The sequence below is a fragment of the Coenobita brevimanus genome, chromosome 97, assembly GCF_032717465.1.
Source record: "Coenobita brevimanus isolate Jiangsu-jjx chromosome 97, ASM3271746v2, whole genome shotgun sequence".
Classification (NCBI taxonomy): Eukaryota; Metazoa; Arthropoda; class Malacostraca; order Decapoda; family Coenobitidae; genus Coenobita; species Coenobita brevimanus.
In genome coordinates this window covers 5,050,092-5,194,270 of record NC_137050.1, presented here as the reverse complement: position 1 = coordinate 5,194,270, position 144,179 = coordinate 5,050,092, and the positions used below count along the sequence as shown (strand labels likewise).

The 144,179-nt window shown below is 41.5% G+C and overlaps 3 protein-coding genes and 1 non-coding gene across 4 annotated transcripts in view; 3 read left to right on the top strand and 1 right to left on the bottom strand.

The window, feature by feature from the left end:
• Elys (AT hook containing transcription factor 1 homolog) overlaps positions 1-14,502 on the bottom strand; it is a 137,900-nt gene extending 123,398 nt beyond the window's left edge. Inside the window, exons 1-7 of the mRNA XM_080283442.1 lie at positions 14,239-14,502; positions 12,172-12,321; positions 10,866-11,013; positions 8,868-9,002; positions 8,347-8,527; positions 7,779-7,897; positions 2,419-2,715 (exon numbers count right to left, since the gene is read on the bottom strand). Coding sequence (XP_080139568.1) covers positions 2,419-2,715; positions 7,779-7,897; positions 8,347-8,527; positions 8,868-9,002; positions 10,866-11,013; positions 12,172-12,321; positions 14,239-14,502 — 1,294 coding nt within the window. The remainder of the gene's footprint in view (positions 1-2,418; positions 2,716-7,778; positions 7,898-8,346; positions 8,528-8,867; positions 9,003-10,865; positions 11,014-12,171; positions 12,322-14,238) is intronic.
• A 7,178-nt stretch (positions 14,503-21,680) lies between these two features.
• On the top strand, positions 21,681-36,715 carry Atg9 (autophagy-related protein 9). Its single transcript, XM_080283529.1, has 2 exons — positions 21,681-22,586; positions 34,339-36,715. Exons 1-2 carry the CDS (start codon positions 21,966-21,968, stop codon positions 36,172-36,174), a joined length of 2,457 nt encoding a protein of 818 aa, XP_080139655.1. The 5' UTR covers positions 21,681-21,965; the 3' UTR covers positions 36,175-36,715.
• A 14,424-nt stretch (positions 36,716-51,139) lies between these two features.
• LOC145413786 (gamma-tubulin complex component 6-like) lies at positions 51,140-136,233 on the top strand. The gene is made up of 26 exons (XM_080283440.1): positions 51,140-51,209; positions 51,450-51,587; positions 52,561-52,691; positions 53,465-53,739; positions 54,367-54,517; positions 56,836-57,038; positions 63,333-63,477; positions 63,978-64,087; positions 72,102-72,212; positions 73,655-73,957; positions 76,521-76,794; positions 78,851-78,985; positions 83,561-83,660; positions 95,338-95,530; positions 97,840-99,484; positions 110,698-110,784; positions 113,564-113,708; positions 115,908-116,067; positions 116,629-116,770; positions 117,758-117,914; positions 122,438-122,605; positions 125,440-125,555; positions 130,668-130,777; positions 133,783-134,003; positions 134,632-134,663; positions 136,157-136,233. The coding sequence occupies exons 1-26, from the start codon at positions 51,140-51,142 to the stop codon at positions 136,163-136,165; spliced, it is 5,331 nt and encodes a 1,776-aa protein (XP_080139566.1). The 3' UTR covers positions 136,166-136,233.
• On the top strand, positions 82,715-82,833 carry LOC145413924 (5S ribosomal RNA). Its single transcript, XR_013899801.1, has one exon. It is a non-coding gene; the product is annotated as a 5S ribosomal RNA (ribosomal RNA).
• Positions 136,234-144,179: the final 7,946 nt, after the last annotated feature.

Genomic DNA, 144,179 nt, shown 5'->3' with positions numbered 1-144,179 from the left:
AATTTTGATTTCACAAATATCCACTGGGTACACATCCATCATCATCTCTCTGCTTTTTCCTGCCTAGAGATAAGGTGAGTTAAGGTCCAGAATGCAAGAAATGAGAAAAGCAATAGAGAAGGGAGAACGAATGAAGAGCATGCCCAATAAAATGGACCACATACTAGTGATTCCAAGCATTTACAATGAGTAGGGAATGAATATCAGACTGTCAGTCCAAAGACTACAAAGTTAAAAACAGGATGCCAAACTCTTGTCACACACTCCTTTACAAACACTTCATTTAACTAGCTCCATCCCTAGTCAATTCTGTAGCTTCATCAACCTTCACACCTCACTTTCTCACACATACATTTACCATTTCTATCCACATCTTTCTTGGCTTAGTGGGCCTACCATGCCTCCTTTCACCTTCAAATTCACTCACACATACACTTTCCAGCATCATATTTATATCTACACTCTCCATATAACCATACCATCAAAGCAGGCTTTCTTCTGCTGTGCTGTTTACAAATTGCTTTACTCAAAATCTTTTACAAATCACATTATCTCTCATCATGTCCACTCTATACACACCACACACTTATTTCAATATTAATAACTCCATTGCTCAAACTCTAAACCTTATATTTTTACACATCAAATTCTCACACCCATATTTAAGGCAGACACAAAAAATTCTTCATGCAATCCTCTAGCAGCCATCACACACCGACTTTATGTTTCATATCCTGGTCTTCATAGCACCAGTCACTTTCCATTCCTGCTATACTGTATACTACAATCCACTTTCTTTACACATTTACCTCTCTTCTACATCACTGCACCAAGGTACTTAAAATTTCCATTCATCCATCATCCAATCCTACGTTGCCCCATGAGGAGCGTAGGAGCCGGGGGCAAGGCAGTTGGTCCTGACATTTAAGATGAGAGTGACCAACCTCACTCATCCTTGAGTGGCATTACGTGAGCAATAAACCCCAACCACCCCTTGATTATAAACCTTCACTGGCTCAATCCGACTGGAGCACAATAATTACCCACTAAACCACCAGGCGCCAAAATTTGGTTATATGGTTATCACCCAGCATAGTAAATAGTTTCCTGGCGTACAGGAAACCATTTGGCTTGTCACTCAGTGTAGAGTCACCCATGGGCAGAAGGAAGAAGAAAGAATGAGAGAATGAAAGACAGAAGAGGGAATGTAAAGTCACCCACAGGCAGAAGTACGAGGAAAGAATGAAGGAAAGAAAGATAGAAGAAGATGGAAGGAAAGAAGGATGGAGGGGAGGACAGGGCAGACACCCGAGAGCAGCACTACATTGAGTGAGTGGATGGTGAGTGCCCCCACCTACCACAATGTCCCATCAAAAATAGCAGTACAATAGTAATAATACTAATCCATACATCATCTAATCCCGTGTTGCCCAATGAGAAGCGTGGAAGCCAGGGGCTAGGCAAGTTGGTCCTGACATTTAAGATGAGAGTAACCAGCCTCACTTATCCATAAGTGGCATTATGTGAGCAATAAACCCCAACCACCCATTGGATATAAACCAACACAGGCTCAATCTGGTTGGAGTGCCTTAAATACCCACTAAACCACCAGGTGCCATAGTTTGGTTATATGGTTACCACCCAGCACAGTAAATGGTCCTGGTGTACTTGTAACTCAGTGTAGAGTCACCCGTAGACTAAAGGAAGAGGAAAGAGAGAATGGAAAGAAGAACGTATGAGGAAGGAAGGAAAGAAGGAATGAAGAGAGCAAAGGGCAGCCATCCGAGAATAGTACTACACCAAGTGAGTGGATGGTGAGCGCCCCCATCTACCACAAGATACTGATAAGAATATTAATACATAATAATAAATAAGTGGTAGGCGGGGGGAAAAAAAATGGTAGGTGAGGACACTCACAATCCACTCACTCAATGCAGTGCTGCTCTCGGGTGACTGCCCTCTCCTCCCTTCCTTCTTTTCTGTCTGTCTTTCCTTCATTCTTTCCTCTTCCTTCTGTCTACGGGTAACTCTACATTGAGTGACAAGTCATATGGTTTCCTGTACACCAGGAAACCATTTACTATGCTGGATGGTAACCATTTAACCAAATTATGGCACCTGGTGGTTTAGTGGGTAATTAAGGCATTCTAATCGGATTGAGCCTGGACAGGTTCATATCCAAGGGGTGGTTGGGGTTTAATCCTCACAAAATGTCTCTCAAAGATGAGTGAGGCTGGTCACTCTCATCTTAAATGGCTATACCAACCTGCCTAGCCCTGGGCTCCTATGCTCTTCATGGGGCAACACAGGATTGAATGATGAATGAATGAATGAAAATTTCTGTAGTAATAGGAATGATGTGAGGGATGCAATTATAACTGGTGTAAACCATGATACCTTTTTCTGAAGGAACCTTACCATCCTCATCTGGAGTGGAGAGTGCAGAAACAGAACCTACAGCAGCAGCAACAGATGCAGCAACAGCAGCAAAGTGCGTGGCGTGGCGGACGGATGTTCCACAAAACACCATACTAGGGTTAACAGGCTGCCCTCGTAAACCCAGCCCACCAAGGGCATCAAACTCAAATCTTGGGGAGATGGATGCAAGACCCTGGTACCAAAGGCCATGGCCCTCAATCCACACTTTCTTGTCATAACTCATGGCATACATTGTGCACAGCGCAGGGGTCTCACCTTTGTCTTCTCTTCTGCTTTCTGAGGGGGAGGGGGGAATGCTGTACAGACTCCTATACAAAATTCTTTGAGAATATCATTCAGCTCTCCTACTGGATACTAATTATAATCTGTGTTCATAAGATGAGAAGCACAAATGAAATGTAAACATGTCTGCAATTCACTGTAATCCAGTGATCCCATTGTGCATAACTGGTACTGCGTCCAGCGTGTGACAATGAAAGTGGATGATAACAAAAAGGGCAGAACCTACGGGATTTATCTTAACTGCTACTGGGCACCCCGCTTGTAAACCCATTTTTCCCCTTTAGCTACAACAATTTACACTCACTGAAGTCATACATACTATGATGGTTGGTATCAGAAACACACGTAGGCATGGTTAGGTTAAAAGAAAATGATGAAAAGAGCACAATAAGGAAGAAACATGTACAACATACAGACCAGAGATGGGCCTGAGGTATGGGATTCTCTGGCAATGGGGTGGAGAGTTTGTGATCTTCAACACCTGGGATTAACACCTTCAATAATGCCTCATCTTTTAACCCCTGAAGACATCCCAAACCACAGACTTTGCACCATCATTGTTTTGTAGAAACCAGCTCAGGTACGCAATAATGAAGTTTTCAGCCAAAAAATGTGATAATGGCAGGAGTATATATTTACATCTAGTAGTGATAACGAAAAATATAATCAAGGGACCACTATGTAACACTAAGTAACATGCCAAATGGTTTCCTGTACCCATGAAACCAAACACTACGCTGGGTGGTAACCATATAACTGGGGTTTCTGGCAGGGTTAAATGTCCCCCAGATTCCCCTATCCAAAATCACTTAATTATGGCAGTTGTTCAGAGAGCCTCGGAGGACTCAATATCTGCCCAGGGCCCCAACCAAATGGGCAGATTTGCATGGTCTGTGAAAAGTGAGAGGTGTGAATGGGGAGAGAAAGAAGGTGGAAGTGGTGAATGTGTTCAACAGTGTGAGATATGCTGTGATGGCACCATGTGAAATAAAGATTAAAGGGTGTGAAGTGGAGGAGTGGGAGGATGTGAAATGTGTACGATCAGCCATTAATGGGCGAGGAGGATGAAAGGAAGGAGTTGCTTTGTTGATGAATGAGGTGTGGCAGAGTGGAATTAGAAATTGCAAATGTGTCAGCTCGAGGTGTATGTATGTCAAGTTCAAGTTTGAGAAAGTGAAAGTGGCAGTGACTGTAAAATATGCACCATGCGAAGACAGGAGTGACAGAGAGAAGGACAAGTTTTGGGATGAGCTGGATGAAGCGGTGGGAGAAATGCCCAGGAGCTATAAAGTGATCGTAATGGGCAAAATGAATGGAAGAGTAGGCACTGGTCCTGAGGATGACATAATGAGTTGTAATAGAGTACCAGCAAATGATTATGGGAAGCAACTAAAGGATATGTGTCAGGAAAGGAGGCTGTGCATTTGTAACTTGTATCTGAAACACAAAGATGCACATAAATATACATGGCATGAAGGGAATGGAGATCATGCTGTTAGGAGCCTGATTGATTATGTGCTTGTAGAGAGGTCGATGCTGGGAATGGTTGCTGACACTAGGGCCGTGAGAGGACGACGTGGAGATCTGTCAGATCATATGACTGTGGTATGCAAGATCAAGAGTGAGGTGGACGAGGAGAGAGTGGAGCAGTCAGGGAGAAAGACTGAAAGTGGAGAAGCTGAGGATCAAAGAAATGGCATATGAATGCAGGACCAAAGTAGGAGAGGAGTTAGAATCAGTGAAATGGAATGAAATGGATATGGACAGCCTGTGGAATGCATGTAGGGATTCCTTAGTTAGAAATGATAAAGCAGTGTGTGGTGCGGCAAGAGTAACAACAAAGAAGAAAAGTACGGCATGGTTGGATGATGAAGTTAAGAGAGCAGTGGAGGAAAAGAGGAAGAAGTGGCTAGAGTGGTTACAGGACAGGGGTTCAACTGAAATATGACATGAATAGAGAGCAAGAAGCAAGTAAAGAGACTAGCGAAGTGGAAAAAGGAGGAAGTAAATGATGATCTAGGAAGAAAAATAAATGCAGATTATTCTGAAAATAAGATGTTATTCTGGAAACAGGTGTGGAAATGCAGAAAAGAAAACGGAACAAAATGTGATGGTGCAAAGGATGTAGGTGGTAAATTATTCCATGAGGATGAAGTAAGGACCAGATGGAAAGAAAACTTTGAAAGTCTGATGAATGGCAATAGAGAGATAAGACCGTCTGTAAACATGCCTGGTTTGGGGGATATGCACAGAAGGAATGCTGTGTCAGGAAATGTGATACTCGCACACGTGAAAAGCGCTGTGAAGCGGCTGAAAAATGGGAAAGCAGTTGGGGTTGATGAGGTGTATGCAGAGATGATTAAGTGTAGTACAGAGAGCGGAATGAAGTGCTTGTTGGAGATATGTAAGAAGGCATGGATGAGTGAAACTGTGCCAGCAGAGTGGAAAAAGGCTGTGATTGTATCCCTGTACAAAAATAAAGGTAAGCGAAGTAAGTGCAAGAATTATCTTGGCATAAGTTTATTGAGTGTGGTGGGGAAGGTATATGGAAGAATTATTACAGACAAAGAGAGATATCAGAAGTCCTAGTGAGAGACAAACAGGGTGGCTTTAGGAGTGGCAGAGGATGTATGGATCAAATATCTGCAGTAAGACAGACAGTGAAGAATCCGTGTGAGAAGGACTACAAGGTGTTTATGGCATTTACAGATCTGGAAAAAGTATATGACAAAGTAGACAGAGAAGGATTGTGGAAGGTTTTGTGCATGTACGGTGTAGATGGTAAGCTGGCACGTGCTGTCAAGAGTTTTCACGATGGCAGTGAGGCATGTGTAAGGGTAAATGAGCACCTGAGTGACTGGCTGATAATCAATGTGGCGCACAACAAGGTTGTCTGATGGCGCACAACAAGGTTGTCTGATGGCCCCATGGTTGTCCAATAAATATATGGATGAGGTGATGAAAGAAGTAAAAACACAAGTACTGGAGACATGGATGGCATTGGTAATGAATGGTGATGGATGGAATATCTCAAATTTGTTGTATGCTGATGATGCAGTGATATTATTAAATACCGGACAAGAGCTTGGCAGACGAGTGCAAAGTTTTATATATGTCTGTGAGCATCGTGACTTGAGAGTAAATATAAAAAAGAGTAAAGTGATGGTTACTGAGAGAGAAGGTGACTCCCAGTGTGATATTACTGTACAGTGAATGGAGAGAGATTGGAACTGGTGAGAGAGCTTAAATACCTAGGTACAGTGATGGAAAAGAGGGTAAAATGTGCAAAAGTGGACAGTAGAGTGACACAAGGAAGAAAAGTAGCTGGTGTCATGAAGGTCCTGATAACGAACAGAGGCTTGAGTGTTGTAGCAGCATGAGGCTTATATGAAGGAGTGTTAGTGCCAACTTTAACATACAGATGTAAGACTATGGTGTGGCATGAATATGAAAAGTCAAGACTAGGAGCAGTGGGGGATGAGACTGTTGAGGAATGTAGGTGGAGTACAGAGAGTGGATAGGATATGGAATAATGTGATTCGTGAAAGATGCAGAGTGAGGAAGTCTGTGGACACCAAAATCGAAGAAAGTGTACTGAGATTGTACAGTCATGTGGAGAGAATGGATGACAATAGGGTGGTGAAAAAGGTATATCTGAGCAAATCTAAAAGAGGGAGGAAGTAAGGTTGGCCAAGAAGAAGATGGAGGGATATGGTGGATGAGTATATGAGGAAGAGAGGTATAGAGTGTGGTGAGGCTAAGAGACTGACAAGATACCGAGCCAGCTGGATGAATTTTGTGTGGATATGTGCATAACCAGGGATTTGGCACCTCTTTTTAACGTGACAGTGTTCGGATTGGGCGTATCCGATAGAGCCAGGATTCCGTGGGCTTGAAAGATGAGTGACGTGGCCCACTGAATTGGGCAAACTTTGGCTGTTTGGACATTGCTGCTCCTCACCCCGCCCAAAGGTGGGAAAGGAGGTCTGGATGATGATGATGATGAAATACAATGCCACTGTCCTTGACAATATAAACATTCTAATATAGAACATGTTCATGTTTGGTCTGTATCTAATATCAGTGTGAAAGTTAAACTTTAAGATTTACTCAAAATTATATTTTGGTTAAGTTGCCATCCAGCCTTTATACATCATCAAGCTTCTACATATATCAGGCTAAAATGAGCAAGACTCTGGACATCAAAAGCATAATCTGTTATATGAGTTACAGAAAAGACTAGAGTTCACAACATAAGGAGAAATTCCAGTGCAATCATGTGAGTCCAAGACATTACAAAGTAGATTATGAACATAAAACAATAATATGGAAAAAATATATATATATATATTCCCAAAAGAAATATGCTTGTATATCAATCATAGTAAATAAGCAAGATAAACAAAAAATAGTGGAGATTAACACCTGCCAGGCTGATTCTTTGTAAGACAGTTTATCTCTCCTGAGTCATTATTTTATAACCAGTTTAAATTGTACGTCATATGAGTCCTGCAGCATGGCCTGTGCATAAGTTCACTGTGATTCATATGAGGCAAGCACCTCAGCAAGGGTTAATAGTAGTAACCCTAAACATTATTAGTTATATCACTCCATCTGGTAGTGCTCATCACAGGAATATCACACAGCCATATTGCAGAACTTCTGCCTATCAGAATTCTTTTATTCCCCAAACTGCATCTCTCTGGAACTTGCTTCTCCGGAGTTGCTTCCCCCTAATCTTCAACCTACAGCTGTTCAAATCCAACTGTTACAGATATTTTATGAATGGAGGATGCCAGTAACCTGGTGTATGGATTTTTTTTTTTTTCTATTCATCTGTTTTTCCTTCTCTGTTGTAAAAAAAAAAAAAAAAAAAAAAAAAAAAGATACGGAAGGAAGTCCAGAAGGGTTATGCTTTAAAAATGGCTGATAAAAGTAGTTATATAAAATGGGGACTTACTATAAAAACTGAGGTGAAGCCAAATGATAATCAACTTTCAAAATTAGAAGTAAGAAAATCAGTAATGCAATACTGTACCATTCTATTATGTTCATACCTGCAGGATCACAGCTGCGACAAAGCCACAAGTACACATAGTTCTTGGGGTCATTTTCAGGTTCTTGACAGGCAAATGAAAGAACAGGTGGAACATTTGCTTCATACGGGCTTGTGCAACTGTTGGGGTGATTGATCACACATTTTACTTGACAAAATTAAAAACGTCGATAATACCTACCCATACCTTCAACAAACTAGGTTCAATACTTCTGCACTAAGGAAAAAATTTTATTAGTTATGAAGAAAATGCTTTAAATAACTTGCATCACAAGTATTAATATAAAAACACACGCAAGATGCACAGTGAATAACTCATTATAATCCTCATCATATTTCCTACAAATATATGGGGTGCTTATAATATAGAAGTAAGAAAGCATTAAAAAAATGAAAATAAGAGTAGCAAGTAAAATGTGAAAGATTTTTGGAACTGGACGAGTTAGAAACAGTTTTCTTTAATCCCCTCAATATACAAGGGCATTCCTGCAGTTGATAAAACTGACTGGAGATGGCTAAATTACATAACATACAACACTGGACTGATAAGTGTTAAGGTGAAAACATACTCGTTGGTGAGGGTGGAGAGACTGATGATCTGAAAGGAGCCAAAGCCGTAGCCAACTGCAAGGGAGGCCAGCTGAGGGAAAAATGCGAGGGAAGTAACAGCTGCCAGGTGGGATGGCGCCTCAAACAGCACATTGCCATCTGGCCCCATAAGCTGGAAGTGACCACTGCCCATTGTCCCATCTAAAAGGAAATGAGGTGAAGAAAAATTATGAATGGCCTGACACTCCCAACCCGTTCTCACATATAAAATGGAGGTAGGTAAGTTATGATGAACAGTTTGACACTCAAATTATCACCCCAGCCCTAATTCCCATGAGCAAGACGGAGAGAAGAAGGATGGGGGATGGGGGGGTCATGGTACAGAAGGGGGAAGGGGGGAATCATGTTTCAACTTATGGAATCCATGAGATTTGCATGGTGCAAGTGATGTTTTCTCTGGACTGGGAACTAAACTATGTGCCAAACCAATTAAATTACTTGAAGATTGATGTTACACAATCATTACTGCTATCATACTGACCAGACCCACTGAGGCACATGGTGGGATGTGACCCCTGGCGGATGATATTGCGGCGTGTCTGGTCAGCACAAGAGTCAGGTGTCACCACTCTTGTTAGGCTCCCAGGAGATACTTCATCAGATAACACCTTGTTGCCTACAAAGAAACATCAATGAATTTCAAACAAATAATTTAAGAAAACCAGTTACTGACAAAAGCTGTAGAACAAAATTACTTTTACGTATGAAATTTATTTACAAATAAACTACTGTACTAGACTTATTATGCTAAACACAATACACAACAGTATTTTATATCATCCTAACTCTACTTACCAAACCGCCCCATTACTGTCTTATAAATTTTCTTACTCACTGCCTTTGAAAAATGCTTGTACTAGCATTCATTATTCTATCCAACCTAAGCAACCCACTTACCACAATATTCCATATGAGTTCCACTTCCAGTGTTTTCACTCATGAATTTTCCACCTCATGACATACCACCATGTACATTAATTTAAGCACCTATACCCCTTTGTGTAATCTTCTAGCAGCCTCTGTGCTCAGTCCTCTACTCTGTCTCAAGAAGGTCTTAATAGTACCTGCCATGTTCCCCTTCCCCCCGTCACTTGAGGTACTCTTTATCCTCTATCTCTTTTTTCTCCACTAAGACTATTACACTTACAGCCTTTTCCCACTCCACTGATGCAGCTCCACATCTCCAGGCATCCTGGCTCATTCTCCACAAACATATCACTCCAATCTCTACACTGTATTTTTATATTTCTATATAAAATTGTACCTCATCAACTGCAGCTATTTCATTCTTCACCTGCTTCATATTGTTCTTTACTTACACCAATGTCACATCAGGCACCACATCCCACCTTAGTACACTTCAATATCCAGATAAGTTTGTCACCATTCTGTTCACATCTTAAAATCTATTCAAATCAATTCAGTAAGAGGTAGGCAATTTGTGATTTTTAATGTATGATAATGGTTAATTTTATTCTCCATCATCCATCCATCCATCATCCAATCCTACGTTGCCCCATGAGGAGCGAAAAAAAGACAGAAGGATGACTGTAAAGTCACTCGTAGGCAGAAGGAAGAGGAAAGAATGAAGGAAAGACTGATGAGGAAGGAAGGAAAAGAGAAAAGGGCAGACACCCAAAGCAACACTACATCGAGTGAATGGATGGTAAGTGTCCCCACCTACCACCAACATAAAAGACTTCCACATTTTATGGCAGTGCAGGTGCGACTTGGGGATGAAGATCACATGCTTAGGATACACTGATTTGAGCTGGCTTAAAGCTTGCCTGCCAAGTTATACCATCAAGGGTCTGAGCCTATCCATTCATCCATCAGCCAATCACTGTCTCATCGGAAGAATAGGGGTTTGGGGTGAGACGACTCAGTCCAGATACTTCACACAAGGGTCACCAGTCACTTGTTCCTGAATGGCATCATATATATATATATATATATATATATACATAAACTCTCCTCAGATTTATACCCCTATGGGTCACATCCACTTGGAGTGCCTAAATCCACCAGAGCATCAAGTGTCCATGTGATTTATATGGCTACCACCTAACATAGTAAATGGAATCCTGGACTATAAGAAAGCATTTAGTTTGTCATTTAGTGTAGTCATGTGAGGGTAATATCATATCAAAGTGGATGGTGGTTATCACTACCCACCACAAACCAGATATCCACCAATATCCTTGGCCTCCTACACCTCCACTCACCAGCAAATTCATTTATATGGTCTGTGATGAACCATTTAATAATCTCACCTACAACTGCCCCATTTCAGATTTCTGTATCTCACTGGGATTATACTGGACTACAGGACTGGTACAGAACTATGAATTTTGAAGCAAGGTACTTAAACTCAAACTTTATCAGAAAAATAAAGTTTCTTATATTACAGAGTGAGTTATGACATAACCACTTGTGTTCTTTCTAAAACTATAAGCTGCAGGAGACACCATTATCTTACCATCAAGGTCCAGTGCAAGGTCAAGGATATGCAGTGTGCCATGACCAGTGCCTACCACTAGGATACCCTTCCATGTCTGCAATTCTGCCACCAAGGTCCCTTTATCAACTGCCACCTCACCGCCAGACACCATGCACACACTTGTCACCTACAGGAAAAGAAGTCAGCTATATTACGGCACCATCAACTTTGGGGGGATGGTGCTGAAGAGAAGTTTGTAGAGGGGCAAGTTTGTATCAGTGAGAAAGAAAAATGTGTGTGAATTTGGGTATAGACTGGCTAGTCATTCCCTGGGCCCTGCAGTCTTTGTTTTTCATGGGAATTTAAGGTACACAATTACTGCACACCACCTCATGCTACAACTAGGGTGCTACATGTCCACCCCACGTACTTTAGATACAGGAATTTCAAACCATACTTGCAACAAGGGTGATTTTATACAATGTGAGGGCAGCTTAAGACTAGAAAAGTGTGTGGGGGTACAAAAGGTGGCTGGGTTGTGACTGCGTGGATGGTGTGTAAAGATGACCAAGGTGGCAACAGTGATTGTGGCTGTGATACTATGGTGATTGTGGTGATAATGTGATCATAGTGTGATAGTAATGATGATAGCAACAATGGTGATAGTTTGAGTGATGATGGTGATGAAAGTGATTATGATGTGGTAATAATGAAAATAATGATGGTGACAATTATGATACTGATGACTGATAGGAAAGACAATCATGCTGATGACTGATGACGATGATAATAATAATTGCGATGAAAATAGTGATAATGATAATGATACTTTGGTAAGTGATGACAGTTGAGGAAGAAAAAGCCTACAACATGAAGAGATGGAGCTACCTTACTCAAGAAGGTAAGCAGCCATAAAGGAAGAGGTGGGACAAACACAAGTAGGGTTGAAGGGAAGTTGGAACCAATACTGGTATTGTATATAAGGACTTTATGACTGAAGAAGGGAGGAGGATAGATTCATATTACAGCAGATGGAAAGGGAAGGAAATAATATAAACAGAGAAGAAAAGAGAAAAGGGAAGGAAAGTACAGTTGGTGACAGTGAAATGGTGGGTGTAGCAGTATAAGGAGGATGGTCAAAGGGATTCATGACTGTAGATCAATAAGAAGGGAAGGTGACGGAACCACCTTACTACAGACATGAAAGGAAGGAACAAAGGGAAGCTCAATGGTGCTTACCATCTCCTTTGCATTAAACAATGAACTAACTAGATAATCTTCACTCAGCTTTCACTGCACTGTACCACACAATATTTGCTCAAAGAATATAACTGGCGTAACTTACCTTCTGTGCAAAGTGAAAGGCTCTTGTAAGTGTGGATGTATGTAAGGAAAGAAGAGCCACAAGTCCTTGAGGGCTGGCATCAGGTCCTAGATCAACACCTACGACCACTTGTGAAACAGAGCCCCGCCCCACACCACACACGCTTGTCACCTGCAATATTTAATAACTTGAGACTGCAATAATAATATTTGACAGAGATGGCTAAGGCCAGTGCACAGCTTCTTAAAAAAAGAAAGAAAAAAAGCACTTGTCTTACGAGGCATATCTTACTTAGAATTACAGTAATAACATCAAAAATTTATTATTGGTTGCAGATGCTGCTGGGTGAATACCGTAATGTCCACAGAAGCACATGACATGGATCTGGCATCCCCTTTTTAACTTGATAATGAACAGACTGACTCTGGCTGTTTGGTGCATTTGAAGTACTGTACTCATTTCCACTCGATGTCAAAAGGGTTGTGTTAGGGTAACTTCAATGCCCACAAAGAGTGTGATCTGCCTCAAGATGGTCTTCATTCGATGTCAAAAGGCCAGAAATGAGTCATAACTCAATAACTAGTGCCCTGATTGGACTGGAAATTGTTTTATTCTTCAAGTTAGAGCATTTTAGTGGTACCTTGCTCAAACAAAAATTGTGCTACAATACACCAGTTTTGCTATGTTACGGTAACAAATGGACAAACCAATAAACATAGAGAAATCGGATTACAATATAGATAGATGGACAGATATCTATAAGCAAAAATAATCCAAAAATATATGTGGCAGAGGGTAGAGAGTGCAAAATAAGCCAAGAACCTGGTGTGCTTGAATGAAGTGTAAATGACTTCCATTTTACTATGCTTCTTGCTAAAAGCTCTTCCATTCATACTTCCTTTTTCCGTGTTTTCTGGTTTTTAACTCGTCCCACCATCATCATCATCTAATCCTGTGTTGCTCCATGAGGAGCATAGGAGCCTGGGTCCAGGCAACTGGTCCAGACATCTAAGATGAGAGCGACAAGCCTCACTAATCCCTATGTGGCATTACTATCTATCTCTATCTATATACCTAGGCTGCTTCCCCCAAGGAAAGGGAGGTAGCCGAGACAGGACGACTCACTCTCCATTTACTCATCCATTCAAACACATTCATTTGCATCTTAGCCCCAAAGGGGAGAACGTGAGCAATAAACCCCAACCACCAAGGCCTTCGATATAAACCTGCACCGGCTCAATCCGAGTGGGGCACCTTAATTACCCAGTACACTACCAGTCACCATAATTTGGTTATATGGTTACCACCCACCGTAGTAAATGGCTTCCTGGCGTACAGGAAACCATTTGGCTTGTCACTCAATGTAGAGTCACCCGTAGACAGATGGGAAAAAAAAAAGGGCCATGAAAAAAGAAATGGGACAATGCTGTGGGGGAAAAAAAAAAAAAAAAAAAAAAAAAAAAAAAATGCCATTAAAAAAAAGGGGGGAGGGGATGAAGATGAAGATAGGTCAATGCTGTATGATGATTATTATTTATTATTTACCTTTTACTCCAGAATCAGAGAGCCTTGTCTGACACACCTACCTACAGCCATAAAACCTACCAATTCAGATAAAAAAAATAAGTTCACACAGGTTATTTACAGGCCATTTTGACTGCTGCTTTTGTGACACTGGCACAATACGTACCAAATGCAGTTGACAAGTGTGCTTTTTCAACTTAGCATCTGGTCAAATAACTGTACCACAGGCATTTTGAACATGAACTGCGTAGATGCAAGTGTGCAGATGGTTCTTCGTTTCTAAGGTGGAGGCAACATTTCCACAACTTGAATGATAGGCATGGAAATGATTTTGAGGCCCACTTCACTAGACTCATTATCTGGCAGTTTTAATTTTGTACTTCAGCATTCTTTGCTTCTGTCTTCAGTGGGAGTTAGAGTCGGAATGATGAACTAAGTATAAGCTGCTATATGGAAATTCTAAGCCAAGCACCTATAATTCATAATTCTAGAACCAATATATTTCAAAATTACACAATATGGACAAGATACTAAATAATATAACAGAACTGACTAGCTACCTACCCGAGCACCACATCTGTGAAGAATTTTTCCAAATCTAAACGCAGCACGTCTTAGGCCCGTACTGGTCTGTATTATCTCTACGGTTGGGCCTACAGCTCTCCAGGCCAGCTGGCCACCACCAACAAATCCTCCTTGTATGGAAGATCCACTGGTAAGACTCTGTAGATCTTCTGAGCTCGTGGCAGTCTCCGTTTCTGGTAGCAAAGGAGGCAGCGGTGTATGGCGCATGGCATTTGCCACCTGAATCACACTAACACCTGCCATTTCCACCTGAATTCAGAGCACCAGCATCTGCACAATCATAAGAGAGAATTATAAAAGTCAAAAGGAGGGGAGGGGAGAGGTCTGGTGAGGCAAATTCAACAAGTCAGATTTCCAGTACGTGAATTACAAAAATGAATGCATTACACACACTAAAAACCTTTGAAAACTAACAGCTTTAATCTTCAAAGGTAGTTTGGAATAAAGGTAAAAATTTACAATGTAAAAAAATAAATAAATAAAAAAAAAGTGTGTGTGTGTGTGTGTGTGTGTGTGTGTGTATACAAGTATATACACTGTAATCTCTTGACTATCCGGATGCCCATTACTCGGATGCTGTGATCTAGCTGTTCCAAACCATTATTCATTTACTTTTTCCCACTATCCAGACAAAACACTTGCGTCCGTTACAAAATTATGGTCACACGAAAAATTTCCACCCGGACGGGCGAAAATAGCTCAGTGGCACCACCATGTTGGCTGGTTTGTTTACCCTATATCCGCCAGACGCCCCCACTGCTCGCTCAGTTCATGCATGTTGCTTGTGTTGTAAACAGTTCTTCCTGGACCTTTGTTATAGCAGTGCACGTTGTAGCTTTTGTGGTGGTTCCATACCTGCAGCAGGCCTTGTTATTCCTTGCATGCCTCTTCCTAGGGTGTGTGATGATGCCCACTTCACCAGGGAAATGGAAGAGGGTAGTGCTGACTCTTTAAAAACAGGGGGTCGTGGGTACGATTGATGGGGGATGGTCAAAGAGTGAGTGTTGACGCTGATTTTATTCTAGCTTACTGTACTGTACCATGATTTTGTTCAATTTTACCATGATATTATTCCATTATACCATTAGGTCTTGTGTACCCACTGCATTATTCTTGTGTAGCTGTTTTTTTTTTTTTTTTTTTTTTTTTTTCTTTTAAATCACTACAGTGTATAGTGCTGCAATGGTGACTGCTTGTCTGTGGTTGATAGGTCTGCTTGAACATAGGTTTGCTTGACAACATGAAGTACTATTAAACAAGAAGTGTTGAATGATGTACTGTACGGTAGTGGCCTTTTACACTAGCTTCCAAAGTTAGGTTTATGAACGGGGGCAAGGGGAGAAGTCCACTATCCAGGCATGCCTTTGGCTCTATTACGTTCAATAACTGAGGGGTTAATGTGTGTGTGTGTGTGTGTGTGTGTGTGTGTGTATAAGTACCGGTATATATACAGTAATCACTGTACTTTCCGGACACCCACTTTCCGGACATCCTCACTTACCGGACAATGTGGGCCTGGACCTTCGGAACCCAAAAATGGCCTAAAAAAAGAAAAAACTTCCCCCCAAATCCGAATTTTTCCCCACCCGTAATTTGAAATTGCTGCACGGCGCCGAAGAGCTGTTACACCACGGACCCTCACCCCTTCCTTCCTCCCCCCTCCCCTGTCAGAGTTGCCATTTGGTATTTTTCATTACCAAATGTGGGCCAATTTGGTCATGAAATATTCGTTTGGTAATGAATCAGAGTAATGCATTACCAAACGGATTTTTCACATGTATGAGAATACACAGGATGGAGATGGTGGATTGTTTGCTCTCTCTGATTAATTTGCTAACGTACATAGCGTGAAAATAATCAACATGCTGTTAATTATAAGAAGAGTGATTACATGTACTTCCACTTGTATAAATAATTAGTGAAGAATAAATGCTAGCTTTACGAATTTGGTAACGAAGAGTTAAATTTGGTAATGAAAACTGAGGAGTTTGGTAATGTGGCTGTTGCAATCTGGCAACTCTGTTTCCCCCTCACCAACTCCCAAACAGTTATTGCCTAACTTCAATCGCGAGTGGTAGCTTATCGTAATGGAAGCCACACGTGCTCATTTCTTTGTGAATAAACAGTGAATAAACTGCAATACCTTGCCACTAGACCACACGGGAATTTACAGTGTTGTGCAGTGTTAAGAAATCAGAATTTAGAGTGCAAAGGATTAACTGTGGAGTGCAAACCTGGCGGTTGAAACTGGCCTGATGCAATTAACAATGTGCAGTGTTAAACAGTTATAACTCACAGTGCAAAGAATCACTGTAAGTGTAGCACAACACTGGATTATTGTACGTGCTTCAAGAGCATTTTCACCACTGCCAAAATCTTACAAAAGGCAGCCACAAATGTGCTGTAAGTACCCTGGCTGAGGTACAGTCACTTCTAATTCCTCTTTCTTTGGTTCCTTTTCATTTATATCATGCTTTATGTCCATTATTGGTGTGAATAGGGTCTTAAATAGGTTTAAATAGGTGCTATGCATGTCTGGTAGGGAGCTATTTAGGTGGCTTTCAAAATTAGGCTGGGTTAGGGTCCATAAGTACCAGTCCAGGAGGCAGAGGCCCACTATCCGGACGGGACCACTTTCCGGACATGCCTTTGGCTATATTACATCGGATAGTGGAGGGATTACTGTATTAATATATATATATACAGTATATATATATATATATATATATATATATATATATATATATATATATATATACTGGTTGAATGATGAGGTGAAATGAGCTGTGGAACAAAAGAAGAATGCATATAGTGAATGGCTAGCGAGTAGAGGTAGGGGAAAAGATGAGAGAGAAAAGAAACAGGTATATGTGAGCAGAAGAAGGGAGGTGAAGAGACTTGTGAAGGAGAGTAAGAAGAAAGTGGATGAAGAATTTGGGAGGATTCTGAGTGTGAGATGCAGGGAGAGTAAGAAATTCTTTTGGAAGGAGGTAAAGAAAGTAAGGCAGTGTGAAAGAGGAAATAGTAGGGGAGTAAATGATAGGAATAATAGATTGTTGGTGGAGAAGAGAGAAATTGAGGAGATGGAAGGAGCACTTTGAGGATTTGTTGAATGTAGAGAGTGACAGGAGTGCGAGTATAAGTGGTTGGGGAATGGCTGGGAGAAGAGATGAGAAGAGGGAGGAAGAGATCAGTAGGGCAGAAGTAGTGGAAGCAGTGAAGAAGATCAAGATTGGAAAGGCCCCAGGAATTGATGGAGTGTGTGGTGAAATGCTGAGTTATGGGGGTGAGATTGTTGTGCAGTGGATATGGAAGCTGTGTAGATTGGCTTGGGAAGAGGGAAGGGTTCCAGAGGATTGGAAATCAGGTATAATTGTTCCTTTATACAAAGGAAAAGGGGAGAGAGAAGAATGTGGTAACCATAGGGGTATTTGCCTTCTTAGTGTGACTGGTAAAATATACGGTAGAATACTCATTGATAGGGTTAGGCATATGACAGAGGAGCTAGTTGGAGAAGAACAAGGGGGATTTAGGAAGGGAAAAGGGTGTGTAGATCAGATATTTGTTCTAAGATGTTTAGTGGAGAAGTATCTAGAGAAGGGAAAGAAAGTGTACAGTATGCTGCCTTCATGGACTTGGAGAAAGCTTATGAGAGAATAGATAGGCAAGGTATGTGGAAGGTATTGAGAATTATGGAGTGGAGGGGAAATTGTTGAGTGCTGTGAAGAGTATGTACGAAGGAGCTAGGGCTACGGTGAAAGTGGATGGTGAGCTGAGTGAGTTCTTTTATCTCAATGTGGGACTGAAACAAGGTTGTGTCATGTCTCCATGGCTGCTTAATATATACCGGTACATGGATGGGGTTGTAGAGGAGGTGCAAGGTAGGGAAGTGGATGTAGGGGTGGCTCTAATGAATGAGGATGAGATTTTGGAAGATACCGGTGTTGCTGTTTGCTGATAATGCAATATTGCTGAGTGAAAATGAATGGGAGTTGCAAGGTTTGGTGAATGAATTTGGGACAGTGTGTAGGAAGAGGAATCTGAAAGTTAATGTAAACAAGAGTAAAGTTATGGTGTTTGAGAGGGATGAAGTCACAGAATGCACAGTAATGTTGGATGGTGAGGATATGGAGAATGTGAGTGCATTTAAGTACAACTTGGGTAGTGTACTGCATTCCTTCTCTGCACCCCCCCCCAAACCAGTCATGTTTACAGCCACTCTGCTCTCTCTATTCCCATTCATCAGGCTTTCAAAATATTCTTTCCATCAGGTCCTTACTTCATCTTCTTTGGTTAACAGTCTACCACCTGCACCCTTCACATTTCTTTCTGCTTTCGCTTCTACATTTCCGTACCTCTTTCCAGAATAACTTCCTATTCTTAAGAGTAATTTGCATTTGTTTTTCTTCCTAGATCATCATTTACCTCCTCCTTTTTCCTCTTCACTAGTCTCTTTATGTGCTTCTTGCTCTCAACATGTTCAATTCTTATTTCAACTGAACACCTGTTCTGTAACCACTTAAACCACTTCTTCCTCTTTTCCTCCACCGCTTTCTTAACCTCCTCATCCCACCATGCTGTACCTTTCTTTCTGTTGTTTCTCTTGCCACACCACACACTGCTTTAACATTCCTAACTAAGCAATCCCTATATCCATTCCACAGGCTGTACAGATCCATTTAATTCCAAATCACTAATTCTAACTCCTTTACTTTGGTCCTGTAATCATCTGCCATTTCTTTGAACCTCAGCTTCTCAACTTTCAGTCATTCCCCCTGACTGCTCTTCCCTCTCCTGATCCACCTCACTCCTCTCAGCTTGATCTTGCATACCACAATCATATGATCTGACAGACCTCCACATCGTCCTCTCACGGCCCTCGTATCAGCAACCATTCCCATCATCGACCTCTCTATGAGCATGTAATCAATCAGGCTTCTTTCAACACGAACCCCGTTCCCTCTATACCATGTAATTTTATGTGCACCTCTGTGTTTAAAATACGAGTTACAAATGCACAACCTCCTCTCCTGACACATATCCTTTAGACTCTTCCCATTATCATTTTCTGCTGGTACCTACTCCATAACAACCCATTATGTCATCCTCAGGATCATTGCCTACTCTTCCATTCATATCGCCCATTACAATCACTTTATAGCTCCTGGGCATTTCTCCTGCTACTTCACGCAGCTCATCCCAAAACCTGTCTTTCTCTCCCTCACTCCTGTCCTCACACGATGCATATTTTACAATCACCACCACTTTCACCTTCTCAAACTTGAACTTCGCATACATACTCCTTGAGCCGACATATTTGTAATTTCCAATTCCACTCTGCCACACCTCATTCATCAACAAAGCAACTCCTTCCTTGCATCTTCCTCGTCCAATCATTCCCGATCTTACACATTTCACACCCTCCCATTCCTCCACTTCATACTCTTTCATCTTGGTTTCACACAGTGCCATCATGGCATATCTGCAGGTGTGATCATAAAGCAAACCTCCATATACATCACAGAGGAGATATTCATTAAAATATGGTACAAGTAAGTAAAATAGTGCTCAGCGATTAAATTAAATTGCTTCATCCATTGCCAGACGCCATGTATCCCAAACGGGGTGGTCAAGGGCTTAGAATTAATTGTTTTACAGGGAGGGGCATTAATCCTCCACCAACCCCACTTGACACGTAGGGAGAACGTCATGCCAACAGCATCTGGTGTTCCCAGGCGGTCACCCATCCAAGTACTAACCAGACCCAGCGTTGCTTCATATTCCATAAAATCTAAGATACATGCAGTATGATGTACAATAATGGATCTAATTATGAACATTTTTAAAATGCCCACCACATACTCTAATCTATAAAAAATGAAGGATCCTGTCAACACTTCGTTCCTACAGGAAATCTGGAAATACCACATCGCTGTCATACATAGTTAGTGTAAATTTTATGCATGTGAGCTCTACTGCAGTTTCAGACAACACATGCCCAAGTGACCTAACAGGGATTAGACATTGTCTGGTTAAAGCAAATGCGTTACAGAAGCTAGACCTGACCCGAACAAGGCCATAAAAAAGGGAGTGCCCAGGGAATGTTAAAGCTCCCGATTATCAACTGAACTGAACTGATTCATGCAATAGTCCTATCTGAAATTTAAATTCCTCCCAGCAAGAGGTCTGCACAGAGACCATCACCTTATTCATTATACAGTACATTAACTCAATTCATGGGTTATTTGCTACTACCAAAACCTACATGGGCTAACTTGTTCACAAAGAAAGTCTGGCCGTCGAATACACTCAGCCGTGAATTATAACACGAGGAAGATCGCTGTCATATCACGCGGAATAACAAACGCCATGTTGATACTCGAGATGGTCAGCCAATCACAGGGCAGGGAAACATCGCCATCTTGTTTGCGTCCGTACACTTTTAGTTCCTTTAAAAATTTACATTAAAGTCTTTCATATGACACTGTAAATATCTGTGTACCCAACTGTAGGTCATAGAACAATTTTTCAAACATAAATAAATGAAAATATTTCATAAAGTACCTAGGATTATATTAAAATTAGTGGAGAATCTAACATAACAACTCCCATCTTCAGGGACACGAACATACGACTTTATCCCAAGTTCGAAAACCTTGGCGCGAAAGGACACACACATTATTGATTTGTGGTGGAGTTGAGTCACCGTGGACCTTTTCCCGTTACTATATTTTCATTATACAGTGGAAGTAGACACGTGAATGGCGAGGGAATCAATTAAAGCTCCCAGAAAATATGAAGTTCGTCTGCGAGTCAACTACGAACAAGAATGAAACCTACTGAAATGTCTCCGTGCAAGATGGCGTAGACTGTGAGTATTCAAAGGAACCTCATAGTTATTACAAGGGCTTATTATGTTAGAAAACATAGTGACAGCTTTAATCTTACGTGTAGAGTCTTTGGATTGAGGTATTTTGACAAAAACATTAAACCTAACACTGCTACACCTGCTTAGTTAAGGGCATGTTATTTGCTGATAACGGTAATGGAAGTGTGAAACTAATATTTATTATCTGATTTATTTGCACTGAATTCATTTATATTGCCCTGGAAATTGCAATGAAAAAAATGTTGATATTTTAAACATTGTTTAGAGGTTTATATCCGGATGGTGAAGGCGCGGGGGAATTGCCAAATACTTCTGGGTATATACAGCTTAAAAATAAAATTAAATCTCTTCATCTTGGTTTTAAGGTCTTTTATTTGGTTGAAAATTTGGAGATGGCGCCATTTGATTTTGAGATTACAAATTAATAATGTATATAATGGTGCGGGGGAAAATAATTGCCAAATAAGACAAAGCCCCCTCACCATGATTATGCAACCTTGAAGTAAGGTGCATTTCTAGTCCAGATCAGAGACAAATGGGGAGGATGATACGCAATTCTCCATTTTTCATGCGTAGTATCCCCTTCATAGCAGCCGAAGTGCACAGAGACACTTAGCATGTGGTAGATAGTGCCAAGGAGCAGCCAAAATGTGAGGAGAGAGCAGAGGTGGAGGAGTAGGGCAGCCAAGAAAAGTCTGTTTGTGACGAGCTTCTACATGTTTGGAAAATCAGCTGATAGGAACGTGAACAGAGTAAAAACAGAGGACCCCGAGATCGTGATTTACCATCAGATGAAATAACTTGATATTCCAGCAGAATGGCGCAAAATTTCCAGACTACTTACCAGCCTCTTGCTGGGGCAAACGATGACAGTGTTGGCGTCTCCATTGGGCAAGAGGACGGGGACAGGGATGATGATCTGTCTCCCGATACACACAGCAGTATGGTATTTCACACTGTCCCCAAATCAAGCAAGCCGAGGTGGAACCACATGGAGAATCTTGATTCTTTCTTCCAGCAAGTATATCGGTACCATCAGGTTCATGGGATGCTATGTATGGTGCTGCAGCATGTGTTTGAACTTGGACAGTTTGCTTTTGTGATGTTCTTTACTGTGTTTCTCCTCACCTGTGTGGACTATGATATCTTATTTAGAAATAAAATTCCAGAAGATCTATACTTGAAAAACACAACCAAGATCACACTTCACGATGTTGTACGCAGCCACGACGAGTGCATGGAACACTACACTTGGAGTCTTATCATCTTGACCCTCCTCGCTGCAGCATTCTGGGTTGGACGGGTATTCCATTCTGGATACAAATTGTTCCGGTTCTGGGAAATCAAGTTATTCTTTAATAGTGCACTATGTATCCCGGACAGAGATTTGGGCAACATCACGTGGGAGGAGGTGGAACAACGCGTCATGGAAGTGCAGGTGTGTATTGTACTACTTCCTCTTCATAACCCTGCACTTATTGAAGTTAAATTTCTTAGTAATTTTCAAAATTGGTTTTTTAGCTGTATAAATTGTAGTGGCAGGTGGTCGCGACCATCATCCACTCACCTGATGCACTGCTGCCTACTTTTTCCTTCACCTTTATCATTATTTTTCTGTGTTTGCCCTTCTCATTTCATATTTCTTCCATCTTTCCTGTCACATTTTATTACTCTCCTTTCCTTTTCAGGTAGCTTTACATTGATTGACAAGCCAAATGGATTCCTGTAAACCAGGAAACCATTTACAGTGCTATACCTAATACCAATTAATCTGGCCAGACATGTATGGCAACACTGCTCCCGCTGAGATTCTGATTGGCTGGAGGTGTTTGTTCAATTTCGTTGTTTCATAAACTGATACTCTTTTAACCCGTTAACTGCTCTATACAGCCTGGGCAGTTCCGAGTGCGACTGCTCAATACAGCCCTGGCTGCGCAGATAAATTTTGGATATAATGCCATGGTGACCAAGGCTGTCCCATGCAAGCATGTTTGAGCCTTCAAAACCGAAAATGAAAACCATATTCCAATAGGGAGTCAGACACTTCGATGTTCATCCATGGCTTTATTAAGGTAAATATTGAGCTAATATTTCATTACTATATACTTTGGCATGTGTTCTCTCAGTTCCTAAGACAATATTTGGCCTTTGGGAAATTTTAATTTTTACCCCTATGTCTGCGCACCTCGGACACCTCCAAAAAAAGACGCCATGCGCAGTTAACGGGTTAATAACCAGATGTGGTAGTGAGTTTCTTAACAGTACAATCATCAAAAGCATTATGAAATCCGTTATATACTTAATAACAATGAAATTTTCCGAGGAATATAGAGATACGAGTCGACAAAGTATTATAATGCAGTCCAAGCCAAGGTCAGCATTCGAACAGTTCCCTTACATCTCCTGCTTAATCTAAGCGTTGGTATAACACATTTAAATTATAAGATCAGTCCGTACTGTGATAATAGAGGAGATATAATGAAATAGTTTTCCTTTAGCCTGCTTTGATTTTCACGATTTTTTCAAACCTCCCTCCCCGCAGAACTCGTCGTTTCATTAGAGTTTTTAATTACAGTAAAACCTCGATATAATGGACTTCAGTAGACTGGATATTGCTTTTATTGGACTTGAGGGGCTACCGGACTAAATTTCTATATATCGGAAAAAGTCTGATAAAGCCAGAAGCAGTCCTGACTGCCTGACCACTTCAGCCATGTTCACCACAGTAAGGTAAATAAAAGACATGTTTATCAGTGTACAGCACAGTATTATTATATATATTATACCATTTGATTATTGTAGTGAAGGTATAATCCAGTACAGTACAGTAGTGGTAGTGAAAACAGTTTAAAAACCGTTGGTGGGATCCGGACTAGTGTCTGATATATCGGGAAAAAGTCTGGTATTAGCAGGGGGAAGTCTGGATGTTGCTTTTATCAGAATTTCGCTTTTTTCAGAATGGCTTGGGGCCCCAATCAGTCTGTTATAGTGATGTCTTACTGTATTTAGAGTCGTGGCACAATTTAAGGGTGCGGACTGATCTTATAATTTAATTATTTGTTATACCAATGTTGAGATTAAGCAGGTTTCCTTAATTTTCTGTTATATTTCGAAGTGCCGGAGATGTAAAGGAATTGTTCGAATTCTGACCTTGACTTGGACTGCATTATAATACTTTGTTGACTCATATCTCTACCTTCCCATGAAAATTTCATTGTTATTGAGACAGGCTTGTTCTGAGGGAACCACAACTTATACAGGAAAAGCAATACCGGTGTTGCAACGAACAGCATATTTATTGTGTCCAGACGTTTCGACATATTCATCTATGTCATCTTCAGTGGATTTAAAAAGATGAAAAAAGACCTGTAAGGTATTTAAAATCCTGAAAGAACTATATGAGCATGAGCTCATCGTACTTATATAAAAGATAATAGACACGTGTACCAGTATGAATCTAAGAATACTAGAATCCATTCATATTTATAAACGAAAACCTGCCCTAAACAATTATCTGTCTGCTGTCCCTCTGAATATATTGTGCAGTTTAGTCCCCCCTATAATTTAACACTTTTTTCATTTATGTAAGTACGATGAGCTCATGTTCATATACCTGCAGTTCTTTTAGGATTTTAAATGCCTTACAGGTCTTTTTTCATCTCTTTAGAGCCACTGAAGATGACAGATGAATATGTTGAAACGTCTGGACATAATAAATATGCTCTTTGTTGCAACGCTGGTATTGCTTTTCCTGTATAAACTTCATTGTTATTACGTATATAACGGATTTCATATTGCTTTTGACGATTGTACTGTCGACAAACTCAGTATCACATCTGATAATAAAGAGAGTATCGGTTTAAGCAACAACGAAATGGAACAAACACCTCCAGCCAATCAGAATCTTGGTGGGAATAGTGTTGCCATACATGCCTGGCCAGATTAACTGGTATGAGGTATAGGTGGTAACCATATAATCAACCCATGTGTTCCTAATGTGTCAGCAAGTGGGTTGGCAGTGGATTAGTGATCCTCCCTGTAAAACAGCTAACTCAAAGACAAACAGCCACCCTTTATGACATTATGGTTTCTGGTTATAGACTGATAGAAGTTGTATTGTGCTTAGTTTTGCAAAAATACTGTTATTGAAGGAAGTTATTGAGTTTTAGTATTGGTTCTATTTATTGCTGAAACAGGCTTAAGCTCTTTAAATTATGGGATAGAAAATCATCTCATGGGCTTGAAGGGACACTTGTAAATAAATATGCCTGTAGTAACATTCACAAGAAGTCAGTGAAAATATGAAAAGGTCAGTCGGACCAATGCTAATGTAGCTAATCTAGCTTATGACTTAACCCCTTTTGTGCTGAATCTTTGTAAGGTAGCTTACCTTCCCTGAATCATTGCTTTATAACCAGTGTAAATTGTACCTCGTATGAGGCATGCAGCATGGCCTGAGCAGATACTCATCGTGCCTCATATGAGGTCTGCAGCTTGTCAAGAGTTTAGCCTACAAAGCTTTTTTAAGCTAATGCTAAGTCCAGGGCAAACTCAGTAGGGAAGACCTTACCGGTAGTGTATTTCATTTAATACCGAACTATAAAAATGAAAATAGCTCTCTTGCATACATTGATTCTCATAATTACTCTTCAATTAGGAACTTTCAGTGTGTCGTCTGCTACCTGGCTGGTGAGCCAAACTCGGTCCTATGCTAGAAAAAGTATTATAACTATTGTGATTATTCTATATGTCTGGGTAAACATATGAGAGTTAGCAAAACTATAGACCATTAACTCGTGGACTGTGAGCCACAGCTTTGGCTGTGCTAACCTTCCAGGTGCCATGCATCACTGCTATCTATTGGACTCCACTCCTACGCAAACTTATGCGTGGCGCTATGCAAAGACCGAGAGAGAGATATATACTGTATACAATATTTCTTTTTTCACCAGATGATGCCCTGGATGTTTATCCTCAAGTTTATAATGAAAAAAAAAAAAAATCATTTTTCACGTCATCCCTACACAAACTTACACATGGCGCTACGGACAGATGAAGGGAAATCCCCCACCACCACCACCACCACCACCAGATGATGCCCTGGATATTTATCATCAAGTTCATTTAAAAAAAAAAAAAAAAAAAAAAAAAAAAAAAAAAAAAAAAACGCTCCATGGGGTGGAATAAAAAACGTTACGGTAATTGCGCTATCCACGGGGTAAAGTCACTAAAATCTATCTATCTATCTGTTGCCAGACACATCAGTCCCGTTTGGGGTGGCCACAAACAAATCGCCTCCAAGTCACCTTGTCCCCCGCCATTTCACTGCCCTGCTCCCAACTCACACCCCCCTCTCATACCTCTCCACCCCATCCCTGCATCTCATCCTCGGCCTCCCCCTCCCTCTTCCCCCCTCCACCTCACTCACATACACTCTCTTCGTGAGTCTTTCACCCTTCATCCTTGCCACATGGCCAAACCACCTGAGTGTTCCTCATAACGCTTCCTATCACATCCACATCACTAAAACACTCTTTGATAAAAAACATCACACCCACGAATGAATGTTTTTGACTACCTATTTTACATATGCATATACACTCAAACCTCGATTTAAGGAACCTCCATTTAAGGGTTTTTGGATTTAAGGGACTCCATATTCTACCTGACAAACAGACAAGACCATTCAAAAATGGTATGTAAAGTCCAGGTTATACACATTAATGTTTCTTTATACAGTACCCGTAAAATCCTATTCATAATCATATAAAGAAGTGAAACAGTCATTGCATTTCATAATAAGATTGTCTTTATATATGGTAAAACAATTGACTTTCAAGTAAGGGACATTTATCAAGTAAGGGACAAGCTGATTCCCCATTTAGTCCCTTAAATGGAGGTTTGAGTGTATTGGGCTTCCATCTGGCAGTCCCTTACACACAGTCATTTTGTTATATTTCTAATGATCTCTGTGGTATTGGCTTTCATATCTACATTGGTATCATGTTCCTGAGTAAGAATACCGGTAGTCCATTTTTGAACCTTATCATTGCCCCAGTTTTCTGAAATTTAGTATTTGCCAAATACCGGCATGTGACATTTGTTTCCACACATCATAGGTAACTGTCCCCAAGACAGGATAAAACATAGCTCACTTTTCTCTAGTTCTCAGTGCAAGCGGTTGTGCTTACGGTTCACTTACTAAACCATTGTGGCAATTAATCAAGGCCTTGATTTATACAGTGAGGAAAAAAATAAAAAGACAATTAAAAGTTAGCTTGGAGTATGTGCTGCTAAATGAGCTTGATTAAACTACAGTACTTCACTCCGAGGACGTAAATCATTTTATTTCAATGAGTTCATTCACCTCAGGCGAGACTGAACCAGATGATGATACAGCCTTCATTAACCCTCTTCTGTATGAGTGTTCTAAATAGTAAAATCATTTGGTAGCAAGAACAAAACTAGTTCGGATTGAAAAATTTACAATTCATTCACCTCAGGTGAGACTGAACTGGATGATGATACATCCTTCATTAACCTGCTTCTGTATGAGTGTTCTTAATAGTAAAGTCATCTGGTAGCAAGAACAAAACTAGTTCGGACTGAAAAAGTTACAGTAGGCTTCTGGCATCATTTTCTCGTTCAGAGGTTCAAATAGTCTTACCTGATCTTCATTTGGTACATGTATGATTTATTTTGCCATCCCTTCCATGAATTGAAGAGAGGAACCTACATGAAAACAGGCATGGGCTGTTCTATTGAGGACTGTCCCTTTAATGCACAAACGTGAGTCTCGTAGTGATATGTTAAATGCTTAAATTTGCAAATTATTAAATTGCAGATAATACAAGGACTGTCAGTAAAAAAAGTGACAATAGTAAATAATAGGCAGGCCTTAATGTGTACAGTATATATATACTGTGCATATATATATATATATATATATATATATATATACACAGTAAAACCTCGATATCACAGACTTCAATAGACTGGATGCTTTTATCGGACTTGAGGAGCTACCGGACTAAATTCCTATACTGTATATCAGAAAAAGTCCGACAAAGCCAGAAGCAGTCTGGACTGCGTGACCGCTTCACCTATGTTCACCACAATAAGGTAAATAAAAGACATGTTTGTCAGTGTACAGTACAATATTATTACAGTATATATAACATTTGATTAATGTAGTGAAGTTATAACACAGTACAGTACCGCAATGGCAGTCAAAACAGTTTAAAAACCATTCATGCGATCCGGACTTATGTCTGATATATCGGAAATAGTCTGGATTAGCAGGTGGAAGTCCGGATGTCGCTTTTATCGGAATTTCACATTTTTCGGAATGGTTGGGGCCCCAATTAGTCCGTTATAGTGAGGTCTTACTGTGTATGTGTATATATATATATATATATATATATATATATATATATATATATTTATGAGAGGTCAGCTACAATGTCCAATAAACAAAATAGAATTTATGCAAGGCGAAATTGTGAAACGTTGATGCTTGAGTATTGAGTCTACAATCATAAATCTTAAAGTTATGCAAATTGAGGAGATTCTTATTGGTTATGGTTTTTCCAAGTAATATTTTAGTAATTTCAATGGCATATGCCATTATTATATATCACAGATTGACACTGGAGTAAAAATAATCCACAACTATTAGCCTGGAAGCACGGTAACCAGCAAAGGACTGGCGTAGGACCTAGTTAGGAATGACTCGGCACTCTGAAAGCCCCTCATAGTACCAGTATCATGGAAATATTTTAAAAAATCAGATTACAGTATAGCTAATATCTTTTTAAGAAATAGCCATCAACTTGACATTCCCCCTCCCCCTTTGTTTTTCTTTTTTTTCCAGGATATTGTACCAGTATGCCATGTCAATAATCCAAGATAGGCCAAAGGTGCCTTTGGATTTTCAGTATACCGTACTGTACAAGTACTGTATATAAACCTGTAGTTATGTTAGGTGAATGGAGGCATGTTGAGGAGTATATTTATAAATTTGACTAAGTTCATATTCTATCTATCTATCTATCTATAGCCCGACGCCCTAATCCCGCAAAGGGTGGCCGCAGACAAAACGCCTCCACGTCACTCTGTCACCCACCATTTGACTCCCCTCCCCCCAGCTCACCCCCCCCTCCCTCATATACCTCTCAACTCATATTGACTGGACTAATTATTGTAGATTTGTAAAGGTTTTCCTCCTTTTTGCAACAATTTATCATATTTTGTTTTACATTTATCAGCTGTTTCCATCAGTTCCTGCGTATTCTTCCTGTGCCTTTTGACACACACACACACACACACACTCTCTCTCTCTCAATTAGTTTAGGAGAGGCCTTTCACTGTAAAAGGGGAATTTTTCAAACCTCTTAGTACACTAATGTTTATTAGCTACTGGGTTATTCAGCTTCAGATAGACTTCTCCTAATGGAGAGTTAGAAACTATTTTCAGAAGTTTCTTTCTGGCACATTATTTCTTGAACTTTCAGATCTCTAATAGTGTATGTGTTACGGTATATTGATGAGTACTACGTTTCTAGAAAGTGCCCAAGGCATACCGTAATTATTAGAATTCATTGTATAATAATTTATAAAATCCAAACAAGAAAGAAATTGCTTTTCATCACAAAATACATAGGAATCAAATGAAATTCTCATGAGTAATCAGTGTCTATCAGCACAATTCTTGGTGAGTTTTGAATTTTATTAATAAGCATAACACACTTTTGTGTCAGCATTATTGCTTGCGTTATTGTCAGCACTAGCTTATTCTTCATAGGCTACCGGTACTGACATTAACAGTTTATCAGATTAACAATTTGTGCTTTGTTTTTTCCACTTATACCTACCGAGTCATACAGTATTGAGGCTGTATGCAGGTAAAATGCTACTTAAAGTAAAATTGCTTTTAAGCAATGCTTATGATCAGGAATCAACACAGAATTCTCTCTCTCTCTCTCTCTCTCTCTCTCTCTCTCTCTTTCTCTCTCTCTCTCTCCCCCCTTTTGAGAGAAGCACTTGATCAGAACGATTGATTTACATAGACCTGTACTGAAAACTTCCTTTATTGAATGGTAATCCATAATATTGTATCCAGAAACATTCTGTAGCTATACCATATAGTGAAAGATCACTTTTATCTCACTTATGCTTCTCTCATGTAAGGTCTACCCCTATTAATATTGTGAGATTTTACTTTGCACTACAGAGTCTGTTTGGGTTTGCTAAACTTTCCAGTTAACCAGATCTATCTCTTTAATTCTGCGTTTTTAGTATTATCAAAGGTGCCAGGGTACTGGTATCAACAGAACACTCAGCAAATGGGCCACATATCCATTTACTCATTGTTTAGCTAAGCTTTTGAAATGTTAGGCACTGTTTCAAGCAAATCACCCACTTATTTATTTATGCACTTTAATTTTATCCTTTTTTAGGTACCGGGTATGGTTCTAAGAAACTTACGGGATAGCTACAGTAATTCTGTCAGCTGCCAAGATAAAGGGATACAGCCTTTTTCCTGTACATTTCCATACATACTGTACCATACTTCATCCATGTACTGTACGGTAAAAGTCCTGTAATCTGATTGGCAGAAGAACAAGGGTCTTTCGAAATATGGTTTTTTTTGGACTACAGTAAAACCTTATTATACTGGAATTCGCTTTTATTGGAATTGAGGAGCAGACCAGATTAAATTCTTATTTTTTGGGAAAAGTCCAAAAGTGACGAGTGATAAGTGAAATATACAGACAAAATGAACATCTTTAGTTTGTAAGATTGTAAATTAATAAGGTGTATAAAATGTACAGTACAGTATTTGAAAAGTGTTTAAGATTAAGTTGTACTGTAACAATAAAGTATTTTCTAAGAGCTTCCCCTCTCCCTAGATTAGAAATGAGCCCATCGAAGCGCAGATGAGGTGATGTACACAGCTCTCCCGGTCCTCCCTCCATCCCCTTCCTTTCTCCCCCCATCCATCCTCCATCCCAGCTATGAGGGCTTCTGCCCGGGCACAAAGAAAAACAATTTCCACGGTCAAATTTTGTTCCGAAAATTGGTTACTGGTATGCTGTATTGGTATAAATTGTATACCATCAATTTTGGTGGTGTTTATATTATAAGCTAATAAAAACACAAAAAACTGATGAATAAAAGTACAGAAATGCTGTGAAAATAATCTTGTTCAAGTGTAAAAATAGCTTCAAGTAACTTCCCAACATCCTAGCCCAAAGTTTTGCCTACACCATGCAAGAGCAAAGTACGTGTCGAGATGCAGAATTTCACGAGCTTTCTTGTTGTGTTTTCGGAATTTCGATACAACAAATAGTTTTTGAAAAAAAAAAAAAAAAAAAAAAAAAAAAAACAGGGCATGGCAAGGGAAGGAGGAGGGATGAAGGGATTGGGGTTGTGGGGAGGAGAAAGATGGATGGAGTGTGTGTGTGTGTGTGTGTGTGTGTGTGTGTGTGTGTGAATGAGTGAGTGAGGGAGTGATTGAGTGAGAGTGAGTGAATGAGAGAGAATGAGACAGGGTGTGGGGGGTAGTAGGGCAGTTTGGCTTTCTTGTCTTCCTCCCTGTCCCCCCACCCTCCCCCACTCCTGCTTGTCTCTCTCCTCATCCACCTGCCCTTTTCCCTTCCCCCCGCCCTCCCTCACACCCACTTGTCTCCCTGCCTGTCCTCCTCCACCCCTGCTTGTAGCCTTCCCTGGGTTAGCAGGGGGAAGTCTAGATGTTGCTTTTATTGGACTATTGCTTTTTTCACAGTGGCTTGGGCCCCAATTAGTCTGTTATAATGAGGTTTTACTGTATTGGGAGGGACCTGCCGTAACTAGCTGCCGCTTCATGATCCGCCGAATTTTTTTTCCCAGCTACATCAGTCACCTGGATCCCATGCTGAGGCTTAAAATTCCGAAGCCATCCATCAGAGAATCTTACATCATCATCTATTTCCATATCCTTGCAATACAGCTTAGCCCTGTCAATGATAAACCTGATATAGGCTTACCCTCAGTACGTTTAGCTGTAAACCACTTGTATACTACTTCATCTAGTTTTTCTAATTTGATCGTTTCATGGTTTTTCTGACCTGACCAGCAACCATTGACCACCCACGTGCCTCAGACTTTGTCAGTTTATCTTCAGCTGCCACAGTATTCAAGATTATTGATGCCCCAGTGTTAAAGTCTTCCATTATCTTCCAGTGTTTCTCACTGCGCTCAACTTGTGTTATCAGCTTGAGTTTATCACTTATTGTTAGTGTCACATGCTTTCGTTTAGCAGCTTTCTTTCCACCACAACTAGTAGAAGATGTGGGAGCCATTGCTACATTGTTGTACTGTAATCACTTATTGGTCCAAATATCGTGTGGAATTATCGGAAGGGTGTCAGACGGGGCACAGCTATAAACTGAAAATGCTGGGCAAGTTCCGTCCTCCCCGCGTGCTTCCACTCCCTGCTGCTAGGGGGATTTCAGCACTCCCTCGAAAAATTCGGAGTATTGAGATAATCGGATTGTTGGTGGTCGGATTAAAGGACTTTTACTGTACCTGTATTTCTTCATTGTCTGTCATTCAGTAGATGGGCTGTTCACTGCATGCTCAGACTTTCTCCATTATGTGAGAATGCCAGCCATAAATAACTATCCTCCATGGTGGCTAAGTAGAAATTGGATGCAATGTCTGTTATTAGAGTGGTGTATGTGAACCCATTTTACTTGTGTCCCTTTGTCTACATGTAGTACAGTATGTCAGTTCCATTTGTCAAAGCTTGTATGTTTATAGTCCTGTCCCTCTTCAGGTCCTCATACAGCACGGTTGTTTGGATGCTATATATCAGTAACCAGACCACATTTACCTATGCATAGTAGGCCTGAGAGAGAGAGAGGTGGGACTGGTAAAAATAGCATCGAGGTAAAAAACAGATTTCTGCACATGTTAGCCATGTTGGGCAGACAGCTGAGGATTGAAATGTGCCTCTGGCCCATGAAAACCATATTTTTACCTCACCTGGCTATCATTAAAAAAAAATGGGGCCTAATTTTTCAGAACAGCTGTAAAAAATGTGCTGGGATTGTAAGAAACTGTTTCGTTGAGCCAGTGATGCTTGTACAGTGAGACCTCGTTATAATGGACTATATAATTGGAAGTAAAAGCAGACAGTCTGTCTGATAGTTTTTTATATAAGACATCTAGTCGGGACCCACTTTACCAGACCTAGGTTCGGTATGCGTGAAAAATGGTCCAGTAGGTACCCAGGGTAGAACAAGTTATTAGACATCAATAAATCAGAAGCGATTATTGTATGGGTTTGGCCTCCATTCCTTGATATTTAATCAGATTAGTAAGCAGTACAGAACTGATGTTGGCCTTCATATCAATAGATAATAATGAAAAGAGGAGGAAATACTGGGCTCGGTTTCAGTATGTAAGGTATTTAACAGTTTTGTCTGATAGGTCAAAAGATGTGCTCCCTATACCAGACCTTGGTTTGATATGTAAAAAAAAAAAAATGCCTGGTAGGGTCAAGGGTTTTTTTTTACAGCCAAAGTTTGATATAAGTAGGTCCATTACAGTAGGGTCTCACTGCACTTTTTATAAGTAGCTTACAGTATTGAACATAAATATGAGAGGAGCAATAGAAGGCCCGGTTGATGATGGCAGGATTTGATATGATATATATGAATATGATAGAGAATGGGGAGTTGATTTAAAAGGCTTAATGAAGGATCAGAATGAGTGGACAGTGTTGATGTAGAAGGATATGACAAACATTGCACTCCTTTTTCAGTTTTGTAGGTAGCTCACCTAATAGTATTTCACAGTTATTAGTGAAGTTTATATAAAAAAAAAATGAAAAATATACAAATCAATAATGGGTGTGTATGGAATGACAGATGAAAGGGTGTAGCTATGGCCTATTTCATTGAGCATGCTGTTGATTAGTTCTCTCATTATTGTATTTTTTCCTTTTCCTGGCATTCTTTACCTTGCCTTACCTGCAGTGGGAAAAGGAGGTGGGTAGATAATGATGTAAACTGAAAACTTCAAAGGTTTGAATAACAACGATTGTGTGACCCATTTCACTGTGTACTTTGTTGATACACTACATCCTCACATGGATTACCAAAGTCTTCGGTACTAATGGATTGCATTTCTTTTTTCTTTTGCAGATTGAGCAGCGCATGTGTATCCACAAAGAGGTTTTGACAGAGTTGGACATATATCACCGAATCCTTCGTTTTGACAACTACTTCATTGCTATGGTCAACAAGGATGTTATACCTCTCAAATTTGAATTGCCCTTTCTTGGTGAAATGGTTTTCTTTACAAGAGGGTTGCGATTCAACATCGAGATTTTGCTGTTTTGGGGACCTTGGGCTCCCTTCAGGAGGTTCTACCACCTGGATGATGAGTACAAACGCTTAGAAAATCGCCACCACTTAGCTGAAGACCTTAGCAGGCAGTTCCTTTATATTGGCATTGCTAATTTAATTTTGTTTCCTTTTGTGTTGCTGTTTCAGATTTTGTATACATTTTTCCACTATGCAGAACTGATAAAGAGAGAGCCTGGTGCTTTGGGGAGTCGCAGATGGTCAGACTATGGCGAGTTATACCTTCGCCATTTTAATGAATTAGAGCATGAGTTGAAAGCTCGACTTAACAGGGGTTATAAAGCAGCATCCCAGTATATGAACATTTTTTCTTCCCCTGTTATGACGGTCATAACCAGACATGTGTCAGTAATATGTGGATCAGTCCTGGTGGTCCTGCTTCTCCTTAGTGTGTATGATGAGGATGTTTTGCAGGTTGAGCATGTACTTACCATCATAACTGTCCTTGGTGCAGTTATTGCTAGCTGTAGAGCTTTTATCCCTGATGAGAATTTGGTTTTCTGTCCTGAAATGTTAATGAGGAGGATTCTAGCAGAGGTGCACTACTTGCCAGACCACTGGAGGGAAAAGGCCCACACCTCAAGAGTGAGAAAGGAGTTTTCACAGCTGTTTCAGTACCGTGCTATCCATATTTTGGAGGAGTTGGTTTCACCCATTGTCACTCCACTTATACTTATCTTGAAGCTGCGATTCAAGGCCTTGGATATCGTAGATTTTTTCCGTAACTTTACTGTTGAAGTTGTTGGTGTTGGGGATGTTTGCTCATTTGCCCAAATGGATATTAGAAAGCATGGCAGCCCAACTTGGCAGCCAGATATTATTTCAGATGATCTTGGAGACCCAAGTAATGCACAGAAACCAGGGATGACAGTGGATGGAGGAAAAACAGAGCTATCATTGCTTCATTTTACTATGACAAATCCAAAGTGGAAACCCCCTCAGGAGTCTTCAGCATTTATTAATGCCCTGAGGACTCAGGCTCAAAGAGACATGAATAATTTGACAACTTTGCGTGAAGAAAATGCCCTCTTCTCCTCTTTGAACTCTTTATCATATGGCGGAGGATTGGGACTTGCCACCACTAGTATGCTGCAACCATGGTTAGTGGGTTGTCAAGCTACAGGGCAGCTGCAGCAGTCCACTCGGTCGGCTCAAGGGGTGCGAGGTAGAATGTCTCGTGTAGAAGGCTCCCGCTATGGTCCTAATGAAGGCATTCTTTCCTCGATTAGGCAGTCACATATAGGTGATGCCATAGGGAGTAGTAGTGTGAACACTTCTGGGCCAGTAGTGGACCCAGTTCTGGCACCAAGTACCTTGAGTCCCGCGTCATTGATGGGTCGAAGTGTAGCTGGCCTATTGCCTCAGGACCTGACTGCTGTTGATATGAGTCTCAGCACACTTTTCCTTCATGAATTGCATCAGAGGCATCGTGCTCGGTCTGCATACACTGACCATCCACAACACCCTCTCTCAGGCCTACCAGGGCCCTCTGGAGGAGTATTCCACTCGGTGGCATTGCATGGCCAGCACTTGCCTGCACCAAGTGGCAGTGAAACACCCTCTGTGTCCTTCCAGCGAGCCCAAGAGAAAACTCCACTCTTAAGGGACTCTTGAGCACTTTGGTACTCCCTTTACACAATTATACTTAACCATTATACAGTAGTTGTAATCCAAGAAGGTTCTTTGACTTAACATTGGCTCTGGGGTAATGTGTTTGCCACACTAATGAGCAGTTATTATAAACATATAGAAATGAGCAAGGTTATTTACTAGTCCAGACTTGTTTTCATACAAATAAGTTGTAAAGGTAATGTGAGACTTTAACAGACTCTTTATGAATGATGAAGTAATGTGCTTTAAGAGTTTTATTGTGTATAATATGTACTATAAGATTTTTGTATTTTCTTAACTTTGATTGAATCATTCATATGTAATGATAATGCAATTGGATGTGAGTGAATGCATTGTGAGTTTCTTGTCTGTTACAAGTAATGCTTTGTAAATTGACTGTTTTCTTTGTATATAATTTGATTAATAAAGCCATGAATAAAATTGTATTTTATATAATACCAGGTGCTAGAATCAGATACTGTTAAATACTGTTTGGGTAAATTTTATAATTACAAAAGAATACACACTTACTATAGTTTAAGTAATAGAGCCATGAGTAAAAATGTGCTGGTATGCTGTATACCACCCAGTACTGGACTCTTAATATGTATTTGCCATAATGTTTGGGCAACTTTTGTAATTACAAAGTGCTCCACACTGAATCTTAGATTTAAAAAAAGTTTCTTTTGAGGTGTCATAACACCTTTCTTTTAGCAACTTTTTTCAGCACATTATATTTCAGTATCCTCTTGTATGTTATTGATGCAAACTGTGTACACTACTGTATATTAAAACAACATAAATACCATACAAGATTGTTTAGTGGTAGGTGAGGGCACCCATCACCCACCCACTTAATGTAGCAGTACTCTATTTTAGGGTAGCTCTACATTGAGTGACAAGCCAAATGATTTCCTGTAAACCAGGATATTATTTACAGTGCAGGATGGTAACTTAATAGCCAACCAATATGTGTTCCTACGTGACAGCAAGTGGGTTGGGGGAGGGTTAGTGCCCCTCCCATGAAGACAGCTAACTAAAAATACAAACAAAAAGCCTTGGACAAGGACTGACTAACAGATGACGATTAAGGACTGAGCAAAGGACGTGGTATGGATTGCGACATGGAATGTAAGGGGTGCGAATGATGAGGTGAGAGAGAGAGATTGTTCAGGTGCCTGAGGATGCAGAAGTGGATGTATGTGGAGTAACTGAGACAAAATGGAAAGGTAAGAATGAGAGTATGCATGGGAGTAGGTGAGAATGAGAGGGCAAAAGAAGGAGTGTGTACTGTTGTGTGCAAGAGATGAAAGGAGAATATGAAAGAGTATGGATCAGTTGGTTCAAGGATTGTGTGGGTAAAATTGAATGTTGGACTACAAGTGTGGGCAATTGTGTATGCACCAACACAAGATTGTGCAAGTAGAGTGAAAGAAGAGTTCTGCACAAATATGGAAGTGTGCATGGAAAAGTTTGAAAGTAATGAAAGAGTGTTTTTGATTGGAGATATGAATGGAAAAGTAGGGAATGTGAAGGTGGATGGTGTAGTCAGTTAGAGGGTTGTGCCTGCAGAAGTGTATGAGAATGGCAGTGTTCTAGTGGACATTTGTGGAGGGAGGGGGTTGGTGATAGCCAATACCCTCTCTAGACACAAAATGATCCACAGGTATATGTGGCGAGTGACGAGAAGGGAGGGTGGTGAACTGAAGGAATGGAAGGCAATGATTGATTATGTGTGCGTGGATGATTGAATGAGAAAGTGTGTAATCCATGCAAGAGCATACAGAGGCTGGGGTAGTGGACTATCTGACCACCACTTGGTGGTGGTGAAAATCGAGGTAAATGAAATGGAGGAGAAGGGAAGGACAGGAGGAAGTAGTCCATACAAGGAGGGTACAAAGGTTGCAAGAGGATGGAAAGAAGGCAGAATATAAGAGAAGTGGAGGAGCGATTGTGTAAATATGATTTGGAGCAGATGGGGGATGTGGAAAGTGTGTGCATGGTGTAATGAAGAGGTGAGACAGGCTGTGGCACAGATGAAAAAAGCATATAGTGAGTGGATTATTAACAGGGGCGTGGAGGAAGTTAAGGGACAGAAGAGTGAGTTATGTGTAGAGAGGAAGAGAGAGGTGATAAGATGAGTAAAAAGAGAGTGGATGAGGAATTTGGAAGGAAATTGAGTGTAAAGTGGATGGAATGTAAGAAAATGTTCTGGAAAGAGGTAAAGAGGGTTAGACAGGGTGATAAAGAAGTAAGTTGGGGAGTGAAAGATAATAATGGTATATTGTAGGTGGAGAAGGGAGAAAAAGTGAGTGGATGGAGAGAACACTTTAAGGAAATGTTGAACATAGAGAATGAAAGCAATGTGAGTATAAGTGACTGGGAGAAGGAGGGAGGTGAGAAGACAGGAAGGAATCAGTAGGATGGAAGTAGTGGAAGCAATGAAGAAAGTCAAAGTGGGGAAAGCCCCAAGAATTAATGGAGTGTGTGGTGAAATGCTGAAGCATAGGGGAGAGATAGAGTAGAATGGATATGTAAGATGTGCAGATTGGCATGGGAGGAAGGTAGAGTCCCAGAGGATTAGAAGTCAGGTATAATTATTCCCCTGTACAAAGGGAAAAAGAAGTGTGAAGTAATCATAGGGTTTTTAGTCTTTTTAGTGTAATAGGAAAATTGTATGGTAGGATACTTACTGAAAGAATTAGGGAAATAACAGAGGAATTAGTTGGAGAAGAACAGGGAGGTTTTAGGAAGGGAAGAGGTTTTGGTAAGAAAGTTAAAATCTCTAAATGTCATGTACCCCTACAAATTAGTCAGCTTTGATGTTAAATCATTATTCACAAATGTCCCTGTTGTTGATGTTTAACCTTTCGTGCCAAGCATTCTGGGTAGTAACACATGATATTCCCTCTAAAAACATTATCAAGCTAATTAAATTGTGCATTGTGAACTCTTCTTTTACCTTTGAAGGTAAATTTTAGACACAAAAATTTGGTATGGCCATGGGTAATCCCCTCTCCCCAGTTCTGGCAAATATTTACATGGAATACTTAGAGAAACATTTACTGACCTCCATAAAGGAGATAGTTTGGCGATGATACGTTGCTGATATCTTGTGCTTCAAGCCTAACAGTCTTCCTATTGATGAATTTCTCCTGCAATTAAATTTGTTAGTTCCATCGATTAAGTTTACTCATGAGATGGAAATAGATAATGAATTGCCATTTTTGGATGTAAAAGTTATCAGGAACCAAAATGTTTTGAAGACTCAGGTATACAGAAAACCTGCAAATATTATGTCATATGTTCATTACTATTCTATCTATCTATCTATTGCCAGACGCCTCAATCCCGTTTGGGGTGGCCACAAACAAATCACCTCCAAGTCGTCCTGTCCCCCACCATCTCACAGCCCTGCTCCCAACTCACACCCCCCTCTCTCATATACCTCTCCACCCCATCCCTCCATCTCATCCTCGGCCTCCCCCTCCCTCTTCCCCCCTCCACCTCACTCACATACACTCTCTTCGTCAGTCTTTCACCCTCCATCCTCTCCACATGGCCAAACCACCTCAGTGTGTTCCTCATAACGCTTCCTATCACATCCACATCCACACCACAACGCTCCTTTATATCCTCATTCGTCAGCCCGTCTCTCCATGTGACTCCACAGGCTCCTCTTAAATAACTCATTTCCACTGCTCTCTTGACTTGTGTCCTTCCAACAACGTCCAAGCTTCACTTCCGTACTTTAGAGTTGGTATCACTATACTGTCATGTAGTAACTTTTTTACTTCCATGCTCACTTACCTGTTTCTTATCACTGCTTTCAAAGAACCAGCAACCTTTCTTCCCTGCTGTACCCTTTCACGCACTTCACCCTCCAAACCTCCATCCTTACTCATCACACTACCCAAGTACTTAAATGTACTCACATTTTCCAATTCCTCACCATCCAACCTCGCTGTACATTCACTGACTTCACCTCTCTCAAAGACCATCACTTTACTCTTCCCTACATTCACCTGTAGATTCCGTTTCTTACACACTCTCCCAAACTCATCCACCAAGCCTTGCAGCTCCCCTTCGTCTTCACTCAACAACACAGTATCATCTGCAAACAACAGTACAGGGAGTTTCCAAACACTATCCTCTCTCACCAGGGCCACTCCAACATCCACTACCCTACCTTGTACCTCTTTTATTACCCCATCCATGTAAAGATTGAACAGCTATGGGGACATGACACATCCCTGTTTCAACCCAACTTTCAAAGAGAAAAATTCACTTAGTTCACCATCCACACGCACTGCAGCCTTCGCACCATCGTACATACTCTTCACAGCATTCAACAACTTCCCATCTACTCCATATATTCTTAACACTTTCCATAATCCTTGTCTACCCACCCTTTCATATGCTTTCTCCAAATCCATGAAAGCTGCATACAACTTCTTTCCCTTCTCTAGAAACTTTTCCACTAAAGATCTAAGAATGAATATCTGATCTACACAACCTCTTCCCTTCCTAAAGCCTCCCTGTTCTTCTCCAACTAATTTCTCTGTTCTTTCTCTAACTCTGTCAATAAGTATCCTACCATACACTTTTCCTATTATACTAAGAAGACAAATGCCCCTATGATTACCACACACTTCTTTTTCCCCTTTTCCTTTGTACAAGGGAATAATTATACCTGACTTCCAATCCTCCGGGACTCTACCTTCCTCCCAGGCCAATCTGCACATCTCCCACATCCATTCTACTACTATCTCTCCCCATGCTTCAGCATTTCACCACACACTCCAACAATTCCTGGGGCTTTTCCTGATTTAACTTTCTTCATTGCTTCCACTACTTCTATCCTACTGATTTCTTCCTGTCTTCTCACCTCCCTCCTTCTCCCAGCCATTCCCCAGCCACTTATACTCGCATTACTTGCATCCTCTATGTTCAACAATTCCTTAAACTGTTCTCTCCATCTGCTCACTTTTTCTCCCTTCTCCACTAGTAATCTACCATTTTTATCTTTCACTCCCCTGCTAACTTCACTTCCACCCTGTCTTACTGTTTTCACCTCTTTCCAGAACATTTTCTTACAGTTCCTCCACTTTACACTCAAATTCCTTCCAAATTCCTCATCCACTCTCTTCTTACTCTCTCTTACTAATCTTTTCACCTCTCTCTTTCTTTCTACATATAACTCTCTCTTCCGCCTCTCAACTTCTTCCACGCCCCTATTTCTCATCCATTCATTGTATGCTTTCTTCTTTTATGCCACAGCCTGTCTCACCTCTTCAGTCCACCATGCTGTTCCTTGCACCCCCCTCCGTCTTCTCTTCCTGCTACACACCACATCACATGCTGCACATATTTCTTCTGTAAATATCCTACACACACCTTCCACGTCTCCCATCTGCTCCAATTCATATTTGCCCAATCGTTCCTCCACTTCTCTCTTATACGCTGCCTTTTTCTCATCCTCTTGTAACCTTTCCACTCTCCTTGCAACTACTCCTTCCTCTCGTCTTTCCCTTCTTCTATTCCTCCATCTTACTTGAATTCTAATTCTGGCGGCCACAAAGTAGTGGTCAGAAAGTCCACTCCCTCAACCTCTATGAGCTCTTCCATCCATTACACATCTTCGCATCCTTTCATCCACACACACATAATCAATCATTGCCTTCCTTTCATTCAGTTCACCACCCATCCTTCTCATCACTCACCATGTATACCTGTGGATCATTTTATGCCTGAAGAGGGTATTGGCTATCACCAACCCTCTCCACACAAATGTCCACTAATGCACTCCCATTCTCATCTATCTCAGCAGGCACACCCCACTCACCAACTATTCCATCCACCTTCACATTCCCAACTTTACCATTCATATCACCAATCAAAAACACTCTCTCATTCCTTCCAAACTTTTCCATGCACACTTCTACATTTGTCCAGAACTCTTCTCTCACTCTTCCAGCATGATCTTGCGTTGGCGCATATACACACACAATCGCCCACATTTGTATTCCAACTTTCAACTTTACCCACACAATCCTTGTCCCAACTGATCCATACTGTCTTATGCTCTTCTTCCATCTTTTACTCACAACTATACATACTCCTTCCTTTGCCCTCTCATTCTCACCTACTTCTGCACATATACCCCATCCATACTCCCATTCTCTCACACTTTCTCCTCTCCATTTTGTTTCAGTTATTCCACATACATCCACTTTCGCACCCTCAAGCACCTGGACAATCTCTCTCTCTTTCACCTCATCATTCGCTCCCCTTACATTCCACGTTCCGATAACCATGTCCTTTGTCCGGTCCTTGGTCGCCATCGTTTGGTCAGTCCTTGTCCGAGGCTTATTGTTTGTTTTTTTAGTTAGTTGTTTTTCGGGGAGGGGCACTAACCCTCCGCCAACCCTTTTAGTCGCCTTTTATGACAAGCAGGGATATTGGGGGAGTATTCTTGAAAAAAAACCCTACCCCCAGGGGGTAAAAAGATCTGTGTTCATATCCATGTACCTAAGAGCATATAGAATTTCAGACCCAGAATTTTTAGATGATGAACTAAAAATGATTCAGAGTATTGGAAAGAAGCTAAAATATCCACAAAGCATATTAACTCAGTGCCACAATACAGCCAAGAAACGATTCCTTGAAGGGAAAACTAATAAGCCAGATCGCCAGAACATTCAGAGAACCCTTGTCCTCCCCTTCCATGAAAATTTTCTTAATGTTGTTCACATACTATGGAAACTCAGTGTACAAGTAGTATTCAGATATGAGAACACCATTAAAAAAACCCTCATCAAGAACAGCCCTTTCAGTAATTCAGGCATTGTTTACAAAATCCCGTGTAAAAGCTGTAACAAATTTTACATAGGACAATCTGGAAAAGATTTGGAAACTAGAATCTCACAACATTAATACAGTGTAAGGACAGCCCAACAGAGTAGTGGTTTATTTCAGCACAAAGCATCCAGTGATCACCATATTGACTGGACAGGCTCCAAGATTCTAGCAAGATCAAAAAGCTTAGATGAAAGAAATGTAATAGAATCTTGTCTAATTTCTGGCACATATGAAGAGAATGTAAACATGAGCTATGGTCATTTTAAGTGTGATAAACTGTTAACTGAATTAATTTTAAAACAGTATCCCCCAGACTAACACGTGATTGTTCCCTGTCATCTCCTGGTGGTTTAGTCACACCTGTGTGGGACACACCAAGCATTAATCCTCTAGGTCTTAAGTTAAGCAGCAGTGTTTATCCCCTCCTCCCTCCCCCCTCTCCCCTTCCCCTCCTCCCCTCCCCCTTCCCTCTCCCTCCCACTCCCCTTTCCTCCCCTCCTAATCCCTCCTCCTTTGTCACGTGCATTTTTAGATTCAGGTCATCCTTTGTTGTGTTCCACTCCCTGCTGCAGGTGACCTTAAGTTAAGCCGCAGGTAAAAATTCAGGTCATCCATTGTTCTGTGTGCCACTACCTGCTGTGGGTGTGCATAAAAGACCTCTACCCTTTACGTTTCTGTCTCACTCTGTCTGAAGATGTAATATACGAAAGTACTCACTGTCGCTCCTTTCATTTCTCCTGTGGTTAGTTTGCATACATATCTTCACGGTGAAGTGAAGTCTCTGCATATATATATATATATATATATATATATATATATATATATATATATAAAATCTATTGCCAGAGGCCTCAATCCCACAAGGTGTGGTCACAAACAAATTGCCTCCATGTCTCCCTCTCCCCCGCCATTTCACTGCCCTGCTCCCAGCTCACACCACCCTCTCTCATATACCTCTCCACTCCATCCGTCCATCTCATCTTTGGCCTCCCCCTCCCTCTCCCCCCCTGCACCTCACTCACACTCTCCTCATCAGTCCCTCACTCTCCATCCTCTCCACATGGCCAAACCACCTCAGTGTGTTTCTTCCTAATGCTTCCTCTCACATCCACATCCACACCACAACACTCCTTCACATCCTCATTTGTCACTTTGTATCTCCATGTGACTCCACATGCTTCTCTATAATAACTCATTTCCACTGCTCTCACTCTTGACTTCTCTCCCTCTAACAGGGTCCAAGCTTCACTTCCATACGTTAGAGTTGGCATCACAATACTGTCGTGTAGTAACTTTTTCACTTCTGTGCTCACTTCCCTGTTTCTTATCACTGCTTTCAAGGAACCAGCAACCTTTCTTCTTTGTTGTACCCTTTCAAGCACTTCACCCTTACTCATCACACTACCCAGGTACTAAAATGCACTCACGTTATCCATTTCCTCCTCATCCAGCCTCACTGTACATTCAATGACTTAACTTCTCTCGAAGACCATGACTTTACTCTTCCCTATATTCATCTTTAGATTTCATTTCTTATACACACTCCCAAACTCATCCACCAAGCCTTGCAGCTCCCATTCGTCTTCACTTAGCAACACAGTATCATCTGCAAACAACAGTACAGGGAGTTTACAAGCACTGCCTTCTCTCATTAGGGCCACTCCAACATCCACTGCCCTACCATGGATCTTTTATAATAACTCTAATAATAATGTCATTTTTCCTTTTAAGGACTCCCCTTACAGGCAATGACCATGGTACAGCTGATGTTTTCTATTGGCTGGAAGCTAAATCAAGTGCCAGAACCAGCTCCTTACTTCCCAACAGTTGTTGGAAGCTGATAGGAAGAATAAATCCAAGATGTTTAGTAAAATTTCTGACCCAAAACAAGAGAAATAAAATACAGTAACCAAAAAGAATATATACTATGATAAACACTCATGACCCAAACCACTAACCATCTTCAACTGAGTGATGTGTTTTCACATTCTGTTCTTGCCACCACTCGTCATGTCTGTTCAACCTATGATGGATCCTTTTTTTTTTTCAGACTCATTTGAATATAAGCCCAGTGGGCAGCAGGCAGAACTATATCTGGAGGTGAAGGAGTTAATCTGGGCTATGTCCTACCCCTCCAGTTTGAATAACCACATCGAGAGAAAAGAAAAATAATCTGATGGCAGAATGAATGAGTCACCATTTTGAAATACTATTCAGTATAAAGGTAAAGGTGTTGAAGTAGAAGGTGGTAATTACAAAAGGTTGAAACCATTGTTTCAGACAATTGAGTATTATGGCGAGGATTGGTGAGAGCTTGATAAGAGAATGCTATGCCAGGTAGAGGCACAACTGATGCACTGTCTGTTGTCTGACAGCTGCAAGAGAAGACTTCAGAAAGAAATAGAAGACGGTACTGTACTTCATTTTTTGGATCTGGAGAGAGTGTTTGATGAGGTCCTGAGGGCCATTAGATTAGTGCTGAAATTGTATGAAGAGGCACCTGTGTGAGTAAATGGAGAGTTAAGTGAGGAATTCTCGGTCAGTGTTGGTGTGCCTCAGGGCTCCATATTGAGCCCGTTGCTCCTCATCTTGATACTTGAAGCAGTGTTAAGAGAGTTTAGAAGTGTTTTACCTTGGGAGCTGTCATATGCTGATGCTGTAGTTTTGATTGCTGAAAGTGTGCAGGAGGCCAGAGGGAAGTTTGAGAGGTGTAAGGATGGGCTGGAAGCAAAGGAACTGAAAGTTTGTACTAGTAAAACATAGGTCATGGGCAGTAGATATGAGAGGGGTACTGTCGTGGAACAAGGTGTGTAGTCCTGTACAAGGTCTGTCCAAAAAGACACTGAACTTTAAATAGCATACCAAACTAGCAGCCAAAAATTGATTGCAACAGGATTGTTGTGTAGTGGCGACTTTGACCCATCGTCAAACACTAGCTGGATCATGCCACATAACTTAGTCATCAAGTACAATACTTGGAATAGGTGGAGGAGTGTTGTGTCCTGGAGGACATACTTATTGGAAGAAGAATTCTATCTCTCTCTTTATTGCCAGACACCTCGATCCCATAAGGAGTGGCCACAAACAAATCGCCTTCAAGTTGCCCGGTCTCCCACCTTTTCACTGCCCTCCCCCCAGCCCACACACCCCTCTCTCATATAAGTCTCCACTCCATCCCTCCATCTCATTCTCAGCCTCCCCCTCCCTCTCCCCCCCTCCACCTCACTCACATACATTCTTCTCATAAGTCTTGTTCTCCATCCTCACCACATGGCCAAACCACCTCAGTGTAATTCTCCCAGTGCTTTCCATCACATCCACATCCACACCACAATGCTCCTTCGCTTCCTTATTTGTCAGTGTGTGTCTTCATGTAACTCCACATGCTTCTCTCAAATAACTCATTTCCACTGCTCTCACTCTTGACTTGTGTCCTTCCAACAAGGTCCAAGCTTCACTTCCATATGTTAGAGTTGGTATCACAATACTGTCATGCAGCAGCTTTTTTACTCCATGCTCACTTCCCTGTTTCTTATCACTGCTTTCAAAGACCCAGCAACCTTTCTTCCTTGTTGTACCCTTTTAAGCCTTCATCCTTACTCATCACACTACCCAAGTACTTAAATGCACTCACATTTTCCATTTCCTCATCATCTGACCTCACTGTACATTTGGTGACTTCGTTTCTCACGAAGACCATAACTTTACCCTTCCCTACATTCACCTTTAGATTCCATTTCTTACACACTGTCTCAGTCTCATTCAATAATCCTTGCAGTTCCCCTTCGTCTTCAGTTAACAGTACAGTATCATCTGCAAATAACAATACTGGAAGTTTCCAAAAGCTGCCCTTTCTTATTAAGACCACTCCAACATCCACTGCTCTGCCTTGTATCTCTTTTATAACCCCATCCATATACAGATTAAACAACCATGGAGACATGACACATCCCTGTTTAAATCCAGCATTCAGATAGAAAAATTCACTTGGTTCACTATCCACTCGCACCGCAGCCTTACCACCCTCATACATACTCTTCACAGCATTCAACAACTTCCCATTTACTGGTACTCCATATATTCTTAATATTTTCCTCATTCCTTGTCTATCCACTTTGTCATATGCCTTCTCCAATTCTATGATGGCTACATACAATTTCTTTCCCTTCTGTAGAAGCTTCCCCACTAAAAACGTTAGGATGAATATCTGATCTACACAACCTCTTCCCTTCCTGGAACCTCCCTGTTCATCTCCAACTAATTCCTCCATTTTTTTCCTAACTCTGTAAATAAGTATCCTACCATATACTTTGCCTATTACACTAAGTAGACAAATGCCCCTGTGATTACCACATGCTTCTCTTTCCTCTTTTCCTTTGTACAGAGAAATAATTATATCCGATTTCCAATCCTCCGAGACTCTACCTTCTTCCCAGGCCAATCTACACATCTTCGATATCCATTCTACCACTATCTCTCCCCCATGCTTTGGCGTTTCACCACACACACCGCCATTTCCTGGGGCTGTCCCCATTTTGACTTTCTTCATTGCTTCCATGACTTCCATCTCTTCCTCCCTTCTCACCACCCTCCTTCTCCCAGACATTTCCCAGCCACTTATACTTGCTTTACTTTTATTCTGTATGTTCAACAGTTCCTTCAAGTGCTTTCTCCGTCTGCTTAATTTTTCTCCCTTCACAATCGGTGATTGTCATTCACTCCCCTACTAACTTCTCTATCACTCTTTCTAACTCTCTTTACCTCCTTCCAGAACATTTTCCTACATTCCCTCCACTTTACACTCGAATTCCTTCCAAATTCCTCATCTGCTCTCTTTTTATTCTCTCTTACTCATCCTTTCACATCTCTCTCTTCCATACTACGTATAACTCTCTTTCATCACTGAACTTCCTCCATGCCTCTGCTTCCCATCTACTCACTATATGCATTCTTCTTTTGCACCACAGCTTGCCTCACCACTTCATTCCACCATGCTGTTCCTTCCACCCTCTTTCATCTTCACTTCACCCCACACACCTTCTCACGTGCTGCACAGATTTCTTCTACAAAAATCTTGCACACACCTTCCACCTCCTCCATCTGCTTCACATCATATTTATGCAACCACTTCTCCACTTCTTTCTTATATTCTGCCTTTTTTTCCATCCTCTTGCAACCATTTTACCTTCCTTGTATGGACTACTTCCTCCCATCCTTCCCTCCTCCTATTCCTCCATTGCATTTGAACCTTGACTTTCACCTCCACCAAATGGTGGTCCAAAAGTCCACTCCCCCAACCTTTGTATGCTCTTGCATCCATTACGTACTTTCTCATTTGCTCGTGATCTCATCCACAAACACACAATCATTCATTGCCTTCCGTTCAGTCAGTTCACCACCCACCCTTCTCATCACTCGCCATATATACCTGTGGATCATTTTGCTTGCATCTAGCGAGTGTATTGGCTGTCACCAACCCCCTTCCTCCACAAATGTCCAATAGAGCACTGCCATTCTCATACACTTCTGCATGCACACTCCACTCACGAAGTATTCCATCCTTGCACACCCCACTCACCAACTATTCCATGCACCTTCACATTCCCTACTTTTCCATTCATATCTCCAATCAAAATCACTCATTCCTCCCAAACTTTTCCCTGCACGCTTCCACATTTGCCCAGAACTCTTCTTTCACTCTGCTTACACGATCTTGCATTGACACATACACACACACAATTGTCCATGTTTTTATTCCCATTTTCAATCTTACGCACACAATCCTTGAACCAACTGATTCATACACTCCTATATTCTCCTCCCATGTCTTGCACACAACAATATATACACCCTCTTTTGCCCCTTCAGTCTCACCTACTCCAACACATAACCCCACCCATACTCCTACTCATATACCCCACCCATACTCCCACTCTCTCATATTCTGACCTCACCATTCAGTCTCAGTTAATCCACATATGTCCATTTTTGCACCCTCAAGCACATGGACAATCTCTCTCTCTTTCACCTGATCATTCACATCCCATACATTCCATATTGCATTCCCTACCATGTCGTTTGTCCTGTCCTTGGTTGTTACCTGTTGGTCAGTCCGAATCGAAGGCTTCTTGTTTGTATTTTTATTTCCGGTAGTTGTTTTCCGGAGAGGGGCACTAACCCTTCGCCAACCCACCTGTTGACACTTAGGGAACATGTTGGTTGGTTATAAGGTTACCACCCAGCATATTAAATGATTTCTTAGTTTACAGGAAATCATTTGGCTTACTCTCAGTGTAGAGTTACCAAAAATAGAGTACCACTACACTGAGTGAATGGATGTTGGGCATCCCCGCTGGCCACCATTCCATTGCTAGATTGAGAAGTGGCTGGAGGAAACCCACCTGTCTTTGCTATGTAGGTGCTCTTGTTTCATGCACACCATAAACTTTGTAAAGTGTGGGAGAAATGTTATGTTTTTTGGTTTTGAGACTTGGCCTGTGAGAGAAGCAGATTCATGCAGATTGGAAAGTACTGCACAGAAATGAGAGTATTCCACTGAGTGTTGGAAATGGAAACAGTGTGTTGAAAGGGAAGTTTGGCATGAGAAATATTAGAGAAGTGATTAAGACCTTAAACTGAGATGATTTGGACTTGCTGGGAGGAGGGCAGAGAGGGACTGGCCAAGAAGAGTAATAGATATGAATACAGCAGGAAAAGTGGCCAGTGGTAGACCAAGGAAGACATGGGATGAGATCCTTCATGGAGGTCTTTATGCTAGAAGACTAAGCAAGGAAATAGCTCAAGATCACATCATATGGAAACCTGTCATCAAATAAATGGACCTACATGTTTGCATAGTCAGCAATATTGAAGCATAACCCTTTAAATGGTAGTGAAGGGCTCTTCCCTGCACCACTGACCATCTCAAGCTCATGGGTAGGAAACATTTAAAACTGCAATATATGACATGTATAGTACAGGTTATTATACTAACTAGCAGAATGGAACACAAGTTAATTTCAAGTCATTTTTAAAAATGTATTTTAATATTTCGATACTGAACAATAAACATGTTTGCATGGTTGGCAATATTGAAGCATATCCCATTAAATGGTAGGGAATAGCTCTTCCCTACACCACTGACCATCTCACGTTCATGGGTAGGAAACATTTAAGACTACAATATATGCCACCTATAGTACAGGTAATGATACTAACAATAACAGAATGGAACACAAGTTAATTTCAAGTCTCTCTCTCTCTCTCTCTCTCTCTCTCTCTCTCTCTCATGTATCAATTTATCTGACTTAACAGTAGATTTATCCATCATCCAATCCTATGCCACCCCATGAAGAGCATAGGAGCCCAGGGCTAGGGAAGTTGGTCCTGACGTTTAAGATGAGAGTGACCAGCCTCACTCATCCCTGGGTGGCATTACGTGAGCAGTATACCCCAATCACCCCTTGGATATAAACCTACACAGGCCCAACCCGATTGAGTGCCTTGATTACTCACTAAACCACCAGGTGCCATGATTTGGTTATATGGTAACCACCCAGTGTAGTAAATTGTTTCCTGGTGTACAGGAAACCACTTGGCTTGCCACTCAGTGTAGAGTCACTCATAGGCAGAAGGAAGAGGAAAGAGTGAAGGAAAGAAAGACAGAAGAGGGAGTGTAAAGTCACCCATAGGCAGAAGGTAGAGGAAAGAATGAAGGAAAGAAAGACAGAAGAGGTTGGAAGGAAGAGAGGAAAAGGCAGACACCCAAAGCAGCACTACATCGAGTGAGTGGAAGGTGAGTGCTGCCACCTACCACCTAATAGATTTGTTATTCTGATAAATTACTTTTTGTTCCAGGATGCCATCCATCTCAACTATGCACCCACTACCACCAAGAACAGATCTTATGTTGCCAGAGAACAACAACAACAATGGCACATCCTGTGTGCCTCAGAAGGCACCATCTCCTGATAATCCCAGTACTACATTGCCAGTCATTAACTCTCCAGGGACAGAGAGCTTTGTTCATTTGATAACTCAACTGGTGGAACATGTCAGTCAAGAGTGGACCAGTGAGACATGGAGACACTGGAAAGATAAAAACTTAATGGTGGTGGAGGCCCGCAGGAGAAGAATGAAGATTTTGGTTTATTCAGTTTTGTTATCATATAGAAAAGGTAAATCTTTGTTTGTATTTCACTAAAGGTCATTCATTTTGTGCAGTTTGTAAGAGATATGCATGCACTTCTTTGATAGTTATCTCACACTTGTGCGCTATTTGTTTCTGGATCTTTCACACCCCTTGAATAGTATGAGCAGAAACTGAAATCAGGGTGATGGTGAATTTCTTATGCTAATTATATATATAGGTGTTGATCTAGTTAATATGTTCCATTCACTGTGCTTTCTGCCATTAGACTACGAGCATGAGACATCTCCACTGCGACTGACGGAGGTAGAAGAGGTAATGTGGCAGGTGTTCCTTCTGCGGCAGCACCATCGCTATGATGATGCCAACACACTAGACCACTCCCTTAAATGTCTTGAGGACTTGGGTCAGTCAGAGTCTGTTTTATGTTTTTGTGGTATTATTACAGTAAATGTAGCTATGAGGAAAATGATGGTTGTTGAGAGAGGCTGATCCCCTGTGTGATGAGATGGTGAATGGAAAGAGACAGATTGCTAAGGAAGTTCAAATGCTTCATTGTTGTAATAAAACGGAGAGGTAAAAATTCAAAGAAAGTGAAAATAGAGTGGCACAAGGGAGGAAAGTGGCCAGTGCTGTAATGGCCTTCATACTAAGCAGAGGTTTGATTGTGTAGGCTGCAAGATGTGTTAATTCCCACATTAATTTGAGGGTGTGAGACTTTGGTATGGCATGAGAAGGAAAGAGTAAGAACAGTATTATTAATGAATGTTTGGGGTGCATACTGAAATACATAAATGTGATTAGTGAAAGGTATAGAGTAAGGAAGTCTATTCGTATTAGAGTAGAAGATTTCTTAGCTGGTATGGTCATATGGAGAAAATGGATGCAAATACAGGTAGGGTCATGAAAATGCCATTATATGACTGAGTTTGAAGATGGGAGGAGGCATGGTAGTTTGGATATAAATGAGTGTGTAAGGAGTCAGGGTGTGAAAATTTAAGAGGTAAAGGAAACTGACAGAGGATCAAGTTGGCTGGATGAATTACCGTATGTACAGAAGAGCACATGACCAGACTTTGGTACCCCTTTCTTAACTTGATAATTAATGGATTGATTATTTCGGAGGCAATATGAAGGGCACTAGTAAAGAAAAGTACCAGGAAAGCTGTGCAAACAATCAGGCCTATAAGGCGGAGCCAAGTGTCCAGAGCATGAGTGATTGTCTGACCCATTTCACAGAGGATATATTAATTATTTTCACACTTGCATACTTTCTCTGTTTCTACTGCAACCCTCCTAAGGTAGGAAAAGGAGGTGATTCCCAGGAAGCAATCCTTGAAGAACTTTAATAATGTCTTTTATGGGATATTTGTTTTCAGGCCACCTAGTGGTAGGGAGTGATGTCCGCAATGTGATGAGGTTCCTTGTGGCTCTTAAGGGATGTGGTGGACCTGTGAAATCAGAACTTTCACTGGCCAAAATGACTCCCAGGATATTCCAGAACAAAAAAGTGAGCCATGATTTGTACTTTTCCGGTATTTAATTATTTATGTTTATCCAGTAGTTTTTGTTATAACATGAATATATGTACCATGCCAGTGTACAGTGCAGTATGTAAATGTATACTGCATATACTGTATTTATATATACTGTATATGTACCCCTATTTATGTATTTAAAGGGAACATGAAAGTGAGCATAAGCAAAGTCATTGCAAAACAGGATTATGATTTTCACCTTTATCATATGGGAGTGAAGCTTGGACTTCATTGGAAGGATGGAGGTCAAGATTAAGATAATTGATAATGACTTTGAGGGGAGGATGGTGAGTTACATGGAGAGACAGACAAAAAAATGAGGATGTTAAGAAGCATTATGATGGTGATGTGGATATGCTGGAAAGTGTTAGAAGTGCCGTGAGATGGTTTGACAATGTGGAGAGAATGGAGAGTGAGAGATGACTAACGCCGTGTATATGCGTGAAGAGGAGGGAGAGAGGGAATGGGGTAGATAGAGGATGGGATGGGGAGTATTGACTAGGGGAGTGTATATATATGAGTGAAGTAGAGGGGGATAGGGGGAGGGGGAGTCAGAGGATAAGGTGGCGAGTTATATGAATGAGAGTAGTGTGAGTTAGAAGGGCAATCTCATGGTGAAGGATAGGATAACATTATGATGATTTGTGTTTTGACCACCCCCTGTGGGATTAAGTTATCTCACAACAGATAGATAGGTGAAATCACATTTTAGTTTGGCTTTCAGTGAACCATGTTTTTCTTCCAGGACATTCACAGCTTCCTGCCATGGGGACCCTTGAATTACGGAGACACTTTCCTCCAGGATGCTGAATACCGACCCTACTACATGCACTTCCCATCCTCACTTTTCTGCCTTCCATCCTTACGCAGTTATGAAGCAAAAGACAGATTGCAGGGATTTGTTCAAAACGATGTTGCACCCTATGATATTGCAGATATGATAGCCCTAAGCAAGGCAACTCCAGGAACGGGAATCAGTCCTTTACTGGTCGGAGTTGAAGGGAGTGTGCATAGTGGAAAGTGAGTACTGTTAATATAACATGGTGAAAACTTTTCTGCATGTGTGAGCTAGTTTGGGGGTGTGATGTTTCTTAGGAGGCTAAGAGGATGGGTGGATTTGGTAAATGATTGTGCAAGAAAGCAAAATATGGAAGCTAGGGAACTGACAGAAAAATTAAGGAACTGAAATGGAAAAATTAAATTATGTGTGCAGATGCATATGGGAAGGATTTCAATGTGCCTCTTTTTCAGCTTGTAGTTGATGGAATTCCTATCCAATTGGAGTATGTAAAACACACCTTAAAGGAAAAAAAAAAGTATATTCAGTTTTTGCATGGAAGGTTTTGCTTCTGAAATGGACCAACATATTCAAATGCTTGGATAATGTGGTGGTGTTTTTTTTTCCCCCACTTAGCATGCTGTTTTATAATTTCAGTTTTTTATGATTTATGTTTTCTTTGTATCTGGATCCTACGTAACCCCATCTTATTGGTGGGAATTACACTGATAATAATGATAATGATAATGTGTGAATGACTGTGTGGTGCGTTTACTGGGCCTGGTGTTTTATAGTTGTTATTCTTTTGCACACACTGTCTTCTGTGTTTCTGGTTCCAACCTCACCATTTTTCTTTCTCTCTTTATCAGAGTAATGGGGGCACTGGTAAAAGAGACCAATGAAGTGACTCCTGATACTATCCTGTCTATTCCTGAGTTGCCAAGCCATGCTCAGGGCTATGTCAATTTTACGCTTCAACCAACACCACGACCTACTCCTTCACCTTCAACCCACAGTGCTGTATGTTAACAGTATTTATTTCAGTCTTAACAGCTTTAGCTATATATATATAATGATGATGATATATATATCATCATCATCATCTAATCCTGTGTTGCCCCAGGAGGAGCATAGGAGCCCTGGGCTTGGCAAGTCGGTCCTGACATTTAAGACAAGAGTGACTCGCCTCTCTCATCCCTGAGCGGCATTATGTGAGCAATAAACCCCAACCACTGCTTGGATATAAACCTACACAGGATCAGTCCAGCTGGAGTACTTTAATTACCCACTGAAACACCAGGCATCATAGTTTGGTTATATGGTTACCACCCGGCATAGTAAATGGTTTCCTGGTGTACAGGAAATCATTTGGCTTGTCAATCAGTGAATATATATAATATAAATAATAAATATATATATTTAGTGTTATTTGTTCATTTCCAAAAGTTTGTATTTCAATTCATATAATTATTTTTAAATTAATAATACAGACAACCCCTGATTTACGATACCCCTAGATGCAATACCCCGGAATAGTGATGGGGGTAGAAATACCACCCTGCCCCATCTATCATAGGCCTACCCTTGGTTTGGCAATGGGTTTTGATTTTTTTTAAAATCGATTTTGATGACATTATAGACTTAAATTTTGTGTTTAGGCTGATTTATAAACATCCACTCAGTGTAGTGCTGCTTTGGGTGTCTGCCCTTTCCTCTCTTCTTTCCTTCCTCTTCTGTCTGCCTTTCCTTCATTCTTTCCCCTTCCTTCTGCCTGCGGGTGACTTTACACTTCCTCTTCTGTCTCTCTTTCCTTCATGCATTCCTCTTCTGCTTGTGGGTGACTACACTGAGTGACAAGCCAAATGGTTTCCTGTACACCAGGAAACCATTTACTGTACTACGCTGAGTGGTAACCATGTGACCAAATTATGGAACCTTGTGGTTTATTTGGTAATTAAGGCACTCCATTTGGATTGAGCCAGTGTAGGTTTATATCCAAGAGATGGTTGGGGTTTATTGTTAACATAATGCCACTCAGGGATGAGTGAGGCTGGTCACTCTCATCTTAAATGTCAGGACCAACTTATCTAGCCCCAGGCTCCTACGCTTCTCATGGGGCGACATAGGATTGGATGATGGATGGAGTGATATAAACTGTTTTTAGGCTTAGATTAATGGGATTTAGTCATAGGTAGAGTGAACACTGTCATTTGGGGTACGGATTCTCGCCCATCAGACGAGGTACATATCAGTGGGAACAACTAGGTGACTCAACAAAGAATATTTCGTGTTTGACCATTGAATGTCGTCTAATCTAACATGAAATACATACTAATAATTTTAAATAAATTTTAATTATTATGAAAGCCTTGAAGAGTAAAGAGTTCATGCATTAATGAAAACTGTGACATTGATAAATCATGTGTTTACATTCCAGCTGTTCAAGAAAAAAAAACGCTTTGAAAATACAAAGGGATTTCTAAATAAATGATGGAATATAAGAGCTCAGCAACCAGAACGGTAACTAAAACGATATAAGGAGAGGTCTTTGAAAAGGCTATCCTAATTGCATCATCAATTGATAAATCATATGTTTACATTAGGGCTGTTCAAAGAAAAACACTTTTAAAATACAAAGGAATTTCTAGATATATGTTGGAAAATAAGAGAGAAGAAAGTAGAGGAGCTCAGCATCCAGAACAGTAACAAAAACAACATAAAGAGGGGCATCATCGATTGCATTCCCTGTCAAGAGAATTCACTGTCAGAACATCAGTGATTCTCCATCACAACAGTTCACACCTTGGACAATTCTGCACCATTCATACATTATTATTATGCATAACATATGTTTATTTAATTGTCCCGGGACCATCTAATGGTGGGACTGTATATAGCTAATGCTGCTGCTTCTTCTCTACCAAGTTTGAATATGAGTCAGAGATCGCATTTTCCAGTGATCTTGACTGGGTACAAGTGAGACAGGCACAGGTTTTAGGCTTAGTTTAGCTTCTTTTACAGCTGTTAGGCCATTCAGATTGGCTTTAAACTTTTTTTTAGACTCATTTGGGTGGGTTTAGGACTTGGTTGGTGGGGAAACCCAAGGCTCAGAAGTACATCCCCATACTTTACATGTTAAATCTACCCTGAGATACAGTACCCCACCTAGCGATGGGTTTTTACTTAACCAGTTGCATCGTTGAACTGTGGTATGCCTGTATAATTAAATGTACTTAGTCACTACTGTACAGTACTGTACTGTACAGTATATGGAAAGAGTTGTGATATTTTGTTCCATGTCAGTGATGTATATGAGGGCTTGCTTACTGTGTTCACAGGTGGCCAGTGATGAAGGTTATGCCTCTTCCCGAGCTGGACATCCACACACTCCAGGAGAGGACGGGGAAGAGGAGGCTCTGTGGGAGGAAGTACTGAAAGGACCACCCCTCCCACCCCGCCGCACCTGGGAAACCCTCGGTCACATACCAACCACACTTGAAAAACCCTTTATCTCAGAGTCAGGAATTGAAGCATCCCACCAGTAAGATGGTAGAAATAGGAAAGAATGGTGGTGGCTGGTGATATGAAGACCTTGATGCTAGACAGAGGTCTGAGTATGGAGGCAGGAATACATGGTGCTTTAGTGCACAAATTGGGTGGTATGCAGAGAATGCATAAAGTTAAAATAGGACTCTTAAGAAATATGTGTAGAATGCATAGATTAGACAGAATATGAACACTGTGATTTGCAGACATGTTAAGTAAGGAAGTCTCTTAATAATAAGGTAAAGGAGTGTGTTTTGTTACAGTAAAACTTATATAAGTCTGAACCCTTTTAGTCAGAATTTTGCAAAAGTTTGCATGCCATACAATATTCGTTGATGAAAATAATTTAACTTTTTCAAAAAAAAAAAAAAAAAATCATTGTAAAAACCCCAGAAAAAACTCCCGTAAGTCATAAAGTGTTGTCTAAAGGAAACCCAGTCTTGGCATGAAGCACTAGGTTCATCATGCTTTAGCCTGTGAGGGCTCATAGCGGCTTCCAGTCTGAAAACCGACACTTTAGATGTAAAATTCCATCTAATGGCAGCCGAATCCTGGTATATACCAGTTTCCAGTACAATTGCATCATGTTTGGAATCATGATTGCATCATGCCTCCCACCTCCCAAGGCACTTCCTGCCTCAGTATAACGTCTGCCACCACCCACATCAGTACTCTCTTGCGCCGACTCCTGTAGTGACTCCATGTTCCACATTTTTATTTGTTACCAGCATGGGTACCTATTGACAGAGTTAGGGAAGTAACAGAGGAATTAGTCGGAGAAGAGCAGGGAGTCTTTAGGAAGGGAAGAGGTTGTGTAGATCAGATATTCATTCTTAGATCTTTAGTGGAAAAGTTTCTAGAGAAGGGATAGAAGTTATATGCGGCTTTCATGGATTTGGAGAAAGCATATGACAGGGTCAGTAGACAAGGATTGTGGAAAGTATTAAGAATATATGGAGTATATGGGAAGTTGTTGAATGCTGTGAAGAGTATGTATGATGGTGCTAAGGCTACAGTGCGTGTTGATGGTGAACTGAGTGAATTTTTCTCTTTGAAGGTTGGGTTGAAACAGGAATGTGTCATGTCTCCATGGTTGTTCAATCTGTACATGGATGGGGTAATAAAAGAGGTACAAGATAGGGTAATGGATGTTGTAGTGGCCCTGGTGAGAGAGGGTAGTGTTTGGAAACTCCCTGTACTCTTGTTTGCAGATGACACTGTGTTGTTGAGTGAAGACGAAGGGGAGCTGCAAGGCTTGGTGGATGAGTTTGGGAGAGTGTGTAAGAAACGGAATCTAAAGGTGAATGTAGGAAAGTGTAAAGTGATGGACTTTGAGAGAGGTGAAGTCAGTGAATGTACAGCGAGGTTGGATGGTGAGGAATTGGAAAATGTGAGTATGTTTAAGTACTTGGGTAGTGTGATGAGTAAGGATGGAGGTTTGGAGGGTGAAGTGCTTGAAAGGCTACAGCAGGGAAGAAAGGTTGCTGGTTCCTTGAAAGCAGTGATAAGAAACAGGGAAGTGAGCATGGAAGTGAAAAAGTTACTACATGACAGTATTGTGATACCAACTCTAACGTGACGAACTGAAGTTTGGACGTTGTTGGAAGGACACAAGTCAAGAGTGAGAGCAGTGGAAATGAGTTATTTAAGAGGAACCTGTGGAGTCACATGGAGAGGCAGGCTGACAAATGAGGATATAATGGAACGTTGTGGTGTAGATGTGGATGTGATAGGAAGCGTTAGGAGGAATACACTGAGGTAGTTTGGCCATGTGGAGAGGATGGAGGGTGAAAGACTGACGAAGAGAGTATATGTGAGTGAGGTGGAGGGGGAGAGAGGGAGTGGGAGGCAGAGGATGAGATGGAGGGATGGGGTGGAGAGGTATACGAGAGAGGGGGGTGTGAGTTGGGAGCAGGGCAGTGAAATGGCTGGGGACAGGGCGACGTGGAGGCGATTTGTTTGAGGCCACCCCGAACGGGATTGAGGCATCTGGCAATAGATAGATAGATTGCTCCTTCAGGCAGGAAGGAGAAGAAGCTGAAGACTGAGCATTCACTAAAGCAACTGACAACAAACCCTTTTCTGTATCCTCCTGTTTTCTCTATACTCATTTCAAAGCCAAAGGTGGCTGTTGTGAATATCTACGCAACGACCTGTCTTGCTCTTGTGTTCCTGAACTTGATTCTTCTAAATTCTCTACTCTCTGGCTTCGGCTCTCCTGTCATTCTCTGACTAAATATATCTTTGCTGTTTACTTATCTCCTAATTCTACTGACAATCAAAATTTTTTCGACTATCTTACTTCTGTGATGGAACACATTCTATCCATTTCTTCTTTCTCTGAAATCTCCATTCTTGGAGATTTCAGTGTTCACCACCACCTTTGGCTCTCCTCTCCTTTCACTGATCCACCTGGTTAACAAGCCTACATCATTTCCATCCTTAATGACAGAGTAGCTTGTACAGCACCCTACCCGTACCCCTGACTGCCTTAGAGAGAGCTCCAACATAGTTGACCCCTTCCTTACAACTAATCCTTCTGCTTACACTGTTAATCTTTTCTCTCCGTCGGTCTCCTCTGATCATAACCTTTTTACCTTAACCTGTCCTATCTCTCTGGTACAGCCTGTGGACCCTCCAAAGAAACGTTGTCTGTAGCACTTTGGAGCTGCGGATTGGGTGGCCCTCAGGCAGTACTTCTTTGATTTTCCCTGGAATGATTATTGCTTCCATGGCCAGGAGCCATCTGAATGTGCCTTGCGCATTACGGAGGTTATTCTCTCGGGCATGGAAGCATACATTCCTTTCTCATGTCCTTTGACTAATGCAAGAAAGCCTTGGTTTAATCAAGCTTGTTCCAATGCTGTCCGCAACAAGGAGAGGGCCTATAAAAGGAACCGGGGCCAACCCACCCCTGAGTCACGTCTTTTTTATGTTTCTGCCCGGAATCGTGCTAAGTCTGTTCTTCACTTTGCTAAAAATAATTTCATCCATACTAATTGCTCTCAACTTTCCAACTCGAATTCTTCACGCTCCTTCTGGCACCTTGCCAAAAATCTTTCAAACAACTTTAACTCATCATCCTTCCCTCCTGTTTTCTACTCTGATGGCTCTGTAGCTATTTCTTCTACTGATAAAGCAAATCTCTTCGTTCAGACTTTTTTCTCCAATTCCACCTTAGACGATTCCGGTGCTGTTCCTCCATCACTTCCCCCCTCTGACTTCCTCATGGCTGATATTAAAATTTCTTCAGCTGATGTATATTCTGCCATCACTGGCCTCGATACTAACAAGGTATATAGGCCTGGTGGAGTCCCTCCTGTTGTCCTCATGAACTGTGCTTCTGTGCTTACACCCTGCCTAGGTAAACTCTTTCTGTCAACTTGTACCTTTCCTTCTTGCTGGAAGTTTGCTCTCATTCAGCCAGTCTCAGAGAAGGGTGACCATTCCCAGCCCTCTTTCGTCCAATTGCTTTAACATCCTGTGTCTCAAAAGTTCTCGAGTCTGTTCTTAACAGAAAAATTTTAAAGCATCTTTCTTATCACAACCTTCTTTCTGATCTTCAGTATGGGTTCCATCAGGGACGCTCCACTGGTGATCTTCTCACCTACCTTTCAGACTCCTGGTCATCCTCCTTTCAGGACTTTGGTGAAAGCTTTGCCATTGCACGTGACATCTCAAAGGCTTTCGATCGAGTCTGGCATAAATCTTTAATTTCCAAACTGCCCTCTTACGGTTTCTGTCCTTCTATCTGTGCCTTCATCTCTAGCTTCCTTTCTGGTCGTTCTATAGCCGCTGTAGTAGATGGCCATCATTCTTCTTGTGGATCTCAACAATGATGTTCCTCAGGGCTCTGTCCTGTCACCAACTCTCTTCCTTTTATTCATCATTGATCAAAGCTGTACATCTAACCCTATCCACTCGTACACTGATGATTCCACGCTTCACTTTTCCATTCGGTTTCCACAACGTCCGTCTTAGCATTTACTTCAACAGACAGGGGATGAGGCTATGGCACACCTAATGTCTGACTTGGCTCACATCTCTGACTGGGGTAAAAATAATCTTGTTGTTTTTAATTCATCAAAGACTCAGTTTTTACACCTATCAACCCTTCAAAATCTTCCACAGGAGTACCTACTAATGTTTAATAATATCCAGCTCAATCCTGCATTATCCTTGAACATGCTTGGGGTTTCATTCACTTGGGACTTATCTTGGAAAGATCATATATCCCCTCTTGTAAAATCTGCTTCCAAGAGATTAGGTGTGCTAAGCCGACTCTGTGCCTTCTTTACCCTTGCACAGTTGTTGACTTTATACACGGGTTTTATTCGCCCCTGTTTAGAGTACAACTCTCATGTGTGGGAAGGCTTCCCACATGCAGCTCTTCTCAATAGGGTGGAGTTAAAGGCTTTTCATCTCATCTACCCTCCTCCACTTATTGGCTTCCTTCAACCTCTGTCTCTTTGCCGCGCTATTGCCTCTTTATCTCTTTTCTATCGCTGCTTCAATGGTCACTGCTCCTCTGAACTGTTTGCTTGCATCCCTCCACCTCTGTGACGGGTGCATAGCACCTGTCTAGCAAGAAACTCTCATCCCTTTTCTGTCCAACTCTTTAATGCAAGATTTAACCGTTACTCCCAGCCCTTCATTTATGCACCAGGTCAGCTATGGAACTGTCTTCCTTTGTCTGTATTTCCTACTTCCTATGATCTCCAGTCTTTCAAATGTAATGAGTCCAGGCATCTTGAAATGAACGGATCTTGAATATGGCTGTCTTTTGTGTTGTTTTTGTTTTTTTCTTGGGAGGAACTGTTTTGCAGGCTCAGCCTTTGGTCCTTCTTCTTTGAAAAAAAAAAAAAAAAAGCTTAAAGTGTTAGAAATGATCATTGCTGGTTCCTCTGTGCATTCTTTATGTGCGGAGTTTAACTTCAGTCCGAGGAGGCCTCATAGGTTCCATAAGTTGGAATGGCCTCAGTCTCTATTATTCCAACTTGAAAAGGTTTTACTGTATCACAACCATATAGAAAGAATGAATGTAGATAGTCTGGTGAAAAGGGTGTATGTGTGTGACTGTAATGACAGAAAAAGGCAGAGTAGATGAAGAAGGTGGTTTGACATGGTAAATAACTATATGAGAACATGGATTTGGAAGTTGATGAGAATAAATTGACTGGATTGTGTTGGCTGGATGAAATATGTACAGAGGAGCACATGACTAGAGTTTAGCACCCTTTTTTACCTTAGTAGTTGATGGAATGACTCTCTGGCAGGTGTACGGTATCTGTATATGAAATTCATTTTATGAAGGAAAAATCTGAGCGAATTTGAAGGCCAAGGAGGACGTGGGGCGAAATGGTGGATGCGTGTGTGAGGAATTGAGGTTTGGAAGTCGGTGAGGCTAGGGAACTGACAAGAGATCGAGTTGGCTGGATGAATGTTGTGAGGAGAAGTGCGTGATCAAGGACTTGGCACCCGTTTTTAATATGGCAGCGTCTGGATTGACTCAATCGGATACGCTTATGTGAAGCTACAGAACGTGGTGAATGTTTTTGGCGTATCCGATAGAGCCAGGATTCTCGGGGCTTGAATGATGAGTGAATGGAAGCGTGGCCCATTGGATTGGGCAAATTTGAGCTGTCTGGACATTGTTACTCCTCACCCTGCCCTAGGGTGGGAAAGGAGGTCCAGATGATAATGATGAAAAAATGTACAGTACATGCGGTTAGGCTTGTGAGTCAGAATCAAGATTCCAGGTGCTTGAAAAATGATTGGATAACTGTGTGAATCATTTCATTGGACATGGTTTTTGTCATTCTCTCGCCTCATACTATATCATCCATTGTCTTTAGATCCTGTTTCACCCCATCTGTAATTGGGAAAAATCAGGATGATGATAATGATTATACAGTATATACTGTAAATGTGATATATTTTTTTCTATTGTTAACTGTGTAACATACAGTGTTATTAACCAAATCATATTTTCAGTTGGAATTTGAGCATTATTATCTAATAAGGTAATGCCTCTGTGAATTCTTACTTGTCTTGACTACAGTAGTGTTTATATATGTATATATATATATATCCATAGAGTATGTTTTGTTGATGCCTATAATGAGTCACTAGTGGTTTCCAGTTCATAGATGGAGTAGGTTCATTAAAAAACATGAAGTACATGTTTTCTAGAAAAGTGTAAGTGTTTATGACTAGAAACAACTGAGTGGGGAAGAACCATGGAAATGTGCAGTGGGGATGGTGCTAGTGAACGTGTGTTGTGTTACAGTGTGTGGATAGTGTATCAGGATCTGTGGGCAAGCCTTGGAGGACCACGACCACCCCCATTGTTTGTTAGATCCCCTTCTGAGATATGCCAAGATCTCTTAAACCTGATGATAGGAGTCCCATCTAACAGCTTCCATTGGCACCAGGTTGGTTTACTGTATTTCAAAATATTCTTTGATTTGTACAAATAGAATATTTTCAAAAAAGATACTGGAGAAGTTTTAATTTAATAGTGCTGTGTGATTGTGGTTTACTTCTTGGTCAATAACACAGTATAGGCTGTTAAAATCCACTTGCTCAGACATGTTAGTACAAAAAAAGCATAGGACTGACATAATATTTTACATTTTTTTCCCCTTCTGCCTTCTATGCTTGAAGACACTCAAATAAGGAGAGGATTTGAAATCCCCTTGATGATGCCACAAGATATTTGTGGAGTCAAGAAAGAGTCTTCTAGGATATAGAACCCCTTTGAAAGATGTTACCAACTTCAGATATGCCCCAGAGGCAGTAAGCTTCTCTCATGTTTCGCATTTACACAGCCAATCTTTTGTGGAGATAAATATAGAAGAAGTGTAGAAATGCTTAAAACAATCAGTCTGTCACATGCCTTGTGTCAATTTAATTATAATTTGATGTTTGACAGGAAAGAGAGATATTCAGTGTGGCCAAGAATTTGTGTCATCCTGGCATCACCCCAGAGCAGCTTTACTCATCTGTTTTGCCATACCTTGAGTGTGGCTCCCTTGTACATAGGTCTGTTACTGTTTGTTGCCAGTTGTATTGTTAATATATTTTATTTTGTTTATCAGTTCAGATATTTATTAATCAGTAGCAGTTATAGTATATATAAATGGAATAAATAAATAAAAAGTTGCCTCTAGACATTTGAATGTACAGTAGTGCATGGTGAAAGGGTGGTAGGAAGGGTGCCCATCATCCACTCACCCACTGCAGGGATGCCTTATGGTCTCTACACTGAGTGACAAGCCGGTTTCCTGTACCCAGGAAACCATTTTATGCTGGGTGGTAACCATATAACTGGGGTTTTTGGCCGTGTTAAGTGTCCCCCAGAGTCCCCTATCTAGAATCACCTAATTATTGTGGTTGTTTCAGAGAGCCTCAGAGGGCCCAATACCTGCCCAGGGCCCCAACCAAATGGGCAGATTTGCATGGCCATGTGGAATGTGAGAGGTGTGAATGAGGAGAGCAAGAGGGTGGAAGCGTTGAATATGTTCAAGAGTGCAAGATATGCCATGATGGCATTGTGTGAAACAAAGATGAAAGGATGTGAAATGGAGGAGTGGGAGGGTTTGAAATGTGTAAGATCGGGCATGAGTGGGCACGGAAGATGCAAGGAAGGAGTTGCTTTGTTGATGAATGAGGTGTGGCAGAGTGGAACAAGAGATTACAGATGTGTCAGCTTGAGATGTATGTATGCCAATTTCAAGTTTGAGAAGGTGAAAGTGGCAGTGATTGTAGCATATGCACCTGTGATGACAGGAGTGAGAAAGAGAAAGACAGGTTTTGGCATGAGCTGGATGAAGCAGTGAGAGAAATGCCCAGGAGCTGTAAAGTGATCGTAATGGGCAATATGAATGGAAGAGTAGGCACTGGTCCTGAGGATGACATAATGGGTTGTAATGGAGTATCAGGAGAAACTGGTAATGGGAAGCAGCTGAAGGATATGTGTCAGGAAAGGAGGTTGTGCATTTGTAACTCCTGTTTCAAACAAAGATACATATAAATATACATGGTATAGAGCGAACGGGGATCATGTTGAATAGAGCCTGATATACATGGTATAGAGGGAACAGGGATCAAGTTGAAAGGTGCCTGATTGATTACGTGCTCGTAGAGAGGTCGTTGCTGGGAACGGTTGCTGATATGAGGGCCATGAGAGGACGATGTGGAGGTCTGTCAGATCATATGATGGTGGTATGCACGATCAAGCTGAGAGGAGTGAGGTAGACGAGGAGAGAGTGGAGCAGTCAGGGAGAAAGACTGAAAGTTGAGAAGCTGAGGATCAAAGAAATGACAGATGAATACAGGACCAAAGCAGGGGAGGAGTTGGAATCAGTGAATTAGAATGAAATGGATCTGGACAGCCTGTGGAATGCATGTAGGGATTGCTTAGTTAGGAATGCTGAAGTGGTGTGTGGTATGGCAAGAGTAACAACAAAGATGAAAGGTATGGCATGGTGAGATGAAGAGGTTAAGACAGCAGTGGAGGAAAAGAGGAAGAAGTAGCTAGAGTGGTTACAGGACACGGTTGAAATAACTGAATATATTGAGAGCAAGAAGCACATAAAGAGACTAGTGAAGAGGAAAAAGGAGGAGGTAAATGATGATGTAGGAAGAAAAATGAATGCAGATTACTCTGAAAATAAGAAGTTATTCTGGAAAAAGGTGCAGAACTGTAGAAGTGACAGTGGAAAGAAATGTAAAAGTGTGAAGGATGTAAGTGGTAGATTATTAACCCATGGGGATGAAGTAAGGACCAGATGGAAATAATATTTTGAAATCCTGATGAATGGGAATAGAGAAAGCAGAGCGGCTGTAAACATGATTGGTTTTCGGGGTGTGCAGGGAAGGAATGCCATGCCAGGAAATGTGACACTCGCACTGGTGAAAAACACTGTGAAGTGGCTGAAAAATGGGAAGGCAGCTGGGGTTGATGAGGTGTATGCAGCGATGATTACAGCAAGCTCGCCCCGAATGCGTGGGTTTCATTCCAAGCGTGGCGCGTTCGGCTCGAAACCACGTACGTTTTAACTACTACTTGTTTTGCTCCCTGGACCCCCTAAATGTTGTGTTTTGCTGTTATCTGCCACTGGTAATCAATATGAAGCACTTTAAGTGGTTAGAATGTTTATTTAATGTTATAACTTATAAATACAGTACTGCACAGCAAAACTTCAACATACAAATACGTAAACACAAGGCAACATTCCGGTGCCAATTGGTTTTGGGACAATTCGCCTTCAAGTCAGTTCTTCGTCACAACAATAAGAAGACAATTCGCCATCATTAATAATAACAGTTATGGGTGACACTAGAATATAATTCAAAGGCGACTACAGTGAGGAAGAAACAAGTTAATTATTAACCAAAGGTGCAACTAATAAATAATATCCAAAGCTACGCTACTGAACATAGACTTTGATGGATCCCCCTGAAATATATTGTACTGTAGTTATTAAAGCATTGATTAATTAATAATAAGTATATTTATAGAAGTATTGGTTAATTAATAAGTATGTTTATAGAACGACGACGAATCATCCAGGGTGCAAAGTGTCCTGACGGGGAATCATCCACGTTTTGATGGGGAATTGTCTGACGGCGATTTGTCTCAGAACCCGCCAATCATGGGTAATCATATAAATCAGGTTAACTTGTTACAAGGCTTTATTTAATGCTTTAACTTTATTTTAGTGCTTTAACTTACAAGTACATACCAGAACAGTAAATATTTAACTTACAAATACAGCACTGTGGAAAAGCAATACAGCAAATCTTTAACGAACAAATAAAAAGGCAATATTCCGTCGCCTATCAGGAAAACTGGTTATAAGACTTTGTTTCTTGCTTTAACATTATTTAATGGTACTTTAACTTGCACATAAACTTACCAGAACAGTAATGTAAATATTTAACTTACAAATACAGTACTGTGGAAAAGCAGTACCGTGAATCACACGATCACATGATCAAAATAAACCGTGCGTGCTGTGCTGATGTTTGAGGATTTGGCCTTTCAAAGGCCTCTTTTTCGTAAATTTATAGTTTTCGTAATGGTTCTTGAATCTTACGTCGTCTCATACGTATCCCAGCATTTACTGTGTATAATTGTGAGCGCGTTCGTCGAGAATGTGTTCTGGGCGAGCTTACTGTAATCTGCAGCGTCCCCATGACGTATGGGTACGTCAAAATTTTTTTTCGCGCTCAATCCCAATGATGCACTGGTACATTCTGCAATTGCGAGGCCCGTCGTTTGTACATTTTTCAAGTTTCGTGGGTGATTTTTGGTAGGCATGTGTGGGAGACATTCCTCTACCAGCCACCAGGTGGCGACACTGCTTGACTCCATGTGATCCCCCACACATCATTGTCTCGACAACCCATCTGTTAGCAGTGACTCAGTAAAGACATGTTGCTCACTATAATAGTAAGTTCTGTAAATATGTGATAACAGTTATATACAGTGGGAAGTGGTATAATGTTTGTGGGAAAGTATAATGTAATTGAAAAATAGAATGTAAGATGAAACAACAGTCATAGTGAGTCAGTTGTGCAAGAATTTGTCGATTTTGATGTGTTTGGTGAGTGAAACAACGCTTATATCGTCTATATTATTGTGTGAAAACCAATATATTCTTGTACTACATGTAAATTCATACAAAATGAACAAATATCTAGCTATTCTGAGTGGTTTGCAATAGTTACCCATACCTTAGAAAATGTGACAGCAGCAGCACACATCCAGATTAGATGGTACCAGGTGTTCAGAGGGAGACCCGTATAGCACACTTATAAGCTCAAGTAAGCACTTATTATGGCATTTTCAAATGTTTCTCATAAAAGGCGGAGGTTTGAGCAAAAAAATGAATTAAAAAAAAGCGAAAATCTGCCGGGATTGGGGGGGGGTGTCATTTGTGAGAAATCAGCCGGGACTGGGTGGGTTCAGTGTAGTGCAGAGTGGAATAAAGTGCTTGTTGGAGATATGTAAGAAGGCTTGGATGAGTGAAACTGTGCCAGCAGAGTGGAAAAAGGCTGTGATTGTACCCCTGTACAAAAATAAAGGTGAGTGAAGTGACTGCAAGAATTATCATGGCATAAGTTTATTGAGTGTTGTAGGGAAGGTATATGAAAGAATTATTATAAAGAAAGTAAGAGAGATATCAGAAGTCCTAGTGAGTGATGAACAGGGTGGCTTTAGGTTTAGGAGGGGCAGAGGATGTGTGAATCAAATATGTGCAGTGAGTCAGATAGTGGAGAAAGCTTGTGAGAAGGACTGTAAGGTGTTTATGGCATCTGTGGATCTGGAAAAAGCATAAGACAAAATAGACAGAGAAGGATTGTGGAAGGTTTTGCGCATGTACGGTGTGGATGGTAAGCTGCTAGGTGCTGTCAAGAGTTTTTATGATGGTAGTGAGGCATTGTAAGGGTAAATGGGCATCAAAGTGAATGATTCATGATCAGTGTGGTCATGTGACAAGGTTTTGTGATGTCCCCATGGTTGTTCAGTATATATATGGATGGGGTGATGAGAGATGTAAAAACACTAGTAATGGAAAGAGGGATGGCATTGGTAATGAATGGTGATGGATGGAATATCTCATATTTGTTGTATGCTGATGATAAAGTGCTACTTGTAGATACTGAACAAGAACTTGGTAGACTAGTGCAGAGTTTTGCTGGTGTCTGTGAGTGTCATGACTTGAGAGTGAATGTAGAAAAGAGCAAAGTGATGATTACTTAGAAGGTGACTTCCAGTGTGATATTACAGTGAATGGAGAGAGACTGGAAATGGCGAGGGAGTTCAAATACTTGGGTACAGGGATGGAAAGTGAGGAATATGTGCAAAGGAAGTGGAAAGTAGAGTGACACAAGGAAGGAACGTAGCTGGTGCTATGAAGGCCTTGATAGGAAACAGAGGCTTGAGTTTTGCAGCTGTGTGAGGCTTACATGAAGGAGTGTTAGTGCCAGCTTTATCATATGGGTGTGAGACTATGGTGTGGCATGAAAATGAAAATTCAAGATTGAGAGCAGTGGAGATGGGACTGCTGAGGAGTACAGAGAGTGGATAGGATACAAAATAATGTGATTTGTGAAAGTTGTGGAATGAGGATGTCTGTGGACACCAGAATCAATGAGAGTGTACTAAGATGGTATGGTCATGTGGAGAGAATGGATAACAATAGATTGGTGAAAAAGGTATATCTGAGCGAATTTGAAGGAGGGAGGAGGCTAGGTAGGCCAAGGAGAAGGTGGAAGGATATGGTGGACGAGTGTGTGAGGAAGAGAGGTGTGGATGTTGTTGAGGCTAGAGGACTGACAAGAGATCGAGCTACCTGGGTGAATGTTTTGAGAAGAAGTGCATCATCAGGGATTTGGCATGTTTCGGATTGACTCAAATGGATACGTTTATGTGAAGCTACAGAATGTGGTGAATATTTTTTGGCGAATCAGATAGAGCCAGGATTCCGGGGGCTTGAATGACAAGTGAATGGAAGCGTGGCCCATTGGACTGGGCAAATGTGGGCTGTCTGGACGTTGCTATTCCTCACTCTGCCTTAGGGTGGGAAAGGAGGTCCGGATGATGATGATGATGAATGTATGTTGAAAATTATTTTGAACATTTCTATCTGTCTATTGTATGTATTGCCAGACGCCTTAATCCCACAAGGGGTGGCAACTAATCGCCTACATGTCACCCTGTCCCCCACCATTTCACTGCCCTGCTCCCAGCTCACACTCCCCTCTCTCATATACCTCTCCACTCCATTCCTCCATCTCATCCTTGATCTCCACCTCACTCTCATACACTCTCCTCATCAGTCTCTCACTCTCCATCCTCCCCACATGGCCAAACCACCTCAGTGTTTCTCCTAATGCTTCCTATCACATCCACACCACAGCGTTCCTTCATTTCCTCATTTGTCCATCTGTCTCTCCATGTGACTCCACATGCTTCTTTCAAATACTGTAACTCATTTCCACTGCTACCACTCTTGACTTCTGTCCCTCCAACAAGGTCCAAGATTCACTTCCATATGTTAGCGTTGGTATCACAATACTGTCATGTAGTAACTTTTTCACTTCCATGCTCACTTCCCTGTTTCATATTACTCCTTTCAAGGAACCAGCAACCATTCTTCCCTGTTGTACACTTTCAAGCACTTCACCCTCTAAACTTCCATCCTTACTCATCACACTACCCAACTACTTAAACGCACTCACATTCTCCATTTCCTTCCCATGCAGCCTCACTGTACATTCACAGACTTCATTTCTCTTGAACACCACAACTTTACTCTTCCCTACATTTACTTTTAGATTCCTTTTCTTACACAGTCTCCCAGACTCATCAGCCAAGCCTTGCAGCTCCCTTTCATCTTTACTTAACAACACAGTATCATCTGCAAAAAACAGTACAGGTAGTTTCCAAACACTGCCTTCTCTCACTAGGGCCGCTTCAACATCCACTGCCCTACCATGTATCTCTTTTATAACCCCATCCATATACAGATTGTACAACCATGGAGACATAACACATCCCTGTTTCAATTCAACCTTCAAATAGAAAAATTGACTCAGTTCACCATCCACGTGCACTGCAGCCTTAGCACCCTCATACATACTCTTCACGGCCTTCAACTACTGTACTTCCCATCTGTTCCATATATTCTTAATACTTTCGATAATCCTTGTCCATTCACCCTGGCATATGTTTTCTCCAAATCCATGAAGGCTGCATATGACTTCTTTTTCGTCTCTAGAAACTTTTCCACTAAAGATCTAAGAATGAATATCTAATCTACACAACCTCCTCCCATCCTAAAGCCTCCCTGTTCTTCTCCAGCTAATTCCTCTGTTATTTCTCTAACGCTGTCAGTAAGTATCCTTCCATATTCATTTCCTATTACACCAAGAAGACAAATGCCCCTATGATTACCACATACTTTTTTTTCCCCTTTTCCTTTGTACAGGGGAATAATTATACCTGACTTCCAATCCTCTGGGACTCTACCTTCCTCCCAGGCCAGTCTGCACATCTTCTACATCCATTCTACTACTATCTCTCCCCCATTCTTCAGCATTCCACCACACACTCCATCAGTTCCTGGGGCTTTCCCCATTTTAAATTTCTTCATTGCTTCCACAACTTCCATCCTATTGATTTCTTCACTCTTCTCACATCCCTCTATCTCTCAGCCATTCCCCAGCCACTTACAGTTGCATTATTTTCATTGTCTATGTTCAACAGTTCTTTCAAGTGTTCTCTCCATCTGCTCACTTTTTCTCCCTTCTCCACTAGTAATCTACCATTTTTATCTTTCACTCCCCAACTAACTTCTTTGGCACCCTGTCTAACTCTCTTTACCCCTTTCCAGAAGATTTTGTTACAGTCCCTCCACTTTACACTCAAATTCCTTCCAAATTCCTCATCCACTCTCTTCTTACTCTCTCTTACTAATCTTTTCACCTCCCTCTTTTCCTTCCTACATATAACTCTGTCTTCCATCTCTCAACTTCTTCCATGCCCCTATTTCTCATCCACTCGCTCTATGTTTTTTGTCTTTTGTGCCACAGCCTCTCTCACCTCTTCATTCCACCATGCTGTTCCCTGCTCCCCCTTTCGTCTTCTCTTCACCCCATAGACCACCCCACATGCTGCACATATTTCTTCTGTGAATATCTTGCACACACCTTCCACATCCCCTATCTGCTCCAATCCATATTTACCCAATCTTTCCTCCACTTCCCTCTTATATTCTGCCATTTTTCCATCCTCTTGCAATCTTTCCACCCTCCTTGTATGAACTACTTCCTCCTGTCCTTCTCTTCTTCTATTTCTCCATTTCATTTGGACCTTGATTCTGACCACGACTAAGTGGTGGTGACAGTGGAACCTTTATTTGCAAGTTTTCTTTTTTTTTACTGAGGACTTCATGAAAAAAGATATGATAAAAAAGGCTACATATCACCAAGACTGTCTGTATGACCATAGAGGGTTGTGGTTTATGCATGGCTATGTTTACAGGTTGGATGTTTTCTGTTCTGTGCCAAGGTATAATGCTCAAGAAGTCTGCACACATGGGGCTGTCTTCCGTGCATTCACTGTGGCAGTCTCTAACTTTCTTCAGGTTTATAGGTGAGTCTTTAGGGTCTACATCCTGAAGATGTCAGAAAAAAAAATGAAATCTCAGTGTTCAAGTTTTTCATCTTTTTCCGTGAATGTTATTCACACATGTATGTGTGTATGTCCAGTAAACCCTCAATACACTGAACCCTCTTTTAATAAATTCTGGTTTTAACAACCACTTTGAGCTGGCTGAATGTTATGTTCATTTCAGGAATTTTGTTTGGTAAAAGATTGGATGCATGGGAAACATCAACCTGAATAAACACACACACACACACACACACACACGGAGAGGTAGGCTTTTTTATACAGCATTTTATTTATTTCTCTCGTATTCAATCTCATCTTAAATATCAGGACCAACTACCTAGCCTCGGGCTCCTCCGCTCCTCGTGGGGCAACGTAGGATTGGCTGATGTATGGATGGATGGATTAGAAATATTTATTTGAATACTATAATTTATTGTTTTAATTATTGTACGAAATTTGTGGATAACCGAAATCGTGTGAAAAAAGTTCGTGTGAATTAAGGGATTGCTTCTGTGGATTTGTGTGCCCAGTGATAAGGTCAGTGCTAGTGTAGGCCTCAGTGCTATGGTTGGTGCAGGTATGGGTCCCAGTGCTAAGGTTGGTGCAGGTATGGGCCGGATTCCCCTCCCCCTAACCTGTTCCTGTCTGACTCAGAGGCTGACCACTAGTGCCTGTAAGCACAGGCTGTCCCCCAGCCTTGGGGGGGGGACGACTTGGACCAACACAGGAAAGAATGAATGTGGGTTGTCATGTATGGTTCAGTCTTGGTTAGGTGACTTTGGGAAGTTGTGTTGACATAACCCCCCTTTTATAATGGGTTTCAATCTCCTGATTTACGATAAAATCGATATATGATAAGGTATAACCTGACGTAACCCCATCGTAAAACGAGTAATGACTGTATATATGTATATGTATATATATATATATATATATATATATATATATATATATGGAGTGTCTATTGTACAGTGATAGAGTGTGCATCTCGCATGCTGGTGGATGCTGGTTCACCTCCCACCATAGTTGTAAAAACTTTGGGAAGCATTCACTGAGCCACTGACCGCTTTGGGGACATAAGGGGTACTGTGGTTGAACCAGTGTCGCATACTGATATGCTTGGACCCAGTCGGCTTAAGACAGGCCGATTACACTTGGTTCACAGACTATACACACATCCAAAGCCACTCCAACATTACAATTACACTCACAAGCACTTCTCACCATACATACAGTCTCTACCAGGCAGCCTAAGCCACTGGGTAGAGTTACATTGGCTGTATCATCCCTGCTTTGGGAGGGATAGGCCGGTCCTGCAGTGGACCTCAATGGGTGATGATGATGATGATAATACAGTATATACTGTATATAGTCTGGGGGAGTGTATTTGTGTGAGTGTATAAAAGTATTTTTTATTGCAGAGGATGGGTCTTCTCACTATGTGGAGAGAAGCACTTAGCAAAGCTGCAGCTAAAGGCTCACCCTCTGGTGAAGAAGGTGAAATTTGTAGCAAATCTTTGCAAGCTAACTTCATCTCAACCCTGCAAAGGAGCCGAGAAAAGAGAAAGTGAAGTGCAGGGAGGCAAGCAAACAGAGAGACAAGAAATCCCTCATGGTGTTAGCCTGTTGGCTGAGCTATTGAACCACATGATTATCACTAAAGATCGCGAATGCTTACTCATCCTAATCTCCATCTTCAAAAATGCATGTGTTCCTTTCTTCAAGTGAGTTTTCATATTGATACTTTAATAGTACAGTACATTTTTTTTTTCCGTGACAGACATGAATCACAAGCCTGTTCTTAGATAAGGCAATTTTCTTTAACTAATTGTTTACAATGATATCATTTTTATTTGTTTCTGGCCATAGTTAGGTTTTATTTTTTTCCCAGCTCAAGAAGGTTTTCTGTGATAAGAGAGATTAAAACAAGCTCATTAAACTTCTCTTTATTGGGGTGATTTTTAGTTGTATTCTTATTACCTCCAGACAGTTTTACACATCAGAGGAAGGACCTTTCAAAATGAAGGTGTATGTCCCTTCACTTGCAGGAATTTTTTAATAGTTCTTGCTTTAAAAGGGTGGACAAGACACTGACAACATCAAGGAAAGATCCTCATGCCATATGAGGCATTTTAGGTGGAGTGATGAAGCAGTGCATTTGCTCAGTTTGGGACAGTTCCTTACTTCACCATTTTTAATACCTGGGTGGTGTCATAAGTAGCTTGATGCTTAAGGGGGCCTCTAAAATTGACAGTTTTTGAGTGAAATAATGTGCTCTTGGCTTAACAGAACACTTCTCTCTCTCTCTCTCTCTCTCTCTCTCTCTCTCTCTCAGAAATATTAAAATTGTTATAGTAAGTCTCGCCCCATCTTTATTTTGGAAAGATAGTCAGCATCATAAGTAAGTTTCCAGTTTATCTTATTTCAGGTACCGTAAAACACCGTAACTTCGGACAGCGCCCAAACTTCGGACATTTTGCGAAAAAATGTAATAATTCAAGTTTACTGGAAAAGAGTGTGATATTTGCAAAAAATAATGATATGGGTAGGTACGGTAATCTTTAAAGATTATTATGTATAAGTCCTATTAAACTAGCTTGAATATGTGTGGGTGAAAAAAAGTTTATGAATCAAATGGAAAAAAAAACGACAATTTCTAACCCTGCAAAACTTTGTTCACACAGAACAGTTTCATTTGTAAGAACGTGATTAGTACGATTATATGTGGAAATGTGTTGTAAGTACTGGGCAGTAAACTGTTTTAAATTATATACCTGCATAATCTTGCTATGACTGTTTTAATGAATATCTCTGTATTTTTCAGAAAAAATTCCTAAATTCGGACAGACAAATTACTGGAAAAATACAAACTAAAGGTGTGTGTGTGTGTGTGTGTGTGTGTGTGTGTGTGTGTGTGTGTGTGTGTGTGTTTTACAAGCACAGGCCTATTAGGAAAGTGTGTGTGTGTGTGTGTGTGTTTTACAAGCACAGGCCTATTAGGAAAGTGTGTGTGTGTGTGTGGTGTGTTTGTGTGTGTGTATGTATGTATGTATGTATGTATGTATGTGTGTGTGTGTTTAAGACCAAAGTGTGTAGCTTGTTAATACATTCCATAGTGCTGTCATAACATGTGCCTGTGTGTGCGTGTGTCTGTTGATTTGTGTGCATGTTAGTGGGGGTGTGGGTGTCATCAGAACCAGTAAGAAGTGTTTAACATCATATTATGTTATTTCAGTATGCATTTGTTGAGTCAGTGAGGTAGCTACTTGATAATTACGTGAAGTTTTGTTTAGGAAAAAGAAGTCAGTTCCCTTTACAGTTTGGAATGTATGCAATGCATTTTTATATATTTTTTTCGTCTGAAAAAGTTTCTTAAGAGTTCTTCATTATATTTATGGCCAGAATACCTCACTACAGTGTGATATGATGCATCTTAATGTGATTTCAAATTATGAGCTCAAAAATGAAGATATTTTTGGATATTTCTCTTTATATTTGTATAACATGGGCCACGAGTGCACAATATTTTTTTTTAGATTTTTTTAAAAACTTCTAAAGTGTCTGAAGTTTGGCCAGTGTGTCCAGAGACAGGTGCTATTGACCTTTCTCATGTTTAAAGGGCAAATACTTGCATGTCCGAAGTTTGGAAGAGCTGTCCGAAGTTAGGAAATTTGTTCCTAACTTCGGACACTTGAAAATGAAAAATAAACACACGAGTTTAGCGTGGCTAATTTTTTTTATTATATGGACTCAGTAGGTACTATCCCTGGCTACCACAGGACACCAACAGGGATAAAACTGCACCATTTTACACAGAGTTATTTATTAAAGCACGTGAAAAGTGTCCGAAGTTAGGGTGTTTTACGGTACAGTTTTCATTATAATGTAATTGTTTGATGAATACTACTTTTTTTTTTTTTTTTTTTTTTTTTTTTTTTAGCATGGAACTATTTTTCATCATAATACTTGGTAAGCTTTCATTTATTTCTTTACATCTGTGTTCTCATAATAGTTATGAATGAATTATTATAGTAATTCTTGAATGTTAATAGTTATCAGTGAATTATTATAGTAATTCTTGAATGTTAATAGTTATGAATGAATTATTATAGTAATTCTTGAATGTACTTCAGTCCAAGTATCAGATCATTATTCTTTATAAAATCATCATTGTACCATTATGTATTGTTTGGGCTGCATTACTGCTTTCCTAAATTTTTCCAAGGTAAAAATATTTTCCCTTACGAGTATACATACTTCAGTAAGCCTCGTTTTCATGTCACACAGGTATCTAGAGGACTGGCTATACCGGGGTGTGTGCCAGGATCCTGGGAGAGAGTTTATGGTGGAGATGGATGGGGAAGCACTTCTGAGGCGAGACAGAGAGTATTGGACACGGGGCTACACCCTGCGCATTAACTACACTCCCTCAAAGCCAGCTACCATGATACCCAGAAGTTCTTCCTTCTGTGATCCTCTGCCTCCTCTCCTGAAGGAAGTGCTGGTTGAGGCCTTTACATGTGGCAAGGCTCTTAACCTCCTACGCCTGTGCTCTAATAAGGTATAACTTATGGCCATATTATTAAAACTGAAAGTGAGAAATTGTGAGTCAGCCTTAAGATTTTAACACTGATTTATGGAAAACCTAAGGTTGTTGGATGTGATCAAACCATATCCCAAATTTCAGAGTGTAATGAACAACAGTACTAAAAGATATGTTCTATCATCCCTGCATGCATCAGAAAATTCAGTAACAGATTTGGGGGCTTGTCCATGCAATTGTGTATCCACTCTTAATAATATAGCCCTTAGAGAAGAAACTCATTAGTAGTAGTAGTTGTTCCCTAAGCAGTCTGGCCGAACAGCCCCAAGTCCCTAAGGAAGGCCATGGCAGAGACCGGGCTTTCCCACAGAGCTCTTAAGGAGTGTATGTTTTGTTGGCACAAGCGATTGTGTGCAATGCAGTCTTCCATAATGTGCTTAATAGAATGGGGTGCTTTGTTGCATCCTGGACAGGCATCAGCAACTAAGTCATCCAGCCTCTTCTGTCAAGAGGGCCTCTCAGTGTGATGTACTTGTGAATGGAGAGAGAATTAATGCCTCATTGAAATAATATGGCCCTTAGAGGAGGTAACTTTCAGTGTGATGTGCTGATGATTGGCGAGAAACTTTAATTGACAAAAGACTTAGTGCCTCAGTGAAATAATAGATGAGAGAGAGAAATGTGCAAAGGAAGTAGGGGGTAAGTTTCATAGGGAATGAAGGTTGTTGGTAATATGAAAGTCTTGATGTCAAACAGAGGTCTAAGTATGCAGACTGCGGGAAGATTGAGGGAAGGTATGTTAGTGTTCACAGTAATGTATTTGTGAGTCTTTTAGGGGACATGAGAGGGAAAGGTCCTTAGAAAGTGCAATGGAAATTGGGTTATTAAGGTATGTATTAGGAGAGTAGAGTGGTTAGGATAAGAAACAATGTGTTTATTATAAAGTGTCAAGTAAGGAAGTCTGTTAGAAGAAAGTGTGCTTAGATGGAAAAGGTCATATGACAAGAATGGTTGTAGACAGGATGGTGAAAAGGAAATATGAAAGTAACTTTAAAGGGAGAAGAAATGCTTGACCAAGAGAAAGGTGGATGGATATGGTAAATGAGTGTGTTAGAATGCAAGGTATGTAAGATAATGAAACTAGGAAATTGAGAAAGGATTGAGTTAGTTGGATAAATTATCCCGTGGGTGACTCTACACTGAGTGACAAGCCAAATGGTTTCCTGTACACCAGGAAACCATATACTGTGCTGGGTGGTAACCATATAACCAACTTTTGGTGCCTGGTGGTTTAGTGGGTAAATATTGTGCTCCAATTGGATTGAGCCGGTGAAGGTTTTTATCCAAGGGGTGGTTGGGGTTTATTGCTCACGTAATGCCACTCAGGGATGAGTGAGGTTGGTCACTCTCATCTTAAATGTCAGGACCAACTGCCTAGCCCCGGGCTCTTATGCTCCTCATGGGGCAACGTAGGATTGGATGATGGATGGATAAATTATGTATGGTACTTAGGTTCATACGACCAGAGCTTGGCACCCTGTTTTTAACTTGATTATTGACAAAGTTGACTCTCTCTGACAGGTCTTTGCGAAACACATCTGTAGAAAAAATAACTGAAAAAAAAAAATGTAGAGATGGTTAGGCTAGTGAGGTGGAGCCAGGATTTCAGAGGCTGAAATGGGCAGGCTGTCATCCCTCATCCAAATCTTCTCACTCCTTGCTTTCTGGATCCTACCTCATGGCATCCATGTGAAAAAAGACTTGGATGATCAGTAAAATTGTCCGGCATTAGTGAGAAAAAACCTCTGAAGGCTGCCCAGTAGTGAGTAAAATTGTCCAGTTTTAGCTCTGATAACATTGTATAGATAAAGCATCTTCCAAGGTAACTGGGTTCACAGCATTTCCACTTCAATATTTCTGTGAGAAAGAATTTGCACTAATCCAGCAGATGTGTTATTTGTTGATTACTTCATTGTGAATGAAAAGTCTTGGTACTGAGTGGAAATATGTAGGAAAGACAGGAAAAAGAATTCCTTAATTTTCCAGCAGTTATATCTAGTGCGGTTTGTTGCAGCACCATCTGGTGGAGGGAGGTCAGTGGAATCACCCAAGGCTGCAGTTGTGTACGTCCAGAGCTGCAGTGGAATATATGCGCACCCAGTGTCTTGCTTATGCTGCACGCTTGGATCATCTAGCAGCTCAGTATCAGGTCAGTGTTAACCATTTCTTGAACTTACTGATTTTGATATTAGGATAATAAATGTTAATCATGTATACATGCATTCATAGCCATAATAAAGATATATTTCCACTAGCAATAGATGTGCGAAGTACAGTCATCCTTTAACATTCACGGTTCTGAATATCCGTGGATGGCTACAGAAAAAAAAAAAAAAAAAAAATTATATCATTGAACTCTGCTGACACTGTAACATTATCCCAGGCACAGTTCATGGCGGTTTTAGTAATGACATTATCCAGTGAATGAAATACACTGTAACACTCTTCCTTTTGGCCACTTCATTTATTAATGTCATTAATTCATCAGGGAAAAAGTTAGGATGGGCTGGGATTACCTGTACAGTATTTCTTTTCCTCCATTTTCTCCCTTGCACTCTTCGTGGTGTGAAGGGCTTTGTTTTGATTACCAGCTGATACAAGGGGAAAGTTCTGTGGCTGGTTGGTCATACCAAAGCTTTGTGTGTAAGAGCCTCAATCATTGGGCAGTCAAAAATCACCAAGGAGAGGTAAAGTGAAAATGTTAATTCTTTTTATTGCATTATTAGCCATTTTATTTTTATTGCTTTATTTGTCATTTTTGTTGTTTGCAAAAATGTACATAAAGATTATCTTTAGTTACAGCAAATATTTATTTTTGTTATTGTCAGCAGTGCTGAATCCTCTCAACTCACCACCATTACCAAGGAGAAGTAAAGTGAAGATGTTAAATCTTTTTATAGCTTTATTAGCCATTTGATTTTTATAGCCGTATTTGCCATTTTTATTGTTTGTAAAAATATAAATAGAGATTATCTTTAGTTACAACAAATATTTATTTTTGTTACTGTCAGTAGTGCTGAATCCTCTCAACCCGCCACCTCCCCTGCTTCATCTCCTGTTGTGGAATGCAGTGACGTGGAAATTTTAACTGTGTTTATAGCTTTTCTTGCCCCTGTTACTGTACTATTGTTTGTAAAGATGTACAGTACATAGGAAATGGGGGTTGCTGCTACAGTACTCACGGAACATTAGTTTTTTGTTGTCAGCAGTCTCAATGATGGGGAGGCTGGAGGAGGGAGCTGGGATGAGTACAGTAGTCAGACAAGGCCATGCAGGAGTACATTATTCATTATTTTTAACTTTTAGTGTTCTTGTATTAAAAAAAGTGGTTTTTTAGTGTTCTTGTATTAAATAAAGTGGTTTTTTAGTGTTCTTGTATTAAATAAAGTGGTTGTAAACATGCGCATAGGGTTTTTCATTAGTTATATAAGGAAATGGAGGGTTTTTAAGAGGGAACAGCAGTTTTTTGCTGATTTTTAACATTCATGGGTGTCTCTGTTACCTAACTCCCACGAATGTTAAGGGATGACTGTATAGCCAGTTTTCTGGCATACTGTATTTGATAATCTGGCAACCTTTGTTCGAAGGATGCTAAATTAAAAAACTGTACAGTACCTGCTGTAAAATATATCTTTATATATCTGTTGGGCTTTGTAACCTTATATATATATGTACTGTATGTGTAAACTGTCTGTGTGTGTGTGTGTGTGTGTATATATATATATGTATATATATATATATATATATATATATATATATATATATATATATATACACTCAGTCTTCGTAAATCTGGGTCTGGACCACTGCCGCGATTTACAAATTCCGTGGTTTATAAATAATAATTCTTATGTGAAAAATGAATTTGGGTCTGGACTTTGGCCAACCAACCCCCACAGCACCCTACCTACACCTATCTAGGCACCATCAAATACAAACATACAAATTTAGGAATATTCAGTGCACATATTTAATAGAAATAAGCAATGTTAAGGGATCTCACCTTAACCCTTTAACCGCAGGTGTCATCCCAGAATGACATTGCAAAAACTGGACCAAACCGCTGGTGTCATTCTCGAATGTTTGCGAATATTTTGAATATCGCGCGTTTTTCCCGTGCACCAATTGTTTCAAGGGAGAGTAGCTATTAAGTTCTTTCACTCCAGCCAACTTCCACCTCCCTCCTCCCACCTCCCACCCTGCGGGCACCCCACCCCACCCCTGACCAAACACGCATCAGTATCTGTCCAGCCGTGTGAGTGACAACACCGCTGATGTGGCAGTGAAATGCGGGCAATTACAGTGCTTTTTACCTGCCTCAGTGAACACAGAGTAATCGTATGTGCAGTGTTCATATATGTTTATAGTATTATTATCAGAATGAGGTTGGCATTTGGTAATGGTGTGTGAGCGAAAAATAGTGATTTTAGATCGCTCACTTCTAATGGCACTGCCCATCCAGTGATAGTCAATGAAATCATGAAACCTACATCATTGCAAAGCTGAAGGTTAGTACTTTCTAATGGTACCTTATTTTTCGCTCTAGATTTATTCTGTGCAGAGTTATAAAGGTTTAAAGTTTGTTTACATTTTGGATGGAACCCCCGTGGGGGGGGGGGCAGTCGAGTCAAAACAATGCCTGCCGTTAAAGGGTTAATCCTATGATGATATTGCTTAAGTGAATGGAGTGGGGTGGTGTTGGGAAGAACTTAGAAGCTCTCAGCATGAGGTGGGAGTGCTCCCTTTTCAACACGACAAATGAGCTCCAAATGTTGACTGTATGACAACGGCTGCTGCTTCTTGATGCCATACTGCTTAGAGAGCTTCATCGGGGGTTCGGGAGGGGCCATGGAAGGTAGGAGGTGGGGGGGAAGGCGCACAAAAAAAGGCAGGTAGCTCTCATACTCCACGGTGATGGACTGTAGTGTGCAGACTGGCGGGAAGAACAACAACAATGTGGCGGCATTAGTATGCACACTTGCCACCAGGGACGGGTGGTGATTGGTTGTTGGGTCGCGATTTTCAAATTGAATGCCATAGTTTACGATTCTCCTTGGAAAAGGCCCACTTTGGTGCCTAGGTCCACAAATTTCATGACTTAATAGCGATTTAAGGGTGCCGGCAATCTGACAGCCACTTAGCCGTGATTTATAAACACGTGATTTACGAGGACTGAGTGTATGTATATATATATATATATATATATATATATATGTACACCAGGAAACTATTTACTACGCTGGGTGGTAACCATAAAACCAAATTTTGGCACCTGGTAGTTTAGTGGGTAATTATTGTGCCCCAATCAGATTGAGCCGGTGAAGGTTTATATCCAAGGGATGGTTGGGGTTTACTGCTCATGTAATGCCACTCAGGGATGAGTGAGGTTGGTCACCCTCATCTTAAATGTCAGGACCAACTGCCTAGCCCCGGGCTCCTACGCTTCTCATGGGGCAACGTAGGATTGGATGATGGATGAATGGATATATATATACCTGTATATATACATATATATATATATATATATATATATATATATATATATTCATCCATCCATCCATCATCCAATCCTTCGTTGCCCCATGAGGAACGTAGAAGCCCGGGGCTAGGCAGTTGGTCCTGACATTTAAGATGAGAGCAACCAATCTCACTCATCCCCGAGTGGCATTACCTGAGCAATAAACCCCAATCACCCGTTGGATATAAACCTTCACTGGCTCAATCCAACTGTAGCACAATAAGTACCCACTAAACCACCAGGCGCCAAAATTTGGTTATATGGTTACCACCCAGCGTAGTAAATAGTTTCCTGGTGTACAGGAAACCATTTGGCTTATCACTCAGCGTAATTCATATATATACAGTATATATATATATATATAACGGCCATGCCACGTTGAGTACACCGCTTCCCGTCCGATAAGCGAAGTTAAGCAACGTTGGGTCTGGTTAGTACTTGGATGGGTGACCTCCTGGGAACACCAGATGCTGTTGGCATAACTCCCTACGTGTCAAGTGGGGTTGGTGGAGGATTAGTGCCCCTTCCTGTAAAACAATTAACTCTAAGCCCTTGACCACCCCGTTTGGGATACATGGCGTCTGGCAATGGATGGATGGATGGATATATATATATATATAAAATAACAGAACAGAGGAAGGACAAGCAAATGAATTACAAAAAATCCATACACCAGAGTACTGGTGTCCTCCATTTAAAAAAAAGAAAAAATCTAACAGTTGTACTTGAACAGTTGTACGTTAAGTTTTGGGGGAAACAACTCTGGGGAAGCGAGTTCCAAAGATATGCAGTTCAGGGAATAAAAGATTTCTGATAGGCGGAAGTTCTGCAACATGGCAGTGTGACATTGCAGACATGAGTGCTACCAGATGCCCATGTAGTACAGGGGAAGACATGGAGAGGTGGAACAGTGGATGCAACTTCATCTGAGCATTTGCCATAAAAGTGTCTGTAAAATAAAGCAAGGGAGGCAACATTCCTTCTTACCTGTAGGGAAGATAGTTTATTTGTAATAGCAGGGTTATTAATAATTCTAACAGCTTTGTTCTGAATTTTGTTTGGTTGTTTTAGTGCAACCTCCTCACATCTATTCCACAAGAGTATACAGTATATACAGTACTGTGTGTGTGTGTGTGTGTGTGATCTTTTTTTGTATAATTTATAAGGAAAGATCTGCACCTGTATTTCATATTTGCTCCCCAACAGATCACAGCCCAGCAAAAAGCAGAGAGGGACAAGGAGGAGAAATACCAACTGATGTTGCTGTCTGCTAAGAAATACTCTTTTGCCATCAAAGCTATTGAAAGTAAGTGTTTTTAATTTATGTGATGATCTTTAGTTAACTCATATTCATCCAGCCATCATTTAAGCCAGTATTGCCCGATCAGGAGCAAAGGGGCCTGGGGCTAGAGTAATCAGTCCAGACACTGCAGGTGAGAGTGACCAGTTACTTGCACCTTGACAGTAGTACATGAAGAATAAGCTCCAACCATCCCTTGAAATGAGACGCCTATGAGCCATATTCGGTTAGAGTGCCTTACTGGACAACCTGACATTTTAAAATTTTATGAGGACAATGGGGATAATTCATTACATCAGTTAAGCATGAAAGTCCACTCATAATATCTATGTGTGCATCAAAGAACTGTCCTAGGAAGTTGCAAGTACCCAAGTGTGATGGTTATTATGATAAAACTGTACATTTGCAATATTCTTTATTGTTACAGGTATTTGTGTTGGGTAGGGGTACCTTCCATCCACTCCTACAACCTACAGGGTCTTCTACATTGAACAAGCAGTAGGGTTACTTTTAACCCAGGAATTCATTTACCACTTTTGGTGGTAACTGTATAACCAGTAAATGGTTGCTTGGTGGTCTAGTGGATGACATCTGTTCAGTTGGATGTATCCCATATAGGTTTAAATCCAAGGGGGTGGTTTGGTTTTGCTCTGCTTAGGGTAGAGCAACATTCCTGATGGTACGGTAGTGGATTGGATGATAGATGGATACAGGAATAATGATTTTTTGCTCCTTGAGGTTGTTAATAACACTTCTTAAGATGAATACTGCATACCTCTGTCTTGCACAGTGCAGTGGAATGGGGAGATTTCAAATGATTCAGTCAGATATGAAGTGGGAGAACTATCCAGCCTGAATATCACCTAGAATGCTCAGCAGTGTCAAGTTTTCGGACGTGCAGGTAGGTGTTGATTTCATCCATCCATCATCCAATCCTACGTTGCCCCATTAATAGCACCTCTTAAGATTACTGAATACCTCCGTCCTGCACAGTGAAGTGGAATGGGGAATCTTTAAATGATTCAGCCAGATATGAAGTGGGAGAACTATCCAGCATAAGTATCACCTAGAATGCTCAGCAGTGTCAAGATTGCGGACGTGCAGGTAGGTGTTGATTTCATCCATCCATCCATCCATCATCCAATCCTATGTTGCCCCATGCAGAGCGTAGGAGCCCGGGGCTAGGCAGTTGGTCCTGACATTTAAGATGAGAGTGACCAGCCTCACTCATCCCTGAATGGCATTACATGAGCAGTAAACCACAATCACCCCTTGGATAAAACCTTCACCGGCTCAATCCGTTTGGAGCACAATTATTACCCACTAAACCACCAGGCGCCAAAATTTGTTTATACGGTTACCACGCAGCATAGTAAATAGTATCCTGGTGTACAGGAAACCATTTGGCTTGTCACTCAGTGTAGAGTCACTCACAGGCAGAAGAAGAGGAGAGAAAGAAGGAACAAAAGACAGAAGAGGATGGAAGGAAAGAAGGATGGAGGAGAGGAAAGGGCAGACACCCGAGAGCAGCACTACATCAAGTGAGTGGATGGTGAGTGCCCCCATCTACCATTGTATTTCTGTAATTATTTATATGTCTTTGTGGTAGATGGGGGTGCATATCATCCACTCACTCAGTGTAGGGATACCTTATGGTCTCTACACTGAGTGACAAGCCATATGGTTCCTGTACCTAGGAAACCATTTACTACACTGGGCGGTAACTATATAACTGGGGTTTTTGATTTGGTTAAATGTCCCCCAGAATTCCTTATCTGAAATCACTTAATCATGGCAGATGTTTCGGAGAACCTCGGAGGGCAAAACCAAATGGGCAAATTTGCATGGCTATGCATAATGTGAGAGGTGTGAATGAGGAAAGCAAGAGGGTGGAAGAAGTGTTCAAGAGTGTGAAATATGCCGTGATGGCTTAGTGTGAAGCAAAGATGAATGGGTGTGAAGTAGAGTGCGAGGATGTGATATGTGTAAGATCTGGCATGAATGGGCGAGGAAGATGAAAGGAAGGAGTTGCTTGGTTGATGAATGAGGTGTGGCAGAGTAGGATGAGAGATTACAATTGTGTCACCTCGAGCTGTATGTATATCAAGTTCAAGTTTGAGAAGATGAAAGTGGTAGTGATTTTAGCATATGCACTGTGTCATGACAGGAGTGAGACAGAGAAAAACAGGTTTTAGAATGAGCTTGATGAAGCAATGGGAGAAATGCTCAGGAGCTATAAAGTGATCGTAATGGGAGATACGAATGGAAGAGTAGGCATTGGTCTTGAGGATGACAAAATGGATTGTAATGGAGTACCATGAGAAAATAATAAAAGGGAAGTGATAGCAGAGCCGGATATGTTTCAGGAAAGGAGGTTGCGCATTTGTAACTCATATTTCAAACACAAAGATGCACATAAATATACATGGTATAGAGGGAACAGGGATCATTTTGAAAGGAGCCTGATTGATTACATGCTCTTAAAGAGTTCGATGCTGGGAATGGTTGCTGATGCGAGGACGATAGACATCTGTCAGATCATATGATGGTGGTATGCAAGATCAAGCTGAGAGGAGTGAGGTGGACCAGGAGAAAGAGAGGAGCATTCGGAGAGAAAGGCTGAAAGTCAAGAAGCTAAGGGTCAAAGAAATGGCATAAGAATACAGGACCAGAGTAGGGGAGGAGTTAGAATCAGTGAAGTGGAATGAAATGGCTGTGGATAGCTTGTGGAATGCATATAGTGATTGCTTAGTTAGGAATGTTAAAGCGGTGTGTGGTGTGGCAAGAGTAACAACAGCAAAGAGAGGTAGGGCATAGTGGGATGAAGAGGTTAAGAGAGCAGTGGAGGAAAAGAGGAAGAAGTGGCTAGAGTGGTTACAGAAAAGGGTTCAATTGAAATAAGAACTGAATATATTGAGAGCAAGAAGCATGTTAAGAGACTAGTGAAGAGGAAAAAGAAGTGTTCAAGAGTGTGAAATATGCCGTGATGGCTTAGTGTGAAGCAAAGATGAATGGGTGTGAAGTAGAGTGCGAGGATGTGATATGTGTAAGATCTGGCATGAATGGGCGAGGAAGATGAAAGGAAGGAGTTGCTTGGTTGATGAATGAGGTGTGGCAGAGTAGGATGAGAGATTACAATTGTGTCACCTCGAGCTGTATGTATATCAAGTTCAAGTTTGAGAAGATGAAAGTGGTAGTGATTTTAGCATATGCACTGTGTCATGACAGGAGTGAGACAGAGAAAAACAGGTTTTAGAATGAGCTTGATGAAGCAATGGGAGAAATGCTCAGGAGCTATAAAGTGATCGTAATGGGAGATACGAATGGAAGAGTAGGCATTGGTCTTGAGGATGACAAAATGGATTGTAATGGAGTACCATGAGAAAATAATAAAAGGGAAGTGATAGCAGAGCCGGATATGTTTCAGGAAAGGAGGTTGCGCATTTGTAACTCATATTTCAAACACAAAGATGCACATAAATATACATGGTATAGAGGGAACAGGGATCATTTTGAAAGGAGCCTGATTGATTACATGCTCTTAAAGAGTTCGATGCTGGGAATGGTTGCTGATGCGAGGACGATAGACATCTGTCAGATCATATGATGGTGGTATGCAAGATCAAGCTGAGAGGAGTGAGGTGGACCAGGAGAAAGAGAGGAGCATTCGGAGAGAAAGGCTGAAAGTCAAGAAGCTAAGGGTCAAAGAAATGGCATAAGAATACAGGACCAGAGTAGGGGAGGAGTTAGAATCAGTGAAGTGGAATGAAATGGCTGTGGATAGCTTGTGGAATGCATATAGTGATTGCTTAGTTAGGAATGTTAAAGCGGTGTGTGGTGTGGCAAGAGTAACAACAGCAAAGAGAGGTAGGGCATAGTGGGATGAAGAGGTTAAGAGAGCAGTGGAGGAAAAGAGGAAGAAGTGGCTAGAGTGGTTACAGAAAAGGGTTCAATTGAAATAAGAACTGAATATATTGAGAGCAAGAAGCATGTTAAGAGACTAGTGAAGAGGAAAAAGAAGTTTTTTTTTTTTTTTTTTTTGACCACTCTGGGCATAGGCTTCACAGCCTACTTTCAAGGCCCAGTAGTCCTCCTACGTACCGTACATCTCTACATGATGATTTAGCAGGAAAAATGAATGCAAATTACTCTGAAAATAGGAAGCTATTCTGGAAGGTGCAGAAATGTAGAAGTGAAAGTGGAAAGAAATGTGAAAGTGTGAAGGATTTAATTGGTAGATTATTAACCCATGGGGATGAAGTAAGAACCAGATGGAAAGAATATTTTGAAAGCCTGATAAATGGAAATAGAGAGAGCAGAGCAGCTGTAAAATTGGTTTTGGGGGTGTTCAGAGACGGAGTGCTGTGCCAGGAAACCTGACACTTGCACAGGTGAAGAATGCTGTGAAGTGGCTGAGAAATGGGAAACAGCTGTGGCTAATGAGGTTTATGCAGAGATGATTAAGTGTAGTGGAGGGAGTGGAATGAAGTGCTTGTTAGATATATGCAAGAAGGCATGGATGAGTGAATCTGTGCCTGCAGAGTGGAAAAAGGCTGTAATTGTACTCCTGTACAAAAATAAAGGTGAGCGAAGTGAATGCAAGAATTATCGTGGCATAAGTCTATTGAGTGTTTTAGGGAAGGTATATGGAAGACTTATTATAGAGCAAGTAAGCGAGATATCAGAAGTCCCAGTGAGTGATGAACAGGGTGGCTTTAGGAGTGGCAGAGGATGTGTGGATCAAATATGTGCAGTGAGTCAGATAGTGGAGAAGGCTTGTTAGAAAGACAATAAGGTGTTTATGGCATTTTTGGATCTGGAAAATGCATATGACAAAGTAGACAGAGAAGGATTGTGGAAGGTTTTGCGTATGTACAGTGTAGATGCTAAGCTGTTAGGTGCCGTCAAGAACTTTTATGATGGTAGTGAGGTATGTGTAAGGGTAAATGGGCATCTGAGTGAATGGTTCATGATCAGTGTGGGCATGCGACAAGGTTGTGCAATGTCCCTATGGTTCAGCATATATATAGATTGGGTGATGAGAGAAGCAAAAACACGTGTAATGGAGAGAGGGATGGCATTGGTAATAAATGGTGATGGATAGAATATCTCAAATTTGTTGTATGCTGATGATGCAGTGCTGCTTGCAAATGCCTGGCAAGAGCTTGGTAGACTAGTGCAGAGTTTTGCTGATGTCTGTGAGCATTGTGCCTTGAGAGTAAACGTAGAAAAGAGTGAAGTGATGGTAATCGAGAGAGAAGGTGACTCCCAGTGTGATGTTACAGTGAATGGAGAGAGACTGGAATTGATGTGAGAGTTCAGATAACCTGGGTACAGTGACAGAAAAGAGAGGAATATGTGCAAAAGAAGTGGAAAGTAGAGTGACATTAGGAAGGAATGTGGCTAGTGCTATTAAAGCCTTGATAAGAAACACAGGCTCTAGTGTTGCAGCTGCAGGAGTCTTTCATGAAGGAGTGTTAGTGCCAACTTTAACATATGGATGTGAGACTATGGTGTGGCATGAAAATGAAAAGTCAGGAGTGAGAGAAGTGGAGATGGGACTGCTGAGGAATATATGTGGAGTACAGAGAGTGGGTAGGATGTGAAGTACAGTGGAAGCTCGATTATCCAGGCTCGGATTATCCAGCTTTCGGTATATCCGGGCTGTGACCCAATGGTTCAGTGGTACAGTAACTCATAGAATTATCCGTACCAATGCTCCGGTTTAAACAGGAAGCATCCAGTTGCTAGGGGAAGAGGCATGGATAAACCAGAGAGTGTCTTGCTCACCCTGCCCCCACCCACACCTCCTGCTCACAACTCGATCACAAGGGTGGTAGGGTGGAGTTTGGTGAGGCAACTGATACTCCTGACGTAGCCTAACCTTGCTTAACTTCTTAATAATTTAACCTAATTTAACCTAACTTGACCTAACCTGGGCTCCAGTTGGGAAATTGGGAAACTAAATCCACTTTTGTGTACGATGAGTTTCTTCCATTATGTCCGAAGCAATCGTAGGTACGGCTTAAAGAACGTGATAAAAGAGAAAATCTTTCAGCAAAAGAAGGTAATTTACTACCCTCAAAATAGAAAAACACAGTCTTCAGGCTGTATGCTTAAACGAAAAGTAATGAGTTTCCTAGTTTTAGGGAACGAAATGAAACAAGAATGTCTGCTAATCAGGAAAAAAAAAAAAAATTACTCATCTCATGTGTTCTCGTAAGTTAGCATTCAGTTCTGCATTCTTCGTTAGGTATCGCGCCTCCCAACACATTTCGGACCGACAGAGCATTGTTATTTCTTCCTCTTACATTTACTCTTCACTCTTTTGTTCGTTCTTAAGTGTACTGTATGTATGAAAGAGAGTATTAATACAAACAATAATGCATTCCATTAACCCCATCATAGCTGTCAGCCTCAAACAATGGTTTACTGTACCGGTGTCAAGGATGTTGGGTTAGGGAGAGCTATAAAAAACTGCGAACAATTATGGGAAGGGAACGAAGGTCACTGGTATGTTTTCACGACCCTCCTCTACCATCTCAAACAGTCAGGCGGCCTGCCACTTCATCTCAGATGTTTTCGCCGATATGTTTAAATGCTAATGTAACATGCACCCTAATTGTAAGTTTCTTCCATTATGCCGGTAACAATCGTAGGTAAGGCTTAAGGAACGTTATGATAATAAGAAAACAAACTAGAAAAATACAGAAAACAAACTAGAGAATATGAATTGAATTGGTAAGGTTATTAGGGTGTATGCTTGGACGAAAATTTACGAGTTTCACAATTATAGGGGACGAAATGGAACAATTATGTTTACTAATAAGAAAAAATACTTTCATCTCAAATGTTCTCGTAAGGTGGCATTCAGTTCCACATTCTGTGTTCGATGTCGCTTCCCAACACATTTCGGACCGACAGAGCATACAGTTATTTCTGCTCCTTACAGTTAAGTGTACATTTATTTCACATTCTTTTGTTCGTTCGTGTATGTGTGAAAGAGAGAGTATTGATACAAAATATAATGTATTCCATTAACCCCTTATGGCTGCTAGCCTTGAACAATGCTTTACTGTATCGGTGTCAGTAACGTTAAGTTAGGGAGAGCCATAAAAACTGCGAACAATTATGGGAAGGGAACGATCACTGGTACCGTATGTTTACACGACCCTCCTTGACCATCCCAAACAGCTCGGCGGTCCTTTCATCCCAGATGTTTTCGCCGATATGTGTAAATGCTGAAGTAACATGCACCCTAACTTTATATTTAAATTCTAATGTAACTATCTATCTATCTATTGCCAGACGCCTCAATCCCGTTTGGGGTGGCCACAAACAAATCGCCTCCAAGTCGCCCTGTCCCCCGCCATTTCACTGCCCTGCTCTCAACTCACACCCCCCTCTCAACTCACACCCCCCTCTCTCATATACCTCTCCACCCCATCCCTCCATCTCATCCTCGGCCTCCCCCTCCCTCTTCCCCCCTCCACCTCACTCACATACACTCTCTTCGTCAGTCTTTCACCCTCCATCCTCTCCACATGGCCAAACCACCTCAGTGTGTTTCATAACGCTTCCTATCACATCCACATCCACACCACAACGCTCCTTTATATCTTCATTCGTCAGCCTGTCTCTCCACGTGACTCCACAGGCTCCTCTTAAATAACTCATTTCCACTGCTCTCACTCTTGACTTGTGTCCTTCCAACAATGTCCAAGCTTCACTTCCGTACGTTAGAGTTGGTATCACAATACTGTCATGTAGTAACTTTTTCACTTCCATGCTCACTTCCCTGTTTCTTATCACTGCTTTCAAAGAACCAGCAACCTTTCTTCCCTGCTGTACCCTTTCAAGCACTTCACCCTCCAAACCTCCATCCTTACTCATCACACTACCCAAGTACTTAAACGTACTCACATTTTCCAATTCCTCACCATCCAACCTCGCTGTACATTCACTAACTTCACCTCTCTCAAAGACCATCACTTTACTCTTCCCTACATTCACCTTTAGATTCCGTTTCTTACACACTTTCCCAAACTCATCCACCAAGCCTTGCAGCTCCCCTTCGTCTTCACTCAACAACACAGTATCATCTGCAAACAACAGTACAGGGAGGTTCCAAACACTATCCTTTCTCACCAGGGCCACCCCAACATCCACTACCCTACCTTGTACCTCTTTTATTACCCCATCCATGTACAGATTGAACAACCATGGAGACATGACACATCCCTGTTTCAAACCAACTTTCAAAGAGAAAAATTCACTCAGTTCACCATCCACACGCACTGCAGCCTTCGCACCATCGTACATACTCTTCACAGCATTCAACAACTTCCCATCTACTCCATATATTCTTAACACTTTCCACAATCCTTGTCTATCCACCGTGTCATATGCTTTCTCCAAATCCATGAAAGCCGCATACAACTTCTTTCCCTTCTCTAGAAACTTTTCCACTAAAGATCTGAGAATGAATATCTGATCTACACAACCTCTTCCCTTCCTAAAGCCTCCCTGTTCTTCTCCAACTAATTTCTCTGTTCTTTCTCTAACTCTGTCTATAAGTATCCTGCCATACACTTTTCCTATTATACTAAGAAGACAAATACCCCTATGATTACCACACACTTCTTTTTCCCCTTTTCCTTTATACAAGGGAATAATTATACCTGACTTCCAATCCTCCGGGACTCTACCTTCCTCCCAGGCCAATCTGCACATCTTCCACATCCATTCTACAACTATCTCTCCCCCATGCTTCAGCATTTCACCACACACTCCATCAATTCCTGGGGCTTTCCCCGATTTAACTTTCTTCATTGCTTCCACAACTTCTATCCTATTGATTTCTTCCTGTCTTCTCACCTCCCTCCATCTTCCAGCCATTCCCCAGCCACTTATACTCACATTACTTCCATCCTCTACATTCAACAATTCCTTAAAGTGTTCTCTCCATCTGTTCACTTTTTCTCCCTTCTCCACTAGTAATCTACCATTTTTATCTTTCACTCCCCTGCTTACTTCACTTCCACCCTGTCTTACTCTTTTCACTTCTCTCCAGAACATTTTCTTACAGTCCCTCCACTTTACACTCAAATTCCTTCCAAATTCCTCATCCACTCTCTCCTTACTCTCTCTTACTAATCTTTTCACCTCTCTCTTTCTTTCCACATATAACTCTCTCTTCTGCCTCTCAACTTCTTCCATGCCCCTATTTCTCATCCATTCATTGTATGCTTTCTTCTTTTGTGCCACAGCCTGTTTCACCTCTTCAGTCCACCACACTGGTCCTTGCACCCCCCTTCGCCTTCTCTTCTTTCCACACACCACATCACATGCTGCACATATTTCTTCTGTAAATATCTTACACACACCTTCCACGTCTCCCATCTGCTCCAATTCATATTTGCCCAATCGTTCCTCTGCTTCTCTCTTATACTCTGCCTTTTTCTCATCCTCTTGTAACCTTTCCACTCTCCTTGCAACTACTCCTTCCTCTCGTCTTTCCCCTCTTCTATTCCTCCATCTTACTTGCATTCTAATTCTGGCCACCACCAAATAGTGGTCAGAAATTCCACTCCCCCAACCTCTATACACTCTTGCATCCTTTACACATCTTCGCATCCTTTCATCCACACACACATAATCAATCATTGCCTTCCTTTCATTCAGTTCACCACCCACCATTCTCATCACTCGCCATGTATACCTGTCGATCATTTTATGCGTGAAGAGGGTATTGGCTATCACCAACCCCCTCCCAGCACAAATGTCCACTAACGCACTCCCATTCTCATCTATCTCAGCAGGCACACCCCACTCACCAACTATTCCATCCACCTTCACATTCCCAACTTTACCATTCATATCACTAATCAAAAACACTCTCTCATTCCTTCCAAACTTTTCCATGCACACTTCTACATTTGTCCAGAACTCTTCTCTCACTCTTCTAGCACGATCTCGCGTTGGCGCATACACACACACAATCGCCCACATTTGTATTCCAACTTTCAACTTTACCCACACAATCCTTGACCCAACTGATCCATACTGTCTTATGCTCCTCTTCCATCTTTTACTCACAACTATACATACTCCTTCCTTTGCCCTTTCATTCTCACCTACTCCTGCACATATACCCCATCCATACTCCCATTCTCTCACACTTTCTCCTCTCCATTTTGTTTCGGTTATTCCACATACATCCACTTTCGCACCCTCAAGCACCTGGACAATCTCTCTCTCTTTCACCTCATCGTGTAACATGCCCCCTAATTTTCTTTCACGAATCATAGCAAATCACAAGATGGGTTTAGGGAGGAGGGGAAAAAGCCAGGTGACATAGCAAATCACAAGATGGGTTTAGGGAGGAGGGGAAAAAGCCAGGTGTACTAGATGAGTCTTTTCAAATCTGTAAGAAAAAGAAACTGACTTTATAACTTTGAAAAAATGGTTTCGAGGTCTGCCACGGGAGCACACAAATTTCTGAACTCACGAACATTGAGGATTTGAGGGGGGTAAACATACGCTTTGCTGTAAGCAGTAAAAGCACCTTACCAAATCAGTTCATCCTGATAGTCTGTTATATTTTTCTGATTATTTCTGGGTTGGTAAATAAACATTTCTTGTTAAATCTTTCCCAGCTGTTCTGGTGTGACGACTCTTTGATTCGTTAACGTAATGGCAGAAGACACTGTTCTAATCTAAGTGTTTAAACCTGGCCTAACCTAGCTTAACTGCACCTAATAATGTAACCTAACCTAATCTTCAGTTGGGAAGTTGGGAAACGAATTCCACATTTGAGTACGATGAGTTTCGTCCATTGTGCTGGAAACAGTCGTAGGTACAGCTTTAGAACGAGACGATACTAACAGGGAGGAAATCTTTTAGTAAGAAAACATGATTTACCGAACTGAATATAGTCTGAAAAATACTGAAACAAGCTGGAGGAATATACATTGAACTGGAAAGGTCTTTCTGGTACTTAAAGTGTACATTTACCGGTAAATAAATCAGTCTAACAGTACAGTACTTGTGTTAACGCCGGATTAATCGTGCTTTCGGACTAATCGGGCACCCCTTAACACCATATAGCCCGGATAATCGGGCTATCTCTGTAATGTGATTTGTTAAAGATCTGGAATGAGGAAGTCTGTGGACACCAGAATCAAAGATAGTGTACTGAGATGGTATGGTCATGCGGAGAGAAAGGATAACAATAGTGGTGAAAAAGGTATATCTGAGCAAAATTGAAGGGAGAAAGTGAGGTTGGCCTAGGAGAAGTGGAGGGATACAGTGACTGTGTGAGGAAGAGAGGTATGAAAGTCGGTGAGGCTAGGGGACTGACGAGATCGAGCTGGGATGAATGCTGTGAGAAGAAATGCATGATCTGGGATTTGGCACCCCTTTTTAACATGACAGTGTTCGGATTGACTCTCGGATACGTTTATGTGAAGCTACAGAATGTGGTGAATGTTTTTGGCGTATCAGATAGAGCTATGATTCCGTGGGCTTGATGATGAGTGAATGGAGGCATGGCCCATTGGACTGGGTAAACTTGGGCTGTCTGGACATTGCTACTCCTCACCCTGCCCTAGGGTGGGAATGGAGGTGTGGATGATGATGATGACATGTCATACATGTTCTGGGGTACGTGATTTATTTTTAGGAAAGATGGCAGCTGCCAAGGAGCTAGAAGCTGAGCAGAAGAGAACCCAGTTAAAGGAATTGAAAGCAGAGTTGCTGAAAGCTGAGCAGAGGAAGAAAGAGGATAAGGAAAAGGAAGCAGAAGAGAATAAGGTCATTGGACAAACCATGAAGGAGATAGAGGCAAGACAGTCCGAGAAAGAACAAAAGCTCAGGTGAGTTAAATCAACTTACAATTTGTATCATATCATTGATAAATGCTCCAGCGTGCTTGCGTATATTGGCCTCGCTCATTTAATGGCAGCTTTCCATGCTGCTCGATTTCTGGCAGCCTCCTTGTTCAGTCCCATGTGCCTGACATAACAACTGTGTGACCTCATCCCAGGTCTTTTTTGGTCTGCCTCTCACAGCACTACCCCTGATGTTCAATTTTCTCACCTTCCACACCCAATTGTCATCCTCCATCCTCTCCACAGGTCCAAACCATCTCAATCTACTTCTCATCTCAACACCAATACACTTCAGTCCCATCCTTTCTCTCACTTTTTCAATCAAAAACTTAGCCCCCTCCCCCACAGGCCTTGCATACAAGGATGCACTACACATCCATCTAATCATTGTCATTTCTATATGTGAGTCTATGACTATCCTTTTCCTTTACTGTCCAGGTCTTGCTACTATAAAAAATTAGTTTTTGTGATACAGGTACAATAATTATTTACTTAAGACTTCTAGTGTTTTAAATTAAGTGCTCACAGTGTTTTTATACATGTATATGCTAATGTGCATGACATATATCCATGCAGTAGACAATACAGGCAACCCCCCAATTTCGCAGGGGCAAGGGGACACAGACCCCAGTGATTTTGATGCACCCCCCCCCCCAAATGCCCCTATGGTAGCCTACAACCCCTGTAAGTCTCTAGAGACCATCACAGGAACCTAAAGCCAGCTTAAAACAGCACAAATATGTACTGTACTACTGTACAGGACAGCACACACTTTACTTCAATAAGAAATAACCTGTAAATAGGTATGATTATGGGAATTAAGGCTAACTTTGTTGTTGCTGACTGCGACCAACACCACGGCAGTGTTCACAGTGCTAAAAAATCATATATGGGACCAGAAAACACCATAAAATATCCATCATCCAATCCTGCATTGCCCCATGCAGAGGGTAGGAGCCCGGGGCTAGGCAGTTGGTCCCGACATTTAAGATGAGAGTGACCAGCCTCACTCCATAAAATATCACAAATATATACTGAAGTACCATATCAAAACTTTAATAACAAATAAGTATTTAATGGGTATGGCCTAAATAAGTTAGGGCAAATTATTTACCTGGTGACTTCCTCCACCTCCCAAGACAGTGTGCATTATGTGCTCTCTGCAGTTTAGCACAGCACTGCAACTGAAGCCTTTGCACAGATGAGCACTAGAGTAGGGCAATAAAGTTAAAAGTTAATCAGTACAGATAACTTGCGAAAACGTAGTGGAGGTGTTTGCGATGCTAGTGCGGGTAAGAGAGAGGGAGAGCAGTACAGGCCCAGATGCAAGGCTTTTATGGGTGTGGCCTCCTTATAAAACAGCACGCAGCTGGCTGAGCGTGGAAAATAACCAACACCGTGAAATGCCATGAATACCTCCCAGTGCTTTCCGTGGACTCAGATTGCTGAAAAAAATTTTACTGGGGGAAAATCCGCGTAAAAGCGGCGGCCATGAATTTTGGGCCCGTGAATTTGGGGGGATGCCTGTAATTATACTGTATGTACTTTGCTGTGTACTGTATGTACAGTGAGGCTGGATGAGGAGGAAATGGAAAATGTGAGTGCATTTAAGTACTTGGGTAGTGTGGTGAGTAAGGATGGAAGTTTAGAGGGTGAAGTGCTTGAAAGAGTGCAGCAGGGAAGAAAGGTTGCTGGTTCCTTGAAAGCAGCGATAAGAAATGGGGGAGTGAGTATGGAAGTGAAAAAGCTACCACATGACAGTATTGATACCAACTCTAACGTATGGAAGTGAAGCTTGGACCTTGCTGGAGGGACAGAAGTCAAGAGTGGTAACAGTGGAAATGAGTTCTTTGAGAGCAGCATGTGGAGTCATATGGAGAGACAGACTGACAAATGAGGAAGTGAAGGAGCATTGTAGTGGTGATGTGGATGTGATAGGAAGCGTTAGGAGAAACACACTGAGGTGGTTTGGACATGTGGAGAGGATGGAGAGTGGGAGACTGATGAGGAGTGTGTATGTGAGTGAGGTAGCTGGGGGGAAAAGGGGAGGCCAAGGATGAGATGGAGGGATGGAGTGGAGAGGTATATGAGAGGGGGGGGTATGAGCTGGGAGCAGGGCAATGAAATGGCAGGGGACAGGGCGACATGGAGGCGATTTGTTTTTGACCAACCCTTACTTGATTAAGGCGTCTGGCATTAGATAGATAGATAGACTTTGCTGTGGATTGTATTAGTTTTTGCCCTTGGATACTTTGATTCATTGCATCACTGTATTCTGAAATCTTTATCTTCAGGAATGAAGTGGAAGAATATTATCGACAGAAGCTGAGAACCACTGAGCGTAAGGAGGCACTGGCTCATTGGCGAGTCCAGAGATGCCTCCTTGGGGAGAAACGGAGGAATTTCATTGCTCATACCTCATGGTCACCCTGGCAGGAAGAACAGCTGCATTCCCAAGCATTACAAGTGGTTGGGGAGGGGCAAAGAATTGGGGAAGATCAAGAGAAGTATGTAACATCAAATAAAGAAATAACCACTAAACATAAAGAAGAAATAGATGGCATAATCACAGGTCAGGGCGTGAAGATCATAAAGGGTTCGGATGATGCAGGGACTGGTCAAGATGTAATCAGTCCACTGCGTGTGACTAATGATGACGTGTTTTCTCCAGTCTTGGATATTCATCCCTCACAACGAGACTCTCTTCAATTATCCTCTTCAGTATGTCCACAGAATATAAATTCTAAGTCTGGTTTGTCAAAAGACTATAGCCCAAGTGATTGTCACATTTTGTGTCCAGGTCATATTGATGTCAAAGAAAGTCCAAACCAAGAATTGTCTTCAGTTTCAGACATGACAGCATCGCTCATGAGTACCTCATCAGATTTGGTTGACACACCATATGATGAGAATCTTCCAGAATTCGAAGTGGACCCAAAGAGACCCGGCAGTTCAGATGGTTATGTAGAAGACAAGGTATCTCCTGTATATACAAAGAGCACTATTGAATCAATTATTTATGACAGGTCAGACAATAACTACCCCCTGAGAAACAGGCAACATTATTCCAAAACATCTTGTACCTCACTGAAACTTGAAGGTTCAGTTAATAAGTTGAGGGTTCTAGAAGAGGAATATGGAATCCTTAATGAAACTAACGAAGGCAATGAGGAAAGAGAGATTAAAGACAATGAAGGAAACCTTGTTGCTAAGAAGACCAGATCTAATTTTGAAGCCATTCAAGACAAAGTTCTAAGGGGGGAATGTAGCATCACAAGAGGCAGGGACATACAAACTGAGAAAGATGATAATGCTAACTTTGCCATGATTGGTGTACCTTGTAGACATGACCACAGTATTACTGGAAAAGGAGACTTAGGTGACTGTCAGTCACAAATGAATAATGATATTAATGCCAATGTATCAGCTGAAATTCTTCCCACTGTAACTAACACAATAACTGACATAACTCTTAATAGCAGTAGAGATAAGATGGACCATAATGCAAGTATGAATACATTACCTACCCTGACAAAGAATGAAAACACCAAAGATTACAAAAATAATGGACACTCAGAACCTATGAACATGAATGAATTAGTTCTTGAATTCAGAGAAAGACGTGCCCAGGCAGCTGCTACCCGGGAGAAAGTCATGAATGAAGAGTATCAAACTACCACCACAAACAATAATAGTATGAACATATTAAGGTCAAGAACACTGGCATCCTCAGCTGCAGTCAAGAACAAGCAGAGGGTCCTTGAAACAGAATATGAGCTTGGGGAAGCAGAGAATGGAAACAAACTGCCTTACTGTCGACAGATGTCATGGGGCAGCGCATCAAGCTATCGTTCCTGCTCTTCATCTGGGAGGCTGAGTTCTGTGTCCACAGCCTTCACCACTCCAGATGAAGAAGAGCGACCCATACTCATTGACCAGGTAAGATGAGTACCATTGTACTAATACAGCTTTTCTTGTGGCCAGAGGAAATATTATACAAAAAAATATTAAAAATTTATTATGCTGTATGAGATTTTAAAACAAGCCTCACACACATGATTTAGCTATAAAAAAAAAAAAAAAAGTTTTTAGAGACAATGCAGCCATCGTTAGTTTGGAACACCAGATTTAATTATGGTTAAATGTTTAAGGATACAACTTCCAAAATTTGATACAGCTGTGGATAACTTGTAGTGAAGTAAAGTGAAAGTAAGTACAGTACCAACTTTCACTTAAATTGGTTCTCTAATAACAAAAATATCGAAACTTTTGAGGTCATAGAGTAGAGAATCACCCTGTAGATATACTGTATAGCTTTCCAGGCACCATATCCATCAAGCCAGTAAAAGGATGGTTTCATTTTAAATTCTGCCCTATCTGCAGCTTGGTATGATGCATTGGCAGTCCTGCTTTTGGAGCATTGCTGAAAAATCAGGAACCACCCATGTTAGTGGGAAGTTCAAAGTGCAGGCATCTCATCAGAAACCCTGGAGAGGTTTCTCTGCCTCTTACAGCATCATTGGTCAAGTACATTTTTGTCTTAGCTTCCTTGGACCAGGATGTGTTTTCTCCAACCTCCTCTGAATGTTAGTGATGGCTGAGGAAGGTTATACTCTCCTTTCTAGCAGGTGTTCCCATCTCTCTCATTATGAGTGCTAATTAATGAACAAAGTATACAGAAGAATCTCCTGAATTGCTCTCATATGAGACTGGGCACACGCCACGATTTGAGAATTTCGCGATTTAGAAATAATTAACCTTATTGGGGGAAATTACTTATGGGTCTGTCATCTCAGAAAAGTTGCCCCCATTTTCCCCAAACCTACATCAAACTGGTCACCAGCAAACACAAACAACCATCATGCATGGCCTGGGAAGGAAGTGCTGTGATTGGCTTCTAGTAAGTGCTGTGACTGAATATGATTTGTTTAGTAATTGCCATGCATGACTAAGATTGGTTCATGTCCAGCTAGATGCACAGACTTGAAGTAATGTTGCCACTTATTACACAAGGGATTGGAAAAGCATCACTTTTGATGGCTGGATCTGCAAATTTCGTGTCATATCTGTGATTTACTGATGTTGCATTACTATATATATGTACAGTATATATATATATATATATATATATATATACAGTATATATATATATATACACATACACACGAGGTGCTACCCAAAAGTTCCAGTAATTTGAATATTATAGGAAAATGTTACCTTACCTCCTAGTTTTCACTGTTGCCTTCAAAGTAGTCCCCTTGGGCATGTATACAGTGGTCCTAGCATGTTTTCTCTGAGTCCATGCATCCCTGGAAGGCTTCAGGCATGATGGTCTTGAGCACCTCCTGCAATTCTGTCTGGCTCTCCTTAATCGAGTCAAATCAATGCCCTTTCACTCGTAATTTCGGATTGGGAAACAGGAAATAGTCGCAGGGGGCAAGGTCAGGCAAACAGGGTGGGTGGGGAATGACTACTGTGTTAGTGGAAACCAGGAACTGCCAGACAACAACTGATGTGTGGGCAAGGACGTTGTCATGGTGCAGGACCCAGTTCTTGTTCTTCCACTGTTCTGGATGTTTGCGGTGGATGTTCTCCCTCAGACACTGCAAAACTTCACAGTAAAACTTTCCGCTGACAGACTGACCAGGTGGGATGAATTCCTTGTGAACAGTCCCTTGGATATCAAAGAAAACGATCAACATTGACTTGACATCGCTGCACCATTGGTCCGCTATTGCAAAACTGTCAAACCACCATGTTACAGCAGTAAGCGTAGCCCAACAACATGTCCGCTCACAGATACCACCGGGGCCACACTGATGCACAAGGGGTGCTGCTGACTCCTCCTAGCAGCAAAAGGCAAAACTGCAAACAGTTGGCTCCCTCTGTTGAGATTACTAGGACTTTTGGGTAGCACCTCGTGTGTATGTATATATGTATATATTGGTGGTGGCCAGAGTTAAAGTTCAAGTAAGATGGAGGAATAGAAGAAGGGAAAGACGAGAGGAAGGAGTAGTTGCAAGGAGAGTGGAAAGGTTACAAGAGGATGAGAAAAAGGCAGAGTATAAGAGAGAAGTGGAGGAACGATTGGGCAAATATGAGTTGGAGCAGATGGGGGACGTGGAAGGTGTGTGTAAAATATTTACAGAAGAAATATGTGCAGCATGTGATGTGGTGTGTGGAAGGAAGAGAAGACGGAGGGGGGTGCAAGGAACAGCGTGGTGGACTGAAGAGGTGAAACAGGCTGTGGCACAAAAGAAGAAAGCATACAATGAATGGATGAGAAATAGGGGCGTGGAAGAAGTTGAGAGGCGGAAGAGAGAGTTATATGTAGAAAGAAAGAGAGAGGTGAAAAGATTAGTAAGAGAGAGTAAGAAGAGAGTGGATGAGGAATTTGGAAGGAATTTGAGTGTAAAGTGGAGGGACTGTAAGAAAATGTTCTGGAAAGAGGTGAAAAGAGTAAGACAGGGTGGAAGTGAAGTTAGCAGGGGAGTGAAAGATAAAAATGGTAGATTACTAGTGGAGAAGGGAGAAAAAGTGAGCAGATGGAGAGAACACTTTAAGGAATTGTTGAACGTGGAGGATGGAAGTAATGCGAGTATAAGTGGCTGGGGAATGGCTGGAAGAAGGAGGGAGGTGAGAAGACAGGAAGAAATCAGTAGGATAGAAGTTATGGAAGCAATGAAGAAAGTTAAATCAGGGAAAGCCCCAGGAATTGATGGAGTGTGTGGTGAAATGCTGAAGCATGGGGGAGAGTTAGTAGTAGAATGGATGTGGAAGATGTGCAGATTGGCCTGGGAGGAAGGTAGAGTCCCGGAGGATTGGAAGTCAGGTATAATTATTCCCTTGTACAAAGGAAAAGGGGAAAAAGAAGTGTGTGGTAATCATAGGGGCATTTGTCTTCTTAGTATAATAGGAAAAGTGTATGGTAGGATACTTATTGACAGAGTTAGAGAAAGAACAGAGAAATTAGTTGGAGAAGAACAGGGAGGCTTTAGGAAGGGAAGAGGTTGTGTAGATCAGATATTCATTCTCAGATCTTTAGTGGAAAAGTTTCTAGAGAAGGGAAAGAAGTTGTATGCGGCTTTCATGGATTTGGAGAAAGCATATGACAGGGTGGATAGACTAGGATTGTGGAAAGTGTTAAGAATATATGGAATAGATGGGAAGTTGTTGAATGCTGTGAAGAGTATGTACGATGGTGCGAAGGCTGCAGTGCGTGTGGATGGTGAACTAAGTGAATTTTTCTCTTTGAAAGTTGGGTTGAAACAGGGATGTGTCATGTCTCCATGGTTGTTCAATCTGTACATGGATGGGGTAATAAAAGAGGTACAAGGTAGGGTAGTGGATGTTGGAGTGGCCCTGGTGAGAGAGGATAGTGTTTGGAAACTCCCTGTACTGTTGTTTGCAGATGATACCGTGTTGTTGAGTGAAGACGAAGGGGAGCTGCAAGGCTTGGTGGATGAGTTTGAGAGAGTGTGTAAGAAACGGAATCTAAAGGTGAATGTAGGGAAGAGTAAAGTGATGGTCTTTGAGAGAGGTGAAGTTAGTGAATGTACAGCGAGGTTGGATGGTGAGGAATTGGAAAATGTGAGTACGTTTAAGTACTTGGGTAGTGTGATGAGTAAGGATGGAGGTTTGGAGGGTGAAGTGCTTGAAAGGGTACAGCAGGGAAGAAAGGTTGCTGGTTCTTTGAAAGCAGTGATAAGTAACAGGGAAGTGAGCATGGAAGTGAAAAAGTTACTACATGACAGTTTATGATACCAACTCTAACGTACGGAAGTGAAGCTTGGACGTTGTTGGAAGGACACAAGTCAAGAGTGAGAGCCGTGGAAATGAGTTATTTAAGAGGAGCCTGTGGAGTCACGTGGAGAGACAGGCTGACGAATGAGGATATAAAGGAGCGTTGTGGTGAGGATGTGGATGTGATAGGAAGCGTTATGAGGAACACACTGAGGTGGTTTGGCCATGTGGAGAGGATGGAGGGTCAAAGACTGACGAAGAGAGTGTATGTGAGTGAGGTGGAGGGGGAAAGAGGGAGGGGGAGGCCGAGGATGAGATGGAGAGATGGGGTGGAGAGATATATGAGAGAGGGGGGTGTGAGTTGGGAGCAGGGGAGTGAAATGGCGGGGGACAAGGCGACTTGGAGGCGATTTGTTTGTGGCCACCCCAAATGGGATTGAGGCTTCTGGCAATAGATAGATAGATAGATATATATATAATTATATATACATAATTATATATATATAATTATATATATATATATAATTATATATAATTATATATAATTATATGTATATATAATTATCCCCTTCCCATCCGATCAGCGAAGTTAAGCAACGTTGGGTCTGGTTAGTACTTGGATGGGTGACCACCTGGGAACACCAGATGCTGTTGGCATAACGTTCTCCCTACGTGTCAAGTGGGGTTGGTGGAGGATTAGTGCCCCTCCCTGTAAAACAATTAACTCTAAGCCCTTGGCCACCCCGTTTGGGATACGTGGCGTCTGGCAATGGATGGATGGAATTATATATAATTATATATATATATAATTATATATAATTATATATAATTATATATAATTATATATATATAATTATATATAATTTTATATATATATATATATATATATATGTATAGAGAGAGAGAGAGAGAGAGAGAGCCTCTGTGGTACAGTGGCAGAGTGTGCGTTTCATACACGGGTGAGCCAGGGTTCGCGCCCCGCCAGGGTAATAATCTTTGAGAGTGTTCACCCGGCCATGTACTGCATTGGCGGACACCAGGGGTGCTGTGGTTGAACCAGTGTCACTTACTATAAAGTAAGCTTGCACCCAGTCGGCTTGCGCGGGCCGATTACACTTGGTTCACAGACCACACACACATCCAAAGCCACTCCAACACAACAATTACACTTACAAGCACTTCTCACCCTACAAACAATCTCTACCAGACAGCCTAAGCCACTTGGTAGAGATACATTGGCTGTATCGTCCTGACTTCGGTTGGGATAGGCCAGTCCTGCTTTGGACACTCAAACGGCTGATGAGATGAGATATATATCTATATCTTTATCTATATCTATATATCTATATCTATCTATCTATCTATCTATATGTATATACATACACACAGTAATCCCTCTACTGTCCGATGTAATAGAGCCAAAAGCATGTCCGGAAAGTGGTCCCGTCTGCAAAGTGGGCCCCTGGCTCCTGGACTAGTACTTAAGGACCCTAACCCAGCCTAACTTTGAAAGCCACCTAAATAACTCCCTACCAGACATGCATAGCACCTATGTAAACTTATTTAAGACCCTATTCACACCAATAACGGACATAAAGCATGAAATAAATGAAAAGGAACCAAAGAATGAGGAATTAGAAGTGACTGTTCCTCAGTCAGGGTACTTATAGCATGTTTGTGGCCGCATTTTCTTAGGTTTTAGCAGTGGTGAAAATGCTCTTGAAGTACATACAGTAATCCAGTATTGTGCTCCACTTAGTTCTTTGCATTGTGAGTTATTATTATTTAACACTGCACATTGTTCTTAACTGCACCACACCAGTTTCAACCACCAATTTGCACTCCACAGTTAATCCTTTGCACTCTAAATTCTAATTTCTTAACACTGCACGACACTGTAAATTCCCGTGTGGTCAAGTGACGAGGTATTGCAGTTTATTCACTGTTTATTCACAAAAATTGAGCACATGTGGCTTCCATTGCAATAAGCATCTACTCGCGATCAAAGTTAGGCAGTAACTGTTGGAGGAGTGTTGGTGACGGGGAAACAGAGTTGCCAGATCGCAACGGCCACATTACCAAACACTTCAATTTTCATTACCAAATTTAACTTTTCATTACCAAATTCGTAAAGCTAACATTCATTCTTCACTGATTATATATGAGGCGTCTAGAGCCACAGGGGCATCCCCACCAATATACTGGTTTTGAGTTAGGTAGGGGAGACAACAGGCTTAACCCTCTTCTCAGTGACAGCACTGGTTGCCATACAAGATTCGGCCTTCTGGACAGTGGTAGAGGGGCTGAAAGTCACGTGGGTTTGTCCACGCTGCCGGACAAACAAATCAGAGCAGGCAGGCATCTAAGCCACACAGCCCAAACCAATCAGCATTCTCACTCTCTGCCACTCCCCCAGAGCAGCCAATCAGCAAGTGTGTGGCCCGCCCGGTGTGCCGGTGAGGCTTCCCTCCCATGTTCACTGAGGTGTATAATTATTACGTATTGGATTTTTACCCCATTTATCATGGATTATTGGTGACAAGATGAGCTGTTGTTATTGGGGTTGAAGGGGGGGTGACAATATGTGTTCATCACATAGTTACAGTGAGGAGGTGGTGCCTATAACCTCTCGTAAGTGTCAGAAGTGTGTGGAGAAGTGGAAAAAGGTAGAAAGGAAGAGGAAAAGAGAGTGGTGAGGGGACACAGCGGGAGGGGGCGTGGCACCAAGGAGGCAGAGTTGGATGTCGATCTCCTAGATGACGACCCCACCATTTAACCCCCCACTACCCCTTCTCAATTTACTTAAGCACTACACTACTTTTTTTTTTTAATGTTATTATTTCAATCTATTATGGTAGAGGAAAAATAACTGCATTGATTTCAGTTTTAGTTGTCAAAAACGTGAAATTACGGTAATAATTATTCGTTTATTAATATTAAGTGAACTGGAATCTTCAGTTAATAAAGTTTTGTACATTAATACATTCGTTGATGTTTTTTCTGCTATGTTTTTAAATCCCTACAATATGTTATTATGCCCACTTATAAATTGGGGGTTTGGTTTACTGCCTATTTTGTGGTTACGGTTATTATTGTTTGTTTTTTTTGGCTTTACATGTAGAGCATAGGCGCTGTTGATCATTTTGATGTATAAAAGGTTTGTTTATTGCCTTCTGGTTATGACGTTGCCATAAACACAACTTTAAAGTGTCATAACTCAAAAGTACATTTTGGCGCCGATGCCCCTTTGGTTCTAGACGCCTCATATACAAGTGGAAATACATGTAATTACTCTTCTTATATTTAACAGCATGTTTATTATTTTCACGCTATGTTGGCTAGCAGATTACTCAGAGAGAGCAAACAATCCACCATCTCCATCCTGTGTATTCTTATACATGTGAAAAATCCATTTGGTAATGCATTATTCTGATTCATTACCAAATGAATTTTTCATTACCAAATTGGCCCACATTTGGTAATGAAAAATACCAAATGGCAACTCTGACAGGGAAGGGGGGAGGAAGGAAGGGGTGCAGGGTCCGTGGTGTAACAGCTGTTCGGTGCTGCGCGGCAGTTTCAAATTACGGGTGGGAAAAAATTCGGATTTTGGGGGGATATTTTTCTTTCTTAGGCCATTTTTTTGTTCTGAAGGTCCAGGCCCACAGTGTCCGGTAAGTGGGGTGTCCGGAAAGTGGGCGTCCGGAAAGTACGGGGATTACTGTATATATATGTACAGTGGATTCTCAGATTTCAATGGGGGTATGTACCAAAAAACCACATCGAAATTTAAACTGAACTTCTTATGGGAAAAATTAGTTTGGGTCTGGGGCCTCCCAACTTCACTATGTAAAATCATGATTTTTTGACCACACTCCCTGTAAACTTTGTGAACTATAAATGTGGTTACATAACTGTAGTTCTGCACTGTATTGCCATACTGTACTGTGGTTCAGAATACAGCAAAATTTGTTACAGTTTGTCAGTATCCTGTCACAGTTTTTATTACAGTACAGCACATTGTAAAATGCTAACCTTGGGTTATGGAATATTATCACTTGGCTGGCTGGTGTTGGTGGTGTGTGGCAGGGGTGGACCACTTAGTTAAAGTAGCCTCCTCTGTGGAGGTATCCAACCCAAATTCCTCAAAATGAAAATCATCCTTGAGTATCTGGACATCTGCAGTGTCAACCCCTTCCTCCTCACCCTCTTGCATGGTTATATCATGCAACCCGTTCATAGCGGTTTTACAGACAAACCTGTAAACTAGTCACAATACCCAAAGAATCTTTAATGTTTCATTACTTAACACAATGAATTTGGTGAAGTTAAACCTCCTCATAAGAGAGAAAAAAGTCCACAGTTGGAGGACTTGTAGTATAGAGCTGAAGTAGTTGCCATCGTCTTTGTTTACAAACAGGGGAGCTTGCTGCCAGGGGAATTTCCCCGCGTGTTTCAAGCTTTGCTGCGCCCGCGCCATAGGTATAGTTTATGTGCATGGTTCATTTTGGGGGGTCTGGCACCTTGCCGTGTCATAGAAAACCGTGGCATAGAAGAACGCACCATAGGCGACTTGACTGTACAGTATATATATATATATATATATATACAGTGGTAAGTGGGGGTGCTCACCATCCACTCACTCGATGTAGTGCTGCTCTTGGATGTCTGTCCTTTCCTCTCCTTGCGCCATTCCTTCCTTCCTCTTCTGTCTTTCTTTATTTCATTCTTTCCTCATCCCTCTGCCTACGGGTGACTTTATACTCCCTCTTTTGTCTCACTTTCCTTCATTCTTTCCTCTTCCTTCTGCCTGTGCATGACTCTACACTGAGTGACAAGTCTAATGGTCTCCTGTACACCAGGAAACCATTTAGTATGCTAGGTGGTAACCATATAACCAAATTATGGCTGCAGGTGGTTTAGTGGGTAATTACAGCGCTCCAGTCAGATTAAGCCGATGAAGGTGTATATCCAAGGGGTGGTTGGGGTTTACTGCTCACATAGTGCCACTCAGGGATGAGTGAGGCTGGTCACTCTCATCTTAAATGTCAGGACCAGATTGCCTAGTCCCGGGCTCCTACGCTCCTCAACGGGCAACGTAGGATTGGATGATGGATGGATGGATGGATATATATACTGTATATACAATGGTAGAGTGTGCATTTCTTACACGGGTGAACCAGGGTTCGTGCCCCGCCAGGGTAACAAACTTTGGGAGTGTTCACCAGGCCACATACTGCATTGACGGACATCAGGGGTGCTGTGGTTGAACCAGTGTCGCTTACTATAAAGTATGCTTGCACCCAGTCGGCTTGCACAGGCCAATTACACTTGGTTCACAGACTACACACACATCCAAAGCCACTCCAACACTACAATTACACTTACAAGCACTTCTAACCCTACATACAATCTCTACCAGACAGCCTAAGCCACTTGGTAGAGATACATTGGCTGTATCGTCCCGACTTCGGTCAGGATAGGCCAGTCCTGCAGTGGATACTCAAACAGCTGATGATGATGATAATATATATATTTATATATATATATACTGTATATATATATATATATATATATATATATATACATACACTCAATCCTTCTTAAATTGTGGCAATTTGGGTCTGGACCACTGCCGCGATTTACAAATTCTGTGGTTTATAAATAATAACTCTTATATGAATAATGAATTTGGGTCTGGACTTTGGCCAACCATCCTCCACAGCACCCTACCTACACCTACCTAGGCACCATCAAACACAGACATACAAATTTAGGAATATTCAGTGCATGTATTTAATAGAAATAAGCAATATTAATGGATCTCACCTTAATCCTATGACAAAATTGCTTAAGTGAATGGAGTGGGGTGGTGTTGGGAAGAACGTAGAACCTCTCAGCACTTGTTCTTCCCAAACTCTTTCGCCAGCCTTGAAAACTTCTCTCCCTTCTCAACACAACGAATGAGCTCCAAACGTTGACTGTACGAAAACGGCGGCAGCTTCTTGACACTATGTTGCTTATAGCGCTTCATCGGGGGTTCGGGAGGGGCCATGGAAGGTAGGAGGCAGGGGGGAAGGTGCACAAAAAAAGGCAGGTAGCTCTCGGACTCCATGGCGATGGTCTGTAGTGTGCGGACTGGTGGGAAGAACAACAACGTGGCGGCCTCAGTATGCACACTTGCCACCAGGGATGCGTGGTGATTGGTTGTTGGGTCGCAATTTTCAAATTGAATGCCGCGGTTTACGATTCTCCTCGGAAAAGGCCCATTTCGGTGCCTAGTTCCTCATTTTTTGTGACTTAACAGTGATTTAAGGGTGCCGGCAGTCTGACAGCCACTTAGCCGTGATTTATGAATCCATGATTTATGAACGCGATCTATGAGGATTGACATATATATATATATATATATATATATATATATATATATATATATCCATCAGCCAATCCTATGTTGCCTCATGAGGAGCATCAGAGCCAGGCTAGGCAAGTTGGTCATGACATTTAAAATGAGAATGACTAGCCTCACTCATCCCTGAGTGGCATTATGTGAGCAATAAACTTCGACCACCCCTTGGATATTAACCTCCACCGGCTCAATCCAATTAGAGCGCCGTAATTACTAGCCTCACTCATCCCTGAGTGGCAGTTTTTGAGCAATAAACTCTAACCATCCCCTGGATATTAACCTGCACAGACTCAATACAATTGGAACGACTTAATTACCCACTAAACCACCAGGTGCTGTAATTTGGTTACAGTATATGGTTACCACCCAGCATTGTAAATGGTTTCCTGCTGTACAGGAAACCATTTGGCTTGTCACTCAATGTAGAGTCACCCATGGGCAGAAGGAAGAGGAAAAAACGAATAAAAGAATGACGGAAGAGGGAGTGTAAAACCACCCATAGGCAGAAGGAAGAGGAAAGAATGAAGGAAGGAAGGGAGGAAAGGGCAGTCATCTGAGAGCAGCACTACATCGTGAGTGCCCCCACCTACCACTCTCTCTCTCTCTCTGTACTGTATATGCAAACTTGCATGATGTTGCCGCGTATTATGAATCTGCTATTTAGAATTGCGCAATTAAGGAGATTCTGCTTTATGGTATATTTATTTATTGCCCTGCATAATCCAGTTTTAAAGTCTTCAGTCACCCAAAGCTATATCTTCCATTCATACCATTGATCTCAGTTTTTAACCTCTTCATATTCTTTCTCCTTCCTTGTACCGACAGTATACTTTGCCCTGCACTACTTCTACAAACTCATCCACATTCTTACCCTTGTAGCTCCTCACACTTTTTCCTTTTTTATCCTGTAACCTTATGACTTTTCCTCAGTTTTCTCCATTCCTTTCATCTGACTCTTCCCTGTATCCACCACATGCATCCATCACTCTGGCCTCATAAGGTTGGAGGTGAAGTGCTGAGGGAGCGCGGCCGCAGTGTACATGGTCATGCCTCCGATGCTGTAATACAGAAGCTCCTCTGCCATCATGTAGGTTCACCATATGCTTAATTATATCAAAGTTACCTGTGCTTTCTAGATATAGATGCAAATTTGTTTACTTTCCATGTCTCCACTTCTCTCCCTGCTTTCTCCTTCCACTCCTTTACTACTGTATTAGGTTTTTTACTGTGTGATGTTCACATCCATAGTACAGTATGTCATTTATACTATCAGTAATCTCTACATAGATTGAGTTATTTGTATGGTGTAGCTTCTCATTGCTTTTGTGTGTTGATACATAAGAATGTACTTTTTTAGCCTGAAGATTTCTTCTTCTTCTTTACATATATATACACCCATACCCCGGTATCCGGCAGTGTTGTGTATCAATGGGAGTATTCAGTCAGCGAGTATGTTGTATATCGAAGCAGTTTTCCCTATAAGGTGCCGAAGAAAAGCCAGGGATGCGTTCCAGACCCAAACCCAAACTCATATACCTCACCCAATCAATAGTGACTGACATTGAAACACCATAGGTAAAGTTATTGTCCTTATAAACAATACTGTTGCTAAAATATGGCACATCAGACAATGCATGCAGGAGGGTAGAGTGGTGGGACATGTGGTGTTGAAACGCATCAGGTGGCAGCTGATAGTGACAGGCAGGCAGGCAGTTGTGTGTGTGTGTTTGTCTGTGTGTTGGACAGACACACATTACATGTGTGTGTACAAATATATCTGTACGCTTCTGACTGGGAATTGAACCCTGGATCTCTTAGATAGAAGTCAGGCACCGATACCACTTGACCACTGCGTGATAAAAGCTGTGAACTCCTGATTTTTTTTTTGATGAACCAGTTAAATCCATTATGGGAGGATATATTTCAGTCACAACACATTAGGATCATTTCACAGCCCCACGCATCTCGGCAAGTGACAGAGCAGTTTTAATCTATCCCAGACTCAACATGAGTGTCTTAAGATGTTGGAGAGACACACATTACACGTGTGTACAAATATATTTGTACGCTCCTGACTGGGAATCGAACCCTGGACCTCTTAGATAGAAGTCAGGCACTGATACCACTCAACCATGGCGTGATAAAAGCTGTGAACACCTGATTTTTTTGACAAACCAGCTAAATCCATTATGGGAGGATATATTTCAATCACAACACATTAGGATCATTTCACAGCCCCATACAACTCGGCAAGTGAGAGAGCAGTTTTAATCTATCCCAGACACAACACGAAAGTCTTAAGATGTGCCTGACTTCTATATGCGAGGTCCAGGGTTTGATTCCCAGTCAGGAGTGTACAAATATGCAGGTATACTGTATATACATTATATATATATATATATATATATATATATATATATATATATATATATATATATATATATATATATACTGTATATATATATAGGTAGATAGATAGATACATATATATGGGAGAGTGTGTAAGAAACGGAATCTAAAGGTGAATGTAGGGAAGAGTAAGGTGATGGTCTTTGAGAGGGGTGAAGTCAGTGAATGTACAGTGAGGTTGGATGGTGAAGAACTGGAAAATGTGAGTACGTTTAAGTACTTGGGTAGTGTGATGAGTAAGGATGGAGGTTTGGAGGGTGAAGTACTTGAAAGGGTACAGCAGGGAAGAAAGATTGCTGGTTCCTTGAAAGCAGTGATAAGAAGCAGGGAAGTGAGCATGGAAGTGAAAAAGTTACTACATGACAGTATTGTGATACCAACTCTAACGTATGGAAGTGAAGCTTGGACGTTGTTGGAAGGACACAAGTCAAGAGTGAGAGCAGTGGAAATGAGTTATTTAAGAGGAGCCTGTGGAGTCACATGGAGAGACAGGCTGACAAATGAGGGTATAAAGGAGCGTTGTGGTGTGGATGTGGATGTGATAGGAAGTTTTAGGAGGAATACACTGAGGTGGTTTGGCCATGTGGAGAGGATGGAGGGTGAAAGACTGACGAAGAGAGTGTATGTGAGTGAGGTGGAGGGAGGAAGAGGGAGGGGGAGGCCAAGGATGAGATGGAGGGATGGGGTGGAGAGGTATATGAGAGAGGGGGGTGTGAGTTGGAAGTGGGGCAGTGAACTGGTAGGGGACAGGGCGATGTGGAGGGGATTTGTTTGTGGCCACCCTGTATGGGATTAAGGCATCTGGCAATAGATATACAGTATATATATATATATATATATATCCCTGCCACTGCCATATGGGCAACTTAGCTTAAGGGAAACATTATGAAATGGTTAACCTTTGGAGTGTGAGCCACAGCTCCAACCGTGTGAGTCACAGCTAAGACTGTGCCAACTAACCTCCACTTGATGTCTGTGTATTGGGGAAGCTTCTGCAGCAGGTAACTGTGTACTCTGTGGGTTAAATGCAACATCAATCAATCCTATTAGTACAGAGAAACATTTGTTATTATGCTCTTTCAACCACCATATGCTTCTTTTTCAGCTTAGGAAGGACCATCTTGAGCTGAAGAGGTTAATGTAGCAGTATTAATGATAGTATACAGTATTCATGGTGATCTAGAGAGGAATGCATTCATTAGTAAGAGGAGTGTAGGACATGAGAAGTCAGCTAATTACTATTTTCCAAATGGAAAATCATCACATACATACTACAGTCCTTAAATTAAAGATTGTATAATAGTACATGTTGTGTCTGGAATAATAAAATCAATGTCAAAAGTTGAATAAACAAAAACAGTAGCATTTTTGTAGTTTTTTATGAAAACAGCTGAACACTTACAAGTACAGCCCTTAAGCTTGAAGAATCAGTTTGTGTCCATCTTTTGCTGATCTAGGTTCCTGAACCACTGGATATCTCTCCCTCTGTTACGGAGCCCACTACCCCTGCTTCCACCCCAGCTGCTGACCCCCAATCATCCAACAAGACTGCACCACTTAAACAGGCATTACCCTACTCCACTGACCATCTGAAGCTTATGGGTATGAAATATTTAAGATTATACAGTATATGTCTCAGGATAATATCTGTCTATCTATCTATCTGTAGCCAGACGCCATAATCCCATAAGGCTGGCCGTTCGTCTTTGAGTTACTTGTTTTACAGGGAGGGGCAGTAACCCTCTGCCAAAAAAAAAAAAAGCCAAGGGAGGGCAAGACGAGCATGCAGAAATTATCCCACTGCCTGTCCACCGTAACAGAGCTGGTAACCACCATTGAGGCATACACCAGGACCGTGCCAGAGGTACCCGAAATCCCGTCCAGCTTAAATGCTACAAAGTCTAAACTGTTGGAAGTGTACAAAAACAGCATTAGGGAGAAGACACAAACAAAAATAACAAGATATTTCCAGGAAAGACCAAATGTAGCAGATATTATTACAAACTTGGATGTGTCTGTTACTGGGGATGAGGAGGAAGGAGAAGTGGACAGAGAGGAGGCAGATGAACTGGAACCAGGGTTCAGCTTCAAAGGATTTGGCCTAGGTGATGGTAATGGGTCTTATCCAGAAAGGCCCATATCACCTAGTCACTAGCCCCATCCACCCTGTACAGAAATTCACACACACACACACACACACACACACACACACACACACACACACACACACACACACACACACACACACACACACACACACACACACACACACACACACACACGAGTGTCTGATAAGGTTAATGAACCGCAGGTCAATTCCGACTGTGAGATTTCCACACCGCTAGCTGGTGCAGTGGTAACGCTCTCGCTTGCCAACTGGTGGACGGGAGTTCGCGCCTCGCTCAGGTTGCGAAAAGTTTCACTGACGAAGTGGGTGGTTACTGTCCCCCTTGAGCAAGGGGACAGGTGTGTGCGTATGTGAAGGTCACAGCCTTGCCCTTAGATCGGACTATATGAGCTCTCAGCTCCCTTCCGGGAGGGTAAAAGCTGACCATCACGACCATCAAGTGATCCTGACCGACCCAGTGAATTACACACCTAGTCACTGTCCCCCATCCACCCTGTACAGAACTTTACATGCCCTACAAGAACATCCTCACCTAACCCCTACATTTGGTTTTCTTATTTTGTCAGTTTTTCGATAAAGTGTGTATTCGTACGTACATTTTTTATTTTTATGTTATTATCACCCAGTTTGACCCTAATTACAATGTACTGTAATGTAACCTAAAAATATTCTTCAGTTCATTTTGTTAGGTATTTCTTATGTTTGAGGATTTTTTTTTTAGAAACGTTAGGTAGGTAACCTAGCTGGCCCTCCAGTACACTTTTAATTTTTCACATAAACAATTAACTTCATACTTCGATGTTTCACACTTCGTTCAGTTTTAGCGGAACACACCTCCGTCGAAGTACTGTATGAGGAAAGACTATATCTATCTGTCTGTCTATCTATCTATCTATCTATATTTATAAACATGTATATTGATCTAACTGTTGCTGGTGCTCGAGTTGCTGCCCTTGTAAACTATAACTTCACACCCCCCTCCATTAGTGCAGGCTGCCCACACAGCACCTGTATTGTCACATACTTTCATCTCTTTTGTGTCCTGCCATTTATTGCAAGAGTGAATTGGTCCTCAGTCATTCATATATACTTGTCATCTCTTGAGTTGCATTCTTCAGTCTGTCTTTCTCAGACCTTATGAATTCCAGTCATTTAAATACAATGTGTCCGGACATTTTAGACTGAGTTGATATTGATTTTGGTTTTTATTCATCATTCTTTTTAGGGATAAATTTTACTTGGCTCTTATGCCTTTATTTATTTGTTTATTTTTAATATATATATAAAAAATATCCAGAGATAATCCTGCATGGGCTGTGTTGTTGTGCCAATAAATTAATGGTGTCAGGATCTGAGGGTGAATAGCTATGGGAGAGTATGCTGCATGAACAAGGATGCTGCTCTTAATTTGGTGGCATTATAGGAACTGTCTGAATAAAAATTTTTGGCACTGGATTAATTTTCAGTAATGTGATTTTTTTCTTCTTCATGCTTGATAAAAGTTAACAGTTGAAAAATGTGTACAGAATGAAATTTTTATGGCCATAGAACCCTCTCAGAAAGAGGAGTGTGGTGATTAAAAAGATAACACATTCCTGAAACAACACCAGTCTTATAGTTGTAAGAGATATCATCCCTAAAAGTTCTTATAACAGATGTATTCCCACTCCAAGGGAAGGAGCCATTGTTGGACATCACAGGTACGGCTCTGCGTGGTCAACCTTCCACTAGAGACATACTCCATGAGAAGTCAACAGATATTCTTTCTACACAGGAACTGTCCTGTATCCCCACTTACTTCATCCAGTCTATCAGGGCTCACCTGACTACACAGTATGAATCCTTGTTGTTGTAGTAGTGATGCTGATGATGATGATGGCATTTGTACGAAAGATAAAGATAAGAGAGATGCTATATCATTGCACTTAATACTGCATTCATATGTTTCACATATAAGCTCAATGGTCTTTTTGTGTCCTTTTTTTGGTGTTAGCACTTTTCCATTCTTTACACATTGTATTGTGTCCAAAATGATGTTGCATAACCTTTCTTTAGATACCTGATCATGTCCAAATTAAAAATAATCATAATTCTCATAGGGTGATTGTGACAAAAATTTGTAGCTATGGTGATGGCATTTGGCAACTCAAGCCACTTGTCAGCTTTCACATGAAGCTATCCTGCCAGCTGGAAGGGGAATGGGAAAGTGTTAATTTCTCATTAAATTACAAAAATATTGCCACGTAAAGTTTCATTGATACTTGAAAACCTTGTTGCCAGTTCCTCAGTTCACAGCACCATATATGCAGGGGTGGGGATGGGAATGTAATAGTTTGGAACATATCTGTAACATAAAATAAGGACTTCCAGTATAGCTGTTATATTTATCTCCAGAAGCCGCTTAGTAAACCAGCAGCTGTTGAATGAGGTGCTTGTGCAAAGGAATCTCCTGGGCCATTTTTCAGCACTCCATTCTCTTCTCCTCCTCCATGATGCTCACTTCGCATCTGCCCTCACAGTTAACCTATTCACCAAGGTATTGTGACATTTCTGTTCTTAAGTTGACAGTTACAGGACTTAATGGAGAAGTTCCCACTTTTCAAGATTTACCTGAATATTAAGAAAAATTCATTACACTGAGTACATCAGCCTCAGGACTGGCAACCCCATAGCCCTCTACGAGTTCCATAACTTTATATATATAGGAGGGATGTTTGAGACTGGGAATCCCGTATCCCACTGATGCGTGTATACAAAAAATAAAGCAAGATTTATGACTGGTTTATAATAGTAGGTGGAATGGCAGTAACTCACAAGTGATATGAAGGTTCACAAGGAGTGAAGCAGAGGTTGTGAAAGCTTGAATGAAGAATGGATTGGCGACCCATTTGACTGAGCAGTTTGTCAGTTCTCATGGTGTCCTGTTTTTCTCTCCCTGGTTCTTGCTCACACCAGTGAGTCATGAAAATTTAAGATGGAATGATGTTTCAGGTTTGATCTGTGGCCAGTCATAAGTCAAACATACCCTCTCACCATGATCATAAAAGCATCCAAGGCCCATTATCCACACTTTACCCATACTATCTTTGTAAGCTAAATGAACCATATGTTTTCTATTCTTGAAACAAAGTCCCAGATTTATCATGCTCTTGCAGAGTGAATTAAAATACAAATAACAATAATAGAAATAAACAGTTGTTTGGGTTGTTTGCTTCTGAGGTGGAGCTGAAAATCTTGTAGGCCATTTAGTGATGAATGATTGGATGTGCATTCAGTTCCCTGGACACCACTGATACAGTACTGGCAGGTTCTACTTTTATACTTTCATGCACTTATTTCTGGATTTTCCAACCCCATTCACCAGTGAGAAGTAAAGTTATGACGATCGTTTTCATGGATGTGATTCTTGCAGTGATCTTTATTGTCACTGCTATACTGTATTTACAGTTCCCGAGTAGATTGGCAGTGTACACATGTTTTGTTTAGTATCAGGATTTTACTCATGTTGATTTATGTCTGTCAGGTGGAGGGGTGTCAGAAACCATCTTCTGTGTTGGTACCTCTGGAACTGAATAACGTGCTGAACCAAGCATTAGGGGAATCCTGCTGGAGTGCAAGTCCTCTGGCTGATAACCTCTCCTTTGTTGTCACTGCCATCCCCAGGGCCTTCACTCACCCCGGTATGGATGCCAGGATTGTCAGCTTAAATAATAGGAATAATCAGCTGCTGTGCAATAGACCCTCATTTTGTGTGGCTAATGTATCTTGAAATTTACCTTGGAAATCAAGATGCTTAACTTGCGCCATTGAAACCCATGTTATATGGCCAATTCGTTTGGTGAAATCCCCAAATTCTCCCAAAGTCTTCCCTTTGGCCCTTTTGAAGACGAGCGACCTCTTCCTGATCATACCTGACATTCATGGCAATGCACGTACAACCTCTAGAAACATCAATGGGCATAAAAAAAGGGTTCATTAGAGTGTATAAAGTGGTAAACACTGTACAGTCATACTCCAGGATGTGATGGGGTTACGTTAAGTAAAAATGGATTGCATACTGAGAAATTACATACTGAGGTTGATTTAATTTGGGACCACTGGGGATAGGGAGAGGTCCAAGGACCACATAACCTAAAATCCCAAAAAGCATTTCTGCCACACGCCGTAATGTGTCCTAGGCCAGTTTGAGTCATCACCAAGGGTTCCCCTCAAGGCTGGGGGGCACCTGGACGATCACTCCAGGCCCTCAGGAGGTGGTGAGGAGTGATGGGGAGGGTGAAGGGAAGAGGCCAAGGGAGAACCAAGTGGTGAGGCCAAGGGAAAGTACAGTGGTGTGGCAGGTAAGGAGGGCTGCAGTGAGGTGGCAAGAGAACACTGTGTTGAGGTGGTGGGGGAGCATAGGGGTGAGCCAAGAAACGATCAAGAGGAGACAGGTAACGCAGAGGCAGGGGGTAGCATTTGCACCCTACTTGTTGATGGCCTGGGCTCTTCCTTGGTGTAAACACTGGGTGGCCTTTTTTTTTTTTTTTTTTACAACAGAGGAAGGAAAAACATGAATTAAAAAAAAAAAAAAAAAAAATCCATACACCCGATTACTGGTGTACTCCATTCATAAAAAATATGTAACAATTGGACTTGAACAGCTGTAGGTTGAAGTTTTGGGGGAAATAACTCTGAGGAAGCGAGTTCCAGAGAGATGCAGTTTGGAGGATAAAAGAATTCTGATGGGCAGAAGTTCTGCAATATGGCTGTGTGACATTCAAGTCATGAGCGCTACCAGATCTCCATGTAGCGCGAGGGAAGGCATGGAGTGGTGGCACAATGGACACAACTTCGTCTGAGCGTTTGCCATAAAAGTACAGTCTGTAAAATAATGCAACGGAGGCAACATTCCATCTTACTACTAGGGGAGGTAGTTTATTTATAATAGCAGGGTTATTAATAATTCCAATGGCTTTGTTCTGAATTTTGTGTAGTTGTTTTAGTGTAACCTCTCCACATCCATTCCACATGGGTGAGCAATATTCTAGCTGAGAACTCACATGACTTATAAATTATAGCTAACTGCCTGTCAGTGAAGATGCTACGTACTCTGTACAATAATCCAGGTGTCAATGAGACGGTTTTAGCAAGTGATCTGACACGAGAGGTCCAGCTGAGGGCATTGTTAAGTGAAACACCGAGAATTTAAATACTTTTGGAGATGGGAATAATAGTAGCATTGATGTTAATATATGAATCTGACAATATCCGTCTATTAGTAAATTGTATATACTGTATTTGGTTTTACTAGCAATAAATGAGACAAAATTATTTTGTCCCCATTCATTGATCATAGATAAGTCTCTATTTATGGAGATGGAGTTCAGAGTTAGAGATATTAAGCTTTGTAAACGGGTGTTTGAGTGTGAATGAACTGTGAAGTATATGAATGGATGGGATTGTGGGTGACAGGTAAGAGATCATTAATATGAACTAGGAATAGGGTTGGCACCAGAACTGTTTCTTGTGGCACACTGATGTTAATTGAGTGGAAATTGGAATATACATCATCTACTTTTACTCTTATTTTTCTGTCTTGGCTTCAACATCTGACTCTTGGCCTGCATGGGCGGCGCTGCATACGTACGAGATTGTCATGCATACATGGAATTGTTGTACATGGCCACCTTAATTATTGTAGAAGTGAATTCCAGGATCATTTACCCAAAACTGAGATATAGGAGTGAGGTTAGTCACTGACCTGATTAATGAGATTATATGTGAATGTGTTGTCCCAGATGATTGGCTGAAAAATGTAACTGTAAATGTGTACAAGGGGAAGAGTGATGTCCTGGAAAGAGGAAATTATTGAGGCATAAAGCTTTTAGACCAGATAATGAAGGTAATGGAGAGAGTTCCAGAAGACATGATAAGAGAAAGAGTGAATATTGATGAGATGCAGTTTAGGTTTATGTCAGGCAAAGGGACCACTGATGCCATATTCATTGTTTGACAGCTTCAAGAAAGATATATAGGAAAGAAAAGGGAACTGTACTTTGTTTTTGTTGATTTAGAGATGGCCTTTGACAGAATTCTTACAGAGGTGGTAAAGTAGGCAGTGAAAAGGCATGGGATCGAGGAGTGGCTGGTTAGGATCGTTATGGCAATGTATGTGGGTGCTCACACCCAGGTAAGGGTGAATGGAAATTTGAGTGATGAGTTTTCTGTTAGTGTTGGTGTGCATCAGGGGTCCCTTGTTGCTTATCATGGTGCTTGAATCCCTCTCACTTGACTTCAGAAATGGACTCCTGTGGGAGATGTTGTATGCTGATGATTTGGAGTTGATTGCAGAAAATAAAAGAGTGGTGGAGGAAAGATTTAGGAAATGGAGAGATGGTATGGGGCACAAGGGCTTAAGAGTACATGCAGATAAAACAAAAGTGATGGTATTTAGGACTGGGGGTGGTACTGTCAAAGAAGAGAGAGAGTTGCCATGTGCAATTTGTCACGGGCGCAGGAAGTACCATAATTCCATCTTGTGCAGTGTTTGTGATAAGTGGGTGCATAAATGATATAGTGGTATTAGAGGTCAGCTGCACGATAATGCTGATTTCATGTGTGCGGTGTGCTAGGGAGAGCATGTGGATAATGCCAGGCGTGAAAGGATTGAACTTGCTGGTGAGTCTCTTGAGTGTGTGGAAGAGTTTTGTTATTTGGGAAACATATGTGCTGGAGGTGGGGCAGGAGCTAGCTCTTTGGCAAGAGTGAGGAGTGGTTGGAAGAAGTTCAGGGAGCTCTTGCCTCTTCTGACATTGAGAGGGCTCTCCCTACGTGTTAAGGGGTCTTTGTATGCAGCATGTGTTAGGAGTGTAATGCTGTATGGTAGTGAGACCTGGGCAACAAAAGGAGGAGGATATTCGTCGGCTCAGACGTACAGAAATGACAATGATTAGGTGGATGTGTAGTGTGTCCCTGCGTGCAAGGTCCGGGGGGGCCTGGTTCACGATGGAAGAGTTGAGAGGTAGGATGGGACTGGAGTGTATTGGTGTTGTGATGAGGAGAGGTAGATTGAGATGGTTTGGACATGTGGAGAGGATGGGGGATGATAATTGGGTGAGGAAGGTGAGAAGTGTTAATATTGGGGGTGGGGTTGTGAGAGGTAGACTGAGAAAGACATGGGATAAGGTCATTAAGTGTGACCTCAGGATTAAGGGACTGAACAGGGAGGCTGCAATGGATCGTGCAGCATGGAGAGCCGCCATTAGGTGACCAAGGCCGATGCATGTTGGAGCCTTTAAAAATGAAACGAATGAAACGAAAAATAATGAGATGCGTTTTTCAGCCTTGGGTTTTCCCCCTCAACCAAGCCAAAAACCCACCCAAATGAGCCCAAAACCAAGTTTAAAGCCAATCTAAATGGTCTAACAGCTGTAAAAGAAGCTAATTTAAGCCCAGCACCTGTAAATAAGTCACTAAATTCAACTAATAAAATCTGAAAATTGTCAAATATAAGTCTGGAAAAAATCAAGCTCAGTTAACTGTACCCAAAAATGACAATGTTCACCCCACCTATGGCTAAAACACATTAATCCAAGTCTAAAAACAGTTTATAAATCAACCTAAATACACAATTTTAGTCTAAAATATCATCAAAATCAGTATTAAAAAAAAAAAAAAAAAAATTAAAGCAGGGTTTGCCCATCATTAGGCAGGGTATGGTGGTATTTCTACCCCCATCATGAAGCTGGGGTATCACATCTAGGGGTATCGTATATTGAAGTATACCTGTATTCTACTGTATTAAATACCTTCCAAAATTGTTTTATTGTTGTTGCTTGAGAGTTTGCTGCCTGAGGTGTTGGTAAGTCATCCTCAAGGCCATGGACAGGGGGCCAACTTTGGGATTTTTGTGTGCAAACTTTTTTTTTTTTTTTTTTTTCTGGGCTGGATTGAGGTTTTTCTTTTTGTGCAAAACATGTTTAGCACAGAGCAGTCCTGCATAAACTAAGGGTCTGTTGCAATATACAGCTTTTTATAAAAAACGGAACAATATGAGTTCCTGTCAGTATGGCATTGGTGACTTCTTTGTAGCTTTGTATTTACCTTTATAATAAGTGCATTCTTTTCAAAAAATGCTTATATATATTTACAGTATTGAATTGCACTCCTCTGTGTGGGTAATTTTACTCACAAATTTATTTTGCTGCTGTTTTTGAGACAGGAAGTGTGCTAGAGTGCTTGGAGCTGAGGTACCATGTCAAGTGGCCCCATACTCTCATCCTGGATAATGCTGCCCTTCAAGCCTATTCCCAAGCCTGGTGCTTCCTGGCCAAGCTCCAGCACACAATTTGGGCTTCAGACTCCCTGTTCTTACACATGTCTGCTCTTGGTTGGTTTTTAATCTTTCTCTTATCTCTTAGCCTGTTAACTCTGAGGCTGCTAGTTATGTGATAATGTTTTTGCCTGTGTGTGTGTGTGTGTGTGTGTGTGTGTGTGTGTGTGTGTGTTTTCCCATTATATCTCATGAACGGCTCAAGCTATCAACATGAAACCTTCAGGGTACCAAGATATGGCCAAAATCTTTACCAAGTTCAAAAATGCTTACTTGGGGTGAAGGTCAAGGTCACCTAAATGGTTGCTAATTTTTATCGCCATCAAGGTCAGGGTCACCAAAATGGTTGCAAGCTTTTATCACCCACCTATAGCACCATTATGTCTCATGAACGGCTTGAGCTATCAACATGAAACCAGGGTATCAAGATATGGCCAAAATATTGGACTTGGCCAACAGCATATTCTGGTGGGCAATTAGCATTCGGCTCCTGGATGCTTTTCTTTCATTTTCTGTAAATAAAATTAATACAGTGTCACATGAAGTGCCATGGGCTACAATTTCCTGAGTACAACTGCAGGCTAAATCCTGTCTTGGGTTATCGCTGTACTGTATTTCTCTAAGTTCCTAGTAAGGTATAACATATGTGTACAGTTTGTAAGTCAAGAATTCTTATTTCCGTGAATAATTTTTGAGACTGGTGTCTAGGAGCCTTTACATTGTCATAGATAACCCACAATATTTCAAGTGAATATAATATGTGTACATACATCATTACATGTGCATGCATGTGAGTATCAGTTACCAGAACAACTTGATGTGGACTGTAATGAAATGAATAGCTTCTCCCCCCTCCCAGTGAATCCTCATTCATATTAATTTTTTATGGGATGTTAGTACATGGATTGCGTTGTAAAGGAGTTGCAAGGTAGGGCAGTAGATGTGGGGGTGGCTCTAATAAATGAGGGTGAGATGTGAAAGATTCTGGTATTGCTGTGTGCTGATGATACAGTATTGTTGAGTGAAGTTGAATGGGATTTGCAAGGTTTGGCGAATGAATTTGGGACAGTGTGTAGGAAGAGGAATCTGAAAATTGATGTAAACAAGAGTAAAGTTATGGTGTTGGAGAGAAATGAAGTCACAGAATGCACAGTGAGGTTGGATGGTGAGGATATGGAGAATGTGAGTGCATTCTAGTACTTGGGTAGTGTGATGAGTAAGGTTGGAACTTTGAGTATGAAGTGCAGGAAAGGGTACAGCAGGGAAGGAAGGTTGTTGGTTCACTGAAAGCAGTGATGAGAAATAGGGACGTGAGTATGTAAGTTAAGAAGGCACTGCATGATAGTATCGTGATCCCTACCCTGACGTATGGAAGCGAGGCATGGACCGTGCTAGAGGGGAACAAGTCAAGAGTGAGAGCAGTGGAAATGAGTTACTTGAGAGGAGCATGTGGAATGACATGGAGGGACAGGTTGACGAATGAAGAAGTGAGGGAACGTTGTGGGGTGGATGTGGATGTGGTTGAGAAGATTAGGAGAAATAAACTAAGGTGGTTTGGGGGAGGCGGTGGCTGAATCGGTAGAGAGGCGGCCTGCAGTCCTAATGGACCCAGGATCGAATCCCGGCTGGGGCAGGGAACAGTTTAAGGATTTGAATTTCCTAAAAAGCAGACTTTCCTGATGTACCAGATGACCCGCTGACATGTCGTAAAAACACCCCCGGTAATACCAATACACCAGTCCTGTATGAGACAGCCCTAGCATGTATTCAATATGGAAGGTGGGTGTTAGCGCCGAAGTGGTGACATGTGGAGGTGTAGGAGGACTACTGGGCCTCGGAATGGGTCACTGCCCCCGAGAAATAGGCCCTGCAGCCTTTGCCCAGAGTCGGACAAAAAAAAAAAAAAAAAAAAATGTGGAGAGATTGTAAAATGAAAGACTGACTAAGAGGGTGTATGTAGGTGAAGTGGAGGGAGGAAGAAGGAGGGGAAGACCAAGGATGAGGTGGAGGGATGGAGTTGAGAGGTATATGAGGGAGGGGGGAGTGATGTGGTGGAGGGTAGTCAAATGGTGGATGACAGAGCGACTTGGAGGCATTTTGTCTGCAGCCACCCTTTGTGGGATTAGGGCGTCGGACTATAGATAGATAGTTCTCAACATTATTCTGCCTGGAATTTTGACCCATATAGCATTTTTTTTTTTTTTTTTTTTTTTTTTTTTTTTTTAATGGCAAACTCTGGTTACTTTGTTTTTCATTAGTGTATTTAGAAACTCCATTTGTCACCACAGCACCAGGCTGCTTAAAAAAAAATAGTAATGGCCAAAGCAACAACAAAAAATATATAAATACCTAAGTTTGTTCATCATTCATTCATTCGTCATCTAATCCTGTGTTGCCCCATGAGGAGTGTGGAAGACTGGGGCTAGGCAAGTTGATCCTGACATTTAAGATGAAAGTGACCAGCCTCACTCATCCCTGAGTGGCACTACATGAGCAGTAAACCCCAACCACCCCTTGGAAATAAACCTGCATTGGCTCAATCCAGTTGGAGTGCCTTAATTACCCACTAAACCACCAGGTGCCATAAATTGGTTACCCGGTACATGGTTACCACCCAACATGGTAAATGGTTTTCTGGTGTACAGGAAAACATTTGGCTTGTCACTCTGTATAGAGTTACCCATAGACAGAAGGAAGAGGAAAGAATGGAGGAAAGAAAGACATAAGAGGAAGGAAGGAAGAGAGGAAAGGGCAGGAGCCTGAGAGCAGCACTACATCGAGTGAGTGGATGGTGAGTGCCTTCACCTACCACACTTTACTGGGGAGATCAGGTAAGTCATATCTTGTTATGAATTCTTAATGCACTACAGTTATTGTTTGCCTTAAAACAGGACGGGAGAACCAGGATGGAACACTGGTGAGGTCGCCACAATTCCACGGTGTTTGCCTCTTCCACCATGAGATCCATGACTTTCTCCTTGTTATAAAGTCATATGTTGTTAGTCAGGTAAAGTATACAGTTTCCTTACTTCCCATACTATTAAGGTTGGTAGATGTGGATTGAGACATCATGATATTCAGAATATAAGATAGGATAGAAGATAGACCCAGTTTTATTCTTCTTTGTACATTTGTTGTTATCATATCCTTGAGCTGTATTTTTTATAATTTTTATCTTATCCTAAGTTTCATCTGTCATAGCAGTAAAGCTTATTTTTTCACTGGAAAAATGGGAAAAATAAAATTTCCTTACAGTCCGTTATACTATAGTTAAGTATATGCACTAGTGTCAGATTGCTCTAAGAAAACATTTATCAAGACATATTGTAAGTACTGTAAACCCTTGCTTTACCATACCCGCTAGACAGGATATCTGATTTGACACTTTGAGGGCTCCGGACAAACCATTGGACATACTGGATCATATCATATCGTATTGTTTATAAAGGCTCCAACTTGTTTGCATATGTCAGCCTTGGTCACCTAATGGCAGCTTTCCATGCTGCTCAGTCTCTGGTAGCCACCCTGTTCAATCTCTTATCCCTGAGGTCACACTCTTTGGCCATGTCCAGGTCTTTTTCGGTCTGCCTCTCACAACCCTACCCATGATGTTCACACTTCTCACTTTCTACACCCAATTGTCATCCTTCATCCACATGTGCAGACCATCTCAATCTGCCCCTCCTCATCACAGCACCAATACACTCCAGTCACACTCTTCCTCTCTTCAGTCATAATCTTACCCCCCCCCCAGGCCTTTCATTCTAGGACACACTATACATCCATCTAATCATTGTCATTTCTATACATTTGAACCAAGGACCATAATTTGGTCATATGGTTACCACCCAGCATAGTAAATGGTATCCTGTAAGCCAGGAAACCGTTTACAGTACCCTCGCGTCCAACACGCGTTAGTCCAGCACGATTCGGGTCCAGCACGGAGAGCAATTAATTAGTATTATTTAATACGATTTAATTACTGCAACACGAGTGTGTTAGCATAACACGCACAGAGCTCCGAGAAGTGGGCGAAATCTGCAGAGTTCACTCTAGCACGATCACCCCTGGTCCAACACGGTCATACTGGACATTCCCAGAATGATGATAGCCAATGAAAAACTTCTGATCAAGTAGCCTTCCCCGCCCGCTATCGTGACGTGATCGTGATGCCACCCAATTAAAAATGCTTCTGGTGTCACGTGATGTTTTGTTTACATTTCTCCCGCCACAGCGCCACTCAGTCGCATAATTGCATTGGAAGGTGCTTTTTTCTTGCTGCATTTTCTGCCCTTGTTACTGCATTTTACCCTGCTCATGATGCCTAGGAAGCCTTCTGAGAATCCCAAGAAGCGTCGGCACCTCCCTCAGGCCACCAAGCTAGAAAGCATTGAGAGGAAGAAGAAAGGGGAGAGGAAAGTTGACATTGCCAAGGCCTGCGACATGAATGAAGCCAACGTGATCATAATAAAAAACTTAAGACAAGATCCTGGCAGCCGAAGGCTATCACACAGCACTTCATACCAGGTTTGCCGAGGATACGATGGTAAATCGGAACGGTAACGTGGTAAAATTGCCGACGATACCACGGGCATTTGGAATTCATCTGGATGGATTCCTGCCGAGCATACGACGGGGAAAAGTGTGACCAAAACCCAGGCGACTCGACAGAGAATGTATCGTACTACAGCATTGAACATTTAGCCTGACACTGAATACATATTAATATTTTAGAATAAATATCAATCGTTTTGAAACCCTTCTCATCGGCGTGCGTACCAGTTTATAAACAAAGTTGCTTCTCCTTATTCTTTACCGAGTCAGCGACAGCGATCACTTTCCACAGTCACGAGACGGGGCTCTGGCAACAGTGTGAGAAGCATGCACTTTGCCGAGGATTACAGTGCTAGGACAGGCAGAAGCAGGACCTTCCATGGCTGTGGACGAAGATAGTGATTCTGAGCATGATTTTGAAGGATTTATGAGGGAGGTTGAGGAGGAGCAACAGCCATTACCCACTAGTGACGCCAGCAGCCATCCTCCGGGGACCCAGTAGGAGTAACTACAGCCTTGGATACCACCTTCCATTCCCAGCAAACCCACCAACACTATCCTAAAAGGTTAGTTATCATTCATAGCACAGTACCATTTATTATAATTACAATAGTACGAATATATGTATAGGTATATGGTAGGTATTTAGGGTGACTTTTCCGAGGGTTGCTGACACAATTCATTTTTCCCCATAAGCTCTATTGTTAGTCCAACACGTTTTTGGTCCAACACGTGACCCATGCATGACAATATTACCGTGCTGGACGCGAGGGTACTGTACTACGCTGGGTGGTAACCATATGACCAAATTATGGCTCCTGGTGGTTTGTTGGGTAATTAAAGGGCTCCAGTTGGATTGAGCCGGTGCAGGTTTATATCCAGGGGGTGGTTGGGGATTATTGTTCATGTAATGCCACTCAGGAATGAGTGAGGCTGGTCACTCTCATCTTAAATGTCAGGACCAACTTGTCTACCCCTGGGCTCCTATGCTCCTCATGGGGCAACACAGGATTGGATGATGGATGGATGAATATCTTCTTACTGCCCAGGTCTCACTACCATACAGCATTACCCTCCTAAAGCCTGCTGCATACAAAGATCCCTTAGGACAGAGGGAGAGCCCTCTCAGTGTCAGGAGAGGCAACAGCTCCCTGAACTTCCTACAACCACTCCCTGCCCTAGCCACAGAGCTAACTCAAGCCCAACCTTCAGCACATAACATGCCCCCCAAATAACAAAACACTTCCACACACTCTAGAGACTCACTAGGATCAGTCTTTTCACCCCTGACAATCTGTTCTCCCTGACACACTGTGCACATGAAATCAGCATTAATGTGCATTCTGCTACATCTCTTACACACCCACCTGTCACAGATACTGCGCAAGATGGAGTTACTTTCCAACCCTTGTGGCAAACTGCATATGACCACTCTCCCTCTGCTTTGACAGTACTGCCACCACCCTTAGATATCATCGCTTTTGTTTTATCCACATTTACTCTCAAACCCATGTGCCCCATTCCACCTCTCTACTTCCTAAATCTTTCCTCTGCTTCCCATTCATTCTCTGCAGTCAACACCAAATCATCAGCATACAACATCTCCCCTGGGAGTACACTTCTGAAGTTACTTGAAAGAGCTTCATCAGCATACAACATCTCCCATGGGAGTCCACTTCTGAAGTCACTTGAAAGAGCTTCAGGCACTATGACAAACAATAAGGGACTCAAGACAGACCCTTGATACATTCTGTCAAAGACCTTGAAACACATCACAGGGTTCCCATTTTTAGTAAGTGGACAAGACATCAGTAACTGAAGGGAAGATCACCATGCCTTATGAGGCATTATAACAGGAGGCAAGAAGTAATACACACTCTTCTCAGCTCTCTGATCTGGAATAATTCCATCTATCATATATTAAGCACATTGGTTACCTGGTACTTTGCCTTTCTATGATATTTATCCTATGATACAACCTGTAAGGGGTGGCACTACAAAAGGACCTTGTTCTTCTGTCACTACACCATCTTCTGTATGTGTCACTATCTTTTCCTTACCTTATCTCTTCTGCCAGCCTTCCCTTTCATAAACTCACCTCAGTCTCTCACTCTTCATCCAGTTCAAATGGCCAGACCATCTAAAAAAACTGTACTTCTTTGTATGTTTCCCATCCTTTTCATATCCACCCCATACTGATCTTATAAACATACCTCCAACTGTTTTGCAGTCATTGCTCATGCTTGTTTAAGGTAACACAATAATTTCACTGGATGTGTCATGTCTCCATGGTTGTTCAATCTGTACATGGATGGGGTAATAAAAGAGGTACAAGGTAGGGTAGTGGATGTTGGAGTGGCCCTGGTGAGAGAGGATAGTGTTTGGAAACTCCCGCTACTGTTGTTTGCAGATGATACTGTGTTGTTGAGTGAAGACGAAGGGGAGCTGCAAGGCTTCGTGGATGAGTTTGAGAGAGTGTGTAAGAAACGGAATCTAAAGGTGAATGTAGGGAAGAGTAAAGTGATGGTCTTTGAGAGAGGTGACGTCAGTGAATGTACAGCGAGGTTGGATGGTGAGGAATTGGAAAATGTGAGTACGTTTAAGTACTTGGGTAGTGTGATGAGTAAGGATGGAGGTTTGGAGGGTGAAGTGCTTGAAAGGGTTACAGCAGGGAAGAACGGTTGCTGGTTCTTTGAAAGCAGTGATAAGAAACAGGGAAGTGAGCATGGAAGTGAAAAAGTTACTACATGACAGTATTGTGATACCAACTCTAACGTACGGAAGTGAAGCTTGGACATTGTTGGAAGGACACAAGTCAAGAGTGAGAGCAATGGAAATGAGTTATTTAAGAGGAGCCTGTGGAGTCACGTGGAGAGACAGGCTGACGAATGAGGATATAAAGGAGCGTTGTGGTGTTGATGTGGATGTGATAGGAAGCGTTATGAGGAACACACTGAGGTGGTTTGGCCATGTGGAGAGGATGGAGGGTGAAAGACTGACGAAGAGAGTGTATGTGAGTGAGGTGGAGGGGGGAAGAGAGAGGGGGAGGCCGAGGATGAGATGGAGGGATGGGGTGGAGAGGAATATGAGAAAGGGGGATGTGAGTTGGGAGCAGGGCAGTGAAATGGCGGGGGACAGGGCGACTTGGAGGCGATTTGTTTGTGGCCACCCCAAACGGGATTGAGGCGTCTGGCAATGGATAGATAGATAGATAGTTTCACAACTTATGCTTTCTTGTAAATTTTCCATAAGCAGTTCATTGTACTTTACTTAGCTATGTTGAAAACATTCAGGCACTTCGTGTTCATCTGCTGCTTAACCATGTAGCCACCCCTCAAAGTCAGACCCTTAAGGGCCACCCTGGGAAAGAAGTGCCTTAACTCACTAGACCACTAAGCATCTGAAAGGTGTGTGAAGGCAACATGGCTAATGCACCCTAAGTACACAGCATGAAGACCCATCCTTCATTTCCCTGCATGCATCAGGGAACTGTCTTATGAAGGGGAACATACTGAAGTTTAACAGGGATATACTTTCTTCTGATTATATAAACATCTTCCTGCAGGTGTATCAGAAAAGCTGGATCCAGTTTAAAAAGAAACTTGAGGGTCAGATTGCCTCTCTAGACCAGCTGTACCATCTCCACACCTCCTTCATCACCTCTGTCATTGCTAGGTAATTATAGCAAAACTAGCATAGTTTCAGCCTATTCTCAGGTTAGAATAACAAACTTTAATGAAAATAACTATCTGTGTAGTAAAAAATAAATAAGTAAATAAATGACTGTGTTACTAGTTAATAGTCAGAAAAAATTCAGTTAAACAATTCTGAAATTTAGATGTCTTCATTTTTGCCATATTTAACCCCTTACCTGCAGGCCGTCACTACCGTAATGCTCAGTACATTAGTACCATACCGCAGGGCGTCACTTCTGTGATCTAAGATGTTTTTAAATCACCCAGGCTTTCAAGTGCGGTATTGTATCATCTATCAGTACTGCCAGTTTGTAGCTATGGGAGCGTTGCTAATACCACTAGTACTTGCGTCCAGTTCGTTTCGTTTTCGTTTCGTTTTTAAAGGCTCCAACATGCTTGCATGTGTCGGCCTTGGTCACCTAATGGCGGCTCTCCACGCTGCACGATCCATTGCAGCCTCCCTGTTCAGTCCCTTAACCCTAAGGTCACACTTAATGACCTCGTCCCATGTCTTTCTCGGTCTACCCCTCACAACCCCACCCCCAATATTAACACTTCTCACCTTCCTCACCCAATTATCATCCCCCATCCTCTCCACATGTCCAAACCACCTCAATCTACCTCTCCTCATCACAACACCAATACACTCCAGTCCCATCCTACCTCTCAACTCTTCCATTGTAAACCCAGCCCCTCCAGGCCTTGGACGCAGGGACGCACTGCACATCCACCTAATCATTGTCATTTCTGTACGTCTGAGCCGGCGAATGTCTTCCTCCTTCACTGCCCAGGTCTCACTGCCATACAGCATTACACTCCTAGCACATGCTGCATACAAAGACCTCTTAGCATGTAGGGAGAGCCCTCTCAATGTCAGGAGAGGCAAGAGCTCCCTGAACTTCTTCCAACCACTTCTCACCCTAGCCACAGAGCTAGCTCCAGCCCCACCTCCAGCACACAACATGTCTCCCAAATAACAAAACTCTTCCACACACTCAAGAGATTCACCAGCAAGTTCAATCCTTTCACGTCTGACGATCTCCACCTGCTCACCCCGGCACGCCGTACACATAAAATCAGCATTATCTCGCAGTCTACCTCTGATACCACTACATCTCTTATGCACCCATTTATCACACACACTGCACAAGATGGAATTACTTCCCACGCCCTTGTGGCAAACTGCACATGGCCACTCTCCCTCGTCTTTGACAGTACCGCCACCAACCCTAGATATCATCACTTTTGTTTTATCTGCATTTACCCTTAAACCCTTTTGCCCCATACCATCTCTCCACTTCCTAAACCTTTCCTCTGCCTCCCTTTCATTTTCTGCAATCAACACCAAATCATCAGCATACAACAACTCCCACGGGAGTCCATTTCTAAAGTCACGTGAAAGGGCTTCAAGTACCATGATAAACAACATGGGACTCAAGACTGACCCCTGATGCACACCAACATTCACGGAAAACTCATCACTCAAATCTCCATTCACTCTCACCTGGGTGTGAGCACCCACATACATGGCCATAACCACCCTAACCAGCCACTCCTCCAAACCAAGCTTTCTCATTGCCCACTTCACCACCTCTCTAGGGACTCTGTCAAAGGCCTTTTCCAAATCAACAAAAACAAAATAAAGATCCCTTCTCCTACCAATATATTTTTCCTGAAGCTGTCGAACAATGAATATGGCATCAGTGGTCCCCCTACCTGGCATAAACCCAAACTGCATCTCATCAATATTCACTCTTTCTCTAATCATACCTTCTAAAACTCTCTCCATTACCTTCATTATCTGATGTAAAAGCTTTATACCTCTATAATTTCCTCTTTCCAGGGCATCACCCTTCCCTTTATACACATTTACAATTATACTCTTCAGCCAATCATCTGGGACAACACACTCATAAATAATCCTGTTTATCAGGTCAGTGACTAAACTCACCCCTATATCTCCTGAGGCCTTCAACATTTCGGCTGTCAACCCAGACACACCTGCTGCCTTCTCCACCCTCATCCTGCCTATTGCCTCACTCACAGTAGCAGTATCAATCAAAGGCCAAGGGCCAGACACTGGATCTGCTGGCTCCAAACCTTCCCTGTCCCAGTCAAACTCCTCATTCAACAACCGGTTATGATGCTCTCTCCATGCATCTTTAATATCCTCACTGTTCACCACTACCCTTCCTTCATCATTCTTTACACACTGCTCACACTGTTACCAATTTAGCCATTTTTCCTGTTTGCCTCGCCTCCCCACCTCCCCTCCCTTACCCCCACCCCCACCTAGCTACAGCCTGGCCACGCAACGCAATTCACAGCCATTTTTTTCCATTCGCTTTTTCCATTGAAATGTGCCCTATGCCCTATTCTCATACTAAAAATATATATATAAATGAGGAAAAAGGCTAATTGATACTGCCATTGGCCATGAAGTAGCTAATTTATCTCCTGGCAACACCCCATGTGCACTTGATCGCTAATTTTTCCTGTTCATTACCCATTGAAATGCCCCTTACAACCAATTCTCATACAAAAAAATATACTTGAAAAAAAAAGGAAAAGGCTAAGTGATACTTTCATTGACCTGGAAATAGCTTCTTCATCATGCGCTGCTATCCCCGCGGGAGGGGCATGGCATGGTCCAGCCATCCCTGTGGGTAAGGGGTTAAGCACATTATATCTCACGGCTAGATTTACCCGAAAACCTCGGCTAATGACAACTGTTTTACTCCGGCTAGCTTAAGATCATTTTGCTCATCAATGCAAAACTTCCTGAGGTTTAAGGGTCAAGAAGTGTATCAGTTAATTCTTAATCATGGCTGATGACTATTTTCTTTTCACTAATGACGTGATTTTAATCACCACTGTTAAACCTCCTGAGGACTAAGTGTTAATAAGTACAGTAGTCTCCTGTATTAATTATACTAATTATTTACTGCTCATCTGTCACATGACACCTTTTTGCATATCCCAAAGGTGCTTCCTGACTCATAAAGACAGTGTGATTCAGAAGCTGATTCAAGATGTCTTCTCTTTGGCTCTCCGTTTCCGTTCCCAAGTACTTTCTCAAGCATGGCAGCCAGGCAGTGATATTGGCAGATGTGGTAGAAATAGTGGCAACTGGCAGCACCCAGCATTTTCTGCAGCCAAAGTCACATATCAGGAATTTCAAAAGCTTGCCAAGTTTTTCCATATGTGTAAGTCTGACTTTAGTACTGTATACCATGTGTAGAGCAAACACCTCTCATGGTTTGAGTATGGTAATACTTTTCTGGTTATAATGGACATGCTTACTTTATACCTTTCAGAGTATAGGTTGTATTCTCTTCACTAGATGATGGTTTCTTCAGAGTGTATTATGCTCCATACATTAAAATATTCCAGTACCATATACAGTTTTCATAGCAGTAGAGACCAATATGTAAGGTACCGTATTATAATAGTTTATGTCTATCCTGCTACCAGAGTTTTATTCTGGTACATAGGTTCTCGCATAGTGCAGACAGTGCCACTAACTTCTTCAGTACTGTGATGCCATTTTTGTACTATCAGTTCATGCTACCACCAAATTTTATTAAACTTTGAGGGACTTTCACTGAGGCAAGGTTAGCCCTTTCACTGTAATATTTTGTCTTGTTCAGTAATTTTATTAAGTTTAGGGAAACCCTTGAAGCTGGAAGGGGTAAAACATTTCTCACATCTGACTGTTTTGTTCATTTTTTTTAAATCTCATGGACTGAAGGAGTTAAGTGTCATCTCAGTACAGTATATATAATTGTTGTTGTTTCTAACTTGTGCTGTATTCTGTCTTCCCTGTTTTCAAAGCCATTCTGGAGGAGGGAGATAAGATACAAGAGGTAATGAAAATTTTACGTGTTTGATGTGCCATCTGTGTGGATTTAATTGACTAACAGTTGCTCCAAGCCTCATGATTAGAAGAATGCATTAAGGCAACTCATCTACATTATCATTTTTCCAAACCAAGGGTGGATGTTATATCTGTGAGAGTAACCTCAGTTGTTCTTTTGTCCCACAATTTGAAACTTCTGAATCCTTTTCATTCTGGCTCTGGCTGACCTGCCAGTTGCAGAGTGAGGTGTTATATATTGACCCACTACCTAATTTTTTTAACTACCTTGTTCTTCAAGTAGAACACTTCTTTTGTTGTTGATTAACCCCAGTCAGAGTGGACCAAGCAGATCCATCAACTGCCGACAAACAGCTGCCCCAGCAAGCCCATCCCGTGTAGTGGACCAATGTTTCCGTGTGACTGAAAGCGCCTCACCATAGCAAGGCGTGGCTCTTAGTGTGGAGGTTTGGTTCTTAGATGGATGCCACATTTACTGTATATCTCTCCTCCCACTTAACAGGGGCACCATAGCAGGTTCCACTTTGCCCTATTATTGGGTTTTATGGTTACCACTTGGCATTGTAAATGGTTTGCTGGGTTACAGGAAAGTTTTAGGCTTGTCACTCAGTGCAAAGCCACCTGAAATGGAAAGAAGAGTATCAGTAATAAAAGTGACAGGAAGGGAAGTGGGACATAGGAAGGGAGAAGGGCAGGCACAGAGAGGGAATGAGAACAGAGAAAGAAGTAGGTAGTACTTCATCAACTGAGTGGATGATGGTTGCCACCATCTACCACAGGTAGAAAAAAATGGTCAGGTAAATAAAAGAATGAGACAATAAACATAGTAAGTTATAGAAGTTAATATGTTGCAGTATGGGTGAGAGGAGGGTGTGAGTTGGCAGCTTTTTCCAGGGCAGTGCAGTCTGTCTCAGTGTTACTGGATGATGCTTTTTACCTCATGCATTTTTACTCTGCACAATGGTGAAGAATTTATCTTTTCTGTGTACAGTATTGGGTCATTAATTGCAGGTTAGTGAAGCCCATAACCATTTAAAAAAATGAAATAAAAAAACTAAATGAGTAAATGCTGATACTGTAATCATCAGTGTTTTCTGAACTTTCCACTTTTGCCTTGAAGTTTAGCACAGTCCTCTTTTGATGTATTCCTTTGATGATGCACAAGACCCATTTACACTATTTATTTACTGAGTTAGAATAAGGCCTGCCACAATGCATAATGTATTTGTGTTCCTACTTCATCTGATACTTTAGAGCTCTGATGTAACTAGCACATAACCATGTCTGCCCATCTGAGAGGTGCAGCCGCTTTGTAGAGCATCAACATGGATTTTTAACTTTTAGAATACCTTATAATGCAATAATAATTGGAGGCTCATTTTGTTAGCCTATCAGACTGCATCAGAGATTTAACCATAATAAATTTGAATAAAGTTGCCAGGTTGAGATGTCTTAGTGATACGTCTCGATTTTCTTTTCCAGTGCTGGTGAATGTTGGGCGGCGTGCCAGAATGGACCCCAGGCATCAGGATCTTCTCTGCAGGCTTGATTTTAATGGATACTATTCTCAGTCATAATTAGACAATGTTCACGTAACTGTCTTGTTAGCACCAGTGTAGCCTCTATATACTGTAGATACTTCTTAGCACAAGGGAATCTTTTAATTGTGATATCTCTAATTACCAGTGTAGCCACTATGTAGATATTTCTCAGCACAAGGGGATTTTTTAATTGTGATATCTCTACTTAATATTTACTGCCATGTGTACAATACACTGTATTTGTTTATGAATTGTATGACAGACATCCTTTTTATGGTTTTGTAGTTTAGTAGTCATTGTAACCTTATGCTCTTCTGGATGGGAACCCCAGTTGACCACAGGCCTTTCTTTTGTGTGTGTGTGTGTGTGTGTGTGTGTGTGTGTGTGTGTGTGTTTAAGCTTTTTCATGTTTGTGGCCATTCACATGGGATCCCAGTTTGAAGTTGTGTTATTTATTGTTATTTTAACTGTTTATAGACTGGTTTCATCTGTACCTCTTTTGTATTTTAGATCAGTTTTATAAATGACGAATAGTCACATTCAAACATTATATGACCATTTCAAGAGTCTGTACATCTTTGTTTTCTCTGTCACTGCAGCATTAACATAATTAGCAGGACTGTATTCTCTCTCTCTTTCTCTCTTACATGCACGAATGTGCATGTGCGCTCGTGCGCGTGCGCGCGTGCGCACGCACACACACACACACACACACACACACAGCCCCTCCTTTTCCCCCTTGGACAGTAATAGTTGTTTGTATCATCCTGAGAACATGTTGTGCATCTTAAATACATTGTGGTGTACGGTAATTTACAGCACCATTATACATGTACAGTATTAGTAGTACCTTCATTATATTACTATATCTAAACCCAAATTCCTCCTGTTACTGTACTAATCCATATAGTGTACTGGATATGTATCTATATAAATATGTATTCACTGTCATCTTAAATGTCAGGACCAACATGCCTAGCCCTGGGCTTTTACACTCCTCATGGGGCAACACAAGGATTAGATTATGGATGGATGGATAAATATGTATCCACATCCTGGTGTAAGATGTAGCCGACTAAATCTGTTAGTTCCACATATATCTGCTATAGTTACAGCCTGCAAATATTTTATGTAATTAGTGGTAGGTGGGGGCGCTCATCATCTACTCACTCAATGTAGTGCTGCTCTTGGGTGCCTGCCCTTTCCTCTCTTTCTTCCTTCTTTCCATACTTCCATTTCTGTCTACCTCTCTTTCATTCTTTTCCTTCCTTCTATTTATGGTGACTCTACACTGAGAGACAAGCCAAATGGTTTCCCATACACCAGGAAGCCATCTGCAGTGCCAGGTGGTAGCCATATAACCAAATTTTGGTGCCTGGTGGTTTAGTGGGTAATTATGGCACTCAGTCAGATTGAGCCAGTGCAGGTTTATATTCTAGGGGTGATTGGGGTTTATTGCTCAAATAATGCCAATCAGAGATGGTGATGCTGGTTACTTTTATCTTAAATGTCAGGACCAACTTGCCTAGCCCTGAGCTCCTACACTCCTCATGGGGCAACACTGGATTAGATGATGAAATAATTTTTTGTAAGCAGACTATTAGTCTTTTACCTTGGTGCCCCCCACCCTTTTTTTTTTAAGTTGATTTCCTATAGTTTAGTGGCAGAAAGGACAGTCACTACAGCTCTGCTTCCATTTTATAGCACTTCTTCATGACTAACATCATTTTATTGGGTTAATCTTCTGTTATGGTAATAACATTCAAGCTGAAAGATGACAACTTTAGGCCAAGTTTTAGTGAGGAGTATACAACTTATTTCTCCATCTGTCTAATGCCAGACTATTTTGTTCAGCTTTGAATTTGCCCTCAGCGTAGGACTGGAAACAGTTCATGCCTTCAGTACAAGGACAACTTTTACTGTCTATGCTCATTTCCTGGAATCACCCAAGGACGATAATATTTTTTTTATTTACTGTCCACACCTTGGATGATGAAGGGCAAGAAATACACTGGGACAGTGGGTGGCACAGGACTCCATGTGCCAGGGGATTTATTTATTTACTTATTAAAAAAAAAAAATCCAATCCAATCCTACATTGCCCCATGAGGAGCATAGGAGCCCGGGGCTAGGCAGTTGGTCCCGATATTTAAGATGAGAGTGACCAGCCTCACTCATCCCTGAGTGGCATTACATGAGCAATCAACCCCAACCACCCCTTGGATATAAACCTTCACCGGCTCAATCAGATTGGAGCGCAATAATTACCCACTAAACCACCAGGTGCCAAAATTTGGTTATATGGTCACCACCTAGTGTAGTAAATGGTTTCCTGGCGCACAGGAAACCATTTGGCATGTCACTCAGTGTAGAGTCACCCACAGGCAGAAGGAAGTGGAAAGAATGAAGGAAAGAAAGACAGAAGAGGGAGTGTAAAGTCACCCGTAGGCAGAAGGACAAGGAAAAAATGAAGGAAAGAAAGACAGAAGAGAATGGAAGGAAAGAAGGATGGAGAGAAAAGGGCAGACACCCGAGAGCAGCACTACATCGAGTGAATGGATGGTGAGTGCCCCCACCTACCACAAAAAAAGGGGGGGGCTCTGACATATTACTCATGATCAAAGTTACCGCGAGTGTGAAGAAACAACTTTTTTTTCCCGAATGGTATCTAATAATTTCATTTTACTGCTTTCAGTCTCCCTTACCATGTCTGAATCTGTCCCTTGGTCACTTGATGTGCAAGCTGTTACTTTTGAGATTTTCTTATTTTTTTATTATAGTAAAACCTCACTATAACGGAATAATTGGGGCCCAAGCCATTCTGAAAAAAACAAAATTCCGATAAAAGCGACATCCGGACTTCCCCCTGCAACCTGGAGTTTTTCTGATACTGCATGTCAGACATTAGCCTGGATCGCACCAACGGCTTTTCACTACCACTGCAGTACTGTACTGTATTGTACTTGCACTACAATAACCAAATAGTATAATATATACTGTATATTAATACTGTACTGTACATGGATAAACATGTTTTTACCTTATTGTGGTGCACATACATGAAATGGTTAGGCAGTCCAGATTGCTTCTGGCTTTATTGGACTTCTTCCAGTATGTAAGAATTTAGTCTGGTAGCTCCTTGATTCCAATAAAAACAAATTCCAGTCTATTGAAGTACATTATATCAAGGTTTTAATGTTCAGTACAACCTTACTACAATGGACTAATTGGGGCCCAAGCCATTCCAAAAAAAGCGAAACTCTGATAAAAGTGATATCTGGACTTTCCCATGCTAATGCAGACTTTTTCCAATATGTCAGACATTAGTCTGGATTCCACCAACGGTTTTTCACTGGTATCACCAAGTGCTACTCCTCACCCTGCCCTAGGGTGGGAAAGGAGGTCCGGATGATGATGATGATAACGATGATGTAACCGAGTGTTTCGCAACCATTGCAGGATGTACATTCTGGAAATACATACTGTTTTATGCATTCACTACAATAATCAAATGGTATATATACAGTGGAGTTTAGCATTTGCTTTATTCTGGCCATACCATAACGAACTCGAGATATTTATTTATGCGTAAATAGCCGTGTTCCCTCTGACTTGTGGCAGTATTCATTCATATTTACCTCATAGTCCAAATTATTCTCTCATATAATCTGCTGCACAACTAGTATGATGTTAGTAAGGTTTAGACTCCATAAAGGCCATACGGTACGAAACACACAAGAAGATATTTTCATCCATGAAAAGTATCATGGCCACCATCCTGCTTCACCCTACCAGTTCTTTCTAACTCATGGCAATATCCCATTTACCTCTTGAATTGTCTCAAATACTACTATAAATAATTTATTGCAGAACAATTTAAGCATGGCTTGGACACAATAAAACTCATAAGTAATAAAGATATATATTTTCTTACATAACCATTCCAGCACACTTGGCTCACCCATCTCTTCCCCCAGCTTGCCGAGTGTTTATCATCATTCAGCACCTGGTGAAGGATCCTTCAGAGCATCATCATCATTCTCCTGACCTCCTATCCCGCCCTAGGGCAGGGTGAGGATTAGCACATCCAGACAGCCCAAGTTTGCCCAGTCCAAAGGGCCACGCTTCCATTCACTCATCATTCAAACCCCTGGAATCCTGCCTGTATTTGATATGCCAAAAAACTTTCACCACATTCTGTAGCTTCATATAAATGTATCCGATAGAGTCAGTTTGAATACTGTCTGTTAAAAAGGGGTTCCAAATCCCTGATCATGCACTTCTAACAACATTCATCCAGCCAGCTCGATCTCTTGTCACTCCCCTCATCTCACCGACTTCCATACTTCTCTTCCTCACACACTCATCCACCACATCCCTCCACCTTCTTCTTGGCCTACCTCGCCTCCTCCTTCAAATTCGTTAGATATACCTTTTTCACCACCCTGTTGTTATCTATTCTCTCTACATGACCATACCATCTTGGTACACTCTCATTGATTCTGGTGTCCACAGACTTCCTCGCTCTGCATCATTCGTGAATCACATTATTTCGTATCCTATCCACTCTCTGTTCTCCACATACATTCATCAGCAGTCCCATCTCCACCTCTCTCACTCTTGACATTTCAATTTCATGCCACACCATAGTCTCACACCCATATGTTAAAGTTGGTACAAACACTTCTTCATGTAAGCCTCGCACAGCTGCAACACTCAAGCTTCTGTTTCTCATCAAGGCCTCCACAGCACCAGCTACTTGCCTTCCTTGTGTCGCTCTGTGTTCCACTTCTTTTGTACATTTTCCTCTTTTTTCTTTCACTGTACCCAGGTATTTGAACTCTCGCACCAATTTCACTCTCTCTCCATTCATTAACATCACACTGGGAGTCACCTTCTCTCTCGATTACCATCACTTTACACTTTTATACATTTACTTTCAAGGCATGATGCTCACAAACAGCAAAACTCGGCACTAATCTACCAAGTTCTTGTCTGGTATTTGCAAGTAGCACTGCATCATCAGCATACAACAAATCTGAGATATTCCATCCATCACCATTCATTACCAGCGCCATCTCCCTCTCCATTACTCGTGTTTTTACTTCTCTTATCTCCCCATCCATATATATATTGAACAACCATAAGGGATATCACAACTTTGTCGCACGCCCACAATGATCGTAAACCATTCACTTAATGTCCATTTACCCTTACACATGCCTCACTACCATCATAAAAACTCTTGACGGCACCTAGCAGCTTACCATCTACACCGTATGTGCGCTAAACCTTCCACAATCCTTCTCTGTCTACTTTGTCGTATGCTTTTTCCTGTTTCATAAATGCTAAAAACACCTTATAGTCCTTCTCACAAGCCTTCACCACCATCTGTCTCACTGCACATATTTCATCCACACATCCTCTGCCACTCCTAAAACCACCCTGTTCATCACTCACTAGGACTTCTGATATCTCTCTTACTTTCTCGATAATAATTCTTCCATGTACCTTCCCTGCAACACTGAATAAACTTTTGCCATGATAATTTTGCACTCACTTTGCACACCTTTATTTTTGTGCAGGGGTACAGTCACACCCTTTTTCCACTGCTGGCACAGTTTCACTCATCCCTGCCTTCTTACATATCTCCAACAGACACTTCATTCCACTCCCCATTACACTTAATCATCTCTGCATACACCTCATCAACTCCAGCTACCTTCCCATTTTTCAGCTGCTTCATTGCATTCTTTACCTGTGCGAGTGTCATGTTTCCTGGCACTGCATTCCTTCTCTGCACTCCTCTAAAACCAGTCATGTTTACAGTGGCTCTGCTCTCTATATTTTCAGTCAACAGGCTTTCAGAATATTCTTTCCATCTGGTCCTTACTTCATCCCTATGGGTTAATAATCTACCACTTACATCCTTCACACTTTCACATTTCCTTCCACTGTCACTTCTACATTTCCACACCTCTTTCCAGAATAACTTCCTATTTTCAGAGTAATTTGCATTAATTTTTCTTCCCAGATAATCATTTACCTCCTTTTTTTTTCTCTTCACTAGTATCTTTCCGTGCTTCTTGCTCTCAATATATTCGGTTCTTATTTCAACTGAACCCCTGTCCTGCAACCAGTCTAGTCACTCTCTCTATTCCTCCACTGCTCTTTTAACCTCTTCATCCTACCATGCTATGCCTTTCTTCTTTGTTGTTACTCTTTGCCACACCACACACTGCTTTAGCATTCCTAACTAAGCAATCCTTATACGCATTCCACAGGCTGTCCAGATCCATTTCATTCAAAATCATTACCCATCATCTTCAGGGTCATTGTCAAGGAACACTGAATCGTCCTCCTGATTGTCTTCACAAGCAGGAGCTGAATCATAAACGAGAACTGGAGGTGGAGCTTGTACCTTATGTACAGTGTGGTTAATGCTTGGTGTCTTGAATTTATATTAATATTAATGTAGACCACTTTTCTAAAATTTTATCCATCCATCAATCCATCATCCAATCCTGTGTTGCTCCATGAGGAACATAGGAGCTTAGGACTAGGCAAGTTGGTCCTGACATTGAAGATGAAAGTGATCAGCCTCACTGATCTCTGAGTGGCATTACTTGAACAATAAACCCCAATCATCCTTTGGATTTAAACCTGCACCGGCTCAATCTGACTGGAGCGCCCTAATTACGCACTAAACCACTAGGTTCCATAATCGGGTAATATGGTTACCACCCAGCATAATAAATGATTTCCTGGTGTACACGAAACCATCTGGCTTGTCACTCAGTGTAGAGAGAAAAGAATGAAGGAAAGAAAGCCAGAGGAGGAAGTGTAAAGTCACCCATTGGCGGAAAGAATGAATGAAAGAAGGCAGAAGAGGAAGGAAGAGAGGAAAGGGCAGACAACCATAGCAGCACTACTTAGAGTGAGTGGATGAATAGCAGAGCCTATGTATAACACGAGATAAGTTATATGGAACCTTATGTTAATTGGTGACAAATGTTATGTTAAATGTTCAAAATGAATGCAAAAATAGTCATGTTGTTTAAGGGCAAGAGCTCCCAGATGGGAGTAGGCACCAACAACAAGTGATGTGCAAGGCGATGTTCTATTGTCAGCGTCCATCTTGTGACTGTTCTGACAGCAGCCAGCCCTCTACAGCCAGGTGCTACACTTTCAGCCTGTACCTTCCACATGTGGACATGCATTTCACTGCAATTTTGTTGTATGTATTTTCTTTGTATTTCTGTTACAACTTACCTGTTTCAAGATGGCAAGCAAGAGTGGTTCTTCGGGTAGCAATGGTAATGGACGAGAGCAGCCTGGCACCTCTAAATCTTCGCAGCCAAAGAAGAAATGGCAATACAGGAAGGGGCAGAAATACACCAAGTATACACTTGCTGACAGTATGGCAATACAAAGCAGAACTACACTTACTTAACCACAATTAAAGTTCATAAAGTTTACAGGGGGTGTGGGCAAAAAAACATGATTTTAGGTAGTTAGGTTCGGAGGCCCCAGACCCAAACTAATTTTTCCCATAAGAAGTTCAGTTTAAATTTTGATGATCTGAATTTCAACGTGATTATTAGGTACATATGCCCATCAAAAATTGAAATTCCACTGTATATCTATCTATCTATTGCCAGACGCCTCAATCCCGTTAAGGGTGGCCACAAACAAATCGCCTCCACGTCGCCGTCCTCCGCCATTTCACTGCCACGCTCCCAACTCACACCCCCCTCCCAACTCACACCCCCCTCTCTCATATACCTCTCCACCCCATCCCTCCATCTCATCCTCGGCCTCCCCCTCCCTCTTCCCCCCTCCACCTCACTCATATACACTCTCTTCGTCAGTCTTTCACCCTCCATCCTCTCTGCATGGCCAAACCACCTCAGTGTATTCCTCCTAACGCTTCCTATCATATCCACATCCACGCTACAACGCTC

Bases quoted from the DNA above. Each gene is read 5' to 3' on its own strand.
- Atg9 (XM_080283529.1), top strand. From the start codon at position 21,966: ATGGCGCAAAATTTCCAGACTACTTACCAGCCTCTTGCTGGGGCAAAC. The intron at 22,587-34,338 runs GTGTGTATTGTA...TTTCTTTTGCAG, and splicing joins AACGCGTCATGGAAGTGCAG to ATTGAGCAGCGCATGTGTAT.
- LOC145413786 (XM_080283440.1), top strand. From the start codon at position 51,140: ATGGTGGTGGAGGCCCGCAGGAGAAGAATGAAGATTTTGGTTTATTCA. The intron at 51,588-52,560 runs GTCAGTCAGAGT...ATTTGTTTTCAG, and splicing joins TAAATGTCTTGAGGACTTGG to GCCACCTAGTGGTAGGGAGT. The intron at 113,709-115,907 runs GTATGAAATATT...TCCCACTCCAAG, and splicing joins TGACCATCTGAAGCTTATGG to GGAAGGAGCCATTGTTGGAC.